The following is a 134,440-nucleotide window of genomic DNA, read 5'->3' on the forward strand; positions in this document are numbered from 1 at the left end:
TAAAGTTTTTTTCTGAATTTTCTTTTAATTTTTTTATTCTGTTTTGCCTTCCTTTCATTCTTCTTATGTCACCAGGTCTAAATCTCACTGCCTGTGAGGAGCGGGTGTGGCCGCTGCCCCAAGATGGCGCCCGGGACTGCTACCAAGTCTTATGACTGGCACCCGACTTCCTCATATCCCTCAAGATAGCCATGTACCTTGAGCTGCATTGTGCAGATGCACCACGACATAAGATCGGATGATGTGACAAATGTAATCCTGAGCCAATGAACTGTGCCTATGTGGACTGGGGTGATGGGGAGTAGACGAGAGGAGATAAAGGGGGATGGCCGAGAGAGGTTGGGGCATTCTTTTTTCCTGCACATTGTAAAGTTCCTGAATAAACTGCCTTGAGAAGGACATCGGTTTCGTCACTTCTTTTCTGCTGGTCGGAGACGGTAGCGACAACTGCCATCTTTGGCTAGTGTCACTCTAACTGTTATAGCCCCTTCCTGCACAGAAGGATTTAGTGCAATCTCAAAGAAGGAGGAGAAGAAAAACAAGAAAAAGGAGTATGAAGAGAAGGATAATGAGAAGGAGATGAAGAACAGGAGGAGGAAGAACAAAACCACACTTGAAGGGACAAAGCTGTCCAGAAATCATTATCACCAGGGTCACTGCACACACACACACACACACACACACACACACACACACACACACACACACAAACACACACAAACACACCATACATTTAAAGATCCCAAGATGCAATGATAGTAACCAGGAAGGAGCAATATACATTTCATTCCTGTTCTTGGATGGAACTGGAGCACCCTTCAGTCTGGCATAACTTTCTGCATGATACTTAGGTCTGGACAAAGAGTGGACTTAATGTGTCTACACTATCAAAAGCAGCAGGAGCTGTCACTTTGTCCTCAGGATTTTCTAATAACTGCTTATATGCCTGGGGTCACACATGAAGTCCAACTCTTCTATCAGTAGGTGTGCCCCTCAGTTTTAGGAACCCAGCAAGATGCATATATCGAATTCCTTCCCAGGCAAAGTGGAGACTATGGACTCCAAGGAAAGGCTCTCTAACCAACCTGGTTCTTAGCCAAGTGCTCTGAGTATTGGAACCCCAGACGATCACAGTCTCAGAGTGACTTTTGTCAGAGCAGAGGCATACCTCAAATGTGTCTTGTGTTGGAAAGAGGGGAATTACTAGGAGACCTGAATCTTCTTGTCTTTTCCTTTAATTGACGATTGGGTAGAGTATGATCTCTTTGTGACTGTGCAGGAATGTGACTTAGACCAGGAGAGATGGAGCTGGAAGCAGACCTACTCGGACATTGCTGTATACCAGAGTATTGAATGTAAGAGCAGATCCTCCTGCTGCCATGGTAAGCAGAACTCAACGAATGGTGCTGGCACAACTGGCGGTTAACATGTAGAAGAATGCGAATTGATCAATTCCTATCTCCTTGTACTAAGGTCAAATCTAAGTGGATCAAGGAACTCCACATAAAACCAGAGACACTGAAACTTATAGAGGAGAAAGTGGGGAAAAGCCTCGAAGATATGGGCACAGGGGGAAAATGCTTGAATAGAACAGCAATGGCTTGTGCTGTAAGATCGAGAATCGACAAATGGGACCTCATAAAATTGCAAAGCTTCTGTAAGGCAAAAGACACTGTCAATAAGACAAAAAGGCCACCAACAGATTGGGAAAGGATCTTTAACTATCCTAAATCATATAAGGGACTAATATCCAATATATATAAAGAACTCAAGAAGGTGGACTCCAGAAAATCAAATAACCCCATTAAAAAATGGGGCTCAGAGCTAAACAAAGAATTCTCACCTGAGGAACACCGAATGGCTGAGAAGCACCTGAAAAAATGTTCAGCATCCTTAATCATCAGGAAAATGCAAATCAAAACAACCCTGAGATTCCATCTCACACCAGTCAGAATGGCTAAGATCAAAAACTCAGGTGACAGCAGATGCTGGCAAGAATGTGGAGAAAGAGGAACACTCCTCCATTGTTGGTGGGATTGCAAGTTTGTACAACCACTCTAGAAATCAGTCTGGTGGTTCCTCAGAAAATTGAACATAGTACTACCGGAGGATCCCGCAATACCCCTCCTGGACATAAATCCAGAAGATGTTCCAACCGGTAAGAAAGACACATGCTCCACTATGTTCATAGCAGCCTTATTTATAATAGCCAGAAGCTGGAAAGAACCCAGATGCCCCTCAACAGAGGAATGGATACAAAAAATGTGGTATATTTACACAATGGAGTACTACTCAGATATTAAAAACAATGAATTTATGAAATTCCTAGGCAAATGGATGGACATGGAGGGCATCATCCTGAGTGAGGTAACCCAATCACAAAAGAACTCACATGATATGTACTCACTGATAAGTGGATATTAGCCCAGAAACTTAGAATACCCAAGATATAAGTTACAATTTGCAAAACACATGAAACTCAAGAAGAACCAAGACCAAAGTGTGGACCCTTTGCTCCTTCTTAGAACTGAGAACAAAACACCCATGGAAGGATTTACAGAGACAAAGTTTGGAGCTGAGATGAAAGGATGGACCATCTAGAGACTTCCATATCTGGGGATCCATCCAAAATCAGTCTCCAACCGCTGACAGCATTCCATACACTAGCAAGATTTTGCTGAAAGGACCCTGATATAGTTGTCTCTTGTGAGACTATGCCGGGGCCTAGCAAACACAGAAGTGGATGCTCACAGTCAGCTATTGGATGGATCACAGGGCCCCCAGTGGAGGAGCTAGAGAAAGTACCCAAGGAGCTAAAGGGATCTGCAACCCTATAGGTGGAACAACAATATGGACTAACTAGTAACCCCCGGAGCTCATGTCTCTAGCTGCATGTGTATCAGAAGATGGCCTAGTCGGCCCCCAGTGGAAAGAGAGGCCCATTGGTCGTGAAAACTTTATATGCCTCAGTACAAGGGAATGCCAGGGCCAAGAAGTGGGAGTACAAGGGTAGGGGAGTGGTGGTGGGGGGAGGGTATGGGGGACTTTTGGGATAGCACTGGAAATGTAAATGAAGAAAATACCTAATTAACAAAAATAAATTTAAAAAAATAAAAAAGGAAAAGTGAGGAATTGGGAGGAGTTGGGAGGAATTGGGAGGAGTCTGGCTACTGCTCTTTTCTGGCGGGGAGAAGGAGGGGTGTCCTTGGCACAGGGAGCCAGGCAAGTGCCTGACTACGTCTTTTTACAGTTATCGCATCTCTGACTGTAAGGTATCGAAATAAAAAAAAAGCTTATTGTTGGCTATAAAGAACAAAGAGCTTCTTTCTAGCTGTATTTTTAGAGATCAAGGAAAACAAGCTTGGGGGAACATTCAGGGGCTTTACTTTCATGGAGAAACGCTTTAAATCGGGGTTTTACACTACCAGGCCATTTATATGAAGGCTGTGGTATCTGTTTAGCTGATGTTTAAATCTATCTGTGACTAAGAAGATACCAGAGCCACTAAATTATGTTGGACATTCACTTTCTTATTTGAATAGATTAAGAATGGTTTGCCACTAACTGTGTCTCCTTGCTGTAATAACTCTGTTCTATTGACTCCTTGTGTTCTTCTAGATAATGAGGGGTGGGATTAAAGCAGTATAGAAACACAGCTAGCTCAAATACAATTTTTTAATTAAATTTTAGGACTTGATTTTCATTGCTGTGGGTCTGTACTTCTCTCAGGAGGAGGGCCAATGGAGACTGCTTAGTGCTTGTGTAAATAGTTTGGATACTTTGAAATTGCAACAATCTAGTTTGTGTGGGTGAGACTAGTTTTCTTATAGTTTCACTTGCTTTTTCTCAAGGTTCCTGGAAAAACTACTTGGCAAGTATATGAACTTTGTGTTAATGAGTACCTCTCCTCATGAATTAAAATGAAATACATAAGAGGAGAAAGAGCATGGCATATTTTATCTTTTTTGTGTGTCTTGAGAGAAATAAAACTTTCATTTTCTTTCCATGTGAAATTCAGAAACTATGTGATGTTAGAGGCTGTCAGTCCAATCATGCAGTTCCACCTATGATTAGAAATAGTGGGACTTCAGTTACATTAACTGAAAATGCTTCCTAAGTATGTTCATTATTCTGACACTACATGAAAGTGGTCAAATCATATGTACAATCATCTTATTTTTTTCTCATTCTAGTGAGTATACTACTGTTAGAAATCCAGCTGCACTCTGATGAATCACTTTCTCCTCCCAATATGCTGACGTGAAGGTCATCAAGTTTATATAACAGCAACATAAACGCAAAAGAGATACTAATGGATACAGGGACTCATCATATATATGCACTATATTTTCTTATAGTATTATTACATACAAAATCAGTAATATGTACAATGGGATAATAGTGAGATTATTTACAGTACAACATTCCAGAACCATTTTTATACAAAGACAATGTAGCAGAAACAATCTACATATTTTGTTTTTAACTTTTTAAAATTATGTTTTGTTTTTAAGGTAATGGATAGTATTGTTTTGCATGTCAGTATGCACCTTTTTCTACAAATAAACAAGCAAAAATTCAAGTAATATATAACTATATCCCACATGTGGTTTTCTGTGATGTCTAATTATAGTACATTCTTGCAATAATGAATACTCACTGATCAACATGTATATGAACAGCAACAGGAATAGAATCAGGAAAATACATATATCATATGTGAACAGTGACAGACAACTAGAATCTTCTCATTAAAACATTAGAACACAATTATTGAAGTTTTTTTGTTTTCTATAGGTTCTAACCAGTTCCTTTTGAACAAAGTAATCTTAAATATCTAAAATTTTGAGAAGAAAGTTCAAAAACCTTCAATGATTACATTGGACTTCCAAAACCAATTAAAACTATTGGAGTGGACTCCATTGATAAGCAACTGGAGAAAAAAATGAAAAGATAATATAGTTGGTTTAATATTATGCAACAATACTATGCATGAATTTTAATTAAAATCTTGGTAATTGTCATGATAGTGTGAGACTCATTCTCACAAACTAGATAATGCAAATCCTCTTACAAATTACCTTCTTGGGACCCATACAATGAATGAAAACACATTAATTCAAGACATAAAATATGTAGAGTAAGTAAAAGGCAGCCATGTTAATAGATCCATAAATGGTGTGTAGCGAAATATCAGAACTTCTCAGTATAAATACTCTGAAGAATGTGAGGACAGAAGGAACATTCTCAACATAATGAAGACAAAAACTCCAAAATCTCAACCTAACATTACCCAAAAAGGGTCAGCTGCCATCATTGTGCAGTAATCGGGATAAAGAAAAAGGTGTCCTCTCCTTCCACACTAACTCCCCATAGTGGATAACTGCTTACCCATAGTAAGAACAGAGAAAATACAATGTGCCAAAGAAATTAAGAAGGCAAGTTCTCAAAACTATAAGAGACTAATTGAATTCTCCAATTCAAATCCTTTAAATATTTTGAGAAATCTCATATCTAATAACATATATAAAATCTACACTTGATCACTTGATCACAAAAGATGCTGAGATTACCCAGTGTATAACCATTATCTTCGATTCCAGATATAGCATTAAAACAGCTGAAAGTACTATGCATGCTACTAGTTAAGAAGAATCTTTGGTATCTCTCTTTAAAGGCATACAATATGTATACCAACCTTCCAGACAAGGTATGTCCTTCAGTGTAATGTTGCTAAGAGTATTTTGTGGGTAATATAAGACTTTCTAGAGTAAGGGTAGCTCCATAAAGAAAGGACACAGATGGCACTGCAAAACTGACCAAAAGGCTGATACTCTCCTCCGCAAGATGGTGGAAGACAGTGAGCAGGAGTCCGAAGTGCTTGAGATCACAAACTTCACCACAGCCTTGGAGTGGGAAAGGTTTATCTCAAAAGTTGAAGAAATCTTGAATGACTGAAAACTGATTCAACACTCTCTGGGAAAACCACTAAAAAAGGCTGCTGCTTTCCTCGTGTTGAGAGCTGATCCCATGCATGACACAGTGCTCCTAAAAGAAATACCAAAGGAAGAGAGTAGGTCTTCCAGGAGTGCTGACAAGCCTGGGAGCACAGGTAAGATCACCACTTCTGTTCAGAGGGAGCCGCCCAGAGCCCTCAGAACACAGGAACCGAGGACAGAATCATTCCGGTTTCCATCTGCACCCCGGAGCTGACCCTGTGCCACAGGTGTCCATACTCAAATTCCTCCCAGAGAGAACTGGTCTCCCAGGAGTTCTGACACATAGGCTTTCAGGAGGGACAAGCCACAGTCAGAGACAGCAAGACCAGCTAACACCACAGAAAACCAGATGGCAAGAGGCAAGGACAAGAACATAAGCAACATAAACCAAGGCTACTTGGCATCATCAGAAGCTAGTCCTCCCACCACAGTGAGCCCTTGCCCCAACACATGGAAAAAGCAAGACTCTGATTTAAAAATCAGATCTCATAATGATGATAGAGGACTTTAAAAAGGACATAAATAACTCACTTAAAAAAATACAGAAGAACACAGATAAACAGCTTGAAGCCCTTAAAGAGGAAACACAAAAATCCCTAAAAGAATTGCAGGAAAACACAACAAAACAGGTGATGGAATTGAACAAAACCATCCAGGATCTAAAAATAGAAATAGAAATAGAAACAATAAAGAAATCACAAAGGTAGACAACCCTGGAAGTAGAAAACCTAGGAAACAGATCAGAAGTCATAGATACATCACCAACAGAATACAAGAGATAGAACACGGAATCTCAGGTACAGAAGATACCACAGAAAACACTGACACAATAATCAAAGAAAATGCATAAAGCTCCTAACCCAAAACATCCCAGAAATCCGGGAGACAATGAGAACAAACCTAAGGATAATAGGTATAGAAGAGAGCAAATAGTCCCAATTTAAATGGCCAGTAAATATCTTCAACAAAATTAGACCAAACTTCCCTAACCTAAAGAAAGAGATGCCCATGAACATACAAGAAGCCTACAGAACTCCAAATAGTTTGGACCAGAAAAGAAATTCCTCCCCTCACATAATAATCAAAACACCAAATGCACAAAACAAAGAAAAATATTAAAAGCAATAAGGGGAAAAGTCAAGTAATATATAAAGGCAGACATATCAGAATTACACCAGACATCTTACCCAATACTATGAAAGCTAGAAGATCCTGGGCAGATCTCGTATAGAACCTAAGAGAACACAAATGCCAGCCCAGGCTACTATACCCACCAGAGTTCTCAATTAACACAGATGGAGAAACCAAGATATTCCATGACAAACCAAATTTACACAATATTTTTCCACAAATCCAGCCCTACAAAGGAAAATAGATGAAAAACACCAACACAAGGAGGGAAACTACGCCCTAGAAAAAGCAGGAAAATAATCTTCTTTCAAAAAACCCAAGAGAAGATAGCTTCACAAACATAGAAATAACATCAAAAATAACAGGAAGCAACAGTCACTATTCCTCAATATCTCTTAACATCAATAGATTCAATTCCACAATAAAAAGACACAGACTAACAGACTGGATACTTAAACAGGACCTAGCATTTTGCTGGATACAGGAAATGCACCTCAGTGTCAAAGACAAACACTAATAACTCAGAGTAAAGGACTGGAAAACAGTTTGGAAAACCAAGCAAATGGTACCAAGAAACAAGCTGGAGTAGCCATTCTAATATTGAATAAAGTCAACTTTCAACCAAAAGTTTTCAAAAAGGATAAGGAAGGACACTCCCTTAAAAGAAAAACCTACCAAGAAGAACTCTCAATTCTGAATATCTATGCTCCAAATGCAAGGGCACCCACATTCATAAAAGAAACTCTATTAAAGCCCAAAAGCACACATTACACCTCACACAATAATAGTGGAAGACAAAAATACCCCACTCTCATCAATAGACAGATCATGGAAACATAAACTAAACAGAGACACGTTGAAACTAACAGAAGTTATAGATCAAATGGATTTCACAGATATCTATAGAACATTTCATCCTAAAACATACATTCTTCCCATCACCTCATGGTACCTTCTCCAAAATTGGGCATATAATTTGTCACAAAACAGGCATCAACAGATACAAGATTTAAATAATCCCATGCATCCTATCAGATCATCACAGACAATGGCTGGTCTTTAACAGCAACAAAAACAACAAGAAAGCATACATACACATGGAAGCTGAACAATGCCCTACTCAATGATAACTTGGTCAAGGACAAAATAAAGAAATTTAAAACTTTTAAAATTTTAATGAAAATGAAGGCACAACAGACCCAAACTTATAGGACACAATGTTAACACAGTGTTAGCTAAGAGGAAAATTAGAGCTCTGAGTGCCTCTAAAAAGAAACTGGAGAGAGCATACACTAGCAGCTTGACAGCACACCTGAAAGCTCTAGAACAGAAAGAATCAAGTACACTCAAGAGTAGACAGCAGGAAATAATCAAACTCAGGGCTGAAATCAACCAAGTATAAACAAAAAGAACTATACAAAGAATCTACAAAACCAAGAGCTGGTTCTTTGAGAAAATCAACAAGATAGATAAAACCTTGATCAGAAAAGGGAGCTATAACAACAGAAACTGGGGAAATTTAAAAAACAACAACAAAAACAAACAAAAAACCCCACATCAGATCCTACTACAAAAGCCTATATTCAACAAAACTGAAAAATCTGGATGAAATGAACAATATTCTAGTCAGATGCCAAATACCGAAGTTAAATCAGGATCAAATATAAACCATCTAAACAGTCCCATAACCCCTAATGAAATAGAAGCGATCATTAAAAGTCTCCCAACCAAAAACCCCAGGATCAGATGGATTTAGCGCAGAATTCTATGAGATATTCAAAGAAGACCTAATATCAATACTCTTCAAACTATTCCACAAAAGAGAAACAGAAGGAACACTACCCAATTAATTCTATGAAGCCTCAGTTATGCTGAGTATTCTCCGTTGGGAAACGGAACGGTTTCTGTCTATCAGGAACTTTTCACGATTTCCTTTCATAGAGGACTTCATAAGAGATCTTTTTCCTACTTCTATCATGTTTAATGTTCCAAATCGATTTTTAAAACTGGTTGAGTGCATATTACTCTTATCTTCAGAAGTTATTATGTATATTTAAGAGGCATTTAACTATTATAAATTAATTTGATGACTTAAAAATGTCAATACTGAGTTGTATATTTTAAAATAAATTTTATTAGTTCAATAAAAAATTTAAAAAGCCAATGACTGGAAAAGGCACACCTCTAGGAAGACATCCTGTCTTAGGATATTGCTACATGTTCAAATATTAAAAATTCACCTAATGTTTCTGTATATGCCTCAGCCTGAGTCTGCCTTTTTCCTGGTTCAAGGAAATTTGCAACAAGAATCAGTTTTTTCAGAGACTGTTGCATACCAAGCTAGATATAGAATATACGTATTACAACCTCCAAATCATAGGAAATATTACTGAAGAGTTGGTAAAAAAAAAAATGTCAAAGCTACAGGATGTGGAGTTAATTATGGTAAACTACTGTAATGTAATTTACATTGCAATTTAAATTATGAATACATGACAGCCTGGTCATCCGCACAAAACCTCCCCCCAAAAATACATGTAATCTGAGGTGGAATAATGAGTAGAAAATCAGGATAACCAGGAATTGGGACAGATGAGTGGGTTCAAGCTCTCTGGGATGCCCCAGTTGCATGAGCTGTTCTCTCTTAAAAATACAGGTAGTCGGAAGGGGGCATTGGAAAACATAGATGAAAATAAACTTGAAGAGCTTAGGAATAGCAACAAGATTTTTTTTAAATTTTTAATTGATTTTTTATTAGATTTTTTTCATTTACTTTTCAAATGCTATCCCCAAAGCCCCCTATACACTTCCCCCACCCTGCTCCCCTATGCACCCACTCCTGCTTCCTGGCCCTGGCATCCTCCTGTACTGGGGCATATGATCTTTGCATTTTTAAAAAATTTAATACAAATATTGTACAGAATATTTTTCTGTAATAATTCACTTTTAAACCTTTATTCACTTTACATCCAAATATTGAGCCCCCTCCTCCCAGTATCTCCTCTTAAAGATTCTCCCCTCATTGCTCCCTCCTCACCCACACACCACCCCTTCACACACACCTGCACATCAAGGCACTGCTTTACTAGGCACATCCTCTGCCACTGAGGCCAGACAAGGCAGGCCATTAAGAGAAGGAGATCCACAGGCAGGCAGGCAGGCAACAGAATCAGGGATAGCTATCACTTTCATTGTTGTATTACCTGAAAAAAGACTAAGTTCGGCATCTACTACATATGTGCAGGTGGCCTAGGTTCATCTGGTGCTTGCTTTTTCTTTGGTGGTTCAGTCTGTGGGAGACTCGAGGGTTAATTGCTGCTCTTGGCCTTCCAGTGGAATCTTCTTTGGGTCTCTGAATACTTCCTCAAATCTTCCATAAGAACCCCTGAGCTTCATGTTTTATATTATTTATTTATTTATTATTTTATATCATGAGCTTCACCCCCCTCACAGTGTCCCTCCTTCCATCTCCCTCCCCTTCTTTTCTGAGATGGTATCAGTACACCTGGTGCACCAAGTCTCTACAGAATTTGGCACATTCTCTCCTACAGGGGCCAGAAAAGGCAGACCTATTGAGGAGTGAATTCCAGTCAGGCTACAGCTTTAGGGACACACCCCACTCCAGTTGTTGGGGGACCCACACACAGACTGAGCTGCATGTTTCCTACTTATGTGTCAGGGGATGCAATCCAGACCATGTATCCTCTTTTATTGGTGGCTCAGTCTCTGAAAGCTCCCAGGAGTCCAAGTTATTTGACTCTTTTGGTCTTCTTGGGGAGTTCCTATCCCATGCAGGGCATTCACTCCTTCCCCCAACTTTTCCACAAGAGTCCCCAACTTCCTTCCATTGTTTGGCTGTGGGTGTCTGCATCTATTTCTATCAGATGCTGGGTAGAGCCTCTCAGTGGACAGTTATGATAGGCTTCTGTCTAAAAGCATAACAGAGTATCATTTAATAGTGCCAGGGATTGGTGTTTGCCTATGGGATAGGTCTCCAGTTGGCCTGGTTATTGATCAGCCATTACTTTATTTCTGACTCTATCCGTGTCCCTGATTTTCCCTTAAATATCACAAACGTTGGGTCAAAACTTTTGTGGGTAGGTTGGTGTCCTTATCCTTTCACTGGGGCGGGGGTATACTGCCTGGCTATAGGAGGTATCTTCTTCAGGTTCCATGTCCCCACTGTTAGGCATGTTTGCTAAGGACATGTATCCCCCCCCCCATCCCAGGTCTCTGAGACTTCCTAGAGATTCCTCCACCCTCTATTCATTCTGCAGACCCTCTGTCTTGTCTGTCATGACACCTGATTCTAAGCCCTCTTCTCAATTCCCCTGAAACCCAGTTCCTTTTCTACCCCTGCCTTTTGTGAGTACCTTATTTTCCCTTCTAAGTGAGATTCACAATTATTGGCTTGGGCCTTCTTTCTTACTGGACTTCTTTGGATCCCTGAAGCACATTATGGGTCTGCTGTATTTATGACTTACATACACTTAACAATGAATACATACCATGAATGTACTTTTGGGTCTGAGTTAACTCAATCAGGATGGTAACTTCTAATTCCATCCACTTGCCTGTAAAACTCATGTCTTTTTTTATTTTTATTTATTTTCTAGATATAATTTTTATTAGATATTTTCTTCATTTACATTTCAAATGCTATACCAAAAGTCCCTATACTCTCCCCTCGCCCTGCTCACCAAACCACCAACTCCCGGTACCTGGCCTTGGCATTCCCCTGTACTGGGGCATATGATCTTTGCAAGACAAAGGGCCTCTCCTCCCAATGATGGCCAACTAGTCCATCTTCTGCTACATATGCAGCTAGAGACATGAGCTCTAGGGGTACTGGTTAGTTCATATTGTTGTTCAACCTATAGGGTTGCAGACCCCTTCAGATCCTTGGGTATTTTCTCCAGCTCCTCCACTGGGGGCCCTGTGTTCCATGCAATAGATGACTGTGAGCATCTACCTCTGCATTTTCCAGGCACTGGCATAGCCTCACAAGAGACAGCTATATCAGGGTCCTGTCAGCAGGTTCTTGTTGGCATCTGCCTAGGGTCTAGGTTTGTTGGTTGTTTATGGGGTGGAAACCCACGTGGGGCAGTCTCTTGGTGGTTAATCCTTTAGGCTCTCCTCTCAACTTTGTCTCTGTACTCCTTCCATGGGTATTTTGTTCTCCATTCTAAGAAGGAACGAAGTTTCCACACTTTGGTCTTCCTTCTTCTTGAGTGTCATGTGTTTTGCAAACTGTATCTTGGGTAGTCTAAATTTCTGGGCTTATCAGTGAGTGCATATCACGTGTGTTCTTTTGTGATTGGGTTACCTCACTAAGGATGATATCCTCCAGATCCATCAATTTGCCTAAGAATTTCATGAACTCATTGTTTTTAATACCTGAGTAGTACTCCATTGAGTAAATGTACCATATTTTCTATATCCATTCTTCTGTTGAGGGACATCTGGTTTCTTTCCAGCTCCTGGCTATTATAAAAAAAAGCTGAAATGAACATAGTGGAGCTTGTGTCCTTATTACCAGTTGGAATTTCTAGGTATATGCCCAGGAGAGAGGTATTGCTGGATCTTCTGGTAGTACTATGTCCAATTTTGTGAGGAACCACCAAACTGATGTCCAGAGTATTTGTACCAGCTTGCAATCCCAACAGCAATGGAGGAGTGTTCCTCTTTCTCCACATCCTCCCCAGCATATGCTGTCACCTTAATTTTTGATCCTATCCATTCTGACTGGTTTGAAGTGGAATCTCAGGGTTCTTTTGATGATTAAGGATGTTGAACATTTCTTCAAGTGCTTCTAAGCCATTCCGAATTTCTCAGTTGAGATTTCTTTGTTTAGCTTTGTTCCCCATTTTATAATAAGATTATTTGATTTTTTGGAGTCCATCTTCTTGAGTCCTTTGTAAATATTGGATATTAGTCTACTATCTGATTTAGGATTGGTAAAAATCCTTTCCCAATCTGTTGGTGGCCTTTTTGTCTTATTGACAGTGTCTTTTGACTTACAGAAGCTTTGCAATCTTATGAGGTCCCATTTGTCAATTCTTGATCTTACAGCACAAGTCATTGCTGTTCTATTCAGGAATTTTTCCCCTGTCGCATATCTTCGAGGCTTTCCCCCACTTTCTTCTCTATAAGTTTTAGTGTCTCTGGTTTTATGTGGAGTTCCTTGATCCACTAGACTTGAGCTTTGTACAAGGAGAAAAGAACGGATCAATTCACATTCTTCTACATGATAATCATCAATTAAGCCAGCACCATTTGTTGAAAATACTGTCTTTTTACCACTGGATGTTTTTAGCTCCCTTGTCAAAGGTCAAGTGACCATAGGTGTGTGGGCCCATTTCTGGGTCTTAAATTCTATTCCATTGATCTACATGTCTGTCACTGTACAAGACCATGCAGTTTTTACCATAATTGCTCTGTAGTACAGCTTGAGGTCGTGCATGGTGATTGCCCCAGAGGTTCTTTTATTGTTGAGAATAGTTTTTGCTACCCTAGGTTTTTTGTTATTCCAGATGAATTTGCAAATTGCCTTTTCTAACTCAGTGAAGAATTGGTTGGAAATTTGATGGGGATTGCATTGAATCTGTAGATATCTTTTGGCAAGATATCCATTTTTACTATATTAACCCTGCCAATCCATGACCATGGGAGATCTTTCCATCTTCTGATATCTTCTTTGATTTCTTTCTTCGGAGACTTGAAGTTCTTATCATACAGATCTTTCACTTTCTTAGTTGCAGTCACACTGAGGTATTTTATATTATTTGTGATTATTGTTAAGGGTGTTGTTTCCCTAATTTCTTTCTCATCCTGTTTATCCTTTGTGTAGACAAAGGCCACTGATTTGTTTGAGTTAATTTTATAGCCAGCTACTTCACTGAAGCTATTTATCAGGTTTAGGCGTTCTCGGGTGGAATTTTTAGGGTCACATATAAATACTATCATATCATCTGCAAATAGTGATATTTGACTTCTTCCTTTCCAATGTGCATCCCCTTGACCTCCTTTTGTTGTCTAATTGCTCTGGCCAGAACTTCAAGTACTATATTGAATAGGTAGGGAGAAAGTGGGCAGCCTTGTCTAGTCCGTGATTTTAGTGGGATTGCTTCAAGTTTCTCTCCATTTGGTTTGATGTTGGCTACTGGTTTGCTTTAGATTGCTTTTATTATGTTTAGATATTGACCTTGAGTTCCTGATCTGTCCAAGACTTTTTATCATGAAGGGGTGTTGAATTTTGTCAAATGCTTTCTCAGCATCTAACAAGATGATCATGTGTTTTTTGTCTTTGAGTTTCTTTATATAGTGGATTATGTTGATGGGTTTCCATATATTAAAACCATCCCACATCCCTGAATGAAGCCTACTTGACCATGATAGATGATCGTTTTGATGTGTTCTTGTGTTTGGTTTGCAAGGATTTTATTAAATGTTTTTGCACTGATTTTCAAAGGGAAATTGGTCTGAAGTTCTCTTTCTTTCTTGGTCTTTATGTGGTTTAGGTATCAGAGTAATTGTGGCTTCATAGAAAGAATTGGGTAGAGGACCTTCTGTTTCTATATTTTGGAATAGTTTGAGGAGAATTGGAATAAGATCTTCTTTGAAGGTCTGATAGAACTCTGCACAAAGCCCATCTGGTCCTGCACATTTTTTTGCTGTTGTTGTTTGTGAGACTGTTAATGACTGCTTCTATTTCCTTAGGAAAAATGGGATTGTTTAAATAGTTAATCTAATCCTGATTTAACTTGGGTACCTGGTATCTGTCTAGAACGTTGTCAATTTCGTCCAGGTTTTCCAGTTGTGTTGAGTATAGACTTTTTTTCCTTCTTTATTTTAATTAGGTATTTTCTTCATTTACATTTCCAATGCTATCCCAAAAGTCCCCCATACCGTCCACCCCCAATCCCCTACCAAACACTCCCACTTCTTGGCCCTGACATTCCCCTGTAATGAGGCATATAAAATTTGCAAGATCAATGGGCCTCTCTTTCCACTGATGGCCAACTAGGCCATTTTCTGATACATATGCAGCTAGAGACATGAGCTCCAGGGGGTACTGGTTAGTTCATATTGCTATTCCACCTATAGGGTTGCAGATCCCTTCACTTCCTTGGGTACTTTCTCTAGCTCCTCCATTGGGGGCTCTGTGATCCATCCAATAGCTGACTGTGAGCATCCACGTCTCTGTTTGCTAGGCCCCAGCATAGTTTCACAAGAGACAACTATATCAGGGTCCTTTCCGCAAAATCTTGCTAGTGTATGGAATGGCGTCAGCGTTTGGAGGCTGATTATGGGACGGAACCCTGGGTATGGCAGTCTCTAGATGTTCCATCCTTTTGTCTCAGTTCCAAACTTTGTCTCAGTAACTCCATCCACGGGTTGTTCTCAATTCTAAGAAGGGGTAAAGTGTCCACACTTTGGTCTTCGTTCTTCTTGAGTTTCATGTGTTTTGCAAATTGTATCCTGTACCTTGGGTATTCTAAGTTTCTGGGCTAATATCCACTTATCAGTGAGTACATATCATGTGAGTTCTTTTGTGACTGGGTTACCTCACTCAGGATGATGCCCTCCAGGTCCATCCATTTGCCTAGGAATTTCATAAATTCATTGTTTTTAATAGCTGAGTAGTACTCCATTGTGTAAATATACCACATTTTTTTTTATCCATTCCTCTGTTGAGGGGCATCTGGGTTCTTTCCAGCTTCTGGCTATTATAAATAAGGCTGCTATGAACATAGTGGAGCATGTGTCCTTCTTAATGGTTGGAACATCTTCTGGATATATGCCCAGGAGAGGTGTTGCAGGATCCGCCAGACTGATTTCCAGAGTGGTTGTACAAACTTGCAATCCCACCAACAATGGAGGAGTGTTCCTCTTTCTCCACATCCTTGACAGCATTTGCTGTTACCTGAATTTTTGATGTTAGCCATTCTGACTAGTGTGAGGTGGAATCTCAGGGTTGTTTTGATTTGCATTTCCCTGATAATTAAGGATGCTGAACATTAGAAGGTAGACTCCAAAATATCAAATAACCCCATTAAAAAATGGGGCTCAGAGCTAAACAAAGTATTCTCACCTGAGGAATACCAAATGGCTGAGAATCAGCTGAGTATAGATTTTTGTAGTAGGATCTAATGATGTTTTGGGTTTCCTCAGGTTCTGTTGTCATGTCTCCTTTTCCATTTCTGATTTTGTTAATTAGGATACAGTCTCTGTGCCCTCTAGTTAGTCTGGCTAAGGGTTTATCTATCTTGTTGATTTTCTCAAAGAACCAGCTCCTTGTTTGGTTGATTCTTAGAATAGTTCTTTTTGTATTCACTTGGTTGATTTCAGTCCTAAGTTTGATTATTTCCTGCCTTCTACTCTTCTTGAGTGAATTTGCTTCCTTTTGTCCTAGAACTTTTAGATGTACCATCAGGCTCCTAGTGTATGCTCTCTAATTTCTTTTTGGAGGCACTCAGAGCTATGAGTTTTCCTCTTAGGAATGTTTTCATTGTGTCCCATGAGTTTGGGTATGTAGTGTTTCATTTTAATTAAACTCTAAAAAGTCTTTAATCCCTTTCTTTATTTCTTTCTTGAACAAGTTATCATTGAGTAGAGTGTTGCTCAGCTTCCACGTGAATGTTGGCTTTCTATTATTTATGTTGTTATTGAAGATCAGCCTTAGTCAGTAGTGATCTGATAGGATGCATGGGATAATTTCAATATTATTATATCTGCTGAGGCCTGTTTTGTGACCAATTATATGGTCAGTTTTGGAGAAGGTACAATGAGGTACTCAGAAGAAGGCATATCCTTTTGTTTTAGGATAAAATGTTAGGTAGATATGTTAAATCCATTTATTTCATAACTTGTTAGTTTTTTAATGTGTCTCTGTTTAGATTCTGTTTCCAGGATCTATCCAGTGATGAGAGTGGTGTGTTGAAGTCTCCCACTATTATTGTGTGAGGTGCAATGTGTGCTTTGAGCTTTACTAAAGTTTAATTAATGAATGTAGATGCCCTTGCATTTGGAGCATAGGTATTCAGAATTGAGAATACATCTTGGAAGATTTTACTTTTGATGAGTATGAAGTGCCCCTCCTCGTCTTTTTTGATGACTTTGGGTTGAAAGTTGATTTTATTCTATATTAGAATGGCTACTCTAGCTTGTTTCTTCAGACCATTTGCTTGGAAAATTGTTTTCCAGCCTTTTACTCTAAAGGAGTGTCTATCTTTGTCCCTGAGGTAGGTTTCCTGTATGCAGCAAGATGTTGGGTCCTGTTTATGTAGCCAGTATGTTACTCTATGTCTTTTTATTGAGGAATTGAGTCCAATGATATTAAGAGATATTAAGGAAAAGTAATTATTGCTTCCTGTTATTTTTGTCGTTAGGGTTGGGGTTCAGTTCTTGCAGCTTTCTTCTTTTAGGTTTGTTGAAGGATTACTTTCTTGCTTTTTCTAGTGTGTTTTTCCATCCTTGTGTTGATGTTTTCCCTTTATTATCCTTTGAAGGACTGGAATTGTGGAAAGATATTGTGTGAATTTGGTTTTGTCATGGAATACCTTGGTTTCTCCATCTATGGCAATTCAGAGTTTTACTGGGTATAGTAGCCTGGGCTGGCATTTGTGTTCTCTTAGTGTCTGTACAACATATGCCCAGGATCTTGTGGCTTTCATATTCTGTGCTTAGAAGTCTGCTGTAATTCTGATAGGTCTGCCTTTATATGTTACTTGACCTTTTCCCCTTACTGCTTTTAAAATTCTATCTTTATTTAGTGCATTTGTTGTTCTGATTATTATGTGTCAGGAGGAATTTGTTTTCTGATCCAGTCTATTTGGAGTTCTAGGTTTCTTGTATGTTCATGGCCATCTCTTTCTTTAGGTTAGGGAAGCTTTCTTCTATAATTTTGTTGAAGATATTTACTGGTCCTTTAAGTTGAAAATCTTCATTCTCATCTACACCTATTTTCCTTAGGTTTGGTCTTCTCATTGTGTCCTGGATTTTTGCATTTTGCATTTCTTTGATTTTTATGTCCATGTTTTCTATGGAATCTTCTGTACTTGATATTCTCTCTTCCATCTCTTGTAATCTGCTGCTGATGCTTGCATCTATGGTTCCAGATTTCTTTACTAGGATTTCTATCTCCAGAGTTATCTCCCTTTGGGTTTTCTTTATTGTTTCTACTTCCCTTTTTAGATCTTTGATGGTTTTATTAAATTCCATCACCTGTTTGGTTGTATTTTCCTGTAAATCTTTTTGGGATTTTTTTATTTCCTCTTTAAGGACTTCTATCTGTTTGGCAGTGTTACCCTGTATTTCTTTAAGTGTACTTAAAATCCTCTACCAGCATCATGAGATATGATTTTAAATCTGAATCTTACTTTTCGGGTGTGTTGGGGTATCCAGGACTCGCTGTGGTGGGTGTACTGGGTTCTGATGACACCCTGTGGTCTTAATTTCTGTTAGTAAGATTCTTATGTTTGCCTTTAGCCATCTGGTAATCTCTGGTGTTAATATTCTAGCTGTTTCTGGCTGGAGTTTGTTCTTCCTGTTATTCTGTTAGTCTCTGTCATCACTCCTGGGAGTTCAACTCTCACCTGAGCCACAGTGGTCAGAGTACTCTCTGCAGACCAGCTCTCCTCTTACAGGGAAGGTGCCCCGAAATCTGGAGCTCAGATCCACCTCCTGAGTCCTGGGGTCAGAGCCCTCTCTAGAGCACAACTCTCCTCTGGTAAGGAAGATGCCCAGGAGTCTGGGTCTCAGCCCTGCCTCCTGGCTGAAGATGAAGGCCCGAAGGGACGCTGTCCAAAAAGCTCTGTTGCTTCTGCTGCCCATGTGCTCTCCTGAGTAGACTGGTCTCAGTGATCTCAAGATCCTGGGTGTGTTAGGGCCTGCCCAGTTCTCGACCAAGATGGTACGGGGCTAGAAAACCAAAAGGAATCCCAGCCTCTGGTTGGGCACTGTTCCTGCTGGCACAAGACCCTCCGAGATTCATTGGAACAGATGTTGCGTTCCATTCACCAGTGATCCCAAGATCCTGGATGTGCTAGGGCACCTGTGGTGTGGAGAATCCTCTGGGGACCTTGGGACCCTCCACCGGATTCATGCTGAAGATCAATTTTTTGGTTTGTTTGTTTTTAAATGCTTAACAGTATTTATTCCCTTGTGCAAATGAAATGTTTTCTACATCCATTCCTTCATTAAGAGACATCAGGACTGTTGTCAATTTCTATTAGGAATAAAGCTGCTAAGAATATAATGGAGCACATTGTTGTGGCATGGTAGGACATCTTTTGAGTATATGCCAAGGTCCCTTATAGCTGGCTGTTGTTGAAAATTTTAATCCCAATCTTGTGTTTCTACCATGTCTTTGACCATTTGGTTCCCAGATAAAACACACACAACTTTTACTATTTACAATAAGCCTTAATCAGCCCAAGATCCAGACAGATATGCTACTAGAAGTTACTTTATACTATTAGAATCTACTATTGATAACACCGAGTTATTACTGTTTCATCTGGGCTGCTCTTAACTCCAATTGGATAGTGCTCAGGGCTATGTTTTCCTGACTATGAACCCATAATGTCCCTTGTTCCTCTTTCACCTTCCTCTCCCAACCCCCAAGCCCAGGAACCCCAAACCCCACCTATGTCTTTTCTGCCCAGTTATTGCCTGTTGGCATCTTTATTCACCAGTTAGAAATAATTTGAGGGCACGGTTACATAGTGCTATATGTATCTATGTGCAGACTCTCATCTCTTGGGCTAACACTTAGAGTTACAATACATAACAAAAGACCAAATCTCAAGTCTGGCTTCAGGTAGAAATATTTCCAAATTTTGAGATTTGCAGAGTGCTTACACAAGATTGCAAACCCACCAAAAATGGAGTGTTCTGCTTTCTCCACATCCTAGCTAACATGTGCTGTTGGCTGAGTTTTTGATCGCAGCCATTCTGATTAGTGTAAGATGGAATCTCCTGGTCAATTTGATTTGTATTTTTGTGATGACTAAAAATGCTGAGCATTTCTTTATGAACTTCTCAGCCATTCAAGATTCCTCTGGTTGAGAATTCTGTTTAGCTCTCTACCCCATTTTTAAATTGGGTTATTTTTTTTTTTTTGCTGGAGTCTAACTTCTTTATGTATTTTGGATATTAGTCCTCCGTTGGATGTAGGGTTAGTGAAGATCTTCTTCCTATCTGTATGCAGCCCATCTGTCCTACTGACAGTGTACTTTGCCTTACAGAAGCTTCTCAGGTTCATGAAGTCCCATTTATCCATTGTTAATCTCAGAGCCTAAACAATTGGTGTTCTCTTCAGGAAACTGTCTCCTCTACCACAGTGTTCAAGGATATTTCCCATTTTCTCTTCTATTAGATTTAGTTTATCTAGTTTTGTATTGAGGTCCTTGATTCACTTGCAGAGTGATAAATATGGATTTATTTGCATGTTCTACATGCATAAACCCAGTTAGACAAGCACTATTTGTTGAAGATGCTCTCTTCTTTTCCATTATATTGACTTGGCTTCTTTGTCAAAAACCAAGTGTCCACAGTTCTGTGTTTATTTCTGGGTTTTTGATTAAATTCCTTTGACCAATCTCTATGTCTATACAAATACCATGCAGTTTTTATCACTATTGCTCTCCAGTACAGATTGAGATCACAGATTACTCTAGCTCCTTTACTATTCAGCAATGTTTTAGCTATTCGGTGTGTTTTGTATTTCCATATGAACATGAGAATTTCTCTTTCTAAGTGTTCCAAAAAATTGCATTGGGTTTGATGGAAATTGCACTGAATTTGTGGATTGCTTTTGGTAAGATGGCCATTTTTGCTATGTTGCTGCTACCAATCCATGAGCATGGGAGACCGGTGAAGCTTCTCACATATTCTTTAATTCCTTTCTTCAGGGACTTGAAGGGGTTGTCATACAAAATTTTCACTTAGAAGAGCTACATCAAAATATTTTGTATTATTTGTGGCTATTTCAAGAGTATTGTTTCCCTAATTTCTTTCTCAGCTCATTTATCACTTGTATAAAGGAAGGCTACTGATTTCTTTGAGGCATTTTGTATGCTGCCACTTTGCTGAAGTTGTTTTAAGCTGTAAGAATTCTCTGTAGAATTTTGGGGGTTGCTTATGTATACTATCTCATCCGTGAATAGTGAGTCCTTGACTTCTTGCTTTCTATATCCTCATGATCTCCTTCTGTTGTCTTATTGCTCTAGCTAGAACTTCAAGTACAATAATGAATACAAGAAGAGTGGACAGCCTTGCCTTTGATGTTATGGGATTGCCCCATTTATGTTTTTATTTTGTTTAGGTATGTACCTTAAATCCTTGATCTCTCCAATCTTAATACGAAGTGGGGTGGAATTTTGTCAAAGGCATTTTCAACATCTAATAAGATGATCATTAGACCTTTCTTTCAGATTGTTTATATTCCTAATATTGAGAACAATAAAATTTCTAACTCTGATTTATCACAACTAAATGACTTATTTTTAAAAATCAGTGAAAAAAATTATATAATGAAGTCAATTTGTTCACTGTAATATACTTTGCCTAAGGTCCAAATTTTGTCTTTCTAAGTTTATTATTAATATTCTACTGAAATGCTTTGGCTTGGAGAAAAGACTTTCTCCTCTTTTTAAAGTTCAACAAAATGATTTTCCAGGACACTTTTGGGGTTCCTAAACTGTACATAAACATGTACCTTACTTATTGTTCATTAGTTCTTTAATCCTTCATAGTAGTTTCACATTTGTAAGAATGCATTCAGCCATGAAAGTAAGATGAAGAAAATACCATAGTAAAGCCAGTTCCTGGGTTTTGTTTCTGGATGAATGTTCTGGGATGTATACAACATAAGCATTCTGTAACTTATTATAAAAAATAACTCAAATCTAATTCATTCCTTCTGGTATACAGAGTGGGGTGTTATGGTGCAACAGGACAGGACACGACAATGGTTTGTAGTATTCGCCCATGAGTAGGATTGCTTCTAAGAGTTATTGTAGTTTGTTTAAATCAAGGAGTATTAGTATGAGTTGAAAGCCACATTGGGATATAGTCCAGTGGATGATATCTGTCACTGACAACTCTGAAGCAATATTTTCATTTGGTTTTTGGTAGATCTTTCACTCTTCTTTGAATTCAAGAAAGGGAACAGCCTTATCTCTCAGGTTCCTAAACACTCTACATTCTTTCTGTGTGGAGCCATTTTAACTTAACCTAGTACTACTATAGCAATAAGTCCGGAGCATTAAACACAGTCTTCCTTATTTAACACAAATGCATTCTCTTTAGTACAGTGGTTCCAATTTTCATAATGCTATATAGCTCTGTCATAAAATTCAAAGCATTCTTATGCAGCAAACTCAACTGGAGACAAAAGAATGGTGTCTCAGTCCTAAGACAATCAGACATAAGCATTTCCAAAGGTCTTAAGCAACCCCTATGAGAGAGTCATTACATTCCCAAAAGGATCACTACCCATAGAATGAAAAACTTTGCTGTAGTATTAATTTTATGTTACAAGTTTGCAGAAAATCTTAGTGGGTTCACCTATGTTTTAGCAGAGACATTTTTTTCTGGGGAGATGCAACATGTGTATTCATTTACCCACCCAAAGTGGAGACTTAAAACAACCAAGTCTAACTTGGTAAACCAATGAATTTTATTGTAGTTACATACAGGAATATGAGCAAGAAGTTGTTGACAACAGCACAAGGGACACAAAGACAGTTAGCTATGCAGAAATTTGAAACCAGAATATGATACAGATCATGAATACTAGACACTGGGAGCAAGCTGCATATCTGTAGGTATATCAACAGGATAAAGATCATATTATGTTGGTGGCTCAATTTGTCCTATCTATCCTCTTTTAAGAAGTATAATTTGTCTGAGTTTCTTCATTTGAGTTAAACATACAGAATGCTCTTAGTTTCAATATTGTTTTTGAGAGGTATATTAGCTGCAATAATCACTTTCCTTTTCCATTGAATTATTTTGGTTTCAAAGTACTGTTACACAATACCACATCTTCTGGCTTTCTCACTTTGTCTCCATCATGAAATATTTGAGAATAAGTAATTTTCTTCATTGTCATATTTTCAGAGTTTCTCTCAGCAAAAATACTTGCTTCTAAGACTTGAAGACCTTTACAAGTTTGTCATGTTCATAATAATTTTCTAGTATGGAGCCTCAAGTGCCATGGAAAATACCACTTGGATAAAGTACATGCTACATTTTTTCCTGTGGAGAGTTCCTCCCCCACCCCCGCTATAAATTTCCAGATATATTGTTACACATGAGATTCGGGAAAAGGCCTTCTCTCACATTTGTGAGATTCTCTCCTGTATATATTCTCTGAAGAATTCTATGAGATGAGCCAAGAGTAAAGTATTTGCATATTTACTACATTGATATGTCTCTCTACTATATGTCTTCTCTACTAAGTTCTAAAATGGTCTATCTTGGTAAAAGATTTGTCTCATTCACTTCATTTGTAAAGTTTCACTCCTGTATGAATTCTCTCATGTCTTTTAAGACTGCCTTTGTGGGTAAAGCATTTGTCACATTCAATGCATTGGTAAGGTTTCTCTCCTGTATGAATTCTCTGATGACTTCCAAGATAGCCTTTGCTGGTAAAGCATTTGTCACATACACTACATTTGTAAGGTTTCTCTCCTCTATGAAGTCTCTGATGACTACTAAGGCTGCATTTGTGCATAAAGCATTTGTCACATTCACTACATTTGTAAAGTTTCTCTCCTGTATGAACACTCTGATGAATTCTAAGATAGATTTTTTTGATAAAAGACTTGTCACATTCACTACATTTGTAAGGTTTTTCTCCTGTGTGAATTCTCTCATGAATTCTAAGACCACTTTTGAGGGTAAAGCATTTGTCACATTCACTACATTTGTAAGGATTCTCTCCTGTATGAAGTCTCTGATGAGCTACAAGACTGTATTTTTTGATAAAGCATTTGTCACATTCACTACATTTGTAGGGTTTCTCTCCGGTATGAATTCTCTGATGAACCATAAGTTGGCCTTTCTGGGTAAAAGATTTGTCACATTCACTACATTTGTAAGGTTTCTCTCCTGTATGAATTCTCTGATGAATTCTAAGCTCTCCTTTCAGGGTAAAGCATTTGCCACATGCATTACATTTGTAAGGTTTCTCTCCTGTATGAAATTTCTGATGAATAATAAGAATGTATTTATGGGAAAAGCATTTGTTGCATTCACTACATTTGAAAGGTTTTTCTCCTGTATGAATTCTCTGATGTCTTTTTAAACTGGATTTCTGGGTAAAAGATTTGATACATTCATTACATTTGTAAGGTTTCCCTCTTGTATGAACTGGCTGATGAATTCTAAGATCACTTTTGAGGGCAAAACAGTTGTCATGTTCACTACATTTGCAAAGTTTCTCTCCTATATGACTTCGCTGATGACTTTTAAGATCGCATAGCTGGGTGAAGCATTCCTCACATTCACTACATTTGTAAGGTTTCTTTCCACTATTGGTTGGTTTCAGCATGCGTTTTTCTTTAGACTCAAAAATCTTATCAAACTCTGTACCATTGTGTTCTTTCTTATTTATATGGATTCCTTGATTTAGACTAATGATAGAATACACACTTAAACAGTTTACACAATTTTTATATTTACAAGGTTCTCTGGTGTTTCCAGTTCTATGTCTGTTTAGCTTTGATGATTCAACAGTTGTATCTCTGAGGTTAATTTTATAAGGACTATTTTGGGTGGATGCATGAGTGATTTTAGCAGGCTCGTGGCATTTATAAGACTTCTCTTGGATATTCAAATGCTGGTGTACAATTTGCTGTGCATCTTCATCCAAGACATTCTTATATTTGTAACATATATGATCATTTTCTGAAAAAACTGCAGAGATGGCAGCTATTAGTAAATGAGTAAAACAATATCCCATGTTTCCTAAAATTTTTAAGATAAATCTCAAGGATAGAGATCTTAAGAGAGGTCTTTTGTTTCACAACCATTACATGGATACTCAATAGAACCTGAAATCTCATCTATATGAAATGACAGGAAATGATAATAGCCTTCTAACTATATTTACACACCACTTCCCAGAAAGCTGGGCGGATAGGTGACTGAGCATGAAGAACTTCGAGAAAAGACCTCTATGCAAGATAATATAAACAATGTTTCTCTATTTCCTTATTTATGTTTTGTGAATAGGGACACTGTGTAGCTTTGGTCATCTAGAAATTCAGAATGTAATCCACATTGCCATGGAACTAATGATAGAAAGACCATTCTGTATGAGGACTAAACAGAGACCACAGGTCATAAAGTAAATAAGAAAGAACAAAATTCTCACAACCAACAGCTCTTCATATAAAACCTTTTGCATTTTAAATTCATAACTAACTGAGGACTTCCATGCAATAGTAAAATTAAAATATTCTAATTATTATGTGTGTGGCAATATATTTTCTTGCTCTGAACATTCAATTTTTTTTAAACTTGATAGCTTTGATTAAAAAGAGATACAGTATATAGAGAAGTTATACAGAATACAACACTGGATCTTCTTCCAAAGAATGGAGAAAAATTGAAAGGAATCACAATGAAAAAGTTTTGTTGGTAATCAGAATTTCTCTTATTCTGGGAGTCTCTACATATTTCAGAGAGTTTATATAAACAGACAGTAGGTAAATTCAAAAAAGGAATCAAGAATTTTACATGAAGAGTATTCTTACCCACAAAAAATAGATTGTTGTAATTCTCCAGCATCACATCCATGTACAATGCCCTCTGAGCACAATCAAGACATTCCCATTCCTCCTGTGAGAAGTCCACAGCCACGTCCTTGAATCTTAACAGATCCTGTAATGGAAAATTACCTGTTTTCCATATGCTCTGGATGAAAGTGTTTTCCAGGGGTGCTCTTATACAGACAAGGTAGAAAATGACATACTACATTGGTGACATTTCTAAGTTCTGTCCCCTTCATGAACTTTCTAAAGTTTTCTAAGACTTAAGCAACAGAGAAAGGAGATTTGACAATCAATTAATTTAAAAATGTGTCTGCAATTTGGATTCTATGATCCATAGTTGTTTTCCAACACCCAAATTAAATGGCACAACAGATATTTTAATTCCAATTCCTTGAAACCCAATGCTCACTTCTGAAATTTATAGGCTGTAGAAATACACACATATGCAACAATTCAGCAAGTATATCAACATACATAAATGTAAATTGAAATTTAATTTTAATTAAAGATGCTATCTAAAATAGTCAAAGTCTTTATTGTATTTTCTATTTCTCTGAAACGCAATGATATAACAGAATCATAATCAGCAAACTTTTAGGGAATATAATATACACATTTGAGGTCTAGATGCAGAAATGTATCTTTATGAAGTATGGATTGCTATCAAATAGAATCACAAGTAGTCAAGTTACAATAAGTAAAACTATGTTTTTAAATTGTATAACTATCAGCCCTGTTCAACTATGGATATTATATCAATCCTGTCTACATCTGGCTCTCACTTAATACTATGTAAAATGCTCAGCTGGACAACCTGAGACCTAAGTACAATACCCTGCCTACAACAAAGAGTTAGAATATGAAATTCAGAATTGTTGGACTAACTAAGAATCACATTTTTTTCTATAAACATAAAAGGAGTGTAAAATCACTGAACCCATTCAGCATTTCAAATGGCACACAGAAGCAATTGCTTTCTGCAGTTATTTCATGACAATATTCACAATTGAAAAGTAAATAGAAAAAAAACAGTATTAGACAGCATTAAAATTATTTAAAGTTTTCTCAAAGTTGACATATGCAATTCAGATTATAACAATTTCATAAACTCCATATGATCTTTCAGTAAAGAATAGTTATCTATAAGTAAATAAATAGCATATGTGACAATCAATGCATTCAGATGAAGTGGAATAAATCTTTTATCAAATCGAGTGTTTATATTGAGAGAGAATTATACCAATTGTTCAGGAAATTTTTTTAAACATGTCTCATGAGATTGACTTAACTGAAAATTTGAATCTTATAATGTTAACTTTATTATTATTATTCTTTTCTTTCTACAAACATTGCAGCTCACTACCATGCCTGACTTCAGTCCTAAGGGCTTGATGCACAACTCAGGGATTCAGGGGCATAATATATCACTCACTGTATATAAAAATATGCAGATGAACATTTATATAGTTAAATAAAATATTATTGTAAAGAAACACTGACACAACCCTTCAGGATTTTTACCTATTTAATACACAGCTTGGGGGGGGGGAGGAGTGAGAGAGAAAAAAAGGAGGATAAATGAAATATTTTTCCTGCTTTAAAAAAAAAAAGAAGAGAAGAATTTAAGAAAGACACTCATTTATGCTTCAAATGTTATGGTTTATGCACAGTACCAAGGCAATACTTTCCAGAAATTTCTTACTAATATAGTCTATGTGCTATAATACAAATGTACACTAACTACTTCTAAAAAATAAAACAATGGGGTAATAGAAAATAGTTATGTGTATCCTGAGAACTCACCACACAAAGCACTGGGCAGACTCTCCAAAGACAAACAAATTTCACATGTCTGCACATCCATGAACACTGTGTGACATCAAATGCCGAAAAGAGAATATTGCAATTGGCATCTCTCCCCCAAAACATCGATATTATAGTAAGAGAAAGCCACATATTCCTTCCATAATCTGTGGCTTTAGGGAGCTCAAATATTTATTATAAGGATTCAAGACAGTGAGTATATTCTAATTATATTCTTCCATAAAAATATTCTCAGTATTTCAGTTTTCATTCACATGCAGATCCACATTCATGAGGTTGTTTCTGGAAACCTGATTACCCCTGACTTACTTCGGCCCTTGATAATTTATGTCCTCTCAGTATAAAATCCAGTGAAAATATAATGGGACAAGGCTGTGCTTGTCCCATTATAAGTGAAAAATCTAAAGAATTAGTTGATTATTGGAGAACAAGAACAAAGATAAATCACAAAATACAAACACTTTAGGTAACATTACCAGAGGGAGAGAAATAAAGTCTTGAATGGTTTAAGGAAAACAAAAATATTTCAAAGAAATGTGGACAGGACACTGACCTTGGAAACATTTAGCAGAGAAGCATTCATTCTTCCTCTTGTTGCTCTCCAAGTTCCTTTGTCAGGAAAACAGACTGGAATAATTATTGAAACTTCACAATAAAGGTTTCAAGTATAGAAGCTAAAAATAATACAACTCTGTTATTGATAATACTAAACCATATAAAAAACATAAAAATGAACATGATACCAGAATACTTATCAACATTCCTACAGAGAGCATGGAATGAGATATTAAGTGAAGCTTGGAAAATGACTACAGTCTCAGCTTGTTAAACCTTAGCAGGCAACAGACACAAACAGAATACATGTATATGTGCTGCAAAATACTACTACTCAGGGTTATTACTGGGGACTGATCTTCTCGGGACTAGAGTCAGGGTGAAATGGCTAGTGGGTACTAAGATGGACGCCTAGCACTAAGTGGAGTTTTATTAGCCATCACACCTCACCCTTTAGTCACATTTCATTTTATTCTATCTGGAAGATACATCAATTTTTCTTGTGTGTCCTGTTGCCTTAGAGTACAGACATGTACTCAAACTGAAAAACTGCCATTAGATCTAGATATAGCCATTAGTGACATTTCCTATAAGCCAATTGGGGGCATTTTCTTTTATATAACAACAGATGCTATATAGAATATTTCTATATTTTCATGTTTCCAAGGCAGAAATTTAAAAAATCTAAATCAGAAAAACATAGTTGGCAACAGGAAACTATCATTTCAGAGACTGCTGAGTACAAGTTGGGTAAGGGGAAAGGCTGTAACAGTGAGAGGAAGGGGAGTGAGTTACAGAAACCCTTACTATCATATACCAGGGCAATTGGAATTATGAATACATGACAGCCTAGCTACCCACCCAAAACCTGCCTCAAAACATACATGAAACAGAAAGGGGATGAATGGGATGAAATGTGAATAACAAAAGATGGGATAGAGAATAAAGCGGCAGTTTTCTCCAGGGGCCCCATTTGACACTGTGGGGAAGTTTCACATACCCATGAGACAAATGCCAAGCATATACAAACTATCACTAATATTGTTTAGATCAATTAATGATTTTTAGAAACTCCTCATTTGAGTTGAATACTTTTCAAACTTATAGTAATTGATAAAGACTAAAGAGATGGTTTAAGTTATAATAAAGTTAGGGTTAAGAAATAGAATGTGCCCCCACGTTACACACACACACACACACACACACACACACACACACTAGCAACACCAACATCAAAATAACAGGAAATAACAATCACTGGTTATTAATGTCTTTCAACATAATGGACTCAATTCCTCCAATAAAAAGACACAGAGAACCAGAATAGATGGGAAAACAGGATCCAGTATTCTGCTGCATACAATAAACACACCTTAGCCATAAAGATAGACATTACCTCAGAGTAAAAGCCTAGAAAAAAGTTCTCCCAGTCGGTGGACCCAAGAAGCAGGCTGGAGTAGCCATTCTAGTATATAAAAAAACAGACTTTCAACCAAAATTAATCAAAAAGAGAGAGAGAGAGAGAGAGAGAGAGAGAGAGAGAGAGAGAAGAAAGAAGAAAGAAAAAAAAAGACAGGAAAAGACACTTCATACTCAAAGGAAAAATTTACGAAGATGATATCTCAACTCTGAACATCTGTGCCCCAAACACAAGGATACCCAAATTTGTAAAAGAAACATTGCTAAAGCTTAAGCCATACACATTAATATTGAGAGTACTCAACACCCCACTCTCACCAATTGACAGAACATCCAGACAAAAACTAAACAGAGAAACAATGAAACTAATAGACATTATGAATCCAGTGGATCTAACAGACCTCTATATAGTATTTCACAAAATCACAAAAGAACATACCTTCTTCTCAGCGTCTCATGGATCCTTATCCAAAATTGACCATATACACTCAGTCACAAAGCAAGCCTCAACAGATACAAGAAAAATGAAATAAAGCCTTGAATCTTATCAGACCACCATGGACTTCAACAACAGAAACACTGGAAAGTATACACATTCTGGGAAACTGAACAATTCTACTCAATGACCTCTGTGTAGGGGACAAGAGAAAGGAAGGCATTAAAGACTTTCTGAATTCAATCAAAATGAAGGCACAACATACTCAAGTATATGGACACAATGAAAGAAGTTCTAAGAGGAAAGGTCATAGCACTAAGTGCCTCTATAAAGAAATTAGAAAGTTCTCATATCAGCAACTTAAAATTACACCAAAGAGGCCTGGGTGGAAAAAAAGAAGCAAGCACACCAAAGAGGAGAAGAAGGCAGGAAATAATCAAAATCAGGGCTTAAATCAGTCAGTTAGAAACAACAACAACAAAAACATAAATAAATAAATTGATAGATAGATAGATAGATAGATAGATAGATAGATAGATTGATAGATAGATAAAATCAAGGAAACCAAGAGCTGGTTCTTTAAGAAAATAAACAAAACAAACTCTTACCCAAAATAACCAAAAAAAGTGAGTCAGAATCCAAATAAACAAAATCAATAATGAAAACAGAGACATAACAAATGACATTGAAGACATTCAAAGAATCATTAGGTTTAATTTCAAAAACCTTTACTCCACAAAATTGGGAAATCTTCATGAAATGGATGATTTTCTAGACAGATACCACTAACCAAAGTTAAATCAAGATCAGGGAAACTATGTAAACAGCCCTATAATGCCTAAATAAATACAAGCAAGTATTAAAAGTCTCCTAACCAAAAAGATCCCAGGGCCAAATGGTTTTGGTTTGAAATTCTATCAGACTCTCTAAGAGCTAATTCCAATACTCCTCAAACTATTTGACAAAATAGAAACAGATGGAACACTGCCAAACTCATTCTATGAGGCCATAGTTACTCTGATACCTAAACTGCACAAAGACACAACAAAGAGAATTTCGGAGCAATTTCTCTTATGAACATTGAAGCAGAAATACTCAATAAAATACTCACAAACCCAATCCAGGAGCACATCAAAGGCATCATCATTCATCAAGATCAAGTAGGCTTCATCCCAGGAATGCTTGGATGGTTCTATATATGAACATCCATCAACATAATCCACCATATAAATAAACTAAAAGAAAAAAATCACATGTTCATCTTATTAGATGCTGAAAAAGCCTTGGATAAAATCTAACACCCATTCTTGTTAAAGGTATTAGAGAAATCAGGGATACAGGGCTCACACCAAAAACATCAAAGAAATATATAGCAAGAAAATACCAAACATCGAATTAAATGGAGAGAAACTTAAAGCATTTCCACTAAAATGATGGACAAGACAAGGCTAGCCATTCCATCTTTATCACCTCAATATAGTAACTGAAATTCTAGCTAGAGTAATAGATAACTGTATAGATCAAGAGGATACGAATTCGAAAGGAAGAAGACAAAGTATTGCTATTTGTTCATGCTATGATTGGATACATAAGGAATGCCAAAAATGCTATTGAAGAACTCCAATAGCTGATAAACACCTTCAGCAAAGTGGCTGGATAAAAAATTAACTCAAAAGGAATCAGTAGCCTTCCTTTATACAAATGAAAATGGGCCAAGAAAGAAATTAGGGAAACAACACCCTTTAGAATAGCCACAAATAATATAAAATATCTTGGTGTGACTCTAACACAAAGTGAATGACCTGCATGACAAAAACTTCAAGTCAATAAAGAAAAAAGTTGAATAAGATATCAGAAGATGAAAAGATCTCCATGCTCATGGATAGGTAGGATTAATATAGTGATCATCTTGCCAAAAGCAATCTACAGATTCAATGCAATACCCATAAAAATTCCAACGCACTTTTTATAGAGAAATTTTCAATTTCATATGGAAAAACCAAAAACTCAGGATAGCCAAAACAATCCTGAACAATAAAAGAACTTCAGGAAGAATCACCATTACTGACCACAATCTGTTCTAATTAGCAGTAATGATAAACACCGCATAGTATTATTAAGAAACAGGCATGTTGATCAATGGAATTGAAATAAACCCACATACCTACGGGCACTTGATTTTTCATAAAGCCAAAACCATTACTGGAAATATGAAAGCATGTTCAAGCAAATGGTGCTGGACTAACTGGATGTCTACATGTGGAAGAATGAAGGACCTCAACATAAAAGTAGATATGCCCCTTCCGGTGGCGCCAGCTCCAGGTTGCATTGGGCACAACCTCAGTGGATGGGAGCAAACTCAGCGAACCGCCCCACAGTCCTCAGAGGACTCTCCATAAATCTTGGGATCACTGGTGAGAGTACCACAATATCGGTTCCAATCCCATTGTGACGGGCCTGTGACAGCGGGAGCAAGGACACGGGAAGCCTTGCCTTACCAGTGGCTCAGGTTCCTTCTGATCAGTACTGGTATACCTTGGTTTCAAACACACCAGACAGACCCAGGGTCCTCAGAGGAGACACCACTTCCAGTCACTGTAACTTGAAGCAATCCCACTTAAATCAGGAACTAGACAAGGCTGCCTACTTTCTCCCTATGTATTCAATATCATACTTGAAGTCCTAGCCAGAACAATTAGACAACAAAAGGAGGTCAAGGGGATACAAATTGGAAAGGAAAAAGTCAAAATATCACTATTTTCAGATGATATGATAATATACTTAAGTGACTCCAAACGTTCCACCAGAGAACTCCTAAACCTGATAAACAACTACAGCAAAGTAGCTGGTTATAAAATTAACTCAAACAAATCAGTGGCCTTTCTCTACACAAAACATAAACAGGCTGAGAAAGAAATTAGGGAAACAACACCCTTCACAATAGTCACAAATAATAAAAAACACCTGGGTGTGACTCTAACTAAGGAAGTGAAAGATCTGTAGGATAAGAACTTCAATTCTCTGAAGAAAGAAATTGAAGAAGATATCAGAAGATGCAAAGATCTCCCATGCTCATGGATTGGCAGAATTAATATAGTAAAAATGGCTATCTTGCTGAAAGCAATTTACAGAGTCAACATAATCCCCATCAAAATTCCAACTCAATTCTTCACTGAGTTAGAAAGGGCAATTTGCAAATTCATCTGGAATAACAAAAAACCTAGGATAGCAAAAAGTATTCTCAACAATAAAAGAACCTCTGGTGGAATCACCATGCCTGACCTCAAGCTGTACTACAGAGCAATTGTAAAAACTTCATGGTACTGGTACAGTGACAGACAGGTAGATCAATGGAATAGAATTGAAGAGCCAGAAATGAACCTACACACCTATGGTCACTTGAACTTTGACAAGGGAGCTAAAAACATCCAATGGGGGGGGGGGGAGACATTCTCAACAAATGGTGCTGGCACAACTGGCAGTTATCATGTAGAAGAATAAGAATTGATCCATTCTTATCTCCTTGTACAAAGCTCAAGTCTAAGTAGATCAAGGAACTCCACATAAAACCAGAGACTCTGAAACTTATAGAGGACAAAGTGGGGATAAGCCTCGAAGATATGGGCACAGGGGACAAATTCCTGAACTGAACAACAATGGCTTGAGCTATAAGATCAAGAATCAACAAATGGGACCTCATAAAATTGCAAAACTTCTGTAAGGCAAAAGACACTGTCAATAAGACAAAAAGGCCACCAACAGATTGGGAAAGAATTTTTACTAACCCCATTAAAAAAAATGGGGTACACAGCTAAACAAAGAATTCTCAACTGAGGAATACCAAAGGGCTGAGAAGCACCTGGAAAATTGTTCAACATCCTTAAATCATTAGGGAAATGCAAATCAAAACAACCCTGAGATTCCACCTCACACCAGTCAGAATGGCTAAGATCAAAAATTTAGGTGACAGTAGATGCTGGTGAGGATGTGGAGAAAGAGGAACATTCCTCCATTGTTGGTGGAATTGCAAGCTGGTACAAACACTCTGGAAATCAGTTTGGCGGTTCCTCACAAACTTGGACATAGTACTACCAGAAGATCAAGAAATACCTCTCCTGGGCATATACCCAGAAGATGTTCCAACTTGTAATAAGGACACATGCTCCACTATGTCATAGCAGTCTTTTTTATAATAGCCAGGAGCTGGAAAAAAAAACAGATGTCCCTCAACAGAAGAATGGATACAGAAAATGTGGTACATTTACACAATGGAGTAATATTCAGCAATTAAAAGCAATGAATTTATGAAATTCTTAGGCAAATCGATGGATCTGGAGGATATCATTCTGAGTGAGGTAACCCAATCTCAAAAGAACACACATGATATGCACTCATTGATAAGCGGATATTAGCCCAGAAATTTAGACTGCCCAAGATACAGTTTGCAACACACTTGAAACTTAAGAAGAAGAAAAACCAAAGTGTGGCTACTTCTTTTCTTCTTAGAATGGGGAACAAAATACCCATGGAAGGAGTTACAGAGACAAAGTTCAGAGCAGAGCCTGAAGGAATGACCATCCAGAGACTGCCCAACTTGGGGTTTCACCCCATAAACAACCATCAAACCCAGCCACTAGGCAGATGCCAACAAGAGCTTGCTGACAGGACGCTGATATAGCTCTCTCTTGTGAGGCTATGCCAGTGCCTGGCAAATACAGAAGTGGATGCTCATTGTCATCTACTGCATGGAACACAGGGCCCCTAAAGAAGGAGCTAGAGAAAGTACCCAAGGAGCTAAAGGGGTCGGTAACCCTATAGGAGGATCAACAATATGAAGTAACCAGTAGCCCCCAGAACTGTTTCTCTAGTTTCATATGTTGCAGAGGATGGCCTGGTCAGCCATCAATGGGAGGAGAGGCCCTTGTTCTTGCGAAGATCATATGCCCCAGTACAGGGTAACGCCAGGGCCAGGAAGCAGGAGTGGGTTGGTTGGGGAACAGGGAGGAGGTAGGGTATAGGGGACTTTTGGGATAGCATTTGAAATGTAATGAAGAAAATAACTAATAAAAGAAAAAGAAATTAATCCCTTGAGGAACCAGTAAATATCTGAAAGATTCAGAAAACATACTTTATAAAGCTACACACTTATAGTCCAAACTACTAGCATTTACTAAGCAAATTTTTATTCCTCATTAATTGTCCACAAAGCTCAAAAGCACACATGTCAATCTGTGTTGGACCTGGTAAATACCCATGGGCTTCTCACATGCTTATTACTTGCTGAGACCAGAGCTAGACCTAGTAGTATGCTGTAACCTATTACCTGCCACCCCCCCCCATCCTAGATTATCAATCAACCCTTAAGAGTAAAATCTCACATTGAAAACCCCACATCCTAACCTAAAGCCAGGTAGGAAGACAACTGACAGGCTGGAACCAAAGCAATATGACAAGCATTGATAGAATATCCCTACCTCAAATCACTAATGCAATTCCAGTGCTCCCAGTGAAATGAAATTTAAATGAAATTCAAGATAGAGAACACAAAGTACAATTTTAAGGCTATTCAACAATGTCAAATGACAGAAAGAGGAAACAAGCTCCTGAACTCTAAGAGGATGGGAACAAGCTGATTCAAGAACAAGAGAACTCTCACAAATGGCTGAGGAAATAGTGAGAATAATGCAGGATGTGAATATCATCATCTACAGAATTCAAAAATCTCAGAAATCCTCAACTGGAAATGAAACCAGAAATGAAGAACTCTGTAAGCCTCATAGTAATTCAATAAAGAGCCTGTCCACCGCAGAGAAGAAAGACATCAATTTCAATACAAGCTGAGAGCTAGACCACTCCACTAAATTATAGGTGAAACAAATGAACAAGATTCTTGTTGCGTTAAAGCAGCAATATGAAGAAAAATGAAATAAAAGTGAGATTCTAGGCAGACTCAGTGAGGAAGGGCTTTGATCTTAGTGCTCAGGAGGCTCAGACAAGCAGATATACGTGAGTTAGAAGCCAGCAGTGTCGCCATCTCACATTATAGGCCAATCAGGGATACAGAAATAAACAAACAGAAAAGCCAAACAAGACATTAAAGGTGTATTTTCTACATTGATATTAAAACCCTCTAAAAATGTGCCTTTTGGCACAATTATTGCATGAATATTAGAAGACTGGTTAGAATAAGAATGTGTCCCATTTCTTATGTACTTGAATGTAAGCTCTAGCTGGTCAAATGTTCTGGGAAATTTAGCTATTGGAAGACTATTGAATAAATTGTGACACTGACGAGAGGGTCTGAGAAAAAAATAGCCACAAACCACCTCTGTTCTCTATCCCTCCTTAGTGATTGTGGCTAAGGATGTGAACTTTCAGCTTTCGATTTCACCAACATGCTGCTTGCTGTCAGGCCTCCCTGCCATGGTGGACTCTTACCCTCTGGAAGCATTACCCAAAGTAACCTCTTTCTTTTTTTAGGTTGCCTTGGTCATGGTGCTTTACCATTTTCTGATTTGATTTAAGGCTTCATATCAGAACAACTCATGTCACGTTTCTAAAATTAATGAAGAACAAGAAGTATGATAGGTCATGTGAACTCTAAGGGGGATTATTACTGCTGTTTTCCTATAAGGTCCCAAAGACAAACTTCCTTTTCTGTTGTTGTGTACATTTAAAGGAAAGTACTGTGCTCAGACTTCATGAGTGAGGCTTCTTGCTGCTGTAAAATTTGCTGACACTGTCCCATTCTAGTTTTTAGGAAAAACTATATATAAGATGTTCTATTTCGGGCTGGAGAGATGGCTCAGTGGTTAAGAACACTGGCTGCTCTTCTGAAAGTCCTGAGTTCAAATCCCAGCAACCACATGGTGGCTCACAACCATCTGTAATGAGATCTGATGCCCTCTTCTGGTGTGTCTGAAGACAGAAACAGTGTACTTAGATATAATAATAATAAATAAAGCTTTAAAAAAAAAAAAGATGTTCTATCTCTTAATAACGATGCTAGACACTGGGTGGTGGTGACACATGACTCTAATCCCAGCACTCAGGGATTAATCCCTCTTTCAGGAGGGAGAGAGTGGTAGATCTAAGTGTTCAAGGCCAGCCTGGTCTACAAATCAAGTTCCAGGACAGCCAGAGCTGAAACACAGCATAACTCAATCTCATAAAGCAAAACAAACCTAGTATGACATAAGACATAGCTTGTGTAAGGTCTCCTGCCATCTTTTCTATCTTCTTTATTCTGACCCAGGACAAAGAAACATCCTGGAAGACACAGTGGGAAAATGGAAAACCTAGAGACAGAAGATGATGATTATGCGGTGAAAAAAATCTTCTGGACCTGAGTCCTCTATGTTGATCAGCAAAATGCCTCATAAGATTGAGTTCATCAGCATTTCATCAAGGCTGAGAGGGGCCCTGAGGCTGAGACCTTAACTGCCTGCCTACAGGCTGTTCACAGCAGATGGTGAAGGGGTATCTCTTTCAGAGGCGGAGCCATTTAGGAGATGAAGACCAAGAAAACTAATCTCCCAACCATGCTTAGACAGGTAAAGTTAGATAAATATGTAAGCTTAGTTAAATCTTACAAAGAAACAAGAAGACTGATTTCATTTCTGCAGCTGCCTTCTACATTATTTGAATAAAAATTATTAATTGAATCAGAATATAGTCCAAGGTTTTAGGTTCTCACACGCGCCCTCTTGATACCAGGCTCCCTGATGCTGCTCCATAGAGTTAACAGTTCACACGTTCACACTTCCAATCACAGATGGGAAATTCTTTCACCTGTTCAATGCATTTGTCTCCACATTTGCTCGATAAGCACACAAATTTTATTTTACAAGAAACATAATGAAATGATACGTGCTGATGAACTATACTTGACACTAAGGACCCCTGTTACAGCAGGTCAGTGAGCAGCTCATCTATCTTGTGATTCATTCTGAAACCAATCTTTCAGCTGGAATCTCCATTCTACAGTTCTTTAGTAATAAACAAAATTCTCAACTAATACGCACAAAGATTCCTTCTCTGCCTGGTCAGTGTGCATACTCAAGATTGTCTAGAAACAATCGACAAAGCAACAGAAAGAACTACTGAGGAACAGAGTCAGCGGGGATCAAACTTCCTGCAGTCATCATGCACATGAGCATGCAGCTTCATCAACAATAAAACAAGCGAAGAATCCATATACGTTTCAATTATCACAGCTAGTTTTGTATGTAATTACTTCTTCCTATACATCCCTGAACTGATAAGCAAATATCACTAATCAACATGTATTTAACAGTTACAATAAATCAAAACAGAAATTCCATACATGGCATGTGAACAGTGCCAGAAGGGTAAAACGTTCTCATACAAACATGGGAATGCAATTGAAAAGGAGGTTTCTGTTTTTCTACGTATGTTAAGAATTTTGTTTCTGAACAAAGTAATCCTAATTAAATGTGGAATTTTGAGAAAGCTCAGAACATTCAAGATCTTCAAAAGATTAAACTGAGACTTCAAAATCAATTAAAATTATTACAGTGGAAACTATTATAGTACAAAAGAAATCAATGGGAAGACAAAACAGACAATTTAATAGTCTGTAGAGATAAAAAACAATCCTTATCAAGATCCTACTGTCGAGTTAGGGAAGCAGAAACCGGCCTGAGTAGGACCACAGGCCTCATCCGGCTGGATCAGCGCCGGGGTAGCGGGAGCGCAGGGTTGCCTGACACCCGCCAGCTACCCACGACCCCCGCCGCAGGATTTTGGGACTGCTGGTGAGTGGAACACAGCTTCTGCTCCAATCCAATTGCGCGGGACCTGAGACTGCATTAGTTAGGGAAGCAGAAACCGGCCTGAGTAGGGCCACAGGCCTCACCTGGCCGGATCAGCGCCAGGGTAGCGGGAGCGCAGGGTTGCCTGACACCCGCCAGCTACCCACGGCCCGCGCCGCAGGATTTTGGGACTGCTGGTGAGTGGAACACAGCTTCTGCTCCAGTCCAATCACGCGGGACCTGAGACTGCTCTGGTTGGGGAGAGAGAAATCCGGCCCACACAGGGCCACAAGCCTCTTCCGGTCAGAAAAGCACCTGAGCAGCTGGGGCGCAGGGTCTGCTGACACTCGCCAACTGCCCACAACACCCGCCACAGGATCTTAAGACTTCTGGTGAGGGGAGCACAGCTTCTGCTCCAATCCAATTGCGCGGGACCTGAGACTGCATTAGTTAGGGAAGCAGAAACCGGCCTGAGTAGGGCCACAGGCCTCACCCGGCCGGATCAGCGCCAGGGTAGCGGGAGCACAGGGTTGCCTGACACCCGCCAGCTACCCACGACCCCCGCCGCAGGATTTTGGGACTGCTGGTGAGTGGAACACAGCTTCTGCTCCAGTCCAATCACGCGGGACCTGAGACTGCTCTGGTTGGGGAGAGAGAAATCCGGCCCACACAGGGCCACAAGCCTCTTCCGGTCAGAAAAGCACCTGAGCAGCTGGGGCGCAGGGTCTGCTGACACTCGCCAACTGCCCACAACACCCGCCACAGGATCTTAAGACTTCTGGTGAGGGGAGCACAGCTTCTGCTCCAATCCAATTGTGCGGGACCTGAGACTGCATTAGTTAGGGAAGCAGAAACCAGCCTGAGTAGGGCCGCAGGCCTCACCCGGCCGGATCAGCGCCAGGGTAGCGGGAGCGCAGGGTTGCCTGACACCCGCCAGCTACCCACGACCCCCGCCGCAGGATTTTGGGACTGCTGGTGAGTGGAACACAGCTTCTGCTCCAGTCCAATCACGCGGGACCTGAGACTGCTCTGGTTGGGGAGAGAGAAATCCGGCCCACACAGGGCCACAAGCCTCTTCCGGTCAGAAAAGCACCTGAGCAGCTGGGGCGCAGGGTCTGCTGACACTCGCCAACTGCCCACAACACCCGCCACAGGATCTTAAGACTTCTGGTGAGGGGAGCACAGCTTCTGCTCCAATCCAATTGCGCGGGACCTGAGACTGCATTAGTTAGGGAAGCAGAAACCGGCCTGAGTAGGACCACAGGCCTCATCCGGCTGGATCAGCGCCGGGGTAGCGGGAGCGCAGGGTTGCCTGACACCCGCCAGCTACCCACGACCCCCGCCGCAGGATTTTGGGACTGCTGGTGAGTGGAACACAGCTTCTGCTCCAGTCCAATCACGCGGGACCTGAGACTGCATTAGTTAGGGAAGCAGAAACCGGCCTGAGTAGGGCCACAGGCCTCACCTGGCCGGATCAGCGCCAGGGTAGCGGGAGCGCAGGGTTGCCTGACACCCGCCAGCTACCCACGACCCCCGCCGCAGGATTTTGGGACTGCTGGTGAGTGGAGCACAGCTTCTGCTCCAATCCAATTGCGCGGGACCTGAGACTGCATTAGTTAGGGAAGCAGAAACCGGCCTGAGTAGGGCCACAGGCCTCACCTGGCCGGATCAGCGCCAGGGTAGCGGGAGCGCAGGGTTGCCTGACACCCGCCAGCTACCCACGACCCCCGCCGCAGGATTTTGGGACTGCTGGTGAGTGGAACACAGCTTCTGCTCCAGTCCAATCACGCGGGACCTGAGACTGCTCTGGTTGGGGAGAGAGAAATCCGGCCCACACAGGGCCACAAGCCTCTTCCGGTCAGAAAAGCACCTGAGCAGCTGGGGCGCAGGGTCTGCTGACACTCGCCAACTGCCCACAACACCCGCCACAGGATCTTAAGACTTCTGGTGAGGGGAGCACAGCTTCTGCTCCAATCCAATTGCGCGGGACCTGAGACTGCATTAGTTAGGGAAGCAGAAACCAGCCTGAGTAGGGCCACAGGCCTCACCCGGCCGGATCAGCGCCAGGGTAGCGGGAGCGCAGGGTTGCCTGACACCCGCCAGCTACCCACGACCCCCGCCGCAGGATTTTGGGACTGCTGGTGAGTGGAACACAGCTTCTGCTCCAATCTTTAAATAGTGACAACGATAACAACTAACCCCAGAGATTACCAGATGGCGAAAGGTAAACGTAATAATCTTACTAACAGAAACCAAGACCACTCACCATCATCAGAACCCAGCACCCCCACTTCACCCAGTCCAGGGCACCCCAACACACCGGAAAAGCTAGACACGGATTTAAAAGCATATCTCCTGATGATGATAGAGGACTTCAAGAAGGACGTTAATAACACACTTAAAGAAATGCAGGAGAACACTGCTAAAAAGGAAGAAGACAATAAAGAGGAAGCACAAAAATCCCTTAAAGAATTGCAGGAGAACACTGCTAAAGAGTTACAAATCCTTAAAGAAAAACATGATAACATAATCAAACAGGTAGAAGTCCTTACAGAAAAACAGGAAAACACATCCAAACAGATGATGGAAATGAACAAAACCATACTAGACCTAAAAAGGGAAGTAGACACAATAAAGAAAACCCAAAATGAGGCAACACTGGAGATAGAAACCCTAGGAAAGAAATCTGGAACCATAGATGCAAGCATCAGCAACAGAATACAAGAGATGGAAGAGAGAATCTCAGGTGCAGAAGATTCCATAGAGAACATCGGCACAACAATCAAGGAAAATGGAAAATGCAAAAAGATCCTAACTCAAAACATCCAAGAAATACAGGACATAATGAGAAGACCAAACCTACGGATAATAGGAGTGGATGAGAATGAAGATTTTCAACTCAAAGGACCAGCAAACATCTTCAACAAAATTATAGAAGAAAACTTCCCAAATCTAAAGAAAGAGATGCCCATGAACATACAAGAAGCCTACAGAACTCCAAATAGACTGGATCAGAAAAGAAATACCTCCCGACACATAATAATCAGAGCAACAAATGCTCTAAATAAAGATAGAATACTAAAAGCAGTAAGAGAAAAAGGCCAAGTAACATATAAAGGCAAGCCTATCAGAATTACACCAGATTTTTCACCAGAGACTATGAAAGCCAGAAGATCCTGGACAGATGTTATACAGACACTAAAAGAACACAAATTCCAGCCCAGGCTACTATACCCAGCCAAACTCTCAATTAACATAGATGGAGAAACCAAAGTATTCCACGACAAAACCAAATTCACACATTATCTCTCTACGAATCCAGCCCTTCAAAGGATAATAACAGAAAAAAACCAATACAAGGACAGGAACCACGCCCTAGAAACAACAAGAAGGTAATCCCTCAACAAACCTAAAAGAAGACAGCCACAAGAACAAAATGCCAACTTTAACATCAAAAATAACAGGAAACACCAATTTCTTTTCCTTAATATCTCTTAATATCAATGGACTCAACTCCCCGATAAAAAGACATAGACTAACAAACTGGCTACACAAACAAGACCCAACATTTTGCTGCTTACAGGAAACTCATCTCAGAGAAAAGGATAGACACTACCTCAGAATGAAAGGCTGGAAAACAATTCTCCAAGCAAATGGCGTGAAGAAACAAGCTGGAGTAGCCATTCTAATATCTGATAAGATTGACTTCCAACCCAAAGTCATTAAAAAAGACAGGGAGGGACACTTCATACTCATCAAAGGTAAAATCCTCCAAGAGGAACTATCAATCCTGAATATCTATGCTCCAAATACAAAGGCAGCCACATTCATTAAAGAAACTTTAGTAAATCTCAAAGCACACATTGCACCTCATACAATAATAGTGGGAGACTTCAACACACCACTTTCACCAATGGACAGATCATGGAAACAGAAACTAAACAGGGACACAGTGAAACTAAGAGAAATTATGAATCAAATGGATCTGGCAGATATCTACAGAACATTCTATCCTAAAACAAAAGGATATACCTTCTTCTCAGCACCTCATGGTACCTTCTCCAAAATTGACCACATAATTGGTCACAAAACAGGCCTCAACAGATATAAAAATATTGAAATTGTCCCATGCATCCTATCAGATCACCATGGACTAAGGCTGATCTTCAATAACAAAATAAATAATAGAAAGCCAACCTTCACGTGGAAACTGAACAACACTCTTCTCAATGATACCTTGGTCAAGGAAGGAATAAAGAAAGAAATTAAGGACTTTTTAGAGTTCAATGAAAATGAAGCCACAACATACCCAAACTTATGGGACGCAATGAAAGCATTTTTAAGAGGAAAACTCATAGCTCTGAGTGCCTCCAAAAGGAAACTAGAGAGAGCACACATTAGCAGCTTGACAACACACCTAAAAGCACTAGAACAAAAGGAAGCAAATTCACCCAAGAGGAGTAGACGGCAGGAAATAATCAAACTCAGGGGTGAAATCAACCAAGTAGAAACAAGAAAAACTATTCAAAGAATCAACCAATCAAGGAGCTGGTTCTTTGAGAAAATCAACAAGATAGATAAACCCTTAGCCAGACTCACTAGAGGGCACAGGGAAAGCATCCTAATTAACAAAATCAGAAATGAAAAAGGAGACATAACAACAGATCCTGAAGACATCCAAAACACCATCAGATCCTTCTACCAAAGGCTATACTCAACAAAACTGGAGAACCTGGATGAAATGGACAAGTTCCTAGACAGATACCAGGTACCAAAGTTGAATCAAGATCAGGTTAATGATCTAAACAGCCCTATATCCCCCAAAGAAATAGAAGCAGTCATTAATAGTCTCCCAACTAAAAAAAGCCCAGGACCAGATGGGTTTAGTGCAGAGTTCTATCAGACCTTCAAAGAAGATCTAATCCCAGTTCTTCACAAACTATTCCACAAAATAGAAACAGAAGGTACTCTACCCAACTCATTCTATGAAGCCACAATTACTCTGATACCTAAACCACAAAAAGACCCAACAAAGATAGAAAACTTCAGACCAATATCCCTTATGAATATTGATGCAAAAATCCTCAATAAAGTTCTTGCTAACCGAATCCAAGAACACATCAAAACAATCATCCATCCTGACCAAGTAGGTTTCATCCCAGGGATGCAGGGATGGTTCAATATACGGAAATCCATCAACGTAATCCAGTATATAAACAAACTCAAAGATAAAAACCACATGGTCATCTCCTTAGATGCGGAAAAAGCATTTGACAAGATCCAACACCCATTCATGATAAAAGTCTTGGAAAGATCAGGAATTCAAGGCCCATACCTAAACATGATAAAAGCAATCTACAGCAAACCAGTAGCCAACATCAAAGTAAATGGTGAGAAGCTTGAAGCAATCCCTCTAAAATCAGGGACTAGACAAGGCTGTCCACTTTCTCCATACCTATTCAACATTGTACTTGAAGTCCTAGCCAGAGCAATTCGACAACAAAAGGAGATCAAAGGGATACAAATTGGAAAAGAGGAAGTCAAAATATCACTTTTTGCAGATGATATGATAGTATATATAAGTGACCCTAAAAATTCCACCAGAGAACTCCTAAGCCTGATAAACAGCTTCGGTGAAGTAGCTGGATATAAAATTAACTCAAACAAATCAATGGCCTTTCTCTACACAAAGAATAAACAGGCTGAGAAAGAAATTAGGGAAACAACACCCTTCTCAATAGTCACAAATAATATAAAATATCTTGGCGTGACTCTAACTAAGGAAGTGAAAGATCTGTATAATAAAAACTTCAAGTCTCTGAAGAAAGAAATTATAGAAGATCTCAGAAGATGGAAAGATCTCCCATGCTCATGGATTGGCAGGATCAACATTGTAAAAATGGCTATCTTGCCAAAAGCAATCTACAGATTCAATGCAATCCCCATCAAAATTCCAAATCAATTCTTCAACGAATTAGAAAGTGCAATCTGCAAATTCATCTGGAATAACAAAAAACCTAGGATAGCAAAAACTCTTCTCAAGGATAAAAGAACCTCTGGTGGAATCACCATGCCGGACCTAAAGCTCTACTACAGAGCAATTGTGATAAAAACTGCATGGTACTGGTATAGTGACAGACAAATAGACCAATGGAATAGAATTGAAGACCCAGAAATGAACCCACACACCTATGGTCACTTGATCTTCGACAAGGGAGCTAAAAACATCCAGTGGAAGAAAGACAGCATTTTCAACAAATGGTGCTGGCACAACTGGTTGTTAACATGTAGAAGAATGCGAATCGATCCATTCCTATCTCCTTGTACTAAGGTCAAGTCTAAGTGGATCAAGGAACTTCACATAAAACCAGAGACACTGAAACTTATAGAGGAGAAAGTGGGGAAAAGCCTTGAAGATATGGGCACAGGGGAAAAATTCCTGAATAGAACAGTAATGGCTTGTGCTGTAAGATCGAGAATTGACAAGTGGGACCTCATGAAACTACAAAGCTTCTGCAAGGCTAAAGACACCATCAATAAGACAAAAAAACCACCAACTGATTGGGAAAGGATCTTCACCTATCCTAAATCAGATAAGGGACTAATATCCAATATATATAAAGAACTCAAGAAGGTGGACTCCAGAAAGTCAAATAACCCCATTAAAAAATGGGGCTCAGAACTGAACAAAGAATTCTCACCTGAGGAATACCGAATGGCAGAGAAGCACCTGAAAAAATGTTCAACATCCTTAATCATCAGGGAAATGCAAATCAAAACAACCCTGAGATTCCACCTCACACCAGTCAGAATGGCTAAGATCAAAAATTCAGGTGACAGCAGATGCTGGCGAGGATGTGGAGAAAGAGGAACACTCCTCCATTGTTGGTGGGATTGCAAGCTTGTACAACCACTCTGGAAATCAGTCTGGCGGTTCCTCAGAAAATTGGACATAGTACTACCGGAGGATCCAGCAATACCTCTCCTGGGCATATATCCAGAAGATGTCCCAACCGGTAAGAAGGACACATGCTCCACTATGTTCATAGCAGCCCTATTTATAATAGCCAGAAGCTGGAAAGAACCCAGATGTCCCTCAACAGAGGAATGGATACAGAAATTATGGTACATTTACACAATGGAGTACTACTCAGCTATTAAAAAGAATGAATTTATGAAATTCCTAGCCAAATGGATGGACCTGGAGGGCATCATCTTGAGTGAAGTAACACAATCACAAAAGAACTCACACAATATGTATTCATTGATAAGTGGATATTAGCCCAAAACTTAGGATACCCAAGATATAAGATACAATTTGCTAAACGCATGAAACTCAAGAAGAATGAAGACCAAAGTGTGGACACTGTGCACCTTCTTAGAATTGGGAACAAAACACCCAGGGAAGGAGCTACAGAGACAAAGTTCGTAGCTGTGATGAAAGGATGGTCCATTTAGAGACTGCTGTATCCAGGGATCCGTCCCATAATCAGCTTCTAAACGCTGACACCATTGCATACACTAGCAAGATCTTGCTGAAAGGACCCAAATATAGCTGTCTCTTGTGAGACGATGCCGGGGCCTAGCAAACACAGGAGTGGATGTTCACAGTCAGCTATTGGATGTATCACAGGGCTCCCAATGGAGAAGCTAGAGAAAGTACCCAAGGAGCTAAAGGGATCTGCAACCCTATTGTTGGAACAACAGGATGTACTAACTGGAACCCTGGAGCTCTTGTCTCTAGCTGCATATGTATCGAAAGATGGCCTAGTCGGCCATCAATGGAAAGAGAGGCCCATTGGACTTGCAAACTTTATATGCCCCAATATAGGGGAATGCCAGGGCCAAAAGAATGGGAATGGGTGGGTAGGGAAGTGGGGGGCGCTATGGGGGACTTTTGGGATAGTATTGGAAATGTAATTGAGGAAATTATGTAATAAAAATATTAAAAAAAAAATAAAAAAGAAAAAAAAAAAAAAGAAAAAAAAAAAAAAAAAAAAAAAAAAAAAGATCCTACTGTCATTATATCAGAAAACAGAGAAACTGACCACAAATGGAAAAAAAATATAAAAGAACTACTGAAGCTTACAAAGTTAAAATATCAGGTAACAAACCTTGCAGCAAAAATGTTTAAATAAAGGTAATAAATTTAGCTATTATTCATATGGATACAAGAAAATGATACTAATGGATTAAAGACATCATCATACACATGCACAGTCAAATAAATTATGTTTTTACTATGATTAATTATTATACAGGAAGTCAGTAATGTGTGTAATAGGCTAATCATGAGATGATGTACAGTAGAATATTCTAGAACCATTTATATATAAACATAATAGGGCAAAATCAACCTCGTGTCCCACTTGGCCTCATTGCTTTTAAACATTTTTATTGTATTTTTATTTTAGCTTATATGTAGTAGTATTTTTGCAACGTATACATGTGTGTGGGCTCAGTGTTTGTGCATGATGCCTGCTAAAGTCCAAAGATATATTTGTATCACGTGATATAATTGCCTTTAACAATTGCTGTAAATTTCTATGATTTCTTATTGAAGAATATTAGGGTAAGAATGAGACAGCAGATGACACTTATCACTAACATCATACCCAATTGATCTTATCCAGTCATAAGCCAGAGGCAGTCTGTATTTTATCCCCATCATTTCTCAATTCTTCCACAGCAAATTATTCTACATTTTCCATAACTTTCTATAATAGGTTCAAATTTCTTAAATGACCAAATGCAAACAAAAATCAAGAAAATTTTAAAGATCAAGACAAATAAAAAAATTAAATCTCTAGAAACTAGATGCAACTATCTATGTAACTCTTGAGGAATTCAGAACACACACAATTATTTTAGCAAGAAGAAACAAGTAAAAACAGAAAATTCATAGTATCAAAAAAAAAATACTACAAAGGCTTCAGACTGTAGCTCTGAAAGCTAAAATATGAGAAAACAGGAAAGAAATCCTCAACAGTGAGGAAGAAAAAAGACATCACTCAAAAGCTCCACTAACATACACAGTAGAAACCAGAGGACACAGGAAAGGGGAACTCCTTGTTTGTAAACTAACAAAAGGGGAAGGACCTAATGAGCAGCAATAGAAATGGGATCTCTCTGAAGGTGGTTACATGCAGTCAGTGAAAGTCACAGCAACAACAGGGAATTTGACAGCAGTGTAGAGATGAAGGTGAAAAAACGCCAGCACACTCTCCTTAGAGTATGGTACAATTTTCAGGACCTCAGAAGCTCAACTGCAGATCACTGCACTGGAGTGATTGTGACAGTGAGAATGTCACTCAATGTGCTTGGTTTCAATGCATTTTACATATAAACAACATGGAAGAGTTTGTTGGGTGTGACGTAGGACATAGGGCCCTTAACCCAACTTATTGTACTTCAGTAGCAGATACTGAGTCTTATTCCCTAAACATGAACTATTTACAGTAGGAACATGTCCTTCCTACATGACATCTGACTAATCATAGAAGATGCTTGAAATCTTGGAGTCTGTGGTTATACCTTAGAATAAGAAAACTGTAGCATTTGACACAATTCACTTTACTTCCATAGCAGACTTCATTGTCCATGGAATGCTAGATAACACCTATGTTGTGGGAAATATTTAAAAAAGCACCATCCCATGCTATGGCCGGCTACTCTCTGGCCCGAGCAGTCTTGCCACCTCCATGGCTAGCCCTATGCACTGACAGCCCATCTTGTGATTCTCTTGCTGAGGATTCTGCTCAACATTCCTAGCCATCCACCCGCTGTGGCTAGCTGACACAAATTCCCATAACCAGGTGAAAATCAAAATTCTAGAGGCTTGTAATTTATCAGTTGTATTTATATCAGTAAATTCTCACCCCACAAAACATCTATACAACGAACTCAGAGCCAATTGATATAAACTGCCCACCTAGATAAGACAAACTGTCCTGTAATTATTCATCCCTTTTAAGATATTCATAGCTACCTGTGGCTATTTAAAGTCACATGCAGTCTGGATCATCTTTCTCTTCTTCCATCTTCTCCCCTGTCTCTCCTCTCTCTCCCCTCTCTAAAACTCCCAGCCCACCTTCTTTATCCACTGGCCATTGATTGGTCCCTTGAAATTTTTATTCATTAGGGGAAGGTTCTGCCACACACCTATTTTCTGTATTATATACCCTTCCACAATTAGGGTGGATTCTCAAAAAAGTTACTGCTATGTACCTAACTTCATCAACAGTATGATAAATCTTCTTTTCCCACATCACAAAGGGCATGGGATGTTCTGCACGATGGGTTCCATGTTCATGAACATTATTTGTCACAGACAGGGATCATTCCTAACTTTTCCAATGTTGACCTGAGGTGTCAGCTATCCTGTCACAAATCCAGGCTCCATCTCTACTCTCACATTAGGAGTGATACCTCTATGTTCGTTCTTGTATTATGTTGAATACTTTTTCAGTACCTCCAGATAGTTACAGTTTCTTTTTTTTTATTTAAATAAGGTTTATTTATTTTAAATTTGTTTGGAGGGGTATTTTAGCCTGCATGTAGGTCTGTGTGCTTCATGAATGCAGAGCCTACAACAGCCATAAGAGGACAACAGATACTTTGGAACTTGAGTTCTGGAATATTGTAAACTGAATCTGGAAACTGCAAAAACAAAACAAAACAAAACAAAAAAGTACCCTTTACTGCTGAGCTACATCATGTGCCCTTAACTGTCCCTTAACCACCTACTATGAAGATATAGCACAATAAACAATGAGACCGAATTCACAGACCACCCAGCACTTTCTAACATTATCTGGGTGAGTGCCAGATCAGGAAAGACAATCACTCCTCCGAAGTAGGGTGACAAAGATGCATTGACAACTATGGCAGCAGGAGGTACTAGTAGACAAAGACCTTTGTCCATAATTATGTACCTGACATACAAGCATGGAAGCATCAGTCTGCCATAGAACTTAAAAGATATTCATCAGGTAAATAGAAATTAATGAAATAGACTCAAAGACAATAGAATGTGTCAACATATCAACTTGTTTCTATGCAGAGATTAAAGTACAGACAAAACAATGTCCAACTAATGAAACTAAGAGTGACTCTCTGTGTCACAGAACTAAAGCTAAAAAAGGGACACTGCAAAGTATGACAATGATGGCAGTGTTACCTTATTCACAGATGAAGAAAGTCATACACAAATAAATCAGAATTTAAGAGTTCTTAGAAATAACTGAATAAATCAACCACCTGCAGGAAGTTTCCTCTAACAGTGTCTGAGGACAGGACATATTAACATGGAATTTTCCTTTTCTTAGACAAACATTACACTAATATCAAAGGGAGAATATTGCCTAATATACAAAGAAGAAGAACACTAAAAAGTCATCATACAAGGCTGGCTTTCCCTGGATACCCACGGCAAGAGAGCCCAGAGAAATACATGCAAAGAAAAAAAATCACAGATCAGTTCCCAGGATCTAAGACACAGAAACTGGCTGTAAATTTCATGGAAATGGACAAAAAGCTGAGTTCACACCAATTCAAGACTGTTTCAACGTTTATAAACTTATCAGTGTAAGACACCAATGATGCAGAAACTCTGAGTGAAGAAAAATGAATATGTCAATAGATACATGAAAGCCCTATGCAAAAAAAAAAAAAAAAAAAACTTTCCTCAGTACAAAAGCTCTCAAGGATGTGAGGACAGCAGGAACTTACTTCAGCATAATAAAGGCAAAGAGACACAAAGCTAAAGCAAACAGTACAAACCAAGGAAATTGTAGAGGGAGAAGAGAGAAAAGCCAACAATAAGGTCTTAGAAGGGAATCTATTACTGACATTAGCTACATGTTGAAATGTCTCAGTTCACACCCATAGCCTGATGCTGCTTCAGGTGCAAGTCAATGAAACTTTATTTTTCATGGGCAACAGTCATTTCAGAGTCTCAAAATAAGCAAATACTGAGAACAGCTGATCGCTTATTGTACAGCCTAAAACTGGAAATCAATATTACTACACATAGTATTATTCTCAGTGAAATCCTCTAGAATTATTAATTAAAGAGAAACTGGTGGGACTGGAGAGATGGCACAGCAGTTAAGAGCACTGATGCTCTTCCAGAGGTCCTGAGTTCAATTTCTGAGAACTGAATGTAGCTCATAACCATTTGTAATGGGATCCGACGTCCTCTCCTGATGTGTCTGAAAACAGCTACTGCGTACTCATATAAATAAAAATAAATAAATCTTTATAAAAGAGAGAAACCGACAAATAGAATTTCATGTCCTATCCTCTTTCTACACTCACTTGAGACCCACTGCACCCCTTGCTCAACTTTCTAACATACCTGAATCCTTTGTTATAGTCACCATCCAGTGTTCTGAGTTCTGATTCACGGGTAAACAGATCAGGCTGAACAGTGGGAGACAGACCTGCATATGGGAAAGAAATTCTTCAGAAAGTACCTGGAACTTTTCAACGAACAAAAATGAAAGATGCTCACACCTGCCTAAAGGATAAACATGAAAGAACATGATAAATGTCTCTTTTGCTCAGAGGATTTCATTTTATTCTATGCAATATGAGACTCATACACAGAGTTCGCACACATGTAGAGTAGTTTTCCCAGGAAGCCTGAGGAGGAGCAAAGAAGACTGCAAGAAAACTATTCTGACCCACACAATTCATACTGCTGCACTTCTCTATAAGAAGGTTGGGGGTGGGGGGAGCCCTGACTGCAGGGTCTAGGTATTCCCACTCCTGGAAGAAGTCTACAGTCACAGAACTCAATGTCAACAAACCAGGAAATAAATAAGTTTGGCCACACATGCATGAGCACAGTGCTTTTCTTCAATTAAAGACATTTTTCTAATGTATGTGAGCAAACATAATTATTGAAAAAGTGCTTTCTCGTTTTGTTCCAATTTATACTGAGTTTTCTAGCTATAAAAAAAATAGCTTGGCCAAATATCATCCTCTCATAGCATGTATACTGGCCTGGCCAAGAACTTGTTAGGCCTCAAAGAAACTCAGGATAAATGGCTTACTCAGGTGCTCATCAACATATCTGATAGGTTATTTCTCTACCAGTGAAATGAGCCAATTCAAATCAGAAAAAATATATTAATTGCAGGTTTATTGGGAAGAGGCTCCGGGGGTAGCTCACTGTCCCCTGGGATTGAGGCCAGGGGAGTCACAATAGGAGGAGGGGAGAGAAACAGTGAATGAGCCAGCATGCAGAGAGAAGAGCAGGACAGAGAGTGAGGAAGGGGAGAGAATGAGAGAAGGGTACAGAGCATGCAAAATATCTGGACTAAATAGGGAAGAGCCTCTGGAGGCAGGTCAGCCCAGCCCCTGGGCTGGAAAGTTCAGAGTTGGGACAGGGTATACCAGGTAGGGATTGAGGGGTGCTGGGGGGGAGGGGGGAATCTGGAGACCGAGTCTGCTTTGATATGTAAAATATACACCTCAGCTCATTGTCCCAGGGTCCAAAAGGAAATAATATTAAAAGGGACATCTTTGCCTAGGTGCTTTCTTGGCTCCTGCTCTCTTCTCACTTCTTTTCCTTTCCCCAACTCCCAGCCTCTCTCCTCTCATGGCCAGGTTCACTCTGGACCCTTCCTTTCTGATTCAATCAAATCTGCAATGGTTCCTGATAGTACTAATAGTGATGAAGCTCTCTTGAGGATGCCAATTTCTCAGGCCAAAGTACACTCTCTTGCACAGGCAAAATGGTGGATAAAGGGAGGTAAAAATACACCGATGAATTTGAATTAGAGCTTTGCAACTGCTGTAGCAAAGGCAACCCCGTGTACAAACTACACATAGTAAAAAAAAAAAAAAAATGCTCTAAGAGATAATGTTGAAAACTACTGTACCAACCAGAATATAGATGAAAAGTTCAAGATAAACCCAGGTTCATAGGCTATCAGAGGGTAGTGTCCTTAAGAGCAGCTGCAGAAAACACACACCTGCTCCCCGCCCACCAGTTTTCCAGCCCCTCACACCTAGGAGGTTCAGGGCTGAGGTTCCTGTTCCTGCTCTGCTAACTGCTGACTCTCCCAGCCAGCAGCAAGGAAACTGCATGTCAGAATAGTTTTAGGGTTTCCAAACAGAACCCAGGCCCGGGTAAAAGGCCCCTGGTTAGGAACCACGTGGCTCCTCCAGGTAGTAAAGGCAAGGTGGCTTTTCCTTTCACTCTGGCCTGGATCTTTGGAGCAGCTCTAACCCCCTTTCAGACCTGGAGCTTCCTCGTCCTTAATTACCTTTTTAAGAGTCTATCCCATTACTTTCTTTTCCTCTTCACTCTCCTGGTCCTAATAGTATCGCAGCCTCCTGAAGAGGTCTCTTCCACTCAGATTCAGACAGCTTGCCTCACAGCTGCAGCTGCCAGGCTGGCTTTGGACCTACTCTGCACAGCCTCTCCACATGATTTCTGACAGCCTAGACCTGAACTGGATCTAGTAGGACACTGCACCTAGATATCTGAACCTCATAGTAAAATCTCAAGAAATCAAGTCTCTCAGTCCATTCAGCCCTTCTGCTGAATTCATCCTGTGCTGTAGCTTTCATCACTAGATAGTGATATTGTGGTAGTGCTTAGTCAGGAACCATTTTGTCTTCTGGGAATCATGTAAAAGGAGCTCTACCATGCGAAACAGAAAGTCCTTTTTGAAAACTCAGTGGTTTATGGAGAAGCTGGTGGCTATCTAAGATGCAGAAATAAGCAGTGTTATTTGGCTCTGTCTTAAAGAATTCAGTTGTACAGTGCTCACAAATGGAAAGTGAACAACTCTATTGTATTAAAAATGGGTTAAGATGGAAGTAAGAAAGAAACTAAACCTAGACAGCAAGAAATAATCTTACTCAGGGCTGAAATCAATTATATAGAAATATAAAAACAATACAACTAATCAATGAAACAAAGAGTTTGTTCTTTGACAAAATCAACAAGATCAACAAACCCTTATCCAAACTAACTATAAGGGTGAGAGAAAATATCTAAATTAACAAAATCAGAAACAAAAATGTGGCATAACAACAGACCCAGAGGAAAACCAGAGAATCATAAAGCATATTAAAAATGTCCACTCTACATAATTGATAAAAATCTAAAAGAAATGGATAATTTAATTAATAGGTTCCATATTCTAAAGTGAAATAAACATCAGATAAACAAATAGACCAATTTAACCCCTCGTAAAATAGATGCAGTCCTTAAAAGTCTCACAACAACAATCTTTTGATTTTTGTGCATTAATTTTGTCTTTGGTTATTTTGGGGAAAGTTTTCTCTCAGTTGTAGAAGTTCCCTGGTGGAATTTTTTGCGTCAGCTATATATAATACTGTCATATCATTTACAAATAAGAAAATTTTTACTTTTTCCTCTGTAATCCAATGTTTATTTTCTTTATTTCCTTCAGCGGTCTTTTTGTGCTAGCTAAGAATTCAAGTTTCATACTGAATAGACATCGTGGAGAAAGTGAGTGGCCTAGTTTGTTCCTGATTTTATTGCAATTGCTTTGAATTTCTCTCCATTTAATTTGCTATTGGCTCTAGGCTTCCTGTAAACTGACCCATTTCTCAATGCTTTACTTACATCCTAAACTGCATACAACTCAGATGAATATTCATGGGCAATAAAAAGTATGCTTAATAAATGTTAATGTTTACTGCAATAACTGTAGCGCTCGATAAGGTCTACTTCCTAGTAACTTCCCCCAGCCTGAAGCAGGCTAAACCAGACCTTGAACTTGCTGCTACTAAGGAGATTACCTAGGGTAGAGCCTTCCTACCTAGATCACTCTATTGTACAGCCACTGCCGCTGTTCCCCTTCAAGATACTGCTACCTGCTGAGAGGCCCCGGAGCTATTCCGGAGACCTCCCCCTATCCTACGCCAACATCACCTGCAGCTGGTTCCAGGCTCCAAGGATGAATTGGCGGGAATGGGCCTCCCCCACCCCCCTTTATAAACGCATTTGCCGTTAAACATTTGAGCTTTGATCAGGAATCTTGACTTAGCTCCATTTTTCTCTCCACCGCCTAGTTCCCCTCTCTTTTCAGCCCCAGCTTGCCTTCCAGGTGAAATCCGGTTCATGTGAGCCTCGGGTCGGCTTCCAACACTTCCTGGTTCAAAAAAAAAAAAAAAAAATCTGTACCGTTTCCTCATATGACAATTATATACAAAGCTCTTGGAGGATGCCTATTAACCGGAGCCAAAGGCGTTCTCTTGAATAAGCAATTAGTAAAACGAGGCAGTTAGAAAGCATGAATGAATTTACATTCCAGGGACTGTTACAATAACTAACAGCATATAATAATGCAACTGCTCTACCAGATATTTTATGGGTAATTTTATGACTGAATATTCTGGTAAATGGACGATAAATTAAAAAAAAAATCACGATAAATCCCAGTTCACAGGATCTCAAACTTCCCGACAACGGTAAGATATCCACAACGGAATTGGGAGAGCAGCATCCACGGAAAACAACTCCCACCCCCACCCCCACCTCGGCTCCCGCCCGTTTCCCAGCCCTGCAGCGCCTCTGACCTGGGAGGTTCCAGGGCCGCCGGGCTGCGGTGCACAGCTGCACAGCTGACGGCTGACTCTTCCAGGCCCGCTGCCAGGAAACTAGGTGAGCAGAGTTTTCCCTAGGTCCAGAAATAACCAGGACAGGAAAACCAGTCCCTGGTTAGAGAACAAGTTATTCACTTAAGTACCTAAGGGAATGGTGAATTTTCCTATCTGACTTGATCTTTGGAGCTGCTCTCCTAGACCTGCCCACTACAGCCCCGGTTCCGGTCACGTGGTTCCCCCAAACTCTTCAAGCCAGGCGCTTTCTTTTCTGTAATTACTTTCCTAGACCCTCTGGTTTTTTTTCTTTTTGCGGGCTCCCTCCCCGCCCAACAAGTACCGGCGCCCCGGGGAGGTTCCGGTCCCTCCCACTTAGTCTCAAGCAGCCTGCTACAAAGCTCCAGCAGTCAGGCTGCCCTAGACCTGCTCTGCACAGCCTCCGATATGCTTGCTGCCAGTTACACCAGAACTTGATAAGGACGCTGCACCCCAATATCTGAGCCCCATATTGAGTTCTGAACCCCTCAGATAAAAGATAGGCAGCCTAACTAAGAAGTTAGGATACAAGCCTCCTGAGCTTTTAAAAACGCTCAGCAAATGGCAACAAATACCCACAATTCTGATTTCTTTCTTTCCATTCCCTACACAAAATACTAAAAGTAAGTAAAAAAGCCTGGCTTCCTCCCAAAGCCAATCTCAAAACATGTGAAATACAAGAAAGGCTAATCATATGAAAATGTGGATAAAAACGTATGGGACAGATAATAATAAGAGGGGAGCTGCGCAAACTCACAGGGGAGCTGCAGGGGTAAAGGACACTTGGTAGAAACTGCAAGTGGTAGAACAGGGCATTTGAAATTTGGAAAGCATGGATAAAGTTAAACTCCAGGAGCATTGTGCTGGCCACAATAGCAAAGAGAATAGGTAATGCAAATATGTTTCCCGAATATTTATCTGTAAATAGCATAGCAACCATAATATGAATGAAAACATCAGCATAAGACCCAGTTTGTGTAAGTGAAAATATAATGATAGCACAACAGAATCTTGATGGCCAGGAAAAAATAAAATGTCGTGAGTTTGCATTATTTAAAATTTCAAGCACAGGGGATTCATGGTCAGGATCGAGATGGTAAGGGAAATGAACATAGAAATGAATGGATTTTCAAGGGGAAGGACATTTGTGCCTAGCACATCACTTTATCACTCTGGTCTGTAAGATACAGGCTGGAATTTGGATAAAGAATTGACCCGTCCAGCAGGTCCAGTTATTCGAGGGTCACGAGGGGACCTCCTCCTAAGAACCAAATGGGGGGTAGAGAGAGATGAGGGCCTTGTACGAATAACGACACGGAAACCGTTCTGGAATGTATCAAAGCCCCAATTCTATTGAAAAAGGTCCAAGGCTTAAATGCACAAGCAAAAGGGGAAGTACAGTTTCTTATCAGTGGGAGGGGTAGGGCAATACAAGCAAAAGGGGAAGTACTTATGGGAGGGGGGCAATAGAAATTCTTTCTTTTGGCAGCTACACGGGGAAGCAGGAACTTGGTGGTATCAGGGTGTGGTCAGGACATCGGCAATGGCTTAGGGCTGGAACATTCTTGGAATCGGTAGGGCTGGAACATTCTCGGAATCAGTGTGTCGGTGGCCCGCTTTTGACCCCCTTTTCTTCTCGGGGGGAGAGGCCCAATTCAGAGATCAAGAGTTGTCTTAATAGCTCCCAACAAAGAATGTGTTGAATATGTAGATTGCTTTTGGTAGGATAGCCATTCTACTTCCTAATTGTCTTCTTCAATTTCCTTTCTTCAAAGACTTGAAGTTTTTATCATACAGGTCATATACTGGTTTGCTTAGAGTTAACACTAACATACTCTTTTTTTTTTTTTTTTTTTTTTTGAAGCTATTGTGAAAGGTGTTGCTTTCCTAATTTTCCCCCTTAGTCCCTTTGTCATTTGTATATAGGAAACCTATTGATTTAATAGCTTTAATTTTGTATTCCGCTACTTTGGGGAAAGTGTGTATGAGTTGCCCGGTGGAAATTCTTGGGTCACAGGTATACTATAATATCATTTGCAAATAAGGGTATTTGACTTCTTCCTTTTCAATCTGCTGTGTATCTTTTTGTATCTCTCTCAGTAGTCTTAACTGCTTTAGCTAAGACTTCAATTATTTTATTAAATAGATATGGAAAGTGTGGATATTCTTGGCTTGTTCCTGATTTTAGTGGAATTGCTTTGAGTTTCTCTTCGTTTAACTTGATCCTGGTTCCAGGCTTGTTGTAACCTGCCTTCATTATGTTTAGATGTGTCTCATATCTTTTATCTCTACAGGACTTTTATGGAGAAGGGATATTCAGTTTTGTCAAAGACCTTTTTTGCATGGAATGAGATGATCATGTCTTTTTGCAGTATTGTATAGTGTATTATATTTGCTGATTTTTGTACATTGAACTATCCCTTCAAAGCCTATTTGATCATGTTTGGTGATATTTTTGATGTGATCTTGAAATCTCTTTGCAAGTATTTTATGATTATTTTTGCATGTATGTTCAAATGAACGAGCATTTGTGCCTGACACATCACTCTATCACTCTTGTCTTTAACATACAGGCTGACAAATGTCAAGTCTATCAGCAACAAATCAAATATTCTTGCACCAGTGAGAGATGCTGCTTTTCACTTTCAGCAGTATTGTTTATTGCAAATGAATGTGTCCCGTGACATAATTCTCTCCATATCTTCAATTGAAAACAAACAAACAAACAAAAAAACCCCCAAAAAACAGAACTGCAGCTTCAAATTCATGGAGATTAAGAGGGTATTCTGGGAAGGCATGAATAAACCAGGGTTTTATATGCTTATATGGTTTCATGCCTATGAAATCCATGATGCAGGGCTTTTATAAAATCTGGAATTGACACTTCCTCAAATACACAGCTACTTATGAACAGACATTTTTCTACATTTCTGAGCCTTCCATTCAAAGGTCACTATCATTTGTTTCAACATGAATTGTTTAAAGTAAGAAAAGCTCAAATAGCTATGTGTGCTGTTCAGAAAGTAGGACTCTAGTTTGTAGCCTCAGAATTCTAGTATATATTTACTAAAGATATTCTCTCTGAGACAGAGATTTTCTCATCTCCCAGGTCTATCCTGCTTTTTCCATATCTATGTGCTGGAACCATGTGAATCTATTTTCCAGCTGTCTTCCCCTATCCTTTAGCACAAACAGAGGCTTAGAAAATACAATATTCATGAATAGTTGGACATACACTAATGTCAGCAGAGCATGAAATGATATTTTTAAAGGCTTGAAAGAAAATAAATGTCAACTGTAGCATTACACCCAGAAAAAAATGACTGTTAGAAGTGAGAGAATAGGAAGTGTACTTGAATGTGGGGGGAAAAAATTACACAGGGTTTTCACCCAGGACCCTCCTTAGATAATAATCAGATAAAACATGCACAGAAGAATCGGACACGAATTATCCATGAAGATAAATAAAAGAGCACATTTCATGTAAGTAACAAATGAATACCAGAGAAAGAAACCATCATGTATAACACAGGAAAGCACTAACACTCACTGGGAATGGAAAAAAAAAAAATAAACATGAACGATAATGTATCAGCCAAAATGCCAACAGTACCTTCTGAATTAAAATCTCAGTAATACAATAAAATCTCAGTAATAACAGTATTTCCTCAACTAATGTTCAAAAATCACCACAAAATCCCTAGTACAAGTGAGAATAAAAGAAACATATTTCAACACAATAAAAAGCATATTGGTCACTCTAAGTTTACAGTCCAGAAAGAAGAAAATGTACAGTACTGAGCTGACACTGTAACAAGACAAAGTGTCACATTCTTCCCAGTTGTATTTAATATAGTTTTAACCTAGCTATAAAGATTGATGACTAGGCGCACTGGCTTTTTTTCCCAAAAGACAGGGGTTTTAGAGCAACAATCAAATAGCAGTGCATTAAAATTGTCAAAGTTTTAAGTCTAGTTCCAATGGAGTCCATGCCATCATTTGGCCTCTGTAGTCTCTGCACATGTATGGTGCACAGACATAAATACAAAAGTCCAGACACAAGTAACAATAATGGTAAAGTAACAAACTACAGAAATTTGAGAGAGTCAAAAAAGCAAATAGATAGAATAGGAAATTAAGGCACTTAACCATTTCATAGATGGTATGATTGTATTTATAACCTGAAAACACCACCAGAAATCTTTACACTTGACAACAGCATTAGGAACATTGAAGAATAGAGAAGTTTAAAAAAAAAAAAAAAAAAAAAACAAGGACAACAAAACAAAAACAAAAACACTAAACTTCCCAGTTTTCTTGTACCAATGATGAGCATGTTGAAAATAAATTAGGATAAATCTCATAGATTGTAGCTTAAAAGGCTTCCAGCGTCCCCAAAAGTATTCATTAATATGTTCATACTACTTACCCATGAGAGGATAACAAATTGAACACCCTGATATTCCATCTTCCACTAGGAAGAATGGCTTACACAAAGAAAACAAATTGGTGGATAGAGAGATTGTTCAGTGGGTGAGAGCAGCTACAGTTATCACAGAATACCTGGGTTCAAACACCAGCACCATTAATCTGGCTCACAACCATTGTTATCTACCTTCCTAACAGATATGATGCCTATACATGATATCCATAGGCACTAGACACATGTGTTGCACAGACATACATTATGCCAAAACACCTATTCACAGAAAATGAAAATAACAAAAACAAGAAACAATGAAGCCAAGTCCGATGGGCACAACTTTAACCTCTCCACTCTTGATGTAGCGACAAATGTAACACTGTAATTTGCTGTTAGCCTTGTCTACATAGTGAGTTTCAAACCAGCAACAACTATATATTAAGATATTCCTCAAAATATTTTCAAAAATAATCACATGGCCAAAAACAGAGCTTAGGAAATGGCAAATCAGATCCGTATTGTAACCACTGGTGGGAATACAAACAGGAGAAATCTTTTTGGAGCTTTGAAGAAATCACAAATGCACTGACCATCTTACTCTCCAAATCTGAAGGATACAAGATTGTTTCAATATGCACAGATATATTAATATAAGGCAACAAATATCTAGAATCTGACAGAAGGAAGACCTCTAGACTTCTTTTCCGCTTTCTTAAGATTTATGCACTTAATGTTATGTATACAAGTGTTTTCCAGCAGGTAGGTCTGTGCACCTAGTGAATGCAGTACCATCAGCAGCCATAACAGGACAATAGATTCTCTGGAATGTGAGTTATAGAAGGTTGTTAAGTCACCATGTTATATGGAGAACTGATCCTGTAAACTGCAAGATCACCAAGTGCTCTTAAGTGCTGAGCCACCTCTCCAGCTCTTGGTTTATTGTTCCTTAATCACTTCCACAAGAAATTTGGAATATGTGACATGTGCCTAGTCTCCTAGCTCATTTAACTCTGTGTTATAGCTTATGTTATTCCCGTGTCACAAAGTAAGCATTCATTATACATGTGTGGATAACAGATAGTATGTTTACATTATTATAGAATCACTGTTCTGTTCATATGCACACATATCATAGCTATATTTGTATTATCTCAGGCAATTTTCTTAACAGTCACTGTAAATTTCTATGATTTCTTATTGAAGAATATTAGGGTAAGTACTGGAGAGCAGATCCCCTTATCGCTAACTTCTTAGCCACCTGATCTTACCTAGTCACAGGCCAGAGGCATTTTGTATTTCTTCCCCACCATTTCAGCAGAATTACTCTTCATTTTCCCAAATTTCTGGCAAAATACTTCATGTTTTTCACATGGTCAAGTGCAAACAACAATCAAGAGAATTTTCAAAGAACAAGATAAATAAAAAAACTAAAATAAATCTCTAGAAAACAAGTGCAGATATTTCTCAACTCCTTGAGGAACTGAGAAATTACACAGTAAGCTAAACAAGAAGAATAATAATTAAATGAGGTCAAGAAATTCATTTAAAAGAACCCAAAAACAAAAACAGAGCTAGAATAGAACAAAAACATCAGACTGTAGTTCTGAGACATACAATATGAGAAAATAGGGGAGAAATCTGCTACATTGAAGAACGAGAAAGATATCACTCAACAGCTCTACTAACTCTACACATCAGAAACCAAAGGGCACAGGAGTGGAGAATTCATTGTCTTTAAATAAACAAAAGGGGAAGGACCTAATTCTCAGGAATAGAAATGGGATTTTTCCTCTCTTAATGGCTCCATGAGAAGGTCAGGGGAAGTCCCAGCAGCAACACGGACTTTGACAGAACTGTAGATGAGACTGTGAAATGCAGCAAACCCAAAAGCTCCCAGTGAACACACCACATGCAGTCTAATTTCCTCAGAGAAGATACATGGCCTTCAGGACCTTCGAAGCTCAGCTGCAAACAATTGCACTGGAGTGAGTGTTACAATGAGAATGTCACTCAAGTGTTTGATTTCAATGCACTTCACATATGAACAACTAGGAATAGTTTGTTGAGTGTGACTAAAGACATAATTAATACACAGCGCTTAAACCAACTGATTTTAATAATGCAAATGGAAGCCAATTCCTGTTAGCTGATCATAAACTATTTAGAGTGGAAACATGTCCTTTCTATACCACACCTTACCGGTTAGTAAGGAAGGTTGAGATTTGGGTCATGTGGTTATACCTTAGAATAAGAAGAACATGGCATTTGATACAATTAATTTTCCTTTCATAGCATACTTCTTTGTCGATAAGATGCTAGATAACAACATTATCCTGTATTATAAATTGTTCTACATTTATTGTGGGTATGCATAAAATTTACTGCTATGTACCTAACTACATCACCAATATAATCTTCTTTTTCCACATTACAATTGGCATGAGATATTCTCCAACTCTGGGTTCCATGTATACAAACAACTTTATTTATCATACATAAGGATCATTCCTAACTCTTTCAATGTTTATATGAGGTGTCAGCTGTCCTGCCACTTATCCAGGCTCCACATTTACTCTCATACTAGGAGTGACACCTTTATGTTCTTTCTTGTAGTGTTATCTTGAATACTTTTGCGATACCTCTATATCTTTTATAGTTTCAGTTTTAATAAGGTTTACTTATTTTAATTTTATTTGAAAGGATATCTTTGCCTTGCATGTAGGTCTATGTACTTCATGTATGCAGAACCTACAACGGCCACAAGAGGGCAACAAATCACGTGGAACCTGATGTCTGAAATAATGTAATGTTCCCAGGCAGGTACAGGAAACTGAACCTGGAAACTGCAAGAACAACTAGTGCTTATAACTGCTGAGCCACATATCCTACCCTTTAATTGTTCCTTAAATTAGCTACTATGGACACTTAAATCAATGAACTGTGAAACAGAATCCATAGAATACCAAAGACACTTTTTTAGAGTGTCAGGGTAATTACCAGCTCAAGAAAGACAATCACACAGAACTGGGGTGACAAAGGCCCACTGGAGAAGTTAGATAGTAGGAGGCACTAGATGTGAAAGACCTTTGTTCATAATTATATGCCTGTGGGATTACAAGTATGAAGTGACTCTTCCCAACCTGCTAGCTGTGAGGTGACTTAAGGATATCTGTAAATCTTAGCACACTGGTACACTGTGAAAGCATACTTTCTCAGCAGAAAATTCTGTTGTCCTACTAAATAAGCTGCATGCCTGAGAAAGTGGCCTTTGTGATTACTTTCTCATGAGAAATTTACTTTGTTTTAATTAAACTATGCAACACATAAAAGAGTTGGGCTGCTGACAGATTTCTCAGTCCGCAAGGAGGTTTGGGTCACCGTGAACCCAGATAAACTATTGCTTGAGAAACAGAAGCTGTTGAGAATTAGAAGCGGGGAGAAATCTTTATTCTTCTTTGCCTATGAAAGATACTGGAAAATTCAATAAAGTATGCAGTGGTTCACAGTTATTCTGCATCCCCTGTGTCCAGATTAATACGACCCTACTCAGGGACCCCAAGGCATTAGACATTAACATATTAGCTTAGAAACAACAGATTTTTCCCCCAATGCCATACATAGATCCTTGCATTCAACAAAGACAGTGAGATTTCTACAGGAGGACATAGGAAATAAAACTACAAAACTGCCAGAGAGAGAGAGACATCGTACAAATTGGAATGTGGTGCTTCATGGCTCTGAACTCTAAAGAAAATATTAGAATATTTTAGATTCAAGGCAGAGCATAATGAACAAACATATACATTTACATAAATGTGTCATGGATTTCAGTGCAAGAAGATAAACAAACTCAAATGCTTACTACAATCAAGAGTATATTTTGACACTTATGGGCCAAAGATCATATAAGTTGTATCAATTGCTTCTGTATCAGGGGTGATGTACTTAAATCACGAGACAGTGAAAACTTCAGCCTCCGACTGTCTCTTAACAATATTGAGAATGCAAGCAACTGGACAGACTGGTGATGTCAATTTTAGGTATTTTCATGTACTGAAGCCCCTCTGCCTGATGATGTTTGTGTCACTAAATCATCACAAATTTCCAGTGACTTGGGAAATTTGTAATGTGGTACACAATGTAAACATATATCACCTTGTACTCCTCACACAATATTAGTACCATTCTATAACCATTTATAAACACAGTTCCTGTCTATGACCAAAGCAACCATGTGGGGAGGAGGAGAATATGTGGATCAGTTCAGGGGCTGCCTGAGAACTGGAGCTCCGTGGAAGGAAAACAGAGAGTGAGATGAACAGATATCATTGGGCCTGGTCCATCTTATCAGAAGAATGATGGAATATGAGATTGGTTTTTCTACATTGTTTCTGTCAAAGTGGTTCTGGAAAATTCTACTGTATGTCATGATTATTGTACATATTATTGATTTTGTGTATAATAATTAACACCAGAAGAAACTGTAATTTATTTGACTGTGTCTATGTTTGATGGTGTCCCTATTCCATTAGCATCTATTTGTGTTTTATCAATGTTGTATAAATTTATTTACCTTCATTTAAGCATACTGTGAAGTTATTAAAATTCTTTTGCTCAAAGTTTGTTTCCTGACCTCCTAATTTTGAAAAGTTTCAGTAGTTACTTTATATTCAATTTGATTATTTAAATTATTTAAATTATTTACTTATTTAATTATTTAATTAATTAAATAATTTAAATTAACTTATTTAACACAAGTCTTGCTGGTATTAAATGTGTGGGCCATCGAAGCTGGTCTATCTACCGCAATACTTTTAGTTGATTTTGAAATTCTGGCTTAATCTTTTCAAGGTTTTCAAACTCTCTGTGCTTTCCATATATTCCATATATAATAAGGATTACTTAGTTCATAAACAAATTACTAGAATCTTTAGGAAGCAGAAACCTCATCAACTGTGTTACAGTATTTTAATATAAGCAGATGCTAGCTATATATTCACATGCCATGCATGTATTTTCTGATTCTATTTGCTGTTCTGGTTTCTATGCATGTCGATTATGGGTATTTGTTCAATATTGAAAAAATGTACTGTAATTAGCCATTTTATACAGAACCATATGAGTGATGTAGTTGAATTTTAAATGAATTTTAGCTTGTTTAGTTATAGGGAAACTGAATACTGACTTGCCTTATGACTGTACTAATATGGACTCCCATTGACATTATGCCTTTCAGTTCTTTCTGTTGCTTTTTCTAAAACATTAGTTACTAGAGAGCTGTGAGTGTGGACACAGAGCAGGCAGAGATAAGATTCTTCATGCACTTTAACTTAGAATTTTCTTCTTGGATAACAGTATGTAACATATAGATTCTAGACAGATTGTTTTCAGAGTGAATCAGTGGGAAGCACAGGACGTTTGTGTACTATGATGAGTGATGCTCACTAACTAGAAGTAACAGGTACCTGGATTGTCACCTAGAGTTCTTCAGCATCTCTCATTTCATTATGTTTCTTGGAAAAGAAACTTGGGTGGTTATTGAGCAAACATGGAGACAATTACATTGAACATGTGAAAGAATTTCCCATCTGTTATTGGAAGGGCAATTGTTTGGATTTTAATCTATGGAGCAGCATCATGGAATCTGGAATAGAGAGGGCAGATGCATTCTTACTCACTGATAAGTGGATATTAGCCCAAAAACTTAGGATACCCAAAATATAAGATACAATTTGTTAAACGCATGAAACTCAAGAAGAACGAAGACCAAAGTGTGGACACTGTGCCCCTTCTTAGAATTGGGAACAAAACACCCATGGAAAGAGTTACAGAGATAAAGTTTGGAGCTGTGAAGAAAGGATGGGCCATCTAAAGACTGCCATATCCAGGGATCCATCCCATAATCAGCTTCCAAACGCTGACACCATTGCATACACTAGCAAGATTTTGCTGAAAGGACCCAGATATAGCTGTCTCTTGTGAGACAAGGCCGGGGCCTAGCAAACACAGAACTGGATGCTCACAGTCAGCTATTGGATGGATCACAGGGCCCCCAATAGAGGAGCTAGAGAAAGTACCTAAGCAGCTAAAGGGATCTGCAACCCTATAGGTGGAACAACATTATGAACTAACCAGTACCCTGGAGCTCTTGACTCTAGCTGCATATGTATCAAAAGATGGCCTAGTCGGCCATCAATGGAAAGAGAGGCCCATTGGACTTGCAAACTTTATATGCCCCAGTACAGGGGAACGCCAGGGCCAAAAAGTGGGAGTGGGTGGGTAGGGGAGTGGGGGGGGGAGTGTATTGGGGACTTTTTGGATAGTATTGGAAATGTAAATGAGGAAAATACCTAATTAAAACAAACAAACAAACAAAAAAAGAATTTCTATAGAGCCAGGCATTGGTGGTGCACACCTTTAATTCAGCACTCTGGAGGCAGAGGCAGGCGGATTTCTGAGTTCAAGGCCAGCCTGGTCTACAGAGTAAGTTCCAGGACAGCCAGGGCTACACAGAGAAACCCTGTCTCGAAAAACAAAAAACAAAAACAAAAAAACAAAGAACAAAAAAAAAAAAAAAAGAATTTCTATAGAAATAATGGAGAAGGCAGTTGCAAAAATGAATGTATCAGGCCTACTCCTTTCATATCTTTTCTTTGAGTGGGACCCTCTGAGTTGAATATGTTACCTGTCTAAGCATAGATGGGAAGTCTCTTAGTGCATCCAGCCAACTCATTACTGGATCCATCTCTGAGAAATGACACCCTCCACTCTCTGCTATGAACTAGCAGTAGACGTTGATGGAAACACCCAACAATAGGATCTCCATCTCTCAATCTTGATAAAATAGTATGATGCCCAGTCTCATTAGGAATTGTGCAGATGAGCACAAAGACCTAGTGGGGCCCAGATGTATTTCACTGCATTCTTCCCCATTGTCTGGCTCTGGATCTTACATTTTCCACTATTTATTCCAGGATGATCCTTTGAATTGACTAGGAGCTTGTTCTTTTGTGACAGGCTTTGATAAGGATTGTCCAGAAAAATCGGGGGAAAAGATTAAAAAGGTGGACATGGGAGGTCTTTCAAAAACTGTGTGTTATGCAAAGTAAGGTTGAGGTTCTAATATTCTTGCTATTTTTTTAAAAAAGCACACTTTTGAGGATAATTGGCTTTTGGTCAAACAATTGCCATGTTCCTTCTCTCATTGAGCCTAGATATGTAGTGACATACATTTATGTGTTCCTATGTGTTGAAACAGGTTTGCATTTGTTGCATGAAATCAACTTGAATTCTATTTCTGTGTACCTTAGATGATATATCTGTCTAATTCCATCCTTGAAACTTGTCTGTGATTTTTCTTTGCATGGATAATTTCTCTTAGATTTTTTTCTACATATAGTTTGCTCTAATTATGATCTGTCAGGATGCTTTCATAAATGACTGCTGTTACTTCATTTTTTTTTCAAGTTCCCTTTCTCCTTGAAAATTTGAGCCAGTTGTTCTTGCTATGGTGGCATGATTGACAGGTCCTTTCTTTCACCACTTTAAAAATATCCTTCCATACTTTCCTGCCTGTGGGACTGTTGACAAGTCATATGTCATGTGCTTGTATTTGCTGTTTGGTTGTTTATAAGAGAATTATCTCTCTTCCTAAACAGAGTTGTATTTATTTTAGTTTTGTGTTTTTGACAGCTTGGTATGAAATATCGAGAAGAGTTCTGGTATTGTTTCCAAGATAGAAACTCAGAGAAGAGCATCAGAGAAAATGGCTATTTCCCTGGCAATGTAACACAGGAATCCTGTCCATATTTCTTTGGAAACTGTTGAGTATGAAAATCATTCAGCCTTTAATTCCCTGCTTCTTGTAATATTTTCTAAACTGTTTCCTATATATTTCTTCACTGTGATTGTCAAGTTTAAGGCTTTAAATCTTGTCTTGAATCACAATCTTGAATCAAATGTATCATTCTCTAATTGTACTTTTGAGGGCAAATATTTTTCATGAACCTAAGACCTGAAGATCTGAACTGGTTTTTGTTGTACGAGATAGTCAAAGCATATATTGATATAAAGTTTTTAGAGTGGATTGGCTCATACCCTTAGATATTTGTGAGGGAAAATCCCTAATTTACCAGACTGTTTTCAGGGATGCCCTTCCAGAACCAGGCTCATTTAAGTGGACATGGAAACACATGAACTTTTTAATGACATACTAATGAATTCAAGGAGAAGTATAATTAGTGTCTGTCTTGAATCTTAACACTAAAAATTAACTTCCTAGACAGTACAGACAATAGAAGAAATATATAGCTTGCTCTCTTCTTTTTTCTCATGTGATTTGCACATTTTCCTTGGGTTGTATAATCTGAGGTGTCTTGAACCATAGGCCCCTTTATTTTCTTGGCTCAGTAGTACACAGTACATGGTAATGATACAAATACAGGAGCTGGATATGGAAAAGGAGGCTTCATCCCTACTAGGAAGGCATCCACCACTGTGCCTCCCAGACAGTGATGACACATCCAGACGAGCTGGACAAAGAACATACAGTCTACATTCCCTAGCCTTTGAAGGAAAGATGTTGCAATGTATAGGAAATTGGAGCGTATACTTAATTCATCAAAGCATTCACTTTTGATAGTAATACATTTCAGCTATGAGGAGTTCTCAGAAGGAGTTCTATGGATTAAGGTTAAAACAGATCATACCTCTAGTGTCGATCCATCTGGTTAAGCTTTGAAGCAGCGTTCACCCCCATTCATGAAGTTTTACAGGACTGAGTGAAACGAACAAAAAACAAAACAAACAAACAAACAACAACAACAAACTCACAGGCTTGGCTACCAGATGAATCTAAGGCTAGCTGCAGGATCTTGGTAATAATATACTTTCTAGAGCTTCTCCACCCATCTTAAGAAAAATAGCAGAAAATTTGAACTCTTTAGAGATTTTATAGGGATTCATTGAGATAATGTGTAGTGCTTAGCAGGGTAACAGAGTCAATAAGTACTATAAACAGATTCTATCATAATCTGCTTTTCAAGTGAAGACCATGTACCAGGTTTTCATGTGGTCTTTCTTTCTACCTTAGAGTTGGTTGAGCATTAAATTAGGAGTTGGAAAACCAGAAAAAAAACTTATTTTTTCAAAGTCTTTTTGAAAATAATTTAAGTGTATATATATTTTGCCTATGCTTTGTCTGTGTACTGTGTGTGTCCAGTATCCACAAGTGCCAGAAGAGGGCACTAAATACACTGGGAATCAAATTACAAACAGCTATGAGCCACCACTTGGTTGTTGGGAGTCAAACATTTTCTTGGCTCAGTAGTACACAGTACATGGCAATGATACAAATACAGGAGCTGGATATGGAAAAGGAGGCTTCACCCCTACTAGGAAGGCATCCACCTCTGTGCCTCCCAGACAGTGATGACACATCCAGACGAGCTGGACAAAGAACATACAGTCTACATTCCGTAGCCTTTGAAGGAAATATGTTGCAATGTATAGGAAATTGCTGATCCTTTTGAACAGCAATAAATGCTCTTAACCACACTGAGCTATTGCTCTAGCACCAAGAAATATATTTCGAAGGGGCAAATAAGGCTTTAATTTAGGCACTCTACTAACTTTGACTAATTCATGGCTTAGGGCAATAACTGTCTCTTCAGATACTTTTGTTTTGTTTTAACCCAGGTGAAAAGCAAATTATTTCTATTCCAAAGAGAAAATTGGAGTATTAAATAATAATTATAGTAGGCTTCTTTAATTTAGGTTTTTAGTTTTCAAATACGTTTTTAAATTTTTTTAATCTTTTTTTTTAATTTTTAATATTTTTATTACATATTTTCCTCAATTACATTTCCAATGCTATCCCAAAAGTCCCCCATAGCGCCCCCCACTTCCCTACCCACCCATTCCCATTCTTTTGGCCCTGGCATTCCCCTATATTGGGGCATATAAAGTTTGCAAGTCCAATGAGTCTCTCTTTCCAGTGATGGCCGACTAGGCCATCTTTCGATACATATGCAGCTAGAGACAAGAGCTCCAGGGTTCTGGTTAGTACATCATGTTGTTCCAACAATAGGGTTGCAGATCCCTTTAGCTCCTTGGGTACATTCTCTAGCTTCTCCATTGGGAGTCCTGTGATACATCCAATAACTGACTGTGAACATCCACTCCTGTGTTTGCTAGGCCCCGGCATCGTCTCACAAGAGACAGCTATATTTGGGTCCTTTCAGCAAGATCTTGCTAGTGTATGCAATGGTGTCAGCGTTTAGAAGCTGCTTATGGGATGGATCCCTGGATACGGCAGTCTCTAAATGGTCCATCCTTTCATCACAGCTACGAACTTTGTCTCTGTAACTCCTTCCCTGGGTGTTTTGTTCCCAATTCTAAGAAGGGGCACAGTGCCCACACTTCGGTCTTCATTCTTCTTGAGTTTCATGCATTTAGCAAATTGTATCTTATATCTTGGGTATCCTAAGTTTTGGGCTAATATCCACTTATCAGTGAATACATATTGTGTGAGTTCTTTTGTGATTGTGTTACTTCACTCAAGATGATGCCCTCCAGGTCCATCCATTTGGCTAGGAATTTCATAAATTCATTCTTTTTAATAGCTGAGTAGTACTCCATTGTGTAAATGTACCATAATTTCTGTATCCATTCCTCTGTTGAGGGACATCTGGGTTCTTTCCAGCTTCTGGCTATTATAAATAGGGCTGCTATGAACATAGTGTAGCATGTGTCCTTCTTACCGGTTGGGACATCTTCTGGATATATGCCTAGAAGAGATATTGCTGGATCCTCCGGTAGTACTATGTCCAATTTTCTAAGGAACCGCCAGACTGATTTCCAGAGTGGTTGTACAAGCTTGCAATCCCACCAACAATGGAGGAGTGTTCCTCTTTCTCCACATCCTCGCCAGCATCTGCTGTCACCTGAATTTTTGATCTTAGCCATTCTGACTGGTGTGAGGTGGAATCTCAGGATTGTTTTGATTTGCATTTCCCTGATGATTAAGGATGTTGAACATTTTTTCAGGTGCTTCTCTGCCATTCCGTATTCCTCAGGTGAGAATTCTTTGTTCAGTTCTGAACCCCATTTTTTAATGGGGTTATTTGACTTTCTGGAGTCCACCTTCTTGAGTTTTTTATATATATTGGATATTAGTCCCTTATCTGATTTAGGATAGGTGAAGATCCTTTCCCAATCTGTTGGTGGTTTTTTTTTTTTTGTCTTATTGATGGTGTCTTTAGCCTTGCAGAAGCTTTGCAGTTTCATGAGGTCCCACTTGTCAATTCTCGATCTTACAGCACAAGCCATTACTGTTCTATTCAAGAATTTTTCCCGTTTGCCCATATCTTCAAGGCTTTTCCCCACTTTCTCCTCTATAAGTTTCAGTGTCTCTGGTTTTATGTGAAGTTCCTTGATCCACTTAGACTTGACCTTAGTACAAGGAGATAGGAATGGATCGATTCGCATTCTTCTACATGTTAACAACCAGTTGTGCCAGCACCATTTGTTGAAAATGCTGTCTTTCTTCCACTGGATGTTTTTAGCTCCCTTGTCGAAGATCAAGTGACCATAGGTGTGTGGGTTCATTTCTGGGTCTTCAATTCTATTCCATTGGTCTATTTGTCTGTCACTATACCAGTACCATGCAGTTTTTATCACAATTGCTCTGTAGTAAAGCTTTAGGTCCGGCATGGTGATTCCACCAGAGGTTCTTTTATCCTTGAGAAGAGTTTTTGCTATCCTAGGTTTTTTGTTATTCCAGATGAATTTGCAGATTGCACTTTCTAATTTGTTGAAGAATTGATTTGGAATTTTGATGGGGATTGCATTGAATCTGTAGATTGCTTTTGGCAAGATAGCCATTTTTACAATGTTGATCCTACAATCCATGAGCATGGGAGATCTTTCCATCTTCTGAGATCTTCTATAATTTCTTTCTTCAGAGACTTGAAGTTTTTATTATACAGATCTTTCACTTCCTTAGTTAGAGTCACGCCAAGATATTTTATATTATTTGTGACTATTGAGAAGGGTGTTGTTTCCCTAATTTCTTTCTCAGCCTGTTTATTCTTTGTGTAGAGAAAGGCCATTGATTTGTTTGAGTTAATTTTATATCCAGCTACTTCACCGAAGCTCTTTATCAGGCTTAGGAGTACTCTGGTGGAATTTTTAGGGTCACTTATATATACTATCATATCATCTGCAAAAAGTGATATTTTGACTTCATCTTTTCCAATTTGTATCCCTTTGATCTCCTTTTGTTGTCGAATTGCTCTGGCTAGGACTTCAAGCACAATGTTGAATAGGTATGGAGAAAGTGGACAGCCTTGTCTAGTCCCTGATTTTAGAGGGATTGCTTCAAGCTTCTCACCATTTACTTTGATGTTGGCTACTGGTTTGCTGTAGATTGCTTTTATCATGTTTAGGTATGGGCCTTGAATTCCTGATCTTTCCAAGACTTTTATCATGAATGGGTGTTGGATCTTGTCAAATGCTTTTTCCCCATCTAACGAGATGACCATGTGGTTTTTGTCTTTGAGTTTGTTTATATACTGGATTACGTTGATGGATTTCCGTAGATTGAACCATCCCTGCATCCCTGGGATGAAACCTACTTGGTCAGGATGGATGATTATTTTTATGTGTTCTTGGATTCGGTTAGCAAGAACTTTATTGAGGATTTTTGCATCAATATTCATAAGGGATATTGGTCTGAAGTTTTCTATCTTTGTTGGGTCTTTTTGCAGTTTAGGTATCAGAGTAATTGTGGCTTCATAGAATGAGTTGGGTAGAGTACCTTCTGTTTCTATTTTCTGGAATAGTTTGTGAAGAACTGGGATTAGATCCTCTTTGAAGGTCTGATAGAACTCTGCACTAAACCCATCTGGTCCTGGGCTTTTTTTAGTTGGGAGACTATTAATGACTGCTTCTATTTCTTTGGGGGATATAGGGCTGTTTAGATCATTAACGTGATCTTGATTCAACTTTGGTACCTGGTATCTGTATAGGAACTTCTCCATTTCATCCAGGTTCTCCAGTTTTGTTGAGTATAGCCTTTGGTAGAAGGATCTGATGGTGTTTTGGATGTCTTCAGGATCTGTTGTTATGTCTCCTTTTTCATTTCTGATTTTGTTAATTAGGATGCTTTCCCTGTGCCCTCTAGTGAGTCTGGCTAAGGGTTTATCTATCTTGTTGATTTTCTCAAAGAACCAGCTCCTTGATTGGTTGATCCTTTGAATAGTTCTTCTTGTTTCCACTTGGTTTATTTCACCCCTGAGTTTGATTATTTCCTGCCGTCTACTCCTCTTGGGTGAATTTGCTTCCTTTTGTTCTAGTGCTTTTAGGTATGTTGTCAAGCTGCTAATGTGTGCTCTCTCTAGTTTCCTTTTGGAGGCACTCAGAGCTATGAGTTTTCCTCTTAGAAATGCTTTCATTGCATCCCATAAGTTTGGGTATGTTGTGGCTTCGTTTTCATTGAACTCTAAAAAGTCCTTAATTTCTTTCTTTATTCCTTCCTTGACCAAGGTATCATTGAGAAGAGTGTTGTTCAGTTTCCATGTGAAGGTTGGCTTTCTATTATTTATTTCGTTATTGAAGATCAGCCTTAGTCCATGGTGATCTGATAGGATGCATGGGATAATTTCAATATTTTTGTATCTGTTGAGGCCTGTTTTGTGACCAATTATGTGGTCAATTTTGGAGAAGGTACCATGAGGTGCTGAAAAGAAGGTATATCCTTTTGTTTTAGGATAGAATGTTCTGTAGATATCTGCCAGATCCATTTGATTCATAATTTCTGTTAGTTTCACTGTGTCCCTGTTTAGTTTCTGTTTCCATGATCTGTCCATTGGTGAAAGTGGTGTGTTGAAGTCTCCCACTATTATTGTATGAGGTGCAATGTGTGCTTTGAGATTTACTAAAGTTTCTTTAATGAATGTGGCTGCCTTTGTATTTGGAGCATAGATATTCAGGATTGATAGTTCCTCTTGGAAGATTTTACCTTTGATGAGTATGAAGTGTCCGTCTCTGTCTTTTTTAATGACTTTGGGTTGGAAGTCAATCTTATCAGATATTAGAATGGCTACTCCAGCTTGTTTCTTCATACCATTTGCTTGGAAAATTATTTTCCAGCCTTTCATTCTGAGGTAGTGTCTATCTTTTTCTCTGAGATGAGTTTCCTGTAAGCAGCAAAATGTTGGGTCTTGTTTGTGTAGCCAGTTTGTTAGTCTATGTCTTTTTATCGGGGAGTTGAGTCCATTGATATTAAGAGATATTAAGGAAAAGTAATTGTTGTTTCCTGTTATTTTTGTTGTTAAAGTTGTCATTCTGTTCTTGTGGCTGTCTTCTTTTAGGTTTGTTGAGGGATTACCTTCTTGTTGTTTCTAGGGCGTGGTTCCTGTCCTTGTATTGGTGTTTTTCTGTTATTATCCTTTGAAGGGCTGGATTCGTGGAGAGATAATGTGTGAATTTGGTTTTGTCGTGGAATACTTTGGTTTCTCCATCTATGTTAATTGAGAGTTTGGCTGGGTATAGTAGCCTGGGCTGGAGTTTGTGTTCTCTTAGTGTCTGTATAACATCCGTCCAGGATCTTCTGGCTTTCATAGTCTCTGGTGAGAAATCTGGTGTAATTCTGATAGGCTTGCCTTTATATGTTACTTGGCCTTTTTCTCTTACTGCTTTTAGTATTCTATCTTTATTTAGAGCATTTGTTGTTCTGATTATTATGTGTCGGGAGGTATTTCTTTTCTGGTCCAGTCTATTTGGAGTTCTGTAGGCTTCTTGTATGTTCATGGGCATCTCTTTCTTTAGATTTGGGAAGTTTTCTTCTATAATTTTGTTGAAGATGTTTGCTGGTCCTTTGAGTTGAAAATCTTCATTCTCATCCACTCCTATTATCCGTAGGTTTGGTCTTCTCATTGTGTCCTGTATTTCTTGGATGTTTTGAGTTAGGATCTTTTTGCATTTTACATATTCCTTGATTGTTGTGCCGATGTTCTCTATGGAATCTTCTGCACCTGAGATTCTCTCTTCCATCTCTTGTATTCTGTTGCTGATGCTCGTATCTATGGTTCCAGATTTCTTTCCTAGGGTTTCTATCTCCAGTGTTGCCTCATTTTGGGTTTTCTTTATTGTGTCTACTTCCCTTTTTAGGTCTAGTATGGTTTTGTTCATTTCCATCATCTGTTTGGATGTGTTTTCCTGTTTTTCTGTAAGGACTTCTACCTGTTTGATTATGTTATCCTGTTTTTCTTTAAGGATTTGTAACTCTTTAGCAGTGTTCTCCTGCAATTCTTTAAGGGATTTTTGTGCTTCCTCTTTACTGTCTTCTACCTGTTTACCAGTGTTCCTTTGTATTTCTTTAAGTGTGTTATTAAAGTCCTTCTTGAAGTCCTCTACCATCATCATGAGATATGCTTTTAGATCCGTGTCTAGCTTTTCCGGTGTGTTGGGGTGCCCTGGACTGGGCGAAGTGGGAGTGTTGGGTTCTGATGATGGTGAGTGGTCTTGGTTTCTGTTAGTAAGATTATTACGTTTACCTTTCACCATCTGGTAATCTCTGGGGTTAGTTGTTGTCGTTGTCACTGTTTAAAGATTGGAGCAGAAGCTGTGTTCCACTCACCAGCAGTCTCAAAATCCTGTGGCGGGGGTCGTGGGTAGCTGGCGGGTGTCAGCGGACCCTGCGCTCTAGCTACCCCGGTGCTGGTCCGGCCGGAAGAGGCCTGTGGTCCTATTCAGGCCGGTTTTCTGCTTCCCTAACTAATGCAGTCTCAGGTCCCTCGCGCAATTGGATTGGAGCAGAAGCTGTGTTCCACTTACCAGAAGTCTTAAGATCCTGTGGCGGGTGTTGTGGGTAGCTGGCGAGTGTCAGCCGACCCTGCGCCCTAGCTACCCCGGCGCTTTTCTGACCGGAGAGGCTTGTGGCCCTATTCAGGTCGGATTTCTGCCTCCCCAACCAAAGCAGTCTCAGGTCCCGCGTGATTGGACTGGAGCAGAAGCTGTGTTCCACTCACCAGCAGTCTCAAAATCCTGTGGCGGGGGTCGTGGGTAGCTGGCGGGTGTCAACCGACCCTGCGCTCTAGCTATCCCGATGCTGGTCCGGCCGGAAGAGCTGTTGTAAACTTCTTATTCAATTTATGATTTGAATTTAGGCTTGAACTTTTATTTTAAAAAAAAAAGGATGTTTGGATAAACCATGTGACATTTTCTACTTGATAGGGTACAAAAGACTAGGAAAGAACATTGCATGACATTTGGAGCAAGGGCACTGTTACATCAGAGCAGGAGAAGAGAACAAGATTAGGAGAAAAGATCAGAGAAGAACTTTTTTAGAGAAAAAAATTTGGAAAACTTTTTAGAGAGAGAAAGAGAAATTTTTTTTACAGATAACTTAGAAATAAAGGCTAAAAACACTTTTCAAATTATCCCCTTTTCTTCCTGTGACTTCAACTAACAAGCTGAGAGTTAGAAGCAAACATTTCCTGTAGAGAGAGAACAAAGGCTACTTTACTTAATCCACCATTGTTTTACTATGAGAAGATAAACTCCAGAGACAGAAGAGTTCTGGCCTCAGATGAATTCAGACAAGCAGGTCAGCTACCACTGAAAAGTGACTGAGATGTAAGACAGGTAAATGTCTGCATCCAGTTCCACAAAACTCAGAGGAAGCTTGACTCTCAGGTGCTCTAACATGCCCAGGATCATAGGTGAGGAGACCACATCTGCCTCAACTCTGGGAGTAACTGGATCCATCAAGATCTAGGGACACAGGAACCCCTACCTAGCCAGTGGCACAGATTCCTTCCTGTTTGAGCAGGTTCTGTGAGCAGACCTTGGGCGCTAACTACACACAACAAGCAGAAGAAGCTCCACTCTCAGGTATTCTAACATGCCCAGGCTCACAGGATCTCAGGAGCTTGAACACACCAGGACTTCAGGATACCAGAGGCAGCTTGACTCCCAGGAGCTCTGACACCCCCAGGATCTCAGGTTGCCAGAATCACAGGATCACAAAGACAGCTGGACTCTGAGAAGTTCTGACAAAACCAGGATCACAAGAGTGACAGGCTCCAGTCAGAGACAACAGGGAAGTTAGGACTAGAGATAAAAAGATTTTGAGAAACAAGCTAAAGAACATAAGCAACAGAAACCAAGGTTACTTGGCATCATCAGAACCCAGTTCTCCCACCATAGCAAGTCATGGATACACCATCACACCAGAAGAGCAAGATTTGGATTTAAAATCACTGGTCATGATAATAATATAGGACGTTAAGAAGGAAATAAATAACACCCTTAAAGAAATACAGGGGTCACCCGAGAGGAGTAGACGGCAGGAAATAATCAAACTCAGGGGTGAAATCAACCAAGTGGAAACAAGAACTATTCAAAGAATTAACCAACCCAGGAGTTGGTTCTTTGAGAAAATCAACAAGATAGATAAGCCCTTAGCTAGACTCACTAGAGGGCACAGGGACAACATCCTAATTAACAAAATCAGAAATGAAAAGGGAGACATAACAACAGATCCTGAAGAAATCCAAAACACCATCAGGTCCTTCTACAAAAGGCTATACTCAACAAAACTGGAAAACCTGGATAAAATGGACAAATTTCTAGACAGATACCAGGTACCAAAGTTAAATCATGATCAAGCTAATGATCTAAACAGTCCCATATCCCCTAAAGAAATAGAAGCAGTCATTAATAGTCTCCCAGCCAAAAAAAAAAAAAAAAAAAGCCCAGGACCAGATGGGTTTAGTGCAGAGTTCTACCAGATCTTCAAAGAAGATCTAATTCCAGTTCTGCACAAACTATTCCACAAAATAGAAGTAGAAGGAACTCTACCCAACTCATTCTATGAAGCCACAATTACTCTGATACCTAAACCACAGAAAGATCCAACAAAGATAAAGAACTTCAGACCAATTTCCCTTATGAATATAGATGCAAAAATCCTCAATAAAATTCTCACTAACCAAATCCAAGAACACATTAAAGCAATCATCCATCCTGACCAAGTAGGTTTTATTCCAGGGATGCAGGGATGGTTTAATATATGGAAATCCATCAACGTAATCCATTATATAAACAAACTCAAAGACAAAAACCACATGATCATCTCCTTAGATGCGGAAAAAGCATTCGACAAGATTCAACACCCATTCATGATAAAAGTCTTGGAAAGATCAGGAATTCAAGGCCCATACCTAAACATGATAAAAGCAATCTACAGCAAACCAGTAGCCAACATCAAAGTAAATGGTGAGAAGCTGGAAGCAATCCCACTAAAATCAAAGACTAGAAAAGACTGCCCACTTTCTCCCTACCTATTCAATATAGTACTTGAAGTCCTAGCTAGAGCAATTCGACAACAAAAGGAGATCAAGGGGATACAAATTAGAAAAGATGAAGTCAAAATATCACTTTTTGCAGATGATATGATAGTATATATAAGTGACCCTAAAAATTCCACCAGAGAACTCCTAAGCCTGATAAAGAGCTTCGGTGAAGTAGCTGGATATAAAATTAACTCAAACAAGTCAATGGCCTTTCTCTACACAAAGAATAAACAGGCTGAGAAAGAAATTAGGGAAACAACACCCTTCTCAATAGTCACAAATAATATTAAATATCTTGGAGTGACTCTAACTAAGGAAGTGAAAGATCTGTATGATAAAAACTTCAAGTCTCTGAAGAAAGAAATTATAGAAGATCTCAGAAGATGGAAAGATCTCCCATGCTCATGGATTGGCAGGATCAACATTGTAAAAATGACTCTCTTGGCAAAAGAAATCTACAGATTCAATGCAATCCCCATCAAAATTCCAACTCAATTCTTCAACGAATTAGAAAGTGCAATCTGCAAATTCATCTGGAATAACAAATAACCTAGGACAGCAAAAACTCTTCTCAAGGATAAAAGAACCTCTGGTGGAATCACCATGCCGGACCTAAAGCTTTACTACAGAGCAATTGTGATAAAAACTGCATGGTACTGGTATAGTGACAGACAAATAGACCAATGGAATAGAATTGAAGACCCAGAAATGAACCCACACACCTATGGTCACTTGATCTTCGACAAGGGAGCTAAAACCATCCAGTGGAAGAAAGACAGCATTTTCAACAAATGGTGCTGGCACAACTGGTTGTTATCATGTAGAAGAATGCAAATTGATCCATTCCTATCTCCTTGTACTAAGGTCAAATCTAAGTGGATCAAGGAACTTCACATAAAACCAGAGACACTGAAACTTATAGAGGAGAAAGTGGGGAAAAGCCTTGAAGATATGGGCACAGGGGAAAAATTCCTGAATAGAACAGTAATGGCTTGCACTGTAAGATCGTGAATTGACAAATGGGACCTCATGAAACGGCCAAGCTTCTGCAAGGCAAAAGACACCGTCAATAAGACAAAAAGACCAACAACAGATTGGGAAAGGATCTTTACCTATCCTAAATCAGATAGGGGACTAATATCCAATATATATAAAGAACTCAAGAAGGTGGACTCCAGAAAATCAAATAAGCCGATTAAAAAATGTGGCTCAGAACTGAATAAAGAATTCTCACCTGAGGAATACCGAATGGCAGAGAAGCACCTGAAAAAATGTTCAACATCCTTAATCATCAGGGAAATGCAAATTAAAACAACCCTGAGATTCCACCTCACACCAGTCAGAATGGCTAAGATCAAAAATTCAGGTGACAGCAGATACTGGCAAGGATGTGGAGAAAGAGGAACACTCCTCCATTGTTGGTGGGATTGCAAGCTTGTACAACCACTCTGGAAATCAGTCTGACGGTTCCTTAGAAAATTGGACATAGTACTACCGGAGGATCCAGCAATACCTCTCCTGGGCATGTATCCAGAAGATGTCCCAATCGGTAAGAAGGACACATGCTCTACTATGTTCATAGCAGCCTTATTTATAATAGCCAGAAGCTGGAAAGAACCCAGATGCCCCTCAACAGAGGAATGGATACAGAAAATGTGGTACATTTACACAATGGAGTACTACTCAGCTATTAAAAAGAATGAATTTATGAAATTCCTAGGCAAATGGATGGACCTGGAGGGCAATCATCCTGAGTGAGGTAACACAATCACAAAGGAACTCACACAAAATGTACTCACTGATAAGTGGATATTACCCCAAAACTTAGGATACCCAAGGTAGAAGATACAATTTGCTAAAGGCATGAAACTCAAGAAGAATGAAGACCAAAGTGTGGACACTGTGCCTCTTCTTAGAATTGGGAACAAAACACCCATGGAAGTAGTTACAGATACAAAGTTTGGAGCTGAGATGAAAGGATGGACCATCTAGAGACTGCCATATCCAGGGATCCATCCCATAATCAGTGTCCAAATGCTGACACCATTGCATACACTAGCAAGATTTTGCTAAAAGGACCCAGATATAGCTCTCTCTTCTGAGACTATGCCGGGGCCTAAAAAACACAGAAGTGGATGCTCACAGTCAGCTATTGGATGGATCACAGGGCTCCCAATGGAGGAGCTAGAGAAAGTACCCAAGGAGCTAAAGGGATCTGCAACCCTATAGGTGGAACAACATTATGAACTAACCAGTACTCCGGGGCTTTTGACTCTAGCTGCATATGTAGAAAAGATGTCCTAGTCAGCCATTACTGGAAAGAGAGGCCCATTGGACAGGCAAACTGTATATGCCCCAGTATAGGGAAACGCCAGGGCCAAAAAAATGGGAATGGGTTGGTAGGGAAGTGGGGGGGGGGGGGAGTATGGGGGACTTTTGGGATAGCATTGGAAATGTAATTGAGGAAAATATGTAACAAAAAATATTAAAAATTTAAAAAAAATACAAAAAAAAAAAAAGAAAGAAAGAAATACAGGGGAATGCAGGTAAACATCTTGAAGCCTTTAAAGGGGAAACACCAAAATCCCTAAAAGAATTGCAGGAAAACACAAACAGGCAAAGGAACTGAACAAAACCACCCAGGATCTAAAAGTGGAAATAGAAACAATAAAGAAATCACAAAGGGAGATAGAAAACCTAGGAAACAGACCAAGAGTCATAGATGTAAGCATCACCAAGAGAATACAAGAGATAGAAGAGAGAATCTCAGGTGCAGAAGATATCAGAAAACACTGACACACAGTCACAGAAAATGCAAAATGCAAAAAGCTCCTACCTAAAACATCCAGGAAATCCAGGACACAATGAAAAGATCCAACCTAAGGATAATAGGTATAGAAGAGAGTGAAGATTCCCAACTTAAAGGGCCAGTAAATATCTTCAATGAAATTATATAAGAAAACTTCTCTAATATAAAGAAAGAAATGCCCATGAACGTACAAGAAGCCTACAGAACTCTAAATTGACTGGACCAAAAAAAAAAAAAAATCGATTGTCGCATAATAATCAAAACACCAAATGCACAAAACAAAGAAAGAATATTAAAAGCAGTAAGGGGAAAAGGCAGATCTATCAGAATTATAGCAGAATTCTCATCAGAGACTATAAAATCCAGAAGATCTTGGGCAGATGACATGCAGACCCTAAGAGAACACAAATGACAGCCCAGGATACTATGCCCAGCAAAACTCTCAGTTAACATACATGGAGAAACCAAGATATTCCATGACAAAAACAAATTTACAAAATATCTTTCCATAAATCCAGCCCTACAAAGGATACTAGAGGAAGACTCCAACACTAGGAGGAAAACTACACCCTAGAAAAAGCAAGAAGGTAATCTTCTTTCAAAAAACACAAAGGAAGAAAGCCACACAAACATAATTCCACCTCTGAGAACAAAAATAACAGGAAGCAACGATCACTTTTCCTTAATATCTCTTAACATCAATGGACTCAATTCCCTAATAAAAAGACATAGTCTAATGGACTGGATATGTAAACAGGACCCAACATTTTGTTGCATACAGGAATCACATCCCAGTGACAAAGGCAGACATTATCTCAGAGTAAAAGGCTAGAAAAAAATTTCCAAGCAAATGGTCCCCCAGAACAAGCTGGAGTAGCCACTCTAATAACAACTAAAATGGACTTTCAACCAAAAGTTATCAAAAAAGTTAAAGAAAGACACTTCATACTTGTCAAAGGAAAACTCTACTAAGAAGTCTCAATTTTGAACATCTATGCTCCAAATGGAAGGGCACCCACATTCATTAAAGAAACTTTACTAAAGCTCAAAGCACACATTGCACCTCATACAATAACAGAGGTAGACTTGAACATGCCACTCTCAGCAATGAACAGATAATGGAAACAGAAACTAAACAGAGACACAGTGAAAATAACAGAAGTTATGAACCAAATGGATTTAACAGATAACTATAGAACATTTTATCCTCAAACAAAAGAATATACCTTCTTCTCAGCATCTCAGGGTACCTTCTTCAAAATTGGTCACAAAACAGGCCTCAAGACATACAAGATTGAAATAATCCCATGCATCCTATTAAATCACCACACACTAAAACTGGTCTTCAATAACAACAAAAACAATGGAAAGGCCATGTACACAGGGAAGCTGAACAACACTCTACTCAATGATAACTTGGTCAAGGAAGAAATAAAGAAAGAAATTAAAGACTTTTTAGAATTTAATGACAATGAAGGCGCATCATACCAAAAATTATGGGAGACAATGAAAGCAGTGTTAAGAGGACATCTCATAGTTATAAGTTCCTCCAAAAAGAAACTGGAGAAAACATACACTAGCAGCTTGACAGCACACCTGAAAACTATAGAACAAAAAGAGGCAAATATAGCCAAGATGAACATATACAACCAAGAGGAGTAGACGGCAGGAAATAATCAATCTCAGGACCCAAATCAACCAAATAGAAACAAAGAAAATAATACAAAGAATCAGCAAAACGAAAAACCTGATTCTTTGTGAAAACCAACAAGATAGATAAAACCTTAGCCAGACTAACCAGAGGGCAAAGAGATAGTATCCAAATTAAGAAAATCAGAAATGAAAAGGGAGACATAACAATAGAAACTGAGGACATTAAAAAAAAAAAACAAAACATCAGATTCTACTTCAAAAGCCTGTATTCAACAAAACTGGAAAATCTGGATGAAATGGACAATTTTCTAAACAGATAGCAAATACCAAAGTTATATCAGGATCAGATAAACCATCTAAACAGTCCTATAAAAAGGAAATAGAAGCATTCATTAAAACTCTCCCAACCCCAAAAAAAAAAAAAAAAGCCCAAGACCAGATGGGTTTAGTGCAGAATTCTATCAGACCTTCAAAAAAGACCTAACACCAATACTCTTCAAACTTTTCCACAAAATAGAAACAGAAAGAACATTACCCAATTCGTTCTATAAAGCCACAATTACTCTGAGACCTAAACCACACAAAGAACCCAACAAAGAGAACTTCAGACCAATTTCCCTTCTGAATATCAATGCAAAAATACTCAATAAAATTCTTGCAAACCGAACCCAAGACCACATTAAAATGATCATCCACCACGATAAAGTAGGCTTCACCCCAGGAATGCAGGGATGGTTCAATATACGGAAATCCATCAATGTAAATCACTATATAAACAAAATCAAAGAAAAAAGCCACATGATAATCTCATTAGCTGCTGAGAAGCATTTGACAAAATTCAATATCCCGTCATGGTAAAAGTCTTGGAAAGATCAGGAATTCAAGGTCCATAACGAAACATAGTTAAAGCAATATACAGCAAACCAGTGGCCAACATCAAACTAAATGGAGAGAAACTTGAAGCAATCCAATGAAAATCAGGGACTAGACAAGGCTGGCCATTCTCTCCCTACCTATTCAATATAGTACTTGAAGACCTAGCCAGAGCAATTAGACAACAAAAGGAGGTCAAAGGGATATAAATTGGAAGGAAGAAGTCAAACTATCATTATTTGCACATGATATGATAGCATAATTAAGTGACCCCAAAATTCCACCAGAGTACTCATAAATCTGATAAACAACTTCAGGAAAGTGGCTGGATATAAAATTAACTCAAACAAATCAGTAACCTTCCTCTATTCAAAGGATAAACAGACTGAGTAAAAAATTAGGGAAACAACACTGTTCACAATAGTAACAATGTAAAATACCTTGGAGTGACTCTAAACAAGCAAGTGAAAGATCTGTAAGACAAGATCTACAAGTCTCTGAAGAAAGAAATCAAAGAAGATCTCAGAAGATGGCAAGATCTCCCATGCTTATGGACTGGTAGGATTAATATAGTAAAAATGGCCATCTTGCCAAAAGCAATCTACAGATTTAATGCAATCCTCATCAAAATTCCAACTCAATTCTTCATAGGATTAAAAGAGAAATTTGCAAATTCTTTTGGAATAACAAAAAACCCAGAATAGCAAAATCTATTTTCAACAATAAAAGATCTTCTGCGGAATAACCATCCCTGACCTCAAGCTGTACTACAGAGCAATAGTGATGAAAACTATATGGTACTGGGACAGAGACAGGCAGGAAGATCAATGGAATAGAATTGAAGATGCAGAAATTAACCCACACACCTATAGTCACTTGATCTTTGACAAAGGAGTTAAAACCATCCATACGACAGCACTTTCAACAAATGGTACTGATTCAATTGGATGTCAGTATGTAGAAGAATGCAAGAGGATTCATTCCTATTACCTTGTACATAGCTCAAGTCCAAGTGGATCAAGGACCTCCACATAAAACCAGATACACTGAAACTAATAGAGGAGAAATTGAGAAAGAGCCTCAAACACATGGGCACAAGAAAAAATTTCCTCTAAAATCAAGTCTCCACAAATGGAGACTTGCAAAAATTGCAAAGCTTCTGGAAGGCAAAGGACACTGTCAATAGGACAAAAAGAGCAACCAACAGATTTGGAAAATATCTTTACAAATCTTATATCTAATAGTGGGCTAATATCCAATATATACACTGATCTCAGGAAGTGTTATACTCCAGATAATCAAATAACCCTATTTAAAAAAAATCTGGTACAGAGCTAAACAGAGAATTTTCAACTGAGGAACACTGAATGGCCAAGAAACACCTAAAGAAATGTTCATCTTTAGTCATCAGGGAATTGCAAATCAAAACAACCCTGAGATTCCACCTCACACCAGTCAGAATGGCTAAGATCAAAAACTCAGATGACAGCAGATGCTGGTGAGGATGTGGAGAAAGAGGAACACTTCTCCATTGCTGGTGGGATTGTAAGCTGGTACAACAACTCTGGAAATCAACCTGGCAGTTCCTCAGAAAATTGGACATAGTACTACCAGAAGATCCAGCAATACCACTCCTGGACAAATACCCAGAAGATGCTCTAAATGGTAATAAGGACACATGCTCCAGTATGGTCATAGCAGCCTTTATAATGGCCAGAAGCTGGAAAGAACCCAAATGTCGCTCAACAGAGGAATGGATACAGGAAATGTGGTACATTTACACAATGGAGTACTCAGCTATTAAAAACAATGAATTTATGAAATTCTTAGGCAAATGGATGGATCTGAAGGAAATCATCCTGAGTGAGATAACCCAGTCACAAAAGAACACACATAAAATGTTCAACATCCTTAATCATCACTGATATGTGGATATTAGCCCAGAAACTCAGAATACCGGATACAATTTGCAAAACACATGAAACTCAAGAGGATGAAGACCAAAGTGTGGATACTTTGATCTGTCTTAGAAGCGTGAACAAAATCCCCATGGATGGAGTTACAGAGACAAAGTTCGGAGCAAAGACTGAAGGAATGACCATCTAGTAGCTGCCCCACCAGGGATCCATCCCATAAACAACCACCAAACCCAGACACTATTGCAGAAACCAACAAGAACTTACTGACAGGAGCCTGATAAAGCTGTCTCCTGAGAGGCTCTGCCAGTGCCTGGAAAATACAGAACTGGATGCTCACAGTCATCCACTGGTCAGAGCACAGGGTTCCCAATGAAGGAGCTAGAGAAAGGACCCAAGGAGGTGAAGGTATCTGTAGCCCTGTAGGAAGACCAACAATATGAACTAATCAGTACTCCCAGAGCTCCCTGGGACTAAACCACCAATCAAAGAAATCACATGGTGGGACTTGTGTCTCTAGCTGCATATGTAGCAGAGGATGGCTTAGTCGGCCATCAATAGGAGGAGAGGCCCTTGGTCCTGTGAAGGTTCTATGACCCAGTATAGGGGAATGACAGGGCCAGGAAGCAGGAGTGGGTGGGTTGGGGAGTAGGGGGTTGAGGGAGGGGGGATTTTCAGAGAGGAAATTAGGAAAGGGGATAACATTTGAAATGTAAATAAAGAAAATATCTAATTAAAAATAAATGAGTAAATAAATATTCCTCTACAAAAGAAAAGAAAAAGAAAAAAAAGCAAGTGGGCTGCTTAGTTAAGAAATAGAATTCTGTAATTTAAAGTTATAAATATCCATTAGAAACCTCACAACTAATAGCCCTGTTAATAAGCTACATAGCTAACATACAACCTCACTTTTTTTTTCCTATACCAACAAGAAGATGCTTAAAATTTAGCAGAACACACACAGTGTCTATAAATATTTGGAACTCTCACAGTGTCAAAAACTGCCATATAGGCTTGGGAAAGGGGCTATGTTAAAAATGGTCATACCCAGATTTGGATCTGTGTGCTATCACCTCAAACTGCAAGGCAAGGCATGCCCAATGGTGTCATAGTGTCATAGTGATTTTGTGGGCAACAGAAGGTTTTCTGGTTCTGAGGGCAGCCCCACAGAAGGAAATACATGGCCACTGCTGGGAACCTGAACAAAAGCTAGTATATTGGAAAGGTTCTAAGTCCTAGAAGGGCTTGACATTTGCTATATGTTGAACGTTTTAAGCAGCCTTTACATAGTTCTGTTCACACCATAACCTGGTATTACTTTCAGCCTTGGTCCAAAACACGTGTTTTCAGTGGGTAACAGTTATGTAAAAATGAGACTCATAAGTGCTCAAATATTGAGGACCATTTGACTTCTTACTGCCTATGCTATATTAGGAATTCCGCATTCTCCATATCTAAATTGCAACGAATATTACAGTAGAGAAAAGGAAATATTTTAAGAGCAGGAAGATGGTGAAGTGGCACATAAAAAGCAGTCTTGCCTATGACATGACAGTTGGAATTATGAACATGTGACATCCTGGCTACCTGGCCCAATCTTGGACAAAATCATTCACTAAATATGAGAACAAGTGGGAAGAAACATGTCTAATCTAGGATGGGACAGAGGGTAACAAAGGGCTAATAGTAAGTGAATAAAGTGATGCAATAAATAAATGACAATATTTGTTATTTAAAAAAGTAAACAAGATTTATACAAATAGCGTGTTAAAGGATATAAATGTCTATATGGAGGAAGAACTTTTTATCATCTATATAACTGCACAAATAGAAAAGTCTTACACTATGTTATTGATTCTATTTATTCAATTAAACCTGAACAGTAAACAAAGAAGAAATATTTTTTTAAAAACAAAAGTAAAGACAGATCTTTAAAATGGAAACTTGAATGCACTGAAGAAATTAAGAATGACATGAGAAGATAGAAAACATTTACATGCACATGAAACCGAATACATTAGTGAAAATCTCAATGTTAAAGATTTACATGATTAACTTAAAACTCATGACAAGCTCCCCATCATGTTTAAAAAAAAAAAAAAAAGTCCTACAAATGTACATGGTGGCACAAAGATCATGACAATGATGAGCAACCCTAGGAACATGGAGCCAGCCTGAGTCATACTATCTGTGATTTCAGATGATATTACAGATGTACAAGAAGAAAAGCAGCACGGCAAAACACATAGGCAGTAAGAGCAGCAGAGTCAGAAAAAGTGCAAGCATCTACATCCAACTGAATTTAACCAACACACCAAATGTTATGTTACAAAACAGGCAGCCTTATCAACGAGTGTTGTATGGAAAAGGAAATAACATATATAAATTAATGAAACCAGATCAAATTCAATGAATTGGTAAAACTTACAGAAGAACACAAGGAAAAATAAAATCATATACAGACATAGGGGCCTAGTTTCTGAACAGACTACCAATTATCAAGACACACAGGCTAGATTCAACCAACAGGATTGTGTGCAATTAAAAACTTGGATGGAGCAGCCTTATTTGTAATAGCCAGAAGCTGGAAAGAACACAGATGCCCCTCAAAAGAGGAATGGATACAGAAAATGTGGTACATTTACACAATGGAGTACTACTCAGCTATTAAAAAGAATGAATTTATGAAATTCCTAGGCAAATGGATGGACCTGGAGGGCATCATCCTGAGTGAGGTAACCCAATCACAAAAGAACTCAAATGATATATACTCACTAATGAGTGGATATTAGCCCAGAAACTTAGAATACCCAAGATATAAGATACAATTTGCTAAAGGCATGAAACTCAAGAAGAATGAAGACCAAAGTGTGGACATTTTGCCCCTTCTTAGAATTGGGAACAAAATATCCATGGAAGGAGTTACAGAGACAAAGTTTGGAGCTGAGATGAAAGGATGGACCATCTAGAGACTGCCATATCTGGGGATCCATCCCATAATCAGCTTCCAAACGCTGACACCATTGCATACACTAGCAAGATTTTGCTGAAAGGACCCTGATATAGTTGTCTCTTGTGAGACTATGCCGGGGCCTAGCAAACACAGAAGTGGATGCTCACAGTCAGCTATTGGATGAATCACAGGGCCCCCAATGGAGGAGCTAGAGAAAGTACCCAAGGAGCTAAAGGGGTCTGCAATCCTATAGGTGGAACAACAATATGAACTAACCAGTACCTCCCTACCCCCAGAGCTTGCGTCTCTAGCTGCAATATGAATCAGAAGATTGCCTATTCGGCCATCAGTGGAAAGAGAGGCTCATTGGTCTTGAAAACTTTATATGCCTCAGTACAGGGAAATGCCAGGGCCAAGAAGTGGGAGTGGGTGGGTAGGGGAGTGGGGGGGGGGGTTGGGGGACTTTTGGGGTAGCATTGGAAATGTAAATGAAGAAAATACCTAATTAAAAAAATAATGAAGAAAAAAACTTTCATGGAAATTGTAATAATTAAGTGTATGAAGAAACAGCCTACAGAATAAAGAAATTTATCACAAACATTTCATAGTATAATAAATAAATCCCCAGATTTTCCCATTTAAAAATAAAACACAAAACAAATAATATTGTAATTTAAAAAAAGCTAAAAAGCAGTTGAAAAAGCCAGAATTTAATAGTACATGCTCGACACATTTAGTCACGAAGAAATGCACATTTCATGTACACCAAGGTCTTCTTTCTGTCTTGTCCCTGTCCACACTCAAGGTCCCAAACAATAACAAAAATTGGAGACAATGTAGGAGGAGAAAGAACACAGAGAAACAGTGTCAGTGATTCAATTCACTGAAGCCACCAGGCAACCAGTGTACAACTTTGTGAACAATCAAACAAGAACCTAGAGAAAATACTATTTAAGTTTCTCAAGGAATGAAGTGTAATGCAAAATATAAATGAAACACAAAGAAACCAGAAAGGAAAAAACTGTCGTAGAATAACATAAAGTGGTTTTTATGTGTTTCTATGTTCCTTCAGTAATTTTGTGAATGAATATAGATAATATTCCCCAAACCAAACATGAAAATAGGATCAGTTTTAAAGGAAATGAAAAACACACTAATCTCAAAATATATACTTTCTATAAAAATACTTACCTCAAACGTAAGGCTACAAAGGGTTAAGAGTGAAGAAATATTTTGTAAAGATTTGCTATGAAGAGGGTTGGTCACAATTGTGACCAGAGAAAGAGAAAAAGCCAGACATATCAACACACAAAATAAAGTTAATTAACAAAGGATCAAATGTTCTACTTCTAGAAAGCTATTGATCAACATGAACTCATTTTACAAAACAGTGTCAAAATACATGAAAAAAAATCAATGATAGAAATGTAGGAAGCAGATAAACAGTGATAAAGAAAGCTTCAATGTCAACTATAAAGACAGACAACCATGAACAACACAGAAAACCAATAATGCCTAGCAAGGCTCCAGAGAATCATGCACACAACAGTAGAAGACGCTCAGTCTTCTCAAACTTCAACCAGCATGCTCTCCTGTGACCATGTCTTAGAAATAGAACAAGTCTATCAACCTAGTAAAGGTTAATGTCTCCAAAGTGTCTTCTCCAAGAACTCCACTGTTCTGGAATGCCTACATCAACAGTAGATAGAGAACAGGAAAATACATTAAAAACAGTGAATGCTGACTTACCTACCACTTGCATGTTCTCATTCAAACACTTGAAGAAATATAAAAACATGTTTGTGTTTTATTAAGATTATAAGAAATTTGTTCCAAGATCCTACATGCATGTTTTATGTAAAGAAACCATAGACTTTAAAAATTATATGAGACAGGGGACACCCAGAGGTGATTTGAAAAATATAGAAATTAAAGCTACACAAACCATGGATTGTTAATGAAAGAAAATTAAAATTCAAGGTCCATGACTCATGCGGCTTGCTAGTTAAGAGGGCTTTTTAGGCCTAGAGCAAAGAACAAAGGCTGTAAAGTCATCCCAGGAACCAACTAGCCATAAAGATAGGGAAGACATAGAAAAATGTCTGGACTGGCCCGGTGCCTCCTTATCTCCCACCCTTCTGACATGGGCTAAATGTTAACCAGATGCTCTGCTGTTCCCTCGATCTGCACATACAGTTTGCTGATGTTTAAACTGTCCAATTGTGTGTAACCGCGCCAATTCTTCCCCTACCCCCACTCTTTTCCTATATAAACCCCTAGCTTCTGAGCCTCGTGGTTGACACCTCTGTCTCCTGAGGGAGATAGTGTTGGCCTGGAGCTCCATCATTAAACTACCTGTGTGTTTGCATCAAGACGGTCTCTCGTGATTCTTTGGGTGCATGTCATCTCAAGACTTGTGAGTGGGGGTCTCCCCACTAGGTCCTTTCATTAACATAAAGACAGAACACAGGGGTATCAATGGAAGGCAATATAGATATAACTTTATAGTTTTCACAGATATTAAGCAAATCTTATCAAAATCCTGCTTGCATTATTTTAGGAAGGGGAAAGATTAACCATAAAAGAGAGAGAGAAAAAAAAAAAACCTACAAAATACTCCAAAACTCTAATAGCAGGAAAAACTAAGAGGCAATACTGTTCTGACTAAACAGTACGCTAAAAATATAATAATAAAAATATTAAGATATGATCAGTGATGTAAACGGGAGGGGACAGCATCCTTCACAAACAAAACCAAATTAAATTACATTTACCTCTGTGTATGAATTCTCACATAGAGAGTCTTCTACTACCTATAATGGGAATATTCTGATATGACTCCCAGTGCAATTATCTAGAAATATTTGGAATGAAATGGAATCTGGCCAAACCAATCTCATGTCCTCATTCTACTGGGACTTGAGGCCCTCCCCATCCCTTCCTCAATCCCTCTAACAAACAAGATCCTTTGCTACACTTTCCTCTCTTCACCATCCAGGGCTCTCAGATTCACAGGTGAGTAGCACTGACTGAGCAGTGGGCCACTGTGTATGGGAAAGAGTCTTCAGAAAATACCCAGAACTTTTCATGGAACAAACATAAATGATGCCTCCAAAAGGATAAATGTGAAGGAGAAAGGTTGTATGCCAGCCCGAGGCCTACAAGAACCGGATACACCTGGGAGGCAGGCTGAGGCTGAAAAAGACTTAGATGGCAAGAGAGATTAATGGAGACCAAGACACGATTCTGTTCAAGGCCTGCAAGTTTACTAAGAGACCGTGCTTATAAGAGGAAAGGCCTATCCCCACCCCCACCCCCCCCACACACACACACCCACACCCCCACACCCACACCCCACCCCTGTCCACTCTTGGTGCCTGGAGCCAGCCTGCAGGAGAAGTGCAGGATAGGATGCTCCTCCCAGAATATCTCAGGGGCCTCTCAGCAGGTAGCAGTGTCTTGGAGGAGAGCAGTGGCAGGTGACAGAATAATAGAGCCTTCAAGGTCAGAAGGATCCACCCTAGGTAATCTCCTTCTTAGTGCTAGCAAGGTCAAAGTCTGGATCAGCCTCCTTCAAGGCTGAGGGAGGTTACAGAGAAAATATCATAAATAAAAATGTCCCTTTTCATCCAACAATTTCACTTAACTTTGTGAGATATGAGTCTCATTCACACACAGCTCAGACACAAGCAGAGTCATTCTCCCAGGAATCCTGGGAGGAGATGGGGAGACTGCAAGAAAACTATTGTCATCCACAGAAACCAGACTGCTACACTTGTCCAAAAGGAGATTTTTACAAAAAGCCCTGCCAGCAGGGTCTAGGCATTCCTACTCCTCCTACAAGAAGTCTAGTCACAGCACTGAATGATAACAAACCCTACAATTAAAAAAAAAAAAAAAAAAACAGCAGCTTGGCCACATATGTAGGTGCAGAGCGCTTTTCTTCAACCACAGAGACTTTTTTTCTGATACAGGAAAGTGATCACAATTGTACAAAAGATGCTTCTAAAACTTTACATAGTGTTGTCTAATACACTCACATAGCAATACTGAACTTGCTTGGACCTAAGATGTACCATAAGAAATCAGCATAGGAGCCTTATTTATAATAGCCAGAAGCTGGAAAGAACCCAGATGTCCCTCAACAGAGGAATGGATACAGAAAATGTAGTACGTTTACACAATGGAGTACTACGCAGCTATTAAGAACAATGACCATGAAATTTGTAGGCAAATGGATAGAACTAGAAAATATCTTCCTGAGTAAGGTAACCCAGTCACAAAAGAATACACATGGTATGCACTCACTGATAGGTGGATATTAGCCTAGAAGCTAAGAATACCCAAGATACAGTTCACAAACCACATGAAATTCAAGAATAAGGAAGACCTAAGTGTGGATACTTTAGTCCTTCTTTGAAGGGGGAACAAAATACTCAAAGAAGGAGTTACAGAGATAAAGTGTGGAGCAGAGACTGAAGGTATGACCATCCAGAGACTGCCCCACCTGGGGATCCATCCCATATACAGTCATCAAACCTAGACACTATTGTGGATGCCATCAAGTGCTTGCTGACAGAAGCCTGTTAGAGCTGTCTCCTGAGAGGCTGTGCCAGTGCCTGACAAATATACAGGTAGATGCTCGAAGTCAACCACTGGACTGAGCACAGGGTCCCCAATGGAGGAGTTACCGAAAGGACCCAAGGAGCTGAAGGAGCTTGCAGCCCCATAGGAGAAACAATATGAACTAACCAGTATCCCGAGAGCTCCCAGAGACTAAACCACCAACCAAAGAGAACGTACACATGGTGGGACTCAAGGTTCCAGCTGCATATGTAGCAGAGGATGGCCTAGTTGGTCATCTATGGGAGAGGAGGCCCTTGGTCCTATGAAGGTTCTATGCCCCTGTGTAGGGGAATGCCAGAGCCAGGAAGTGGGAGTGGGTGGGTTGGGGAGCAGGGGGTAAGGCTGTGTATTCGGAGGGGAAACCAGGAAAAGGGATAATATGTGAAATATACATGAAGAAAATATCTAATAAAAATTAGGCAATTTAAAAAATAAATCAGCATATGAAGACGTATTTCTGAATGCTTTACTTACATCCTAAACTGCATACAACTCAGATGAATAATTTATGGGCAATAAAAAGTATGCTTAGTAAATATTAATGTTTACAATCATAGCCGTAGCATAACACAAAGTATATTTTCTCGTTCAAAAAAGTGTGCACTGGTTCTTCATATGATTACTATATACACAAAGTTCTACATAGCAGGGTAAAACGTATCCTCTTGAATAAGCAATTAGTAAAACACAGGAGTTAGAAAATATGAATAAATTTACATTCCGTAAGCTTTGTGATTGACACAATAGCAAACAGCAGATAATACAACTGGTCTATCATTTTTAATGAGTTATTTTACGACTGAATATTCTGGTAACTGGAGGATAAATGAAAAAATCATGATAGACCCCCAGTTCACAGGATCTCAATTTCCCGACAACGGTAAGATAACAACAGAACTGTGAGAGCGGCGTCAGTAAAAGCAGCTGCGGAAAACACCCCGCTGCTCCGCTCCCGCCCGCTTCCCAGCCCCGCAGCGCCTCTGACCTGGGACGTTCCAGGGCCGCCGGGCTGCGGTGCCCGCCGCTGCGCTGCTGACTCTCCCAGGTCCGCAGCCACAAAACTGCGTCTGAGGAGCTTTCCGGTTTCCGGAGGAAACTGGGGCCGAAAAACCAGCGCTCAGTTCGAGTACACATGGATTACACAGGTAGCAATGGGAGTGGTGGCTTTTCATGTCATTCTGGCCTGGATATTTGGAGCTGGCGACCTAGAAGAGAATGTAGCTGGATGGACTCTACCTACGAATTAAGGATGTGAAAGCGGCGGGCCTGGAAGGGGATAGCGCTCTCACGTGACCGGAACCGTGGTGCCCTGGGCGGGGCTAGGGGAGCCGCTCCAAAGATCGTGGCCAGAGACCGGGAACCGCGTCCCCTTAGGTACCTGTTGGAGCCAAGTTGTCTCTACTCCCACTGCGGGCGAGTTACCCTGGCCCGGTTCTTTTCGAAGGCCGTAAACTCTCCTCAGATGCGGTTTCCTGTGCTGACCTGGGAGAGTCAGCCATCAGCCGCGCAGCAGTGGGCACCGCAGCCCGGCGGCCCTGGAACCTTCCAGGTCAGAGGAGCTGCGGGGCTGGGAAATGGGCTGGAGCGGAGGCAGGGGGTTGTTCTCTGCAGTTGCTCTTAAGGACGCCACGCTCACAATTCTGCTGTGGATTTTTATCATTGTCAGGAGGTTTGAGATCCTATGAACTGGATGTATCGTGGTTTGTTTTGTTTTGTTTTCATTTATCTTATGGTTACCAGAATGTTTTCCGAAAATAGTGTCGTAGAACATTTGCCTTATTAAAATCTTATTCTTCTAGTGGTTGATCCTTGTGGATCTGCCTACTCAGGAGAGAGTGGCCAATGGCCTGGGAAATAGGCATCCTCAGAGGGCTTTGTAGGTAGAAGTAAAAAGAGTAACCAGGGCAGACTTGACTGACTCAGAAAGTAAGGGTTCAGACTTAACCAGGATGTGAATGGAAAGAGAGAGGTGGAGTTGGACAAAGGAAGAGAAGGGAAGAGAGAGTAGAGGGGCAAGAGAGGAAGCAGGAGCCAAGAAAGCACCTAGCCAAAGTTGTCTCCTTTGATACTGTTTGGTTTTGGATCCCAGGACAATGGACTGAGGTGCATATTTTAAATATCAAAGCAGACCTGACCTCAGGGTTCTCCCAACCTGAGAGGTCATGCTCTCAATCCAAATTTTTAAACTTTTCAGCCCAGGGTCCTGGTTGTCCTTCCACGAGACGTGCCTCCCTATATAATCCAAACTTTTTGGTCTCTATCTCTCTTCCTCCTCCTCCTCTTCCTCCTCCTCCTCTTCTTCCTCTTCCTCCTCTACTGTGGATGGGCCTGGTGCTGTTCTTGTGAACCAATCCCCTAATGAATATAGCAGCCAATCTCTGGGTGAGTACACGGGACTTTCAGGTTGGACATAGGAAGAGAGTAAACGAGAGAGTCAGGTCCTTTTGGAACCAGGACAGCATATGGGTAAGATGTAGCTGCTAGAGTTTCCCTGTATCATGGCAGATCCACAAGGATCAACCACTAGAAGAATAAGATTTTAATAAGGCTTACAAGATTAGGTTTTCAGGGCTGTGCCCAGAGATTGAGTTACTATTGTTTCTGAATTAAGTTTGTGTTGCATTATCCTTCACATGATGGCTTGCATGGGTTCAAGAAAGAAAGGTACAGCAGCAAAGCAAGGGTTTGCCAGATGTGTACCACAAACGATGTGGGGGACTTAAAGCACAGGGTTGCTGTGGTAACAACCTGCCAGTGGGAACCTAGAGAGCTGGGTTGCAAGATCGTGGAGCTTGGAATCTGTCTCCAAGAGATAAAAACAGGTTGACCATTGCACACCAGTGCATGGCAGGCCAACCCACCTGGGCAGAGACACAAGTGCCAAAACATGCCAGTTTGTTTTTTAATATTTCCCACAACATTCCTCCTCCTCCTTCTCTTTCTCCTCTTCTATTCCTCCTCCTCCTTTTCTTATTTCTATAAGCTTGTTATTTTTCGCATGCCCCTCCCCCCCTCGCCTCCTATGGCAACTCTCCCAGCATCAATCATTGGGACCAGTGAACTAAACCAAGACCAGCTTCCCAATAAATTTGCTTTTAATATATTCTAATCTAAGTAGATTTGGCTGATTTCACAAATATGTTATATTTTCTCTTTCCTTCCTATTAGATATGTTAATGGGCACCTGAGTTAGCAGTTTATCCGGAGTTTCTTTGAGACCTAATAAGGTCTTGGCCAGCCTGGTATGCATGCGGTAAGTGAATTAGATCTTGCTAATCTATTTTTTTTAGCTAGGAAACTCAATATTAATTAACACAAAATTAGAGAGCACTTTTTGAATAATTATGATTTCTCATTTACATTAGAAAAGCACTGTGTCCATGCACATGTGGCTTGCCTGCTTTGTTTTCATTTCATGATTGGTTGACTGTGGACTCCTTGCAGAAGTGGAAATGCCTAGACCCTGCACTCAGGATTTTGTTCAGAGACCTCACTTAGGAGGAGTGCAACAGTCTGAATGTTGTATGTAGGTCAGAATAATTTTCTTGCAGTCTCCCTTGCTCCTCCTCAGAGTTCAGGGAAAAACAACTCTGAGTGTGAACTGTGTGTGGAAATGGGTCCCACATCTCATAGTTTAAAGGAAATCTTTAAAATAAAGAGAATTTTGTCATATTTTCTCTTTCCTTTATGTCTATCCTTTTGGCAGGTGTGAGCATCTTTCAGTTTTGTTCCATGAAACATTCCAGGTGCTTTTTGAAGAATCTCTTTCCCACATGCAGGTCTCCCACTGTTCAGCCAGTTCTGCTCACCTGTGAATGAGAACTAAGAGGCCTGGGTGATGAAGACAGAGGAGACTGTAGCAAAGGATCCAGGTATGTTTGAAGGATTGAGCAAGGTATGGTGTGGGTGTCAGGTGATAGTAGAAAGAGTATAAGACATGAAATTGCATTTGTCAGTGTCTCTTTAATTAAGGAGTCTAGACAGTTTCACTGTGAATAATATTGTATATTTTAATGTAGATTTCCAGTTATAGGCTGCACAGGAAGCAGTTGGTTATTCTCAGTATTTGGTTAGTTTTGAGAGTCTAAAATGACTGTTGCCCATTGAAAATAAAGAATCCAGACTAAAAGCAGAACCTGGCTATGGGTATGAACCAAGACATTAGAACATGTAGCAAATGTCAGTATTGAAATCCCTTGTAAGGCCCATTGATCTTCCTTTTTTCCCCCCCCCCAATTTTTTATTAGATATTTTCTTCATTTATATTTCAAATGCTATCCCAAAAGTCCCCTATACCCCCCCTCCCGCCCTGCTCCTCTACCCACCCACTCCCACTTCTTGGCCCTGGCTTTCCCCTGTACTGGGTCATATAAAGTTTGCAAGACCAAGGGGCCTCTCTTCCCAATGATGGCCAACTAGGCCATCTTCTGCTACATATGCAGCTAGAGACACAAGCTCTGGGAGTACTGGTTAATTCATATTGTTATTCCACCTATAGGGTTGCACACCCCTTCAGCTCCTTGGATACTTTCGCTCCTCCATTAGGGGCCCTGTGTTCCATCCTGTAGATGACTGTGAGCATCCACTTCTGTATTTGCCAGGCACTAGCATAGCCTCACATGAGACAGCTATTTCAGGGTCCTTTCAGCAAAATCTTGCTGGCATGTGCAATAGTGTCTGCGATCTTCCTTTTTGTTGACTTTTTTCTCTTGAATTGTGGACTAAATGATGTAGTGTGTTAAGTTATTCCTGGTTGGAGTAGAATAATCACAGTTTCCTTTTTTTTTTTTTTTTTTTTTGTACTTTTTGTTTTAACTTTGTGTCTCTTTGTCTTTATTATTCTGAGGTATGTTCCTTCTGTCCTCACATTCTTTGGAGCTGTTGTACTGAATATGTCATATTTTATCACAAGGCTTTCATGTATCTATTGACATAGTCATTTTTCTTCTCCTACTGCATCTACATCTTGGGTCTCTGACATCAATTAGTTGTAAATGTTGAAACAGTCTTATACTCTTGGTATGAATTCAGCTTTCCTACCATTTCAGTATAACTTAAGAAACAGTACTCATATCTGTAAAATGGCAGCTGGTCTGTGATTTTTCTGTACATATGTTTGTTCGTGCTTAACTTTTTCCTAGATAAGCCTTTTTAGGAGCATCTGTTGGCTCTAGCATCTGTTATTTTTCTGTCTAAACTGGCTACCACCCTCATAATAGTATCCAGGAGAGTCTCAGATGAATTTTTTTTTTTTAGGAACATTAGTGAACCAGCCTCTCCAGGCCCTATGGACAAGGGGCCTAAATGGTCCCAGGCCTAGAGTGTGTATAAGTGAGCCTACTCATAGCAGCTGGCAAGGAGTAATGCCTGTAAATCTCTGTGGAGAAGTCACCCTGGCTGAACAGCTGGTCATAATTCCAGTTTACTAATTGAAAGGGGGTGAGGGGCTTGTGGTAATCCTATTTGTTGATTATATAATTCATTTTTCCTAGCCTGCATCTGACATTGATCTCGAAACAGGGTTTCCCCCTGTACAACAAAGTACCAGGGCATATCCCTATCTCTCCTGGAGGCCATGTCAACAAAGGCCTTGTTAACAAAATCAGAAGTGCAAAGGGAGAGATAACAACAGAAACTGATAAAATATTCTTACTACAAAAGCCTATACTCTACAAAACTGGAAAATCTAGATGAAATGGATGATTTTCAAGACAGATACTACATACCAAAGTTAAATACAGATCAGGTAAACTAAATAGTCCCATAACCCCTAAGGAAGTAGAAGCAGTTTTCAAATCCTACCCACCCAAAAAAGCCCAGGGCCAGATGGTTTTAGTGCAGAATTCTACCTGGCCTTCAAAGAAGAGCTAATACCAGTGTTCCTTAAACTATTGCACAAAATAGATACAGAAGGAACACTACCTAATTCATTCTGTGAGGTCACAGTTACTCTGATACCTTAACCACACAAAGAAAGAGAACTTCAGACCAATTTTGCTTATGAACATTGACACAAAGATAGAAAAATTGTCATAAACACATCAAAATGATTATTCACCATGATTAAGTAGGCTTCTCCCCGGGGATACAGGGATGGTTCATTGTACAAAAATCCATGAACATCATCTACTATGTAAACAAACTCAAAGGAAAACATGATATGATCATCTCTTTAGATGCTGAACAATTCTTTGACAAAATACAATACCCCTTCATGGTAAAAGACTTGGAGCAATCAGGAATTAAGGCAGATACCTAAACATAATTAAAGCAATATACAATAAACCAATAGCCAACATCAAATTAAGTGGAGGGAATTTTGAAGCAATCTCACTAAAATCAGGGACAAGACGACACTGCCCACTTGTTCTCTGTCTGTTCCACATAATACTTGAAGTTCTAGCTAGAGCAGTAAGACATCAATAGAAGATCAAGGAGATACAAATTGGAAAGGAAGAAGTCAAGGTATCACTATTTGCAGATGGTATGATAGTATCCATTAATGACCCCCAAAATTCTACCAGTGAACTCCTAAAGTTGATAAACAACTTCTGCATTGTGGCTGGGTATAAAATTAACTGAAAGAAATCAACTGCCTTTCTATATACAGATAATACATGGGCTGAGAAAGAAGTTAGGAAACCAACACCCTTCACATTATATCTTTAAAAAAAAAACACATGCATAATGCTCCATTGTGTAAATGTATCACATTTGCTTTATTCATTGTTTTGTTCCTGGACATCTTTGTTGTTTCCAGTTTCTGGCTATTATAAATAAAGCTACAATGAGTGTGGTTGAACAAGGATCCTTGGAAGGTTGGAGTGTCCTTTGGCTATATGCCCTAGAGTTACAGGAATGGCTGAATCTTGAAGTAGTTTTATTCCCTTCAGTTTGAGGAACTGCCACACTGATTTCCATAGTGACTAGAATTTTGCAGTCCCACCAGCAATGGAGAAATTTTTTTATTGTTCCACATCCTCTCCAACTTGAGCTGTCACTGTTGTTATTGATGTTACCCATTCCAACAAGTATAAGATGGAATGAATCTCAAAGTAGTTTTGATTTGCAGTTCCCTAAAAGCAAAGGGTGTTGAACCTTTTATTAAGGGTTTCTTAGCCATTTGAGTTTCCTCCATCTAGAAATCTGTTTAGATTTTATGACTTTTAAAATTTTGATTATTTGGTTGTTTTGGGTTTTTTTTCACATCTAGTTTCTTGAGTTGTTAATATATTTTGTGCATTCCCTATTAAATGTGGAATTGGTAATTTTTTCCCATTGTATAGGCTGCTGCTTTATCCAAATGATGGGGTCCTGTGCCTTAAAGAAACTTCAGTTTCATGAGATCCCATTTATTAATTGTTGTCCTTAGTGATTGTGGTACTGGTGGGTTTTTTGTTTATTTGCTTGTTGTTGTTTTTAATAACGTCTCCTGTGACAACATATCAGTTCTTTTTCCCACTCTTTCTTCTATCAGTGTGTCTGGTTTTATATTGAGGTCTTTTATCCACTGGCACCTGAGTTTTGTGCTGGGTGACAAATATGGTTCCATTTGTGTTCTTCTAGATGCAGACATCCAGTTAGACCAGCACCATGTTTTGAAGATACTATCCTTTTTCAGTATGTATTTCTGGCTTTTTTTTTTAAATCAAAAATCATATGTCCAATATGTATTTATGTGTTGGCCTTCAATTCAATTTCATTGATCAGGGTATCTATTTTTATGCCATACTATGAGGTTTTTATACTGTAGTTCTGTAGGAAACTTGAAATTGCAAACTGTGAGACCCCCAGGATTTCTGTTATCATTCAGGATTTTTGTTGCTATTCTGTGGTTTTTTAGTTTTGTTTTTTTCTTTTTGGTGTTTGTTTGTTTGTTTGTTTGTTTGAGTATATAATGGTGAAATTACCCATTTAAGATCTGTGGAAACTATGTTCAAATTTATATGAGGAATGCATTGAAATCTCTATTTCTTTTGGTAGGATGGCCATGTTCACTATGTTAATTCTCCTTATCCCTGAGCATGGGAGATCTTTCCACCTTCTAATATCTTCTTCAATCTCTTTCTTCAAAGAATTAAAGATTTTATCATTTAAGTCTTTCAGTTTCTAGCATACACGTACAACCAACGTATTTTATTTTATTCAAGGATATTGTAAAAGCTGTTCTTTTCCTGATTTTTTTTTTTTGTGTGTGTAGACCTTTTGAGTTTTATGCATTAATTTTGTTTTCAGCAACTTTTTGAAAAGTGATTTTCAGATATAGAAGTTCCCTGGTGGGGCTCTTTGGTCATTTATGGATACCTCCATATTATTTGTAAATATGGATACTTTGACTTCTTTCCAAGTTGTATCTTGATCTTCATTGTCTTATTGCTCATACTAAGACTGCAAGTACTATGTTGAATAGATATGGAGAGAGTAGACAACCTCTTCTTGTTTCTGATTTTAGTACAATTGCTTTGAATTTCTGTTCATTTCTTCCTTCAAGACGTCCTGTAAATTGCCTGTATTATATTTAGGTATATCCATGTGTCTCTTATATCTCCAGGAATTTTATGGTTAAAGGGTGTTATATTTTGTCGCAAACCATTTCTATGTAGAATACGAAGATCATGGCATTTTTTTTCTTTCACTTTATTTTGTATTTATTGTGTTTTCTCTATTAAGCTCCACCTACATGTCCAGGACAAAACCTATAGGTCGTGTTTGTTGATATTTTGATGTGTTCTTAGATTCTCTTTGCAAGTATTTTATGACCATTTTTGCAAGTATGTTAATAAGAGTAATTGGTCTGTAATGGTCTTTATGTAATTGTGTCTTTATGTGTTTTGGGTATCAGGGTAATTGTGGTCTCATAAAAAGAATTAGGCAATGTTCTTTCTGTTTTTGTCTCATGGAATAGTTTGAAGAGTATTAATTTTAATTGTTCTTTGAAAGTAATGGGATTTTAAGCTGAAACCATCTTGCCCTGAACTTTTTTCTCCCGGGGTGAGGACTTAATGACTGCTTCTATTTCGATATGGATTAAATATGTGTATTTTTCCTTATCAAACGTTTTATTCACTTTGGAATGTGGTACCTATGCATAAAAGTTATCCATTTCATTTATATGTTTCCAGTTTGTTGGAGGAGGGGTTTTTTTAAGTATGTCTTATGATTCTCTGGATTTCCTTGGTGTCTGTGGTTTTGTCTCCATTTTGTCTCTATTCTTTCTCTACCTTTTGGTTTGGGTAGGGGTTTATCTATCCTGTTGATTTTTGTTACAGAACCAATTTTTTGTCTTCACTGATTCATAGTCTTCTTCTCTACATGTCTGTTTTATCAATTTCAGTCCTGCATTTTATAATTTCTTACTGTCTACATTCTTGGATGTGATTATTTTTGTGTGAGAGAGAGTTTTCAGTAGTGGTGGTAAGTTGCTAGGAAGAAATCTCTCCATTTAGTTTCTTTCTTCTGTCTTGACCCGTTTCCATTCAATAGAGTTATTCACTTTCCATGTGTTTTTTAACCATTGTGTAACTGAATTCTTTAAGGATGTGACAAAATACACTGTTATTTGGCATCTTAGACAGCCACAAGCTTTTACACAAAACTTTGAGTTTTAAAAGTGGATTTTTCTGTCCTTCCTATTAGAGCAAATTTAGTGTGCTTCCAAGAAGACAAACTTGTTTCTGACTGCACAACCACAATCTCAACATCTAGTGGTGAAAGTGGTACAGGGCAGGATGAATTCACCCTTAGGCTGTGGGCAGTGGGCTGAGAAACCACTGACTCTTGAGACACCTATATTCTATTAAAATCCTGAATTTCTGAAATATCTTCCTCTAAGTCAATATTGCTAACATATTTTACTTGTAGTAGTGAATGTCTGTGAGGGAAGAATAAAAAAAGGTGTTTTTAGTGTTACTTAATTTTCACAGAGAAGGAATTCAGCTTCCCCGGAAGGCTCTTCAGAATAAATTACTCTGTCAGAAATTTAAGGTATTTCATACAAGTGAAGAAAGCGCAGCTGGAATTGCAACTTACTTCAACAAGTGCTATTTTCATGGAACATTTTATTTTAATTAATCATTTTTTTGACTGAATCTTTCTGCTTTTCTATCTTGTTTTCAAACCTGGTATTCTATTCCTTTCCTTATCTCTTTATATTTTTCATATCTTGTTTCATCTCAGTTTGGATTTCCTTTCAGTGTTTTTGCCTATTTACTTCAAGTCAGTTTTCTTATCCTTCATTATCCCTACTTCCTTCAGCCGTGTGCTCATGGTTTTGTTCCAATCAGTCATTTTGCTTGCAGTTATGTTCTTCATGACTCAGAGGTTTGAATTTTGGATATCTCTTAAGTTGTTCTTTTTAGGGGATACTGCCATGGTTATCATTTGATTCCAGTACATCTTGTTTTATTTTTAGTATTCTGTGTTAGGAATGGGAACAAAAGAAATCTGAATTTAGAATTTTGGTTGTCTTTTGCTGTGTGGTTTTTTTTAGCTCAGGAGGCTTGTATTCCTAGCTTAGAACTTCAGCTGCCTATCTTTTTATCTGAGGGGTTCAGAACTCACTATGGTGCTCAGATATCAGGTGCAGCAGCATCCTGCTCGATCCGCTTCAGGTGTAGGCTGGTAGCAAGTGTAGGCTGGGAATGCTGTATAGAGTGGGTTCAGCATAGCCGGAAAGCTGTCCAGAAAGCTGTAGTTGTGTGGCAGGAGGCCTGATAATGAGTGGGAAGGACTTTTCTCTACGGGGCAGGGTTAAATCTCAGGAACTAGGAGAGTGACAGGGAAAAGAAAATAGCTGGGCAGACTCTACAAAAGTAATTAAGGAAGAAAAAGCACCTGGCTTGAAAGTGTTTAGGGGATCCACATGACTGGAACCAATTGTCAGGTCTAGGAGAACTGCTAGATCCAGGCCTAGGTCATAAGAAAATCCACCATTCCAACCTGGTCCCTAGCCAGGTGCTGGTTACCTGACCCTGATAATTCTGCTTGTGTTACTAGTATAAGATTTGTCTAAAGAAAAGGAGAATTCTGTGCTAAATCTGTCGATTCCTCAGACATTGGTAGAGCAGATGCTTCCTCCATCAGCCTCACCATGCTTAATGCCTTTTCTAGGTTTATAACTTAAAGGTTGAATTGTTTTGTTGTTTCTAAGAGCTTGCCTATTTCTCCAGTTGGCTCCCCGCCCTCCGTGTGTGTGTGTGTGTGTGTGTGTGTGTGTGTGTGTGTGTGTAACTTTCCACAGCACTCCATAATGTATCACTGATGTCATTGGCATACATTACAATGTTCCAGCTTCAGCTCTACCTCTATTTATTGGGAATCCACTTTTTTAGTCTGGGGTAGGGGAAAATTCTTCCTCAGATAATTTGTCTCTTCACAGAACCAAGTCGGTGTCCTTGACTCATTGGAATGTCTTTGAGTCTTTATTTCATGAACTTCTACACAAACTTACTAATACCTTTCTAATTACTGTTTTACATTGACTGACTTATTACACTAGAAGCCCTCAGCCACATTATTATGGACATATGTCTATTAGAACCATTGCCTATTATTATCAAATTTTATGAGCTGGCATTCAGGGTTATGCTTTAAGAAAGTAGCCTATGAATTCTCTCACTGTTCATTGATTTAAGTCTCCACAATACCTAATTAAGGAACAATGAACGAGCTATAGAGTTGACCCAGCATTTAAGAACACTTGTTGTTCTTGCAGTATCCAGGATCAGTTCCAAATATAATCATGGGGCTATAACACTCTTCTGTAACTCAGATTCTAAAGGATGTAGTGACCTCTTATGGCCACTACAGTCACTGCTAAGAAATGCACACTTACCTACAGGCAAATACCCATACACATCAAATTAAAATACATAAATCTTAAGAAAAAGAAACAGTAGCAATCTGGAGGTACATAATGATTCAAGTTAAACAGCACAGGAAAGAATTTGGAGGTGTCTGCTAGCATGCGAGTTAAGTATGGAGCCTGGATAAATGATTACCAATGACCAAACTGAAGAAATAAATGTCAAGTCAGTGATAAACATTGGTTTTTATTGTTTGGAGAATTTCAGTTATGAATGCATCATGTGTTTGATCAAATTCACCACATCTTCTTCAGCTCCAGTTACCCAGTTACAGTTCCATAATGCTTCTTCATATCTCCATATTCACAATTTTTAAAAGACAAAATAAAACAAAGGGTTACCCAGGAAACATGGCCAAAAGCTAATGAGAAGGAATGTAATGGGACTTAGAAGAAAATCTGATGCGTTCTACTACATTCATAGCTAGTGTGTTGCTACTTTCAGTTGGGGTCAAAGAAACTTTGTTTCAATGAGCAACAGTTATTTCAGAGATTCAAAAATAATCAAATGAGAGCAACTGACTGCTTACTGTACAGCCTAATATGAGAAATCCATGTTACCATATCTACAGTTTTCTCATTGAAAAGTTCCAGAATCATTAATGAAATAAAACCAGACAAAATGAAATTCATGTTCTCTTTCTATTATCACTTGAGGCCCATCTCATCCCTTGCTCAATCCCTCTAGCATATCTGGATTCCTTGCTACAGTCTCCTGTCTCTTTACCATCCAGGGCTCTTAGTGATTAACAGGTGAGAATTTTGCCCCAACTTATAGTATATCTAATATGAGTGCTACTACCAGGGAGTACAAGATATTTGTAGACAGTATGAGTGATTTAATCTTTGCTTTGCTTTTTTTTTTTTTTCTCAAGAAGGTCCACTTGCTCCCTGAATCTGCTATATTGACCCCTTGAAATTTTCCTCAGTCCTTGAAATATGTACTCACTTATAACACTGTGTTGTTAGTCCGGAGTCGAGATGAAGAGTTCCCATTGCCCTTTTTACTGTACTGTTTTCTTTAGCTGTGCTTCCCTTTTCTTCATATTCGGAGGCATGTTCCTTCTGTTCTCACATTCTTGAGATTTTTATAGTAGGCAAATGTCTTAACACACAAAGGGCTTTCATGAATCTATTGATATCATTTTTCTTCTCTCACTGCTTCTACATGTTTTGTTTCTTACATTCATTAGTTTGTAGGTGTTGAAAGAGTTTTACATTCTGGTGTTAACTCAGCTTTCCTTCCATTTCCATGGAATTTATAGACAAGCTATGTGTCTATGTATATCCTGACAACTGGTTGATGATTTTTTTTTGCAAATAATTGTTTGACCTCTCTGCTTTTGAAATTGAGGTAAAGCCTCCTTTGTATGATGAATTTCTAGTGTTCCTTTTCTTTGTGTTTTAGGAAATATTCTCCTTTTGACAGTATTAGGAGAATTCCATGCTACTCTGTGCAGTCCTTAGTCACTGTTAGAGGAAACTTCTTGTATCAATATAAGCATCTGCATGACCTTACTATTATCTTTGTACATACTACTTCAGATTGACTGCTTTTCACCTTTTTCAGCCCTGGGGCAAATAATTGTGGACAAGTATCCATCCCAACCAGTGTCTCTTGTTGCCAAACGTTTCCATGTGTCTTTGTTACCTCACTTCTGTCTGATTGTCTTCAGTTACCTGGCACTCTAAGAAAAGGTCCTTGGTGCTCCATGAAGTTTGTCTCACTGTTCTTTAATTTAGGTCTGTATAGCAGGTAATTAGGCACAATTAAGAGCAAGATATATATAGCTCAGTAGTTCTTTCAGTTTTCAGGTTCTTTTCCCTTGGGACTTTATATTTATCCACATGTCATCCAACCCTCTTTGACCTTCTGTAGGCTCTGTGTACATGGCATGCAGAGACCTACATTTCTGAGTCCTGTATGGCCTTGGAAGGGATGGTGTGACATGGTTTCCTGTCCCTAGAGCAAAGCCAGTAGGAATGGCCATCCACAAGTGCTGACAATTGCTGTAAGCATGGGGCTTGTTTGTATATTTTGTTTCATGTTCCTCCTTTGGGAAATGTTCTCTCTGCCAAAGTTATGGGGGATGTTCTCCCTACCAAGTTTAATGATTTCATAATAATTAGAAACATCATGAGTCCAGGAGGTGAGAATATGTTTAATATTTCTCTGCAAAATTTTAAATGCTGTGACCTTCAGGACAGCCCTTAAAGCTGTGGGAAGGAACTCCGAAAACACAAGTTCAAGAAAATATGAACAGGATTTCTCAATTTAAGGCTTAAATATGAACTGTATTAGGGGCTTCATGAACTCGAAAGAACAGAGGCAGCTGCACTAATGAGTCAGTAAAAGGAAGAAATAGTTAAAGGTGGGGGGGTGTTTGGGGTGTTCATGGTTCAAATATCAAAGGAGCAGGGAGTGAGGTGATGATCTCAGGGGTGGGATCCCACCCAGTTAAGCTCATTGTTTGAAGGCAGGAGATTTCTGAATTTCAGGGGAGCCTGAGACAAAATAAGTTTAGGTCCAGGCATGGTGGTACACACCTTTAAAATTCCTAAGGAAGTAGCTCATGCAAATAAAAGACTGGGCTTTGGTCTGCAAGAGAGAGCTACATGGACAGAACTGCCTAGAGAAAGTTACCTAGAGAGAACTGTTTTGAGACCTAACATAGCTCTTTTTTGATTTTTTTCTGGTGGGATTTCTGACTTTGGTCAGATAACCCATAAGCTAGCCAGAGAGCTTTTAGGGTTTCGGGTTTGTTTGTTTTTTTTAAAAGAAAGCTGTCTCAAGCAGAGAGCCCTCTTGAACAGAGAGTTATCTCAGGCAAAGAGCTGTCTAGAGGGCCATCTCGAACAGAAAATAGAGCTGTCAGCTTGCAGCCATCACTGATTTTGAGTTGTTTTCTTCCACTGTTCCCATACATCACGTCCTGAGGAACCCCTCTTCAAATGAGTCTGGTCCTCAGCACTACATGAACATAAAGATACACCTGCAAATAAAATTAAAATTAATAAACCTTACTTTAAAAAAGGAACTGTAAACAATCTGGAGGTATTGAAAAGCAGTCAAAATAACAGTACAGAAATGAATATAGAGTTATAACTAATGTGAGACTAAATATGGATCCTGGATATGTGACAGGTCAGCTAATACTGTATATCAACATTGGGAGTGTTAGGAATGAATCTGTGTATAATAAATAAAATTGTTTGTGTACATGGGATTCAGAGTGGAGAACATCCCATGTCCATTGGAATGTGACAAAAGAGTTATCATATTGATGATGTGGTTAGGTACATAGCAGTAGCTTTTATGAGGAACTACCCTAATTGTGGAATAATTTATAATATAGGAAAATGCTGTTATCCAGCACCTGCATTAATACAATAAGTTGGATTAAAGGTTCCATGGTAATGTGCTCAAAGTCAAACCCAACAAACTCTTCTTTACTGTTCAAATGTGAAGTGCATTGTAACCCAACACATTGAATGACATTCTCACTCTCCCACTCATTCCACCTAGGCAGCTACATTGTTCTGAACACAAGAGAAGGGTGTAGGCATTTTTTTCATGAGTAAGTGACCCCCGCCCCCCCCCCGCACAGACACACAGTGCCACATAGGGCCCCTGGGAAAGACCCTCTCTTGACTTTTCTGTCCCATACTCTGTTACTCATGTTTTCATCCCATCTCTCCTTCTTGTATTTCATTTATATTTGGAGGCAGGTTTTGGATGGATCCCAAACTGTCATGTATTCATAGTTCCAACCACCATGGTATATAATAGTGGATTTGTATAACTCACTCCCCTTCCGTAAGCTCTTACAACCTTCCCCTTCACCCTACTTCATTCAGTCTTACTTCCCAGCAGTCTCTGAAATGAGTTTCCTATTACAAACCATGTTTGTCTGATTTAGGCTTTCAGGAGCACCAGGCTATGTTTTAAGTAAAAGAATTTCAAGGAAATTCCAGTATTCTGGCAGGTAGGAGTACATCAGTCATAGATTCCCATCCTGGACCTGTGATTTTTTTCCAGTCATTGACTTTTAGCTGGCACCTAGTGCCAGCTATGAATTTTCTTTATGGGCTAACCTTAGTTCAAACCAGAAAGGCTTCTGTCATTTACAAAAATCTTGGCCATATTCATCTGGTGGGCATACCTTGCTGGAGAGGATGGTGTTGCAGCACTAGGAATCAGCATCTGAGTAGAGCGACAGATGATTCTCTTTGCCCAGCAACCTACAGAGTCCTTTTAACAATATAAATGCTACACCAGGATATCCAATACATTTTTAGACAATGAGTAGTCTGCTGACTTCTCAGCATTTTTGCTGGGGATGTATAAAACCAAGTGATATTTTCTTGTAGCTTTATATAGCTTATTATGAGTATTATCAGCCAGGCATGGTGGTGCACACCTTTAATCCCAGCACTCAGGAGGCAGAGGCAGGCGGATTTCTGAGTTTGAAACCAGCCTGGTCTACAAAGTGAGTTCCAGGACAGCCAGGGCTATACAGAGAAACCCTGTCTCGAAAAACCAAAAAAAAAAAAAAAAAGAATTATCAGATTTGAGCTTTCTTGTGGAATATTTGTAGCTTTTGAATTAAAGAATTATGTTTCCCAAATTATTAAATTTGGGGAAACACATCTGCCTCATTCTCTTATTTAACACATTGAAAGTGTTATATGTCTTACTTTCTCTTTGTAAGCACTGTTGCACTGTGATGAATTAGTGTTGAGGCATAGCCTACCTATCCTTGTCATGCTTTGTATCGTACAATAATGACATCTGTCTTCAAATTTTGTAAGGACAGATTTAGGCTGTTGGCTACTATCTTGATGAGTTATATTCCTTCTGTTCTCACATTCTTTCTTCAGTGCTTTCATATTGAGTCAATGTGCTGTTTTGCCCCATGTCTTTCATGGATATACTGACATAGTTGTGTGGCTTCTGTCCCTGATTTTTACATATTTTGTGCCTTAAATTATTTGGTATGTGGGTACTGAAACAGTTTTGCATCCTTGTCATAAAATCAAGTTGAGTTCCCTTTCTGGATCCATTAGAGAGAATCTCTTTGTCAATGTACATCCTTTCAACTAGTCCATGATTTTTTTTTTGAAAATGTTTTTTTTTTTACTTGTCTCCTTTTTATATCAAGGTAAAGCCAGCTTTGTGTGCAATATTCTCCATGCAGCACTATTGCAGGTTTTTCTGAACAAACTGGAGAATTCATTGCTGAGTCTGTCCAGTCCTCAGACACTGTTCGTAGAAACTGTGTGTCAGCACTTGCTCATTGCCTGGCGTGATTTTATGACATAAAACATTGATATTCACTTGGCTCTAGAAAAATCATCTTTTTCCTTTTCAATTCTCTTTAATTTTGTATGACTCCACACCATGTCATCCATCTGCTATTTCCCATTGTCACACTAAACTACTTGAACAGTGGCATAGAAAGAGACCTTCCAACTATCTGTTAAATGTATAGACAACTATATGATATGACAGAAATAAGGTCAACTTAATACATAAAAAGAGCTGCATATATACTATATATATGGTCATGACAACTTTGTATAGTAATAGTATTTCAATATTCATAATTAGTCCTTATTTTTGAAACTTATGCACAAACTTATATATATGTATATAACTATACATATATTTGTATACTTGCATGTGGATGTATAGGTATAGGTATAAATGACAGGAGTCTCATTTACACATTCTTAACTTTCAGGTAGAACTACAAGGGTTATCATCATACATGAAATCCATTAATAGCCAGGAACTGAAGGGTCTCACTGGAGTCATATTTATTGCTAATTGGGAACCTGAGAACTGCCTGGAGCAATACCAAGATATAGACATGCATGTCCAGGAAGATGTTTTCAACAGTGATAGGATTTTGACGGATCTGACGTAATGAATGAATCATCCCAAGGGCATAATCTGAAATGATTCACTTTATCTCTGAACATTCTTTCATACTTAGCAACCATCAGAGAGTTTCTCCCATGCCAACTTCTTGATGATTCTGCCTTGACATTGGCTGGAACAGTTGTTTTCAACCTGTGGCTCATGACCCTTTGGAGGTCAATTGACCCTTTCACAGAGGTCACACCTAAGACTTCTATACTACACATATTACTGATGGTTTTAGAAACTGATATACCACTCCCATATCAATCTACAAGTGGGACTTCTACATGTAGATAATTTAAGAGTTCCTGGTACTGTATTAAAAAGGTGGAGAACCACTGTCTTAGAACAGTTAGCACATGGACATTCCACTTAAAGACATGTAATTGTAATGTTCTGCCAAGAAATGTATTTGTGTTTGTTTGAAGTTAACAGTATTCTCACAAAGTGGTGTACATATGATTTAGAAAAGAGGTCCACATTGAAAGAAGAGTAAATTGGAAATACAGATTTTTACCTCACAAACAATGTAAAGGTTAAATGATGATGAAAATACCTGTAAGTCAACCTGATGATTTATTAATTTGAACAAAACATGATATTTGCAGATAGAATCTATGTACTGTATCTGCCATGTAGCTTGAAATAAAACATGACCAATGGGTCAGATGTTATATTCTTGTGTGATAACTAATGAAACTTTATTTAATGCTAGGCATCCATCTTAGGGCCCTACTAGCCATTTGCCTTGGATTCTAGTTCTTGAATCCTAAGTTCCCAGTAATAACCCCGAGTAGTAGTTTTCTTGCAACAGGTATACATATATTCTATATTTGTGCCTGGTACCTGCTGAGGTTTGAAAAATGACTGAGATTGTAGTCCTTTTATTGTCATATTAAATATGTCTCTAGGAATGTTGGCAAGATTTCTGGTATCATTTGGTTTTTGTGTTTATGTTTTACCACTGTCCATAACAGAGTTGTATTAATTTTAGCTTTTAATTTTGGAAACCTTGATGTGAAATTTCAATAAGACTTCCAGTTTATTTTCCTGAGACAGAAACTTGGAGAAGAACAGTAAGAAGAATGAATGCTTCCCTGGTAAATGCTCCCCAGGTCAGTGTCCTGTCCAGATTTTTTTGAAAATCCTTTCATTATTTTAAACCATTCGCAACTTGTAATGTTATCTATAGTGTTTGTTTTTTCTCATTTATCTTTGTTCTCCCCCAATAATCAAAATTATATCTTTAGTTCTTTTTCACTTATAATGGGACAAGTACAGATATGTCCAATTATATTTTTACTGGATTTTATGCTGTGTGGACATAAATGTCCAAGGATCGATGGCCTGCAGTTCTGAAAGAGAATGTATTGTAATTGATGCTCAAAGAATATATTGATGGTTAATTTCTTCATTGGATAGACTTGTGTCATTTATTATTTCTGGGGACAGATCTCCTGTGCCACTTAAACTGCATTTCAGGAATAGTCAGGTTTTGCTATGTACTCTGGTGGAGTCAGTTTGACAGGCGAATGCTTGGAAGCTGGCCGTGAGGAAAAGAGTTTCATGGAAGCTCCCTCCTGGAGTCTGGCGAAAAGCCATGTTCTCCAGTTGGGTCAGTTTGACAAGCGGAAGCTTGGAAGCTGGCTGTGAGGAAAAGAGTTTCAAGGAAACTCCCTCTTGGAGTCTGGCACTCTCTTTAATCTCTTTAAACCATAAAATTAATTTTCCACTCCCACGTTAGTCTAGTGTATGGATCCACGTGCCCTCTATTAAGCATTACCCTATTATAAGTGCCTTTTAAGATTGAATTCTGACATAGCTAAAGCCTCTCCCAGTGTTCCAAGATCCCAGTTTACAGCAAGGTAGTTTAACCTATTCAGTAACTAATTAAGCATTACAATAAAACGGCCATTATCCCAGTTGATCTGCAGAAAGAGCCTGGGAATCTCACTGAGATAGAAATCTTTACTACAGGCTACATTCCATGCCAAGAGCAAGTTGATATACTATCCTGATAAATGGGGAATTTTCCAGACAAGATAAGATTTTACAAGGCCTAGGAATTTAGGAGTCCGTGACACTACATTATTCTTGAGGCCTGTCAAGAGTTAAACGCCCCTCCCCCCCCTCCGGTGCTATTAACACTAAAGTGTGAAATTCTTGCCTGGCATTAGGCTGATCCTAGGCAGGGCTGGTAATCTCTATTGTAAACATTTATCTAGTTTCTGCAAATTCCTTTCTGTTGTATCTGGTAAATTTCAGTGTACCTTGTCTTATTGTGATTTGTAGCTCCTGATAATTCGCTGTATTATATAATAGTCTAATGCTAGACCAGAGATTACATTCAGATTCAACACCTCTCCTATGTGCGTCTGTTTGTCAAATCCTAAGCTTTGCCCACCTACTCTAGAGACCCATTCTACCCAGACACAGGGGCCCAGAGGGTCTGCGGCAAGGTTTCCAGAAACAACCTTGTGAATGTAGATCTGCAAATACATGGACATTTATGTTACTGAGCAATGTATGGAAGAATAGAATTTATGGAATTGTGGAATTAGAAGACTTTTCACTGTCTTGAATGAAACTTGATAGAAAACATTTTGGCTCCCTAGAGACATAGATGATGAATGGAATATGTGGCTTTCTCTTACCATAGGATTGATGTGTTTGTGAGGAGATGCAGATTGTAGTATTATAGTATCTCTTTTCAGCATTTTATGTCACATAGTCATCTTAGGTTTGTTGACACTTGAAATCTTTGTCTCTGGAGAGACACTGCCTAGTGCTCAGTGTGCTTAGTTCTCAATATACAGATGATTGTTTTCTTCTTCCCTTTTGTTTCATTTTTTAGGAGTAATATAAGCACTACTCTGTGTGCCTTTATATTGCAGCACATGCCATATATTAGTAAGAATTTTCTGGAAAATATTATCTTGGTACTATGCATAAGCCATCACATTTTAAGCATACATGAATGTCCCTCTTAATTTGTTCTCTTCTTCAGCAAAACGAATGTTCCATCCACCCTATGTTTTTCTCTCCTCCAGTCTATGTATTACATAGGGGAAAACTGAAGGACTGTGGCAATATTTCTTTACAATAATATTTTATTTGAATACCTAAGTGTTTATCTTCATATTTTTATGTCCATTGAATGATACCTTATGCCCCCAAATCCTGAGTTTAGCATCCAGCCCTTGGGACTGAAGTTACACATGATAGTGAGCTACAATGTGTGTAGAAACAAAAGAAGATAAAGTCAGCGCTACACAGAGAAACCCTGTCTCAAAAAGGGAAAAAAAAAAAAAGAGAGAAGATAAAGTTAAAATTACAATTTTCAGTTAAGTTAATCTCATGAGTAATAATGTTTTTAAAATTCAAGAAGAATTACTATAATTCTCAATTAAAAAACTCAATTTGATCAAAAAATGATTCTACTTAAGTTGAATGCATTGTCACATGTGCCATTTATTTACACACACATAACTAATTATTATGTAGTAAAAAAAATATGTAATTAATGACCTTGATATTATCTGTACTGCATATGTCAACTTTGATAAAACTTTCAATAATTCTATGCTGTCTAATACTGACTTTTTTCTTTTGATGTTATGAATATAGCCTCATAAAATAACTTCATAAATTATTTCATTCTGTGTGTCCTTTGGAATGTTGACTGGGTTCACTGATTTAATATTTAAAGAAAAAAATGTGATTCTTAATTCATCCAATAATTCTGCATTTCGTGTTGTACATCTTTGGCCTAGTAAGGGTACAGCATTGTTCCTAGGTCTCAGGATATCAACTGAGAATTTTAAAATAGAGTCATGTGAGCCCCTACTACAGATAGGATTGATAAAGTGTCCATAGAGTGGGAGCTGTAAAATTTAGAAGTACAGTTTTACTCATTGGAATTTGACCATCTGTGATGTGACACTGGGATTCTGTTTCATAGCAACCCATACTTCATAAAGCTACAGTCCTCAATCTAGACAAGAAATGTGTATGTTATATTCCCTAAAACTTTGCTGATTACAATCCTGTAATCCTGTTTCAGAGAAATAGAAAATACAATAAAGACTATTTTGCATCATTTATTAAAATTAATTTTCAATTTTATTTAATGTTTGTTAGTATATTAGGCCGAATATATGCATATGTGCTGTGTATTCCTTCAGCCTGTAGGGCTCAGGAGAGTGCATCATATTTCAGAGAATTGGGATTAGAAATCTGTTGTGTAGTTCCATATGTGCACTGGGAAACAACTTTGGATTATAGAACCCAAAGTGCAGACAGATTTTTAAATGAAGTGATGGTGGCAAAACCTTCATCTGATGCTAATGTCTTAGAAAATATTAGAAAGTTAATTAAGCAGAAGACCTTATGAATGTAATCAATATAGTATATCTTTCTATAAATTGCCTATGAAGGAGCAGCAATGTATACCTTATGACACATGTTTACAGCATTTCTAGAAGATGTTGTTTGTCCTTAAATATTTATCATGACTCAACTTTATCACAAATTATCTTGAATTCTTTAGGAGGTTTTATCTAGGAAATCACTTTTGTCCAGGAAACAGGTATTTTTCCATTACAGGGTCAGTTAACATTCAAGGATGTGGCTGTGGACTTCTCACAGGAAGAATGGGAATGTCTTGATTGTGCTCAGAGAGCATTGTACATGGATGTTATGTTGGAGAATTACAACAATCTGTTTTTTGTGGGTAAGAATACTCTTCTTGTAGAATTTCTGATACATTTTTTGAATTTACCTATTGTGTGTTTATGTTATCTCTCTGAAAAATCTAAAAACTCCCAGAATGAAGGAAATTCTAGTTACAAACTTTTCATTGTTTTTCTTTTACATTTCTCTACATTCTTTTGAAGAGGAATCAGTGTTATATGCTCGGTAGTCTCTCCAAACTTATTGTCTACTTTTAATCAAAACTTCCGATTTCCAAAAAAAAAAAATTGAATATTCACAGTAAGAAAATATATTGCTACACACATAATAATTGGAATATTTTAATTTTACTATTGAATTAAAGTTTTCACTTATTTATGAATTTTTAAAATGGAGATTGTTTTAAATGGAAAAGAGCTGTTCGTTTGAGAATTTTGTTGTTATCTCAACATTTTTACATGTAATCTCTATGTTTAGTCCTGATACAGGATGGTCTTTGTATTGTGAATTCCATGCCAATGTGAATTACATAATGAATTTGTAGCTGACCAAACTTACACAGTGTCACTATCATAAAACTTCAACAAGAAAATAGAGAAATAGTTGATGACATGATATTTTAGTGGGCTCCTTTCTCAAAGTTATTTCCTGTCAGGCTTTTTTCTACCTTCTGCAAAATACACTGTGTATATAAGGGTTTTGAGGCTGTTATCATTTCCTTTCATTTGTTAATAGATGAGCTTTAAGGTTGTTCTAAGCATCCATGAAATAATTGTGAAAAAGACTACTTTTGAGCCCTATCCTTGAGAATCACTAAATTATATTAGAAAATGTCAGGAAACATGGGCTATTGTCTTACTTATCCATCAATCCCTATCATCTCTAATTGCACCTTTTTTTTTTTTCAGAGAATCATTGTGTGTGTTCTAAATATGAGAATGTCTTGGATCAAGACACACAGCATATTTTCCACAAGCATGTAAATATCCAAAAGAAGTCTTGTAAATGTAATGACCGTGGCAAAGATATTTATGAATACACCCAAAGTGTACTTTACCAAGATAACTTCAGGGATACACATGTTAAGTCATCAGATGTAAACAGACATGAAACTGGAAACACCAGAGAACCTTGCAAATATAAAAACTGTGTAAACTGTTTAAATTCGTGTTCTATCATTGGTCTAAATCAAGGAATCCACATAGGAAAGAAAGAACACAATGGGACAGTGCTTGATAAGGTTTTTGACTCTAAACAAATACTCGGGCTGAAACAAACCAATAGTGGAAAGAAACCTTACAGATGTAGTGAATGTTCCAGATGCTTCACCAAGAAATGCAAGCTTAGACAACATCAGATAATTCATACAGGAGAGAAACCTTACAGATGTAGTCAATGTGACAAATGCTTTTCCCAAAAATGCAGTCATAGTACTCATAAGAAAATTCATACAGGAGAGAAACCTTACAAATGTACTGAATGTGACAAATGCTTTACCTTTAAAACTGACCTAAGAATTCATCAGAGAATTCATACAGGAGAGAAACCATACAAATGTATCGAATGTGACAAATCTTTTACCCAGAAAGGCCATCTTATAATTCATCAGAGAATTCATACAGGAGAGAAGCCTTATAAATGCAGTGAATGTGACAAATGCTTTACCCAAAAATGTAGTCTTACTATTCATCAGAGAATTCATACAGGGGAAAAACCGTATAAATGTGGCAAATGTGAAAAATGCTTCACTCACAGAGGTGATCTTAGAAGTCATCAGAGAATTCATACAGGAGAGAAACCTTATAAATGTAGTGCATGTGATAAATGCTTTACCCACAAACGCAGTCTTAGAAGTCATCAAAGAATTCATACAGGAGAGAAGCCTTACAAATGTAGTGAATGTGACAAATGCTTTACCCACAAACGCAGTCTTAGTATTCATCAAATAATTCATACAGAAGAGAAGCCTTATAGATGTAGTGGATGTGACAAAATCTTTAATCACAAAGGTGATCTTAGAAATCATCAGAGAATTCATACAGGAGAGAAACCTTACAAATGTAGTGAATGTGACAAGTGCTTTGTTCATAAATACAGTCTTAGTATTCATCAGAGAATTCATACAGGAGAGAAACCTTACAAATGTAATGAATGTAATGAATTCTTTAGATATAAATGTAGTCTTAGGACTCATCAGAAAATGCACACATTAGAGCATATTTACAAATGAAACAAATGACACAAACCCTTCAAAAAAGATCATGTTAAAACATCAAAGAATATATACAGGAGAGTGTCCTTTCAAATATAAATGTTTAAATCCTTTACTGTTAGCTCATCTCTGACAGTACATCAGAGAATTCGTACAGGAGAGAAACCTCACAAATGTAACATGAGGAAAGAGCTTTACCTGAAAAGTAGTTTCTGCTGGAAAACATGTGGCATGTATTTTACCCAAGTGGAATTCTTTGCAACACTTTAGGCTCCACACCAGAGTTAATTATGAATATTAAGATCTTGTGAAAGCACTTAAGTAGTGTTCAAATCATAGAAACTATAAAGCATTTATGCTGGAGAATGACTGAAAATGTGACAATGAAGAAAAATTTTCAAAATGTTTACTATCAAATGTTCCATAATGAAGACAAAGAAGAGAAGCCACAAGAATCTGTAACACTTTTGTGGAGACGGAAATAATCCATTACAGAGGAAATCTGATTATGGTGGATAATACACTTCTCAAAATAGATAGTGACACCAATAGCATTCTGTATGTTTAACTCAAATGAAGAAACTCAGAAAAATCATATTTGTTAAAAGAGGGTTTGATAAACTGAGCCACCAAGGCTCTTCATGCCAGTATTCCTACAGATACAGTTTGCCCTCAGTGTATTCAAAATCTGTATCATGCTGGTTTCAAGTTTCAGGATAGCAAGTGTCTTTGAGTCCCTTGGGCTCTGATCACCAACTCCTTCCCCATAGTCCTGTATATAACTGTAATAAATATTGATTGAACAAGTTGGACTTGGTTGTTTTCAGTTTCAACTTGGGATAGGTGGATGGATATGTGTGTTGCATCTCTGTAGAAAATGTCTCTCGTAGAACATGTTGAACCCATTACTATTTTCTCCATACTTGTAACATAAAATTAATACTAGACCAATATTTTTCAACCTATAGATAGCAACTCCTTTGGGGGTATTATGAACTTGTAACAGCTTACACAAGACCATAGGAAAACATGTATTTCCTATGATCTTAGTGGAACATCATTTCTTTGTCTCTAGGTGAATCCACCTGCATTAGTATACTTTGGATTTTATGATAGTGCTGTAGTACTAGAAATGTTAGAACCACTGTATTAGAACACAATTGTGTTAACTAAAATAAGGAATACTGTGCTCAAATCTCCTGCTTTACTGCCATAACAGTAATTTTAAATTAAAATGCCTCCACACAGAATTGTAGAAGCTTTAGGGGTCTGAGAGATAAGGCTGATTCCTCTTGAATTCAAGAAGATTGAGAAAAAGTTCTACCAAGAACAAATGAAACTATGGCTTCAAGGTTGTCAGTGACAGTCAAAATCATCTGGATTGTGTCACTATGTGACTCTTAATACCACGTGATTCAGTTCAACTCTAATAATCCTCAGAACAATGCTGCCCATGGGAAAATATTAGAGACCATTGTGGTTGCCTGTCCTGGTGTAGCTTAACACTATATATACCACAAGAAATTCATCAGATTTAAATTATTTTTGTCAAATAATTTACAGATTGATAATATATACATCTGAGAACATGTCATCCTGAAACATTCAATAATTGGCATGCAGATGAAATTGAGAAATCCTTGGAAAGTTGGGTTTTGAGTAATATTAATTTATTTTTTATTTATTTGAAACACAGATAGCCTTAGAACCTGAATTTATGCAACTTTCTGTTTTGTTTTTTCAGAAAAGGTACAATGACAGCCTAAGTGATCACCATGCCCTATGTCTAACCCCTTGAGTGATTGAAGCTGTAACACACAAATATATTCTTCTAAACAGTATACACATTGAATAGGTTATGTGTTAAAATATATTCAAAGAGAGTGATATTAAAAAAAAAAAAGTTACCCTCCAGAGATTGAAAATTTACCAGTCTTATCTGACCTTTTGCCATATGCAGAACTGACTCATTCCCTGGAGTCTCAAAGAGAAACAGGACAATTACTACCACTTCATCTTTTTAAGGAACATTGCCAAGAGGATTTTCCTGGGAGAGAGTTTCCCATCAACCACATCTCCTGAACCTCCAACATTAGCACTTTCTGAGGGTTGAGTAGAAAGAAAATATTCTTTGGCATCCACACTGAGAGAGGTGGCTAGCATCCCTTTTTGAGAGATGTTGTGACCATTTTGTCAGATCTTTGCATGAACCCCATGAAAAGCCTTTGTGTTGTGTTATTTGAAGTGCTGATGAGATTCTTGTGACAATGTAATACCTTTTTCCCCTTCAATTTTGATTTTTTTTTTTTTTTTTTTTTTTTTTGGTTTTTCTATTTTTTGAGATAGGGTTTCTATGTATAACCCTGGCTGCCCTGGAACTCTGTAGACCAGGCTGGCCTCGAACTCAGAAATCTGCCTGCCTCTGCCTCCTGAGTGCTGGGATTAAAGGTGTGTGCCATCATACCTGGTCAAATTTGATTTTTTTGCTTTGTTATCAGAAACCTGAATACTGTGAGAAGGAAATTTTCAGTTGATGAATCAGCATCTTGTTCCCATGGTGATAACATTAATCCATCTATGAGGGCATGTATTAGTTAATGGAAAACCATATAATGCTACCAATATTCTAAGATTTTGTGCAGTGGCTGTGTTAACTAAAATGTACAAGTGTTGAATGTGGCAGTTTAGCTTTTTCTTTATTTTATTTTAACTTAATTTATTAGTTTTTTTTTTTTTTTACTTACCTTACATCTTGCTCACTGGGCCTTCCCTGTCACATACTGCCCCCCCCCCCAATACATAAGCACAATCCTTCCTTCACCCCCTTATCTTCTCTGAGCAGGTAGGCGTCCCCGTATGTATCTTTCCACCCTGGCACTTCAAATCTCTGTGAGACTAGATGCTTCCTCTCCTACTAAGGCCAACCAAGACGACCCAGCTAGAAGAATATATCCCTCATTCAGGCAAAACCTTTTGGGATAGACTCTGTTCCAGTTGTATAGGACCCATATGAAGTCCAAGCTGTGCATCACCTACATATTTGCTGGGAAGTCTAGGTCCAGCCCCTGTATGTTCTTTGGTTGATGGTTCAGTTTCTGAGAACCCCAAGGGTACAGATTACTTGACTCTGTTGGTCTTCTTGTGGAGATCTTGTCCCCTTCAGGGTCCCCAATCTTTCTTCTTATTCTTCCATAAGAGACCCCCAGCTCCATCCACTGTTTCACTATAGGTGTCTATATCTCTCTGCTTTAGCTGCTGGGTAGAGCCTCTCCGAGGACAACATCCTCCTGTGTGCAAGCATAAAAGAGTATCATTGTAATAGTGTTAGGGATTGGTGCTTACCCATGGGATGGGTCTCAAGTTGGGCTGGTTATTGATTGCCCATTCCCTCAGGCTCTGCTCCATTCCATGTGCCTCCCATTTTTTATAGATAGGATCAAATTGGGGTTAAAACTTTTGTGAATAGATCGGTGACTTTATCACAAGGAACATTTTTAGTTTGTACTTACAGTCCTTTTGAATTGCTTTTTACTAAGATTCATTCAAATCATTTACATATTCTTTTCATTACCACTTGTTCCCTTTCCTGTTTTTCATTATTCTATAATCTGGCTATTAACCAATCATCCTATGAAGAGCTAATGATCAATTTGTCAGCTCTGGTTTGCTACAGTTGAGAAGCTATGATATTCCATAACAAAATGAAATTTAAACTATTAATTCAGCCTTAAAAAGGATACTAGAAGGAAAACTTCAAAGCACAGAGGGTAACTACACCCAGAAACACACAAGAAACTAATCATCTCACAGCAAAACCAAACTAAGAATCACACACACACACAATACCACCTCCAACATCAAAATAACAGAAACTAGCAATCATTGGTCACTAATATGTCTCAACATAATTGAGGTAATTCATTAATAAAAAGACACAAGGATGCAGACTGGATTTACAGACAAGATCCATTATTCTGCTGCATACAAGAAATACAACTGAGCCAAAAAGATAGATACTACCTAAGAGCAAAGGGCTGAAAAAAGGTTTTCTCTGTAATTGGGCCCACAAACAAGCAGGATTGGACATTCTAAAATTTGATAAAATAGATTTTCAGCCAAAAGTAACCAAAAGAGATGGGGAAAGACACTGAATACTCATAAAATAATAACAACAACAACAAAAAACAACAACAACAACAAAAAAATTCACCAAGATGAAGTTCAAATTCTGAACGTCTATGCCCCAAAAGCAGGGGGAGCCACATTTATAAAAGAAGCATTAAAGCTCAAATCTCACATCTAACCCCACAGAAGAATAGTGGGGGGTTTCAACACTCCACTGTCACCAATGAATGTGTCATCGAAATAGAAACTAAACAAACAATGAAACTTTCAGATGTAACAAAACAAATGGATCTAATTCGTATCTAAAGAAGCTTTCACACACCTCCGAAAGAAAATACCTTCTTTTAAGCACCTCACAGAACCTTCTCTAATGCTGACAGTATAATTGAGCAGAAAGTAAGCCCCACAGACATAAGAAGATTGAAATAATCCTTTGCATCTCATTAGCTCACCATGGATTACTGTTTAACTGCACAAATAGCAGAAACAGCAGAAATATACTCATAAAACCTGAACAACTCTCTATGCAATGATCATTTGGTCAGGGAAGACATTTTTAAAAACTTAAAGACTTTCTAGAATTCAATGAAAATAAAGGCACAGCATACCGAAACTGGCGGGTCACAGTGAAAACAATGCTAAGAGGTTAATTCACAGCACTAATTGCCTTCATATAGAAATTGCAGAGATCTCACACTAGCAACTTAATAGCATACCTGAAAACTCTAGGACAAAAAGAAGAAAACACACTCAAGAGCAGTAAATGGGAGGAAAGAGTCAAACTCTGGGCTGAAATCAGTTAGAAACAGTACAATACAAAGAATCAACAAAACTAAGAACTGGTTCATTGCGAAAATAAACAAGATAGACAAACCTGTAGCAAAAATAAATAAAAGGTACAGAGACAGCCTCCAAATTAACAAAATCAGTAAAGAAAAGGGAGAGATAAGAACAGAAAATGAGAAACTTTAAAAAAAAAAAAAACTATTAGGTCTTACTTCAAAAGCCTATATTCCTCAAAACTAGAAAATATAAATGAAGTGGATGATTTTCTAGAGAGGTACTACTTACCAAAGTTAAATCAGCATTAGTTAAAAATATCTAAATAGTCCTATAGCCAATAAAGAAATAGAAACAGTCATTAATTGTCTCCAAACCAAAAACAAACAAACAAGCCAAGGGCCTGATGGTGTTAATATAGAATTCTATCATCAGTGTAACCCACTGTATAAACAAACTGAAAGAAAAAAATCACATGATCATCTCATTAGGTGCTACATACACCTTTGAGAAAATTCAACACCATTCCATGTTAAAAATCTTGGAGAGATACAGGATTCAAGGCACATACTTAAACACAATAAAAGCAATAGCCAGCAATTAAAGACAATGTTAAACTAAATGGAGAGAAACTTAAAGCAATCCCAGTAAAATCAAGGACTAAACAAGGCTTCCCAATCTCTTCCTATTTATTAAATATAGTATTTGAAGGACTGGCTAGAGCAATAAGAAGCATTGGTTATTTAATCTGTTACTTATGCCTCAATCCCTGCCATTTCTACTTGCTGTTTTGTTAAAGAATCATCACATATATTGTAAATCTTAGATCAAGATATAAAGCATATTGTCCAAGATCACATGAATATCCAAGAGAAATCTTATGAATGTAACAAGTGTGCCAAAAGGAGTCATGAATCCTCCTAAAGTATACCTTGTAAAACTAATGATGGAAATGCCTTTGTGTTAAATCACCAAATTTAAAGAGACAAAAACTGAGAACACCCAAGTAATTTAGAAATATAAATATTGCATAGCTTGCTTTAGTTTCCCTTCCATCAGTAGTCTAAATCAAAAGATCCACATAGGAAAAAAAGAACACAATAATGCAGAGCATGAAAAGAGTTTTGACTCTAAACAAACTCATGCTGAAATGAACAAATAGTGGAAAGAAACAACACAAATGCAGGAATTGTGGAAAATGTTTCCAGTTGTGCTCAAGCCTCAATAGACACGAAAGAGCTCATATTAGAGAGAAGCCCCATAAATTTTCAAACTATAGTCAATCGCTTCTGCACTTATTACAACCAAAGTACATTACAAAATCCATTATGGGGAATATGCATACAAATGTACAGAATGTGATAAGTGCTTTTACCAGACTGCAAAGCTAAGATGAACACCAGAAAGAGTACTTAAAATGTAGTGATTGTGACAAATCCTTTATGTGTTGCTCATGTCTTAGCAATCCTAAGAAAATACATGAAGCAAAGAGACCATATGAATAAAATCAAAGTTCTAGGTCATTCTATACATTGTCCCACCATGAATACCATTATAGAACCTTTATAGGAGAAAACTTTCCAGATGTAATGAATGTGGCAAATTTCTTTCAACATCCTCAGGTTTTTAAACTCACCTGATATTTAACAAATGTAGTTACTGTGAGAATACTTTTACCCAGAAAGAGTAACTTAGAACTCATCATAGTATTCATATAGGACAAAAGCCTTACAAGTGCAGTAAATGTAACAAAGTCATTACTTGAAAAGGCCATCTTATAACTCATCAGATAATTCATATAGGAAGAAAACTTTACAAAGGTAGGGAATGTGACAAATTCTTTCATCATAGCAATCTTAGTATTTGTCAGAGAATTCATACAGGATAAACACCTTACAAATGCAATGTGTATGTTAAATCCTTTTCCAAGAAAGACACTCTTAGAACTCATGATATAATTCATATGGGAGAGGAAGCTTAGAAATATAGTGAATGTGAATAATTACTTACCCTTAAACGTAGTCTTGGAATTCCTCAGAGAATTCATACAGTGGAGAAACCCTACAAAAGCAGTGAATATGACAAATCCTTTAACAAAAACAAACAAAACAAAAATTATCTTAATTTAAAAACTCATCAGATAGTTCATATAGGAGAGAAACCTAACATATGAAGTGAATGAGACAAATCCCTCACTAAGAAAGACTGCATACTTGAGAAAAACTTTACAAATTTAGTGAATGTACAAATACTTAACAGTTGGCTCATTTTTTACAATACATCACAGAATACATGCATAAAAGAAACCTTTACAAAGTAATGTATGAGGGAAAGTTTTTACCCCTGTACCAGGTCTAAGAAAGCATCAGAAAATTTATATCAGGCAGAAAACATTCCATAAGAATCAATGTAGCATGTGCTTTATCCAAGTTCTAGTCTTAGCAACACTTGAGCCTCTATTCTAGAGAATTATGAACATGAGAGAAGCATGTGAAAGCCTTAAGTATGTTTGTTATTTGAAAAGCGGTGTATTCCTGGACAGATCATGCTGAGCCAGCACAGTTCCCATGAGAGAGGTCCTTTATTGAAGAGGGGTGGGGGTAAGGGAGAAGCGAGGAAGAGGAAAGAAAGAGAAGGGTCAGGGGCTCTCTCTTTTATCGGGGCTGTGACCTGGGTAACCCAGGTAATGACGCGCACAGGTGATATGGATGAGACATGCACAGAATGTGTGTGGCAGTTGCCTCCACAACAGACCCAAGAGGGTCCTTGTCGCCTAGGAATGACATCCTGACTGGGGTCATAGTGTAGCAGTAAAATATTCTTATGCTAACAATGTTCAAGTCTTATAAAATACCAAGCACTTATGAGGCAAACTCTGAAAATGTGACAGTGCAGGAAATTTTTTTTTAGGAAATTTTTTAATAAAACTTTTTATATGTTCAAATACTTCTTCCCTGTAATCTTGTAAGTAACTCAAATAATGGTCATTGTTTCAACAATTTAAACTTCTTTATGTTTATCTTCCAATTTTTCTTTGCTGGTATCACAAACTTTTGGGTACTTTTAAAAGATGCAAGAGACAATCAAACTCACGGTCATGTCACATACTACCTAGTTCAGTTAATTATAAAATGTGCTTCCTATGTTGAACAGATAGTAAACTGCTAGAAACAAACAATGCAAATTGATACATTATCTTAAAAAAACCTCAGTGATCTACAGAATATGAAAAGGTTCTTTATTAAAAAGAACTTTTTTGACAATGAAACAGGTTTGCTCCTGGCAGCACCCCCTATTCCACTTCAAAGATGTGAGTATCAAAGAATGTCCTTATGGAGTTTCCTTCATATGTGGTAAGCTAGGCACTGGACAAGAAGTTCCCCTTGCTTCTGCTAAGATTGTGCGTTCCTAACTGGACAAATGACACAGGGAGTTGATTGCTGAACTTTACAAAGACAGGCTGAGCAGTCCTTCATAATTCCTGCTTCACAATTCTTTCCTATACTGGTACAGAAGGCAGGAGATGGATGCCCCACCAATACAGAAGAATGTTGGGGTCCTGTCTAGAAAGTCATCTTTCTCTGTCATTTCTATAGTTTTGGAAGATACTTTTCTGCATTTCCTGCTTACTCAGGTAATCTTCCTTCTTACCAAGTCTCTGGTGGTGTTGAAGTCAAAGATGTATAAGTTGTTTAGAATTTAGGAAAATATTGTAGAGACCAAGATGGTTTTAGGTTGTTAATGGAAGTTATGATAAGAAATCGTTTGCCAGGTGTGGTGGCACACACCTTTAATCCCAGCACTTGGGAGGCAGAGGCAGGCGGATTTCTGAGTTCAAGGCCAGCCTGGTCTACAAAGTGAGTTCCAGGACAGCCAGGGTTACACAGAGAAACACTGTCTCGAAAAACCAAAAAAAAAAAAAAAAAAAAAAAAAAAAAAAAAGGAAGAAAGAAAGAAAGAAAGAAAAAAGAAAAGAAAAGAAAGAAAGGAAGGAAGAAAGAAAGAAGTTGTTTAAGCACAGAACTCTAAACATGCCATGACTGAGTAAAGAGCTAATAGAGTCTTTTCTCCAAAGTTGCAAAATATGTATGGATTGTACTTTGTGAATGTAAATATTACCTAATCATTTTCATAATTGTTATAGAATAGGACAAACAGGTAATTTAGTTATAAGTTAGTCATGATGGAGCAGCTTCAAGTTTTGGCCTAAGCATTTATTCATACACAATACAGTCTTTATTTCTGGGAACAACTAGGCTGGGTGGCAAAGCTTGAGGCTACACACAGAAGCTGAAATACACGGGAAAAGAGATTGATTTTGCCACCACCTCATTTTCTAGAAATGAATCTGGAATATTCTATTATAGATAATGTTACGATTATCATATTTTATATGTTGCTGATCATTTTTTGGTAAGAATTGGTACTAGAAGAAATATAGTTTCGTCGGGCGCCGTGGCGCACGCCTTTACTCCCAGCACTTGGGAAGCAGAGGCAGGCAGATTTCTGAGTTCAAGGCCAGCCTGGTCTACAAAGTGAGTTCCAGGGTAGCCAGGGCTACGGAGAAACCCGGTCTTGAAAAACAAAAACAAAAACAAAAACAAACAAACAAACAAACAATATATATATATATATATGTATATATATATGTATGTATGTGTATATATATATATATATGTATGTGTATATATATATATATATATATATATATATATATGTGTGTGTGTGTGTGTGTGTGTGTGTGTGTATATATATATCCCGAGCTTTTGTTCACAGGACAACTGGAATCTTCTGCAGCAAAGCTTTATTGCTTACGTCTCAGGAAGACCCCGAACCCGGAAAATGGCACTGCTTATATAGCCCGCAGCATGACATTTCAGCACCTGATGTGGCGTGACAGCTCCTGATTCGTTGCTCGCCCATCACCCCATTACTATGCCCCAAGAATGGGCAGTGACTAGGAGTGAGTTCACTCTCGCACCTGCTTACAAGGCTTGTTTACTAGTTAGGCACAGAGGAGGCCAGCGCCATCTTATAATGGCGATTGCTCGCGGCACAGCTCTCCACAGCAATTGCTCGCAGCATGGATCTCCACACACACACACACACACACACACACACACACACACACACACATATATATATATATAGTTTCATCAACGTTATTAAGGTGTGCATTTATCTTTCTAGTGTGTTCATATAAATATCATGAATTTCATTACTTTCATTTTAAAATACTGTAAAATTTGGACTATTTCTGCCTTGACCTTTGTTTCATTCTAACTTGAATTGTTTCTGTAATTCTTCTAAATTCTTTTTTTTTTTTTTTGTGGTCATTAGTTTTTATCCCCTTATATAATATCAGTGAGACTTTGATAAAAATTGCTTCAAAAAATTCAGGCTATCTAACATTGTGTGCCTTTGCACAATTATTCAATAGTTTTTGTGGAAATAAGTTTAATATAGTATAGATCCTGTATTGATATTCTGAATATTTTGGAACTCTTGGAGCTTTCTCAAATATCCATATTTCTTAGCATCAATACATTCAGTTTTCCTACATTTCCCATTCCTCTTGAAAGAAAAATTTCACAAGTTCTAGGGAAGAGAAACTCTCATCAAATGTTTTGAATGAGAATGTCATAGCTGTTTCTCAATGTTTATATGTCATTTTTTCCCCGAATTTTTGTGTTACTGTTTAAATGTATGTGATCAATGAGTAATTATTCATTGTTGCAAGAATATGCTGCAATTAGTCATTTCATACAAAACCATACATGCGATATTGTTTAATTTCATGTGATTTCCTTGCTTGTTTGGCTTTTGTAGAAGCTTTATACTCACCACTATTAGTTGATTCATGTAGACTTCACCTTAGTACAAGGAGATAAGAAAAATTTTCAGAAAACTGAAAATAGTTCTACCTCAAGATCCAGCTATACCACTCCTGGGCATATATCAAAAAGATGTTCCAACATCTCACAAAGATACTTCCTTAACTATGTTCATAGCAGATTTATTCATAATGGACAAAAACTGAAAATAGACTAGATGTCTCTCAACTGAAGCATGGGTGATGAAAATGTGGTACATGTACATTTACACAATAGAAAACTACTCAGCTATTGTAAAATGAAGACATCTTGAATTTTCAGGCAAATGGATAGAACTTGAGAATATAATCCTGAGAGAAGTAACCCAGTCTCAAAGGACATACATGGTTCGTACTCACTTGTAAGTGTATATTAACCAAAAAATACAGGATAGCCATTGTACACTCCATAGAAACAAATAAGTTAACAAGAAGGAAAGCACATGCAAGGATACTTGAATCTGAATTACAAGGGGAAATAAAAGAGTCATAAGCATTAGTGGGAGGGAGGGAACTGTGTGGAAAATGAAATGTGGAGGGGGATGTGGGGGCATTCTGGATCAGGTGTGGGGAGACACAGGAGGAATGCCCAGATGACATGAGAATGAATGGAAACCTGCAACTGACAGGCATAGAGAGGTAAGAGGTGTCTACAGGACGAGACAGAGTCCTGGGATAAAGGAGACCCCCAAGAATCAATAGGGTTGTATTGTGACTCACAACATTGGAGATAGGGAACCTGAAGAGACTCCCTTCTGTATCCAGGCAGAAACCCCAATAGAGCAATAGGGACAGCATCTTGCCCACAGTCATTTAACCCCAAATTTATCCTGTCTATAAGAAATGCAATGACAGAGAAAGCAGCAGGGACTGAGGCAATGACCAACCAAAAAAAAAAAAAAACAAAAAAAACAAACAAACCCAAAAAACTGGCCCAACTTGAAACATATTCTATGGGCAAGCACCAATCCCCGAATCCCTGACACTATAAATGATACTCTGTTATGCTTGTAGACAGGAAGATAGCATGGCTGTGCTCTGCTCTGAGTGAGTATACCCAGCCTCTGACTCAGACAGATGCAGTCTCCTACAGCCAAACAGTTGATGGAGCTTGGGGACACTTAAGGAAGAATAGGAGGGAGGATTGCAGGTACCAAAGGAGATAGAACTCCACAGGATGACCAAAAGAGTCAACTAACCTAGACTCTTGGGGCTCTCAGAGACTGAACAACCAACCAAAGAACATACATGGGTTGGACCAAGGCCTCCCCACATATATGTAGCAGATGTATAGCTTGGTCTTCATGTGTGTCCAGAACAATTGGAGCAATTATGTTTAGAGTGCCCCCGCAGTCTGTCTGTGATATCCATCATTGTTTTGGAATTTGACATTCCCTCTCATCTATTATCCTTAACTTCAGCAGGTCCTGTGGGTGAGACTGGACAGCCTATCATTGGCTTAAGTCCTGATATTTCTGAGGAGCAGACTTCAGACCCAAGTATGGATCCCATAGACCTTGACTACTGTGGGTGTCATCAGGATCACAGTGTAAGTTCCCTTCCAGTGAGAAGCCAGGGTTTCTTTATGGTGTCTCTTAACCAGGTTTAAATCTCCAGGCAGAACAGATGAGAAGTGATTGGTGAGCCTAGTTCATGTAGGTTTCAAACATAGATATGCATGCAGGCCAGTCTGGTTCCTCTGGAGTGCCAGGATTGGTTTAAGGATATCATGATTAGAAATATGAGATAGAAAATATGCATTGACTTGAGGGAGGCTAGAAGAGGGCTTCCCAAACATTACCCCATGAAGAGTTATTCCATCTATATAGGATTGTTGCTATGAGGAGAGTGAAGGGAAAGAAAGACACCCAGTCATTGTCAGATTCTGAGGTTAATTTAGTTAAAGATCCAACTCATCCTTTCTACCTCACCTGACCTTTGGCAGTAGAATATGCAGTGAAGCTTCCAATTTACCACCATTTTTTTTTTTTTTTTTTTTTTTGTTAAACTTTGACTAACCTGAGTGATAAAGGCTGGTCCACCGTGAGAACCCAAGTTTGTAGGAGTTCAAAATCAATTATATCTTCAATGAGTTTTTTTACTTACAGTTTGAGCAGTTTCCTTCTTGGTTGGGAATGCCTCAGTCCATCCTGAGAAGATATCTATAAACACTAAAAGATATTTGTAACCAAATTTCCCTGGTTTTACCTCAGTGAAGTCTATTTCCCAGTAGATGCCTAGTGAAGTTCCCCATTTCTCTTCTAGCATATGTTGTTTTGGGAGTTGGACTTGTCATCTGATAAAAAGGGCATCTAGTAATAATGTCCTGCAATTCCTTGGCTTTATTCTAGTTAGTCCTAGAATGAAGAACTTTGTACATACTAATTCTTTCAACTTATTTATTCTCATTGTATGCTAGCATGGAGAGCTTGAGCCAAAGTTCTATCCAAAGGTTTTGCTAGAATCTTTCTTCAGCTGTTGTACGTTGCCATCCATCCTTTGTGGGGTTATTAGGTAAGAGGTGGTTAGCCTGGTCAACTTCTTTAGAGTAGGTTGGATTATTCAGGGAAGACTATTTCTGGGAGGGTCACCAGCAAATGTGGGACAGGCTTTTTCAATGCCTCTTTCACTACCAGGCCTACTTTACAGATATAGTTGGCCTCAGGGATCAGTTCTGTTGATGTCCAGGACAATGTATGATGACCAGTTACTGTAAGAGCCAGAGAAAAGCTAGGAGGTCTAATATCTCCTGTTCATTAATTGACTTTTATTCTTAAGTCAATAGTCACTTTCACTTTATACTGCTCTGACCAAGCCCGCTCAGTCATTCAACAGGTTCTCCAGTGAGGGAGTGAGGATTAAAAGGAAAAAAGACAGTTAGACAACACTGTAGCATGACCCCAGTCAATTCTGAGACGGAAGGCAAATTTTTATTTCCAATCCACTTTTTATACCATTTTAATTACAAGCAAGTATTTTGGGCCAGCAGTATAACAAGGAACTAACAAAGCAGCAAGTGATTACTACCATGACAGTTGTTTAACCTATAGTGAAATAAAAGCAGTCATTAAAAGTCTTCCAACCATGGAAGGAGTTACAGAGACACAGTTTGGAGCTGAGACAAAAGGGTGGACCATCTAGAGACTGCCATATCCGGGGATCCATCCAATAATCAGCTTCCAAACGCTGACACCATTGCATACACTAGCAAGATTTTGCTGAAAGGACCCAGATATAGCTGTCTCTTGTGAGACTATGCCAGGGCCTAGCAAACACAGAAGTGGATGCTCATAGTCAGCTATTGGATGTATTACAGGGCCCCCAATGGAGGAGCTAGAGAAAGTACCAAGGAGCTAAAGGGATCTGCAACCCTATAGGAGGAACAACAATATGAACTACCAAGTACTCCCCAGAGCTCGTGTCTCTAGCTGCATATGTATCAGAAGATAGCCTAGTAGGACATCAGTGGAAAGAGAGGCCCATTGGTCATGCAAACTTTATCTGCCTCAGTACAGGGGAACACCAGGGACAAGAAGTGGGTATGGGTGGGTGGGGGAGTTGTTGGGGGAGCGTGTAGGGGACTTTTGGGATAGCGTTAGAAATGTAAATGAAATAAATACCTAATTAAAAATAAAATAAAATAAAGTTTTCCAACCATGAAAATTCAGGGCCAATGATGATTGCACAGAATTCTGCATCTTTCAAATGATAGCTAAAATTAATATTCCTCAAATTATTCCACCAGACATAAACAGAAGGAACATCCCACAATTTATTTTATGAGGTTTCAGTTACCTAGATACCAATCCACAAAAAGTGGCTAAAGAGAATTCCAGAACCTTATGAATATTCATGCAAAAATACTCATAATATACTTACAAGAATAAATAAAAAGTATCACTAAACACAGTCAAGCTGACTGTGTCTGAGAGATGAAGAGATAGTTTAAAATACAAGAATCAATAAAAATAATCCACCATACTGAAAAAACAACCAAAGGAAAAAAGGCATGTTCATGTCAGAACATGCAGAAATGGCCTTTGACAAAATAGAACACCCCTTCTCCATAAATGTCCTGTAAATATAAAAGATTCAGGAGACATAAATGAATATAATAAAGGCAGATTACAGCAACCTTAGAACCAAGATCAAATTAAATGAAAAGAAACTCAAACAATTCCTGTAAAATCTCTATTTAACATAGTACTTGAAGTCTTAGCTAGAGCAGTATGACAGCTGAAGGAGATTAAGAAGACACAATTTGGATGGCAAAGGAAGAATTAAAAATACCCTATTTATAATTGATATGATAGTATACATAAGTGACCCAAGAATTTCCACCAAGAAACTTCTATAACTCATAAACACTTTCCCCAAAGTAGCAAAATAGAAAATTTATGCACAAAAATCAATAGTCTTCCATTATACAAATGACAAACTGAATAAAGAAAAAAAATCAGGAAAACAACACCTTTCACAGTAGCCTCAAAAATATATAAAGTATGTTGATGTTAATTCTATGGTCTTGAAGTTCTGTGTTTTGCTCATATTTTAATGCTAAATAGTGGCCCCAAGGCCTGGTTGCCTCCTAGGGATCAGAGATTCTGCAGGTACTCATGTGATGCACTTTATCCTAGGCCCCCAAAGTGATCACTGATTGGTGAATAAAGATGCCTACAGCTAACAGATGGGCAGAAGAGAAATAGGCTTGGTGGGGAGGTGTGTCAGAGAAGAACCCAGGGGAGAAAGAAGGTGGAAGTAGAGGAAGCCATCATGGGCTAAGAGTCTTAGAATAATGGCCATGTTGACTGGCCAATTGGAGTTCAAAGCAGCCCTGATGAAACATGGCAAAATATAATGGAATAATAGTTGGGAAATAGACATAGTAATAGCATAGATGATATATATGTTCCTAGTTCTAGCACTGATAAAGGCATATTATGCAGATTGTGTATGTCTTTTACCTTGGAAGTGAATAATCAAAACCTGGGTAGAAACAACAGTTGAGATTATATGTTTTCCACAACACATTGCAAGCAAGTGTAAGTCTTGTATGATAAAAGATTCAAGTTTTTGAAGACAGAAATTAAAGAACATACTAGAATGTGGAAAGATCTCCCATGCTTGTGGATGAGGAGGAATCACATAGTAAAACTGGCCATCCTACCAAAAGAAATCCATATATTCAATGCATTCCTTACCCAATACCAGATTCTGTGCTACAGACCAGAGTGATAAAATGAATACCCTTTTCCTTGAAAATTCAAGTATTACTATGTCCATTTTCCTTCCCATTCTGATCCCGAATCCATGACTCCCGTCTGCATGTAATTTTAAGTACTATAAACTCATGTCAGAAGTCATTTTATTTTTCCTGTCTATCAAAATTCTGTTGTGCTATCACTGTATTTTTGCTTACAGGAACTGGGGCTGATGCTGATGTTTTCATTCACGTTATGATTGTCAGACTATTTGTAGGAAAATATTTGTGCAAATCTCTTGTCAAATCTCTTGGAGTTTAACTTTATCAGTGCTTTCCACTGCCCTGTTATACAGCTTTTGTTTCTACAGAGTGACCTTTGTCCCTGGAGCTCCCCACAGAGCTTGCAGAACACCCTCCCACCATTCTCTGTCCCATCTGTCTTTATCCACATTTTCATTTCAGTGGTCCCTCTTATACTTCATGTATGCTTTGATACATGCTTTGGAAGGAAGCCAAACTTTGTGACTCATTATTAGTATTGTGTGTTGGGTGCAACATAGAAATTGGAATTTATCTCTTGAACTCTTGTCTCCCTTGCCTCTT

At 38.5% G+C, this 134,440-nt stretch overlaps 2 protein-coding genes across 4 annotated transcripts; one reads left to right on the plus strand and one right to left on the minus strand.

The window, feature by feature from the left end:
* Positions 1–22,663: 22,663 nt before the first annotated feature.
* LOC110312333 (uncharacterized) lies at positions 22,664–94,451 on the minus strand. Of its 2 annotated transcripts, XM_085833046.1 has the most exons (7): positions 94,150–94,451; positions 55,014–55,065; positions 51,285–51,369; positions 28,296–28,351; positions 27,722–27,787; positions 25,901–26,027; positions 22,664–25,058 (listed from the first exon to the last, which is right to left on the minus strand). In XM_085833046.1, the coding sequence occupies exons 1-7, from the start codon at positions 94,296–94,298 to the stop codon at positions 23,644–23,646; spliced, it is 1,950 nt and encodes a 649-aa protein (XP_085689172.1). In that variant the 5' UTR covers positions 94,299–94,451; the 3' UTR covers positions 22,664–23,643. The 2 variants fall into 2 exon arrangements, with proteins under 2 accessions (XP_085689172.1, XP_085689171.1); XM_085833045.1 differs by lacking the exon at positions 27,722–27,787 and having other exon boundaries at positions 22,666–25,058.
* On the plus strand, positions 94,421–118,669 carry LOC110288081 (uncharacterized). Of its 2 annotated transcripts, XM_029473801.2 has the most exons (7): positions 94,421–94,713; positions 96,333–96,417; positions 96,871–97,036; positions 100,731–100,784; positions 112,013–112,068; positions 115,559–115,685; positions 116,554–118,669. In XM_029473801.2, exons 3-7 carry the CDS (start codon positions 97,003–97,005, stop codon positions 117,873–117,875), a joined length of 1,593 nt encoding a protein of 530 aa, XP_029329661.1. In that variant the 5' UTR covers positions 94,421–94,713; positions 96,333–96,417; positions 96,871–97,002; the 3' UTR covers positions 117,876–118,669. The 2 variants fall into 2 exon arrangements, with proteins under 2 accessions (XP_029329661.1, XP_029329665.1); XM_029473805.2 differs by lacking the exons at positions 94,421–94,713; positions 96,333–96,417; positions 100,731–100,784 and having other exon boundaries at positions 97,014–97,036; positions 111,987–112,068.
* Positions 118,670–134,440: the final 15,771 nt, after the last annotated feature.

The sequence above is a fragment of the Mus caroli genome, unplaced genomic scaffold (assembly GCF_978045245.1).
Source record: "Mus caroli unplaced genomic scaffold, Mus_caroli_1 scaffold_18, whole genome shotgun sequence".
Taxonomy (NCBI): domain Eukaryota; kingdom Metazoa; phylum Chordata; class Mammalia; order Rodentia; family Muridae; genus Mus; species Mus caroli.

What these genes read in the sequence shown, in the direction of transcription:
- LOC110312333 (XM_085833046.1), bottom strand. Translation starts at nt 94,298, where the DNA reads ATGTGTACTCGAACTGAGCGCTGGTTTTTCGGCCCCAGTTTCCTCCGG. An exon ending in AACCGGATTTCACCTGGAAG is followed by an intron (nt 51,370 to 55,013) that starts GCAAGCTGGGGC and finishes TCCCATATGCAG; the next exon opens with GTCTGTCTCCCACTGTTCAG. An exon ending in TCTGCCCAGTGCTTTGTGTG is followed by an intron (nt 26,028 to 27,721) that starts GTGAGTTCTCAG and finishes TTTCCATTACAG; the next exon opens with GATCTGTTAAGATTCAAGGA.
- LOC110288081 (XM_029473801.2), top strand. Translation starts at nt 97,003, where the DNA reads ATGAAGACAGAGGAGACTGTAGCAAAGGATCCAG. An exon ending in CCCTGGTAAATGCTCCCCAG is followed by an intron (nt 112,069 to 115,558) that starts GTCAGTGTCCTG and finishes TTTCCATTACAG; the next exon opens with GGTCAGTTAACATTCAAGGA. An exon ending in CAACAATCTGTTTTTTGTGG is followed by an intron (nt 115,686 to 116,553) that starts GTAAGAATACTC and finishes TTTTTTTTTCAG; the next exon opens with AGAATCATTGTGTGTGTTCT.